The sequence below is a fragment of the Anopheles bellator genome, chromosome 2 (assembly GCF_943735745.2).
Source record: "Anopheles bellator chromosome 2, idAnoBellAS_SP24_06.2, whole genome shotgun sequence".
NCBI lineage: Eukaryota > Metazoa > Arthropoda > Insecta > Diptera > Culicidae > Anopheles > Anopheles bellator.
This window is the reverse complement of record NC_071286.1, coordinates 49254914-49396421: the sequence shown is the minus strand read 5'-3', so window position 1 is coordinate 49396421 and position 141508 is coordinate 49254914. Positions and strand designations below refer to the sequence as shown.

At 38.6% G+C, this 141508-nt stretch overlaps 16 protein-coding genes across 22 annotated transcripts in view; 7 read left to right on the top strand and 9 right to left on the bottom strand.

Moving 5' to 3' along the window:
* Positions 1 to 12795: 12795 nt before the first annotated feature.
* Positions 12796 to 30164, bottom strand: LOC131207646 (opioid-binding protein/cell adhesion molecule). The gene is made up of 10 exons (XM_058200269.1): positions 30074 to 30164; positions 23215 to 23318; positions 22761 to 22968; positions 21727 to 21885; positions 19182 to 19310; positions 18964 to 19101; positions 17190 to 17339; positions 16732 to 16785; positions 13233 to 13313; positions 12796 to 13019 (listed from the first exon to the last, which is right to left on the bottom strand). The coding sequence occupies exons 1-10, from the start codon at positions 30162 to 30164 to the stop codon at positions 12865 to 12867; spliced, it is 1269 nt and encodes a 422-aa protein (XP_058056252.1). The 3' UTR covers positions 12796 to 12864.
* Positions 30165 to 62111: 31947 nt separating this feature from the next.
* LOC131212225 (proliferating cell nuclear antigen) lies at positions 62112 to 63360 on the top strand. The gene is made up of 3 exons (XM_058206005.1): positions 62112 to 62208; positions 62329 to 62829; positions 62895 to 63360. Exons 2-3 carry the CDS (start codon positions 62334 to 62336, stop codon positions 63179 to 63181), a joined length of 783 nt encoding a protein of 260 aa, XP_058061988.1. The 5' UTR covers positions 62112 to 62208; positions 62329 to 62333; the 3' UTR covers positions 63182 to 63360.
* A 116-nt stretch (positions 63361 to 63476) lies between these two features.
* Positions 63477 to 66353, bottom strand: LOC131212223 (DNA replication licensing factor Mcm6). The gene is made up of 4 exons (XM_058206004.1): positions 66100 to 66353; positions 64997 to 66030; positions 63720 to 64930; positions 63477 to 63652 (listed from the first exon to the last, which is right to left on the bottom strand). The coding sequence occupies exons 1-4, from the start codon at positions 66189 to 66191 to the stop codon at positions 63545 to 63547; spliced, it is 2445 nt and encodes an 814-aa protein (XP_058061987.1). The 5' UTR covers positions 66192 to 66353; the 3' UTR covers positions 63477 to 63544.
* Positions 66354 to 69854: 3501 nt separating this feature from the next.
* On the top strand, positions 69855 to 86910 carry LOC131208627 (short neuropeptide F). The gene is made up of 6 exons (XM_058201428.1): positions 69855 to 70141; positions 81896 to 81986; positions 84021 to 84181; positions 84261 to 84446; positions 84565 to 84786; positions 85540 to 86910. Exons 2-6 carry the CDS (start codon positions 81899 to 81901, stop codon positions 85591 to 85593), a joined length of 711 nt encoding a protein of 236 aa, XP_058057411.1. The 5' UTR covers positions 69855 to 70141; positions 81896 to 81898; the 3' UTR covers positions 85594 to 86910.
* An 8477-nt stretch (positions 86911 to 95387) lies between these two features.
* On the bottom strand, positions 95388 to 102021 carry LOC131212885 (serine/threonine-protein kinase 11-interacting protein). 5 transcript variants are annotated; one of them, XM_058206950.1, is made up of 13 exons: positions 101884 to 102021; positions 101404 to 101570; positions 100266 to 101333; positions 100056 to 100202; positions 99392 to 99922; positions 99197 to 99311; positions 98860 to 99125; positions 98563 to 98778; positions 98093 to 98134; positions 97306 to 97501; positions 96363 to 97223; positions 96113 to 96288; positions 95388 to 96047 (listed from the first exon to the last, which is right to left on the bottom strand). In XM_058206950.1, exons 2-13 carry the CDS (start codon positions 101492 to 101494, stop codon positions 95593 to 95595), a joined length of 4164 nt encoding a protein of 1387 aa, XP_058062933.1. In that variant the 5' UTR covers positions 101495 to 101570; positions 101884 to 102021; the 3' UTR covers positions 95388 to 95592. The 5 variants fall into 5 exon arrangements, with proteins under 5 accessions (XP_058062933.1, XP_058062932.1, XP_058062934.1 ...); XM_058206949.1 differs by having other exon boundaries at positions 101404 to 101643; positions 101884 to 102015; XM_058206951.1 differs by having other exon boundaries at positions 100056 to 100199; positions 101404 to 101643; positions 101884 to 102015.
* A 502-nt stretch (positions 102022 to 102523) lies between these two features.
* On the top strand, positions 102524 to 105222 carry LOC131211410 (protein disulfide-isomerase A5). Its single transcript, XM_058204856.1, has 6 exons — positions 102524 to 102645; positions 102777 to 103211; positions 103275 to 103495; positions 103563 to 104001; positions 104067 to 104208; positions 104269 to 105222. Exons 1-6 carry the CDS (start codon positions 102619 to 102621, stop codon positions 104907 to 104909), a joined length of 1905 nt encoding a protein of 634 aa, XP_058060839.1. The 5' UTR covers positions 102524 to 102618; the 3' UTR covers positions 104910 to 105222.
* Positions 105223 to 105413: 191 nt separating this feature from the next.
* Positions 105414 to 106589, bottom strand: LOC131211411 (large ribosomal subunit protein eL24). Its single transcript, XM_058204857.1, has 4 exons — positions 106476 to 106589; positions 106327 to 106402; positions 105945 to 106192; positions 105414 to 105684 (listed from the first exon to the last, which is right to left on the bottom strand). Exons 1-4 carry the CDS (start codon positions 106478 to 106480, stop codon positions 105552 to 105554), a joined length of 462 nt encoding a protein of 153 aa, XP_058060840.1. The 5' UTR covers positions 106481 to 106589; the 3' UTR covers positions 105414 to 105551.
* Positions 106590 to 106898: 309 nt separating this feature from the next.
* LOC131212834 (transmembrane protein 138) lies at positions 106899 to 109193 on the top strand. The gene is made up of 3 exons (XM_058206876.1): positions 106899 to 107337; positions 107428 to 107675; positions 107747 to 109193. Exons 1-3 carry the CDS (start codon positions 107204 to 107206, stop codon positions 107851 to 107853), a joined length of 489 nt encoding a protein of 162 aa, XP_058062859.1. The 5' UTR covers positions 106899 to 107203; the 3' UTR covers positions 107854 to 109193.
* LOC131212833 (Krueppel homolog 2) lies at positions 109124 to 114703 on the bottom strand. Its single transcript, XM_058206875.1, has 5 exons — positions 114419 to 114703; positions 113383 to 113541; positions 110329 to 110578; positions 110121 to 110254; positions 109124 to 110032 (listed from the first exon to the last, which is right to left on the bottom strand). Exons 2-5 carry the CDS (start codon positions 113538 to 113540, stop codon positions 109795 to 109797), a joined length of 780 nt encoding a protein of 259 aa, XP_058062858.1. The 5' UTR covers position 113541; positions 114419 to 114703; the 3' UTR covers positions 109124 to 109794.
* Positions 114704 to 115444: 741 nt separating this feature from the next.
* Positions 115445 to 116042, top strand: LOC131209419 (prefoldin subunit 1). The gene is made up of 2 exons (XM_058202487.1): positions 115445 to 115587; positions 115675 to 116042. Exons 1-2 carry the CDS (start codon positions 115567 to 115569, stop codon positions 116026 to 116028), a joined length of 375 nt encoding a protein of 124 aa, XP_058058470.1. The 5' UTR covers positions 115445 to 115566; the 3' UTR covers positions 116029 to 116042.
* A 21-nt stretch (positions 116043 to 116063) lies between these two features.
* Positions 116064 to 116986, bottom strand: LOC131207645 (protein-lysine N-methyltransferase CG9154). Its single transcript, XM_058200268.1, has 3 exons — positions 116716 to 116986; positions 116493 to 116652; positions 116064 to 116431 (listed from the first exon to the last, which is right to left on the bottom strand). Exons 1-3 carry the CDS (start codon positions 116881 to 116883, stop codon positions 116064 to 116066), a joined length of 696 nt encoding a protein of 231 aa, XP_058056251.1. The 5' UTR covers positions 116884 to 116986.
* A 171-nt stretch (positions 116987 to 117157) lies between these two features.
* Positions 117158 to 119471, bottom strand: LOC131209374 (uncharacterized). The gene is made up of 2 exons (XM_058202431.1): positions 118987 to 119471; positions 117158 to 118932 (listed from the first exon to the last, which is right to left on the bottom strand). Exons 1-2 carry the CDS (start codon positions 119313 to 119315, stop codon positions 118503 to 118505), a joined length of 759 nt encoding a protein of 252 aa, XP_058058414.1. The 5' UTR covers positions 119316 to 119471; the 3' UTR covers positions 117158 to 118502.
* Positions 119472 to 119658: 187 nt separating this feature from the next.
* LOC131209361 (mitochondrial import inner membrane translocase subunit Tim23) lies at positions 119659 to 121073 on the bottom strand. Of its 2 annotated transcripts, none has more exons than XM_058202416.1 (4): positions 121026 to 121073; positions 120842 to 120935; positions 120518 to 120767; positions 119659 to 120442 (listed from the first exon to the last, which is right to left on the bottom strand). In XM_058202416.1, the coding sequence occupies exons 2-4, from the start codon at positions 120894 to 120896 to the stop codon at positions 120148 to 120150; spliced, it is 600 nt and encodes a 199-aa protein (XP_058058399.1). In that variant the 5' UTR covers positions 120897 to 120935; positions 121026 to 121073; the 3' UTR covers positions 119659 to 120147. The 2 variants fall into 2 exon arrangements, with proteins under 2 accessions (XP_058058399.1, XP_058058398.1); XM_058202415.1 differs by having other exon boundaries at positions 120842 to 120948; positions 121026 to 121065.
* Positions 121074 to 121478: 405 nt separating this feature from the next.
* LOC131210816 (EP300-interacting inhibitor of differentiation 3) lies at positions 121479 to 123545 on the top strand. Its single transcript, XM_058204109.1, has 6 exons — positions 121479 to 121685; positions 121765 to 121907; positions 121976 to 122205; positions 122270 to 122542; positions 123064 to 123300; positions 123378 to 123545. The coding sequence occupies exons 2-6, from the start codon at positions 121847 to 121849 to the stop codon at positions 123453 to 123455; spliced, it is 879 nt and encodes a 292-aa protein (XP_058060092.1). The 5' UTR covers positions 121479 to 121685; positions 121765 to 121846; the 3' UTR covers positions 123456 to 123545.
* A 204-nt stretch (positions 123546 to 123749) lies between these two features.
* Positions 123750 to 130487, bottom strand: LOC131208397 (guanine nucleotide exchange factor subunit Rich). 2 transcript variants are annotated; one of them, XM_058201134.1, is made up of 14 exons: positions 130353 to 130487; positions 130011 to 130283; positions 129756 to 129936; positions 129561 to 129694; positions 129120 to 129485; positions 128877 to 129053; positions 128643 to 128799; positions 128176 to 128327; positions 127925 to 128093; positions 127717 to 127850; positions 126943 to 127638; positions 125880 to 126715; positions 124202 to 125477; positions 123750 to 124122 (listed from the first exon to the last, which is right to left on the bottom strand). In XM_058201134.1, exons 1-14 carry the CDS (start codon positions 130485 to 130487, stop codon positions 124093 to 124095), a joined length of 4716 nt encoding a protein of 1571 aa, XP_058057117.1. In that variant the 3' UTR covers positions 123750 to 124092. The 2 variants fall into 2 exon arrangements, with proteins under 2 accessions (XP_058057117.1, XP_058057118.1); XM_058201135.1 differs by lacking the exons at positions 129756 to 129936; positions 130011 to 130283; positions 130353 to 130487 and having other exon boundaries at positions 123750 to 125477; positions 129120 to 129518; positions 129561 to 129625.
* Positions 130488 to 137559: 7072 nt separating this feature from the next.
* The window catches only part of LOC131207644 (uncharacterized), an 11387-nt gene continuing 7438 nt past the window's right edge, over positions 137560 to 141508 (top strand). The window contains exons 1-4 of the mRNA XM_058200265.1: positions 137560 to 137816; positions 137962 to 138705; positions 138780 to 140207; positions 140241 to 141508. The exon at positions 140241 to 141508 is cut by the window's right edge and continues 1123 nt beyond it. Coding sequence (XP_058056248.1) covers positions 137560 to 137816; positions 137962 to 138705; positions 138780 to 140207; positions 140241 to 141508 — 3697 coding nt within the window. The remainder of the gene's footprint in view (positions 137817 to 137961; positions 138706 to 138779; positions 140208 to 140240) is intronic.

Sequence of the window (141508 nt, the reverse complement as noted above, 5' to 3'; positions counted from 1 at the left end):
TTAAATTCTTCTTGTGTTCGCTTCGTTTATATTGGTCAGCTATTAAAAAAAATGTTTTCTTTATATAGAATTTAGTCGTCGATGTTTTTGGAATTATTCGCGTATAAAATTCATTCAAAATGTACTATTTCAAAAGTTTTCTTCAAAAGAAACGTCACCCCTTTGTTGCATTATTTAAACCATTTACACATGCGATGACTCCGATTACGACGGATTTGAACCAAAATGTGATTTGAGGGAAGGTGCAAATTTTGTTAGACTTGTTTGAAAAGATTTAGCAAAATAATATATTCATCCTAAAATTTGCATCTTTCTGCATGTTGTTTGTAGTTTTTACTAAACACTTTTTAGCATTCAATAATTTAAAAAAATGATGTGCTATAGCTACGATTGCTTGTAACAGCGCCTTGCGTAACATTTGCGTATAGAAGTCAATTTTAATATATATATATATACTTATTCTTTGCAGACTAAATTCTTGGAAGTCTTGGCTACATGTTGCTTTGATAATTATTTGCTTTCCTCATCGTATGGATATGAAAACACGCACGAAAAGATCCCATAGATTATCTCGAATAGAATCCGTCTTTAGTCCGTTATGTGGAGCACCATCATGTTGAACGTAACGGAAAATCCCAGCAGCAAGCGTAGTAGGCAGTGTCTACAGCGTAGCGTAAGAATTCCGCAACAAATTTGATTTTTCAATCAGTAAAAATTGAACAAGGTGTAAGATAAACATCTGCTTTGAGGCGACACACAGCCACACAATTTCGTTGTATGAAGTATCTTTCCATCTATCCTTTCCTGAAGCGGACAACAGTCGCTCGCATACCGTCTATTCGTGATTTTATACAGGAATGTTTTATTCAGCGGCGGGAAACTGTTGGTACTGTGTTGGTAAAGTGGCACGAGCCTTGAAACATTTTATTCGATTTCTATCGCTGGAATTTACGCCTCGACACGTCCTATCTTACTGTCTATCTGTGTCTGTTTGAAAAGTTTCGGTGTCACAATTCTGCTTGAACCAGTTCAGCTATCTTTTATGTTCATGCATCCAAGCGAAATAATAATTGATAAAATTACCTACACTTTCGATGGCATCGCACTTCGAACGATCATTTCGTTCGTTCGATTTGTCTTAGCTGCACTACGTTTAGCTAGATTGCTCCTTGTTAGCTGCGGAGTTCGAGCAGATCCTTGCGCAACAGCAACCGGTGAACAGCTAATAGACAGGCGAAAAAGTAATAGAATAGGAAAGGTACGAACGGCATCAAAACAGGAGATATCTTCCCTCACTAGCCTACAATTCAAGCCATCTCCTGTGGAGAAAGTTGAACAAAAGGACCGAAAAATCCGCAGTAAATTGACAAGTGAACAAGAAGCGCAGGACGTGTCATTATTTCTGACAATTTCCGATTTATTTTTCATTACTAACTCTCATAGTTATTACGCTACTCCTGCAAAAAAGTGAAACAGAACCTTTTCTTTTAGAAGTCTTTTTGCGCTTTTGTTCTTCACATTTCGTCAAAGTACGTGTTTGATTTTATCCGTACGCTCCGTGCGCTGCTATACGAAGAAGATAGTAGTCAGCTTTGAATCTGATTAGTCGTAACCAAGGGAGGGAACATGAAAAGCTAGAACCAGTACTTCGATCCCTTAAGAACAGACTATGTAGTGAATCGGAGGAAATCGGAACAGCTCTAGGCTAATAATTAGCTACATGTTACAATGCTGCCAAAACAGGGCAGTACCATCCGGATTGGTCCATGTTTCTGATTCTTTTTCGTTGTGGTGAAATCATTAAACACTATCTCATAACAGCTGAGTGATCGATGTGAAGGTATTTGAATACGAAGGTATTTGTTGATTGACGTGAAAGTATTACGAATACAAAGAGCGATGGCGCTTACAGGGAATAACCCTGTCCCTATTCTTACTATCCTGCAACGAAACGTTTTGTTCAATGCAGATTTGTCTATTAATTAATCGGGTTTTGTGATAATCAATCAAAACCATCAAACCCTAAAAGTTGGTCCACCGTTTACGGGGCGGGTCAGAACGGTATAAGTACGGTGAAAATGTTACTTAAACATGGAATTAAACATGGAATGTCATTGATTTCTATGCCGTTTCTTTATTTGAATATGCACAAAATGCAACGTCTGCAGCCGGTGCACCGGATGTTGAGCTGAATGAAGTTGACTTCGAAAGAGTCATTTCACGAGTTCCAATCGCATCGTGCTCTACCGAGAGGAAGCAGTCGTTTAGAAGATATACGGGAATTTCACCATGAATAGAACTGTAAGTGTGGTCATCTAGTACTCAGAGTTGAAGGGCTACATGCTTGCAACAACGTTCGATTGGGACAGTTTCTGGATAATGCCACTATTAGGAGCAACGCTATGTTACAACTCATCGTACAAATTTAACGCATGAACTAATGGAATGAGAATAGCGACCGACCAATGATACAACCGAGAACTAGAGCACTGACCAGTGCTTCCGGTGGTGCTGATTGTACCGCAAGAGTGAAGGAATTGTTCTCATCAGACACAAGCAGCCTAAAAGGAACTCTCGGGGTGAACTACCGCCTCCAAACTGTACATTTCGTACAGGATTGCTTTGAAAACCCTGGAGCCTATGCTAATCAAACGTACAGTGTACACGGGCATTCGCTGAAACCTGTAATACTGTAAAATTAAATGAAAATATCCATGTCTTCGATAAAATCACTAAGGGTTAGAAGTACTGGAACAGGATGAAACGTTGGCTGAATCTGTCATCAGCTCCCGCATTATACAGCAGGTTATGTCCCAAAACCCACTAGGGACAGGCGTAACCGCAACAATTCAATTGGATAAAACGATACCTCGTGTAAATAGATTCAGAAGCATATTGATGCTTATTTATGCATTGGCTCTAATGGCATTCCACCGTCATAATCATCTGTTACCGATTTCTACATCATTCGGCCAGAGACCGAATGCCGGAACAACAATAGGCTGGCTGGTGAGTGTGCAAGAACCCACACAAAAAATTAAAAAGGTGAGTTATATCATTTGAAGTGAAAACGATCTGACACCTTTTGCACTATTTGAGTTGTCACACAAAGCGTGACCAAACGCGCTCACCGTCCGTAGACACAGCGCTGAGTACGGAAATTGAACGATTTCAAAGTATGCTTCTGGCTGGACGACCCCTGTATAGTCATTTTTTTAAATCTAACTGTGATAAGGAATAGCAGAATGAACATTTTTTACGAAACATTTGGTATACTTGCAGAAAGTGCATTAAAAGCTTACCTCCTATACAGTGTATGATTTTTGAACGATTCCACTCAAATAGTGTGGTTCATACGTTCATAACACCTTCTGCCCATTATCAGTTCGCTTTAAACTGTTAACATCTTTCAAATGGCTAATTAAAACAACAAGTTTAAAATGAGCAAAAAATCAATGAATGAAACACATAGTGGCAGCCACACGCCACGCACATGCATCACGCTCGCGATACATTTGGCCCAATTAACTTTTAGCATAAACGTGATGGGACCGCCGTTCTGCGATGCACGGTGCGCTCCCAAGGAAAAGAAATAGATAGTGCTGTTGATACTGAAAAGGCGTTCTATGTTTCATTGCGTGCAGAGGCGAGTTTTGGTTTGAGAAGACTTCCGAGTCGTCTGAAAGAAAATTGTGCTAGGTAAATGTGGTACAAGTGTCACAATTCACACGTGATCGTATTTGTAAACGCTTTCGGTACTTACCACCGACCAGCAAACCTAGGACTAGCAGCAAAAGTGTTTGTAGCGGTAGCGGCCAACACATCTAAGCCACTGTAATGCTAATGAAATTCATTTATCACGCCATGACAGTGGAAATAATTTAAAATTCCACCTGATTTTATCAATGATTCTATGTTTTGCTTATGGCTTCTACCGCTCGAGGCTAAAATAGTGATGCCGTAGATTTTACCAGCAGTTCAATGCTGGTTTTTGCTGCTACTTTACATTCGGGCTCGCTAGGAAAAATTGCTTGGCCAATACGAAATGAAACCTAAAGGTAGTTAGACGTTTGCCACTTTCTGTGCCATGCCTTCGTTTAAATAAATCTGGTATACTTGAATTAATGTTCAGGGCTGTTTACGCTCACGCGGTGCGCGGACTATCTATGCTTTAATTTGAACTCCCACTATTCCACCGATTCCTTGCATCTGAAGCTTTGAACACTGAATCAATCAAAACTAGAGTACATTAACTCACTGAATGAACCACGCTTGTTGCCAGTGGACTATTGCAGAGGAGTAAAGGTTCTCCTGCTTTTGAAAAGTATTAAAAAGCTCGGGAACATCGTTACAGGTTTCTAAATAACAAAAAATATGATTCGTCATATTGCTTCACGCAAGATTTTCGTGCATTCTTAGTAAACGTTTTCGATTAATTGAAATACGATTAGTAAATATAGTGAAAATAGCATCCAAAAGTACATTCATACATATTTTGACTAACGCTTAGTTTATGTTGGTAACTCAAACTCTAAGGTTAATCTAACTACCCTCCTAACTTTATTCTTTACTCTCTGTAACAATTACCACCATGCATCAGCGTCGGGTTCTAGGGCTCCACGTTTTCACATTGGCGATGCGCAATCGATGTTGCCTGGAACACAGACAGGGCCGCTTTACATCCAGCCTTAGCTGCTCGTAAGCGTATAATGGAAATGTTAAAAACTGTGTGTGTAAATAATATTATTATTTTTAAAATATTGTCATATTTACATAATATCATATTATATTTTTATACCTACATTTTAACAGATGCCGCAGTCGCCGTTGCCAAACAAGCTGACAGCAGCCGATGCTAAACAAACCGACATACGTCGTTGCAAGCTGATGTCGATTCCAGCGATTAGCATAAGGGCGGAGACTAGCATTTTCCGTTTGAAAACAGAATCACAAACTATTTGCCGTCTTTCTACGGTTTCTTCCAACCACAACGACGCATCAAAGTTTCGATGTAGGTCTTTAAAAGTACGGATGGATGTGCCGCTAGAAGGCACAACCGCACAAACTTCCTCATGGCTGTCAGGTGCGACTAAAGAATATTTATACCACAACACTTTTCGTCATAAAACTCAATCAAATTACCGATGTTGATCTCGTTCACACACTATCGACTGCATAATTATAGTCTAATTAAGCATGGTTCCAGGCGAAACAGACTGTACGCCTATAAGGGCTCGAGCCAGCCCAAACAATAGCAAATATGGTTTACCGCAACACGAAATGTGCTGAGAATTCCCAAATAAACCCATTTCCACGAGTACAGTTTTCAATAGAGTTGGGGTTCGAACTTACGTGCCTTCACGTGCGTTCGCAATCGAAAATGCTTATCACAGCGCGTACGAAAAGTTCCACCTTCAACCATAACGGGCATCACAAGCGCATCACGGATGGGGCATCAAATTACACTAATAAAAAGATTCCGCAAAGCATACGTACCCTCGCACTTGTTCAAAGACCGATCACTCAATGCGCCCCTCGGCAAAGTCCCTGCCCCTGCCTTGCCCAAGTGCAGTCATTCGCAAAATCGCACGAAGAATACAAGCCCCGACTGGGCCAAGGAGCAAGTAGCAGCTGCGGGAAATGAAATTAATTTTATCGGTTTCTGATACTGTGTTGCGGAACTGCTTCGGGCGTCGGGCTGGCTCTGGCCAGAATCTTGGCTTCCGATACGTGCGTGCGCGGGCGCGTATGTGTGGCGCCTACTAGCATTCGTGCGCGTCCCGCAGTCAACGTGTTTCCCGCTGGCGACGGCAGCTGATGAGCCCAAGTCGCGCGGTAAGCAGCAGCAGCAGCTGGAGCGTCTGTGCGGCAGCGGTAAATAACTCCAACGCCACCGGAAATTGGATTCTCATAATGAAAGCAGGGTGAAGACAAAGTTCGTGGAAGTTGAATTACCAACGCGCAAACGAGCTAATTTGCTTAACAGTATGGCTTGATATTTCGCATCGAACTGACAACATATCCAATCGGATGGATAGATTGATGGCTGGATGGATGGGAGTGTCCCATCCGTTATATTTCACGGTGGCTGCTAGATTTCTACACACGTTTCTGTGCCAGCTCTCAGTCTACGTGCTACTAATCAGTGCCAACGCTAAAGATCTTTGTTATTGAAAAACTATTACCAAACGCGAAGTATTGTCCAACGTCACACTCTTTTCTTCAATTGCCGGTGTAGTTTTTTTAATCTTCGAAGAATGGACGCAAAAGCCGTAACGGTTGCTGGCAATAAATTAACATCGCAATGCCCGTATGGCCTGTGCGTAACACGAAGTTCCATTCTAATTTACTGCTGTGAGCTGTGATATCTTACTTAACTTGTGACGAAACGGTGCATACTATAACGGCTTCGCCGCACTGCCATCACACATAAGGAGCCAAAAATCATTCTGAGCACTTTTCTCTTGAACGCGGTTTGTCAGTAAGTCAAGGCTGGCGAAGAAACAGATAGTTTCTACGGTTGAATGTAAAATTGTATTCGCCAGGGAAAATTATCGACATATTCATTATGTGTACCATACTTTGTTGGCCACACGTTTTCGTTTTTGTAGCTTAACATACGAGAAACGCAGAGATTATATTTAACCCGAGTGAGAGAACTGATGTAGGTGCCATTCAAGTGCTTTGTAATTGTTTCATGCTAAGGTGAAACAATTGAACATACATTGTTCAGTGTCCTTTACTTGCATGCTTTACGATAAGTTATTCGATTCGTTGTAGTTGAATTGCTTCTGGTAGGTAAAAGGCGTTTCTACAATACTGCGAACTCTTCCTTGCGCTGTGAAATGCATGGCAATATCAGCTATCAAGCTCCTTTGATTCTTTTCACGAACGTGCCTTAGAATTCATCCAGGCATCCAGGTTCCTCCATTTTGCACCTGAGACATCCTTTTCGGTTAAAGCACAGGCTCCTTCAAAGAAGCCAGCGGTTATGCTCTTTTCCGGCCTTTTGAAACCGTCTTCGTCCACTGTTTCGGCTTACTTACGAGCGAACGTTTCATTTACGACAAGTTCTGTAGCGATAAAGAATGAGTTCACTAAAAGTGCAAACCACCTAGGGTCACAGTTTCGGAACCGCCGAAACCGAATTCATGGAAAATTCAGTAACATCTTCTAGCCATAAAAATAAAATGCTTCTTCAAATGTACTCACATCACAGTACACAACAGAGTGTCCGGGAACCCACCCCCCCGGTGATGGAATAGATATCGAACTTCATTGGGCACTTCTTTCGGAGGAGTTTCGAACCGATTTCGCAATGGGCCTCACAGATACACTAAGAATAGAGTGCCACACATGACCGTGGCCAAGGCGATCAGTTTCTGGATAAGAAATTCCAACGCCCGAAACAACACCTGAAAGCAAAAATACACCCTGCGAGAGAATGCAACAAATGAAAAACACAAACGGTAACGAAGAAACATAAATAAATAATGCATTTAAAGCGCCATTCCTATAATCGATTTCTATTCCCTTAATTTACGGGCACTTAAAAATGGGCACAAATGCCGTTCAGGTTTCGCTAATTTTTTACACGCAACACTTTTCACAACTTTTCGCTTGTGAGTTGTTTTTGAATATGTTTCTTATCCCGCAATCAACCGCATAGTACCTATCTCAAACGAAAGAACAGTATTTTTGAGCTTCTCCGCACTGCCAAGTGGTCCATTTCTTGAGGCGTAACGCAATGTTTTTGACATTACAGATTAATGCCAAACTGCTGCGTCTCTGTCGAAACGTTTACGGGTCGGCCGAGGCGTAAACCCGAGCGTAAATACTTTTTCCATACGCTTTGCTTACAAACAGAGGATAATTTACGTTCTTATTTGCTGGTATAGCAATAACATCTAAAAAAACAGAAAAAATATTCAGAAATCAATTAATTTCTCATCTATTTTTGTTTTCTCGGACCAAAAACACGAACCTAAAAACACGTTTGACATTTCGTTTTTATATTTTTGCTGCCACACGAAGCGTAAACGGTTTGGCATTACAAAATAATTTTACGCTAATTTTTAAGCCTCATGTAGCCCCCCAGTGATGGTCATCTGAACGATATTGTGTTTCATGTATAATGGCAAAGTATAAACTTTATGATAAAAATAAATTTCATTAAAACTTAATCTTTCATGTTTGTGTTTAAAACTACGACATGGATGACCCTTTATGTACTTATTTTGCCGTTTTCGCCGAAAAAAATAACTTTGCAGCGCGTATTGAATAAGATAGAAAGCGATACAAACTAATATTGGAATTTATAGTTTCTGAAGCGTCTACATTTAGGTAAAACTATAGAAAAAATGTAATGGCTGAAGTAACTGAAAAAATGCAAAAGAAACACATGCAAAATCTCTTTTCTGGAACACTATTTTAATATATTCATTCATATGTTCATGCTCGAAAGAACAACAGATGGATGTTCGAACACGTTGTGGGATAAAATATGCCATAAATAATTGAAAACGAAATCATGGCAAGATAGGTCGCTAGTATTACGTCGCTAGAAAAGGTGTGGACTCGTTTTGTTTATGTACACAAAACGTGAAATTAAAAACGAACATTTAATTTAAGCTTTTGTATTAAAAGTACAGCGTGCCGAAATTTGGTCAAACAGTGAACTATTAATTTCACCTTGTTGACCGAAACCGTTGCCCATGTTTATTTCAATCACATGACAATAATAAGTCCGAGTAAAACAGTGTACGTGCAACGAACTTCTGAAGTAATTCAACAGGACATTTTTTTTTTCAAACACATACCAAAGTCTCCTGGTCAAGGTGTAATTTTATTTTATTTGTTAATAATATGTTCCAAACCAGTAATTTAAGATTTTTCTACTGAAATCAATGTCGCAATTTTGCAAAAAAAAAACGTTAATAGAGAACAAACAGTTTGACGATAGGAAAGCTTTGCTTTCACTAAATAAAGAGTGTTAATAAAAAGATGTTTGTAATAAATTTTCATCAGCATCGAGGCCTTCGAGACCAAAGTGAATCAAAGTGATGATGACTCTGTTTTATTGTTTATCACCATTACTGTCATTTCTTGCAGTAGACCACAATCCCGCTTTTATTTGTTCATCTGGTTTTTGCGCTTCGTGAGTTCGACTCGTTTTTGTTGCTCCATGTTCCATCCGTTCTGCATATGTTAGTGTTTTTTATTCCCAAATAATACCGAAGGCATACGAAATATTTCTATATTGAGTAAAAATGATGAACGGATGTTCACCACACGTGCAAGACACGGCTTGCCCTCACTGACCCAAGGATTCTGCTGATTAAACGTTTATAAACAAAACAAACTAGAACACGACAGCAGCTGTAAAAAAATCTAACGGAAATTCGCTGATCTGTTCAATCGCTTGCTGAATAATTAATGATTTAGTTAGTAGAACTGTTTTTACAATCTCTACCTAAATTATTTATAGGATCCTGCTTATTGTGCATGGAGGTATACGTTGTTCTATGTTTGTTCATAAAGAAATGTACTAAGTTAGTTCCTTTATGAAATTGTTAGATGTAGTTGTGTTCACTGTACTGTACTGTACTTTGAAGCATGCAGAGTAATGCATTGCGTTTATGAACAGAAAACACAAAAACAAGTGCACATTAAAGCAAAACCAGTAAACAATCAGCAAACCATTATATATTTTTAGCTACAACCAACCATCGCACAAATTTTAATTTCAATACGTTTATATCTCTAAATAAATGAAATAAAATTATTTTTTGCAATCGTCTGTTCGATTTTTAGCATGTCATAGAGTATGAATAATTTGGAAAAAAATGTTTTAACTATTACAACTAGGAACTTTGTATAAACGCAGTTGCTTTACTACGGAACTTAAGGCTCAAAGATAACTTACAACTGTAGCTTCTAAAACTCCCTGTTGAGTTCATTACTTTTAAATCTTATAAGAACGGACTTGGTCAAATTTATTGAATTTATTTAACAATTAACTTAATTTAACTTAACAAAATTAACTTAAGAAACATGTGGCATTTCCCCCTCTCTCAAATTATTCTTATTTTCATTGTGATTGTGGTGGATAACATGTTTTTTCGAGTTCTTAGTTATTTTCTTTACAAGCTTAGGATAAAAATAACGTAGAACAAAACAGCACAATGCTTAAGCACTTGTTTGTTTAGAGCTGATAGCAAGAAGATAGCATTTCATTGAACAACATTGACATTGAAAACTGACACAAACCTATCTAATCAATTTAAAAAAAATTGTAATCGATTTATTTCAATACAATTACAATTACAATTTTTTATATCCTGTAAGAATAAAAGATGCATCTTCAATAATTTAAACATTATTGATAGTAATTGTCTTCAAAACAAAAGCTAAACTAAATTTAATTTACTTTCAAAATAGATGTGTTACTGTTACAAATATTAGCGCATCCGTTGCATCAGTTATTAAAGTTTATGAAGTAAGATTGAATCTTTATAAGCAAATTCAAGAAATATTTTTATTTTTAAATGAATAGTTCATAGATAGTGTGGGCAAGCAAATAGATGTAAATGGCTATAGACAGTTTGGGCGTTCAGAACGTAACGCATACAGTATGAGTTCTCGTTTCCTACCGATTTTTTTCTAAAAACTGAATTCTTGTAAAACAGGAATAATCGAATAGTAGTAGATTATAAATTCACGTGGAAAAGCACTGAACGAATCGGTTGATGTCATCTCCCTGACACCCTGACAGTGCGTCAACTCGAGTGCAAAACTTTCAGTTTATGGCTCGGCTCTGTAAATTCTAATAATAATAAATAAAATAAGTAAACTCGTTGTCGTTGGTCGTCGTTTGGTCGCTGAACTCATTCGAGTAAGGCGTGAAATTCCTGTTTCGCAATCGCAACCTTTTCGTATCATTATTTGACCGTAGTTTTTTATACCCTATTGCCCTATTGTAAGCCAAGACTGCTCAACGGTTGTGATGGCGGATAAGAAGACAAGATAGAAACGTAGGAATTGGGAACTCTCCAATTTTAAGCATATTAAAGCCACAACATACCCATTCAGATATATTTATTTATCTTCCAATATTTTTCGTTCTCTTAATGTTTTGTAAGTATAAGCGAACTAAAAAAACGCTGCTTAAATTGATTGATCCGTTGTCGAACCGATATTTTATAACTAACGGTAACAACAGTAGGTACGCAGAAGGTAGTAGGTTGCAGAGTTAGAAGGTATGAATCTTAACAAAACTAAAGGTTTAGTTATCATCATTTCATCTAAACCGTGTATATGAAAAAAAATTAGGACAAAACATGAGCAATGAACAAGAAACATGAAAGACTAAACATGTTCCTACCAATCTTGCCTGTCTCTGGATATCAATTTTAAATTTGTAATAATAACTCCAATTTAATTTGTAGTAATAACTCCAATTTGCATTGTATGAAAATGCATGCATTGTTCTTTTGTTGAACCGATTACTTTAAAATAGCTTTATAATTTGGTTGGAAAACAGTATTCATCATACCTTTGTCACAACATATAAAAACGAAAGTTTTCTTTGCTATGCCTTCAGTACAACAAAATAAAATGCATCAATGTAAATAATTGTAAATAATTAACAAAGCAGAAAATTGTAGAATATTAACCGTATTTAAATTTGTACGTAAATTAACTTTTTCTAAAACATTTTATAACAAAACAAGTTATCTTTCAATCCAAATCAAAAACTCTATTAATATAAAAAAAAATGTAAAAGGTATATCATGGAGTCATGGATCTTATATAATATGAAGCAACCCAAATGCCATTATGAAATGTTACAAAACTTTAGTGCAACACAACACAAATTGTAAACGAAAAGCTAATTATTATGACATTTAAAGATGTTTGTCGTTGCTTCAATACCGAATTTCCGTAGAAGTACAAATTTTGAACGTTTCATCATACGATGATTTAAGCGTTATGTCTCGAAAGAAAACAAAAACAAACATAAACAATTTTAAACCCCCGATTATTATAATTGTGTATCGAACGAAACGAAATAAAAGAATAATAATTGCATGAAATTGATGAAACAATAGGAATATTATCTCGTTTATGTCGTAAATACCAATTCATAAATAAAGTATAAGAAAACGCTTTTTTCAATGCTTTGATTTGATTAGTTCCATTGTTTGACTCAAGGAAATAAGATATTTTTCAATGAATGAAAGTTGTAGATTACATAAAATTATTATTCACTTTATCGATAATCACCAATCACTTGAATGTGATCATGCGTTCATGTTGTCTATTTACCATTTGATATTTTGTCTGATTTCTGTATACTTAGCTTGTATTATTTCTATGCAATGCTTTATACTATATAAATTCTCGTCGATGGTTCCAAAAACAAGTGCGCGACAAGTGCCATTAATGACACCTTGTTGTGTAAAGTACGCCTAGTTGGTTTTTAAAAAGCTTCCGTTCTCTCTCTATTTCTGTAGCTACACTCTTTTGCTTTTCGTTTTAACTTAGTTACACAAAATACAAATTTTAATCCTAAAGATATGTATCGTTGTTGTTTATTCTGTTTTAGTCTTTCATTGTAGCATTATTTTTACAGTTGCCTATAGCGTTGTACTATTTTAACCCAAATATCCCTATCATGCCATATTATTTTATGAAAGTTTGCTTTTATTATTTGTTTATTTCACCATAATCTCTTTCATAGTCCGTAGGTTATTTTATAACTCATTTTTCATACTTTTTAATTAGTCGTTTACCACATAACTACAAGTAAACTTTATAAAGTTTAGCCATAAAACAACTCTTCTAGCGTTAATATTGTACATGTCATATTGCCTGAATTTCGACAAAATGTCCTATTGCTGCTGGTAGCAATACTATCCAACACATTGCGCTATTCAGGAACTTTATAACAGATGTAGCAGAATTCATTACCGTCGTGGACAAGCTGTCGTCATTACGGTTTCCACCGATCATCAAGTCTATATGGTGGTGATCAACATTTACCAAGTTTCGTAATCGGACCATAATCACCATCGAGGACCATCATGAAATGAAATAAGAAAAAGTACAAATTAGCTCAACATGGAGCATGAAATGGCATGGCATAATTATCAATATACTGGATTTCTGTTTTGCTGAAATAATACTTCAGATTGTTAAAATTTAAGACCATCTGGAGAGCCAGTTCGCACCTTTTCTCTTATTTGAATTCTCCATGTCGTCATCCATGAAATCATTGTTCTCGTAAAAATAGCTGCCTTTTCGTGGTTTATCTGCAAATGAAACGAAATATTAAAAACATTTAAGTTATGCAATTTCGAACAACAAAATAACTTGAATTTTTTCAACCAAATGATAAAAAAATAAATTCGGTCTATAGATGGAAAGAAGAAAAAGTAGTCACTTTGAAAGCTTTTCAGACTATAAGTGTAAATGTCTCTTTTATGATCGATTTTGGAAAGAGAAAGAACTATACAAGTCGCTCTTGTCGCAAAAAAGACACTAAACCAGAAACATTTCGAACATCCTATTTACCATACTTCTCGAACCGTTGTGGGTTGGGTTTGTTTTCCCTCACGACCTAATGGACCTCTTTTAATGAAGATACACATAACACATTTTGTTGTTGAAACTCTTCCAGAAAACAAAATCCATTGTTTGTTCTCCTGCATTTTCTCGTTTTCGCCAATCACAAAACAGACATTCCTTTCTCTACCACCAAATCCTACAAGGGAAACTACAAATAACAAACTGAAATCCATTGCTGACACTAAAACTAAAGCAATGCTTAGCCATCTACTGGCCTCAAGGGAGTTGTTGGAGTTACAAGAAAAGAAGTCCTGCACATATGAACAGATTCTTATGAATGCTCAGCAGAACACCTCTTGTTTTTTTTAAGTTTCGTGAACTCAATGCGAAGATCCAATACACTGTCTTGCTAATGGCTTTCAATGTACAAGAAGTTCGAATAATCTCGCACATAAATGGTTTCCAATCTATATATTGTTTAAAGTAGTTATGTACAAATAGTACGTATTATTTTATTACTTTGTACATGGTTTTATAACATTGCAAAACAGTATCATGCAATTTGAAGTCAGCATGATAACTTATTACTTTAAATGATGATTATAATTTCATAACACGCAATCGATAAAACATGTCAAATATTGGTCAAAGCGTAATTCAGTGAACGTATATTGGTAAGAAGCGCATGTTGGAAATTTGAAACTTTTCCATCTTTTCTGAAAAGGATATTATTCAATGCTGCACGGATTATTGTATGCTACAGCGTGGTGAGTACCTTCAAATTATACTGCAATTGTCACGTTCGTGCCACATAGCAAACAAACAGCAGTAACTATGGGGCAGTATGGGGAGAATGTTTTGTGGTGCAATACTGGCGGTTGGCCTTTGTGACTTGCGAAGTCGTAAAAAATGCCTCACATGTGTAAAGCCGTCCCTAATGAGTATTATTGTACAAATGAGGGTTTGCGTTTTCTTCCATTCGGCTTCGACAGTTGGATTGACCTATTCGTTAGGCGGAAGGCAGAGTTCAAGACACGCCGAACAAGAAACAAAAGCAAGCCAACGAAGACGGAAAACCCAAATAAGTTGTAATTTTGTACTATTCTTTCATGTAACAAAATTACTCTTTAATTGTAAGCCTATCGATCAAATTACTGCCAATCGTGTGCATACGTTCACGACAAACCCAATCGGGTTTAAGAATGAAAAACAAACTGGAAATCCTACGAAAGGACAATCAGTCATTTCAATATAATGATGATGAATTAAAGCAATAAAAAATCGCTTCGTGGAGCACTACATCTGCTGAAATAACAAATACAAGAACAAGTGCTCAAGTTTTAATTCACTTTGGAATAACTCGGTTTTTTGAATATCTAATGAAGTTTTGAACGGACATAAAACATTCTCATCAAACCTACGGATGACTATAAATTTGCGTTAATTCTTAAAAGCCTAATTTTTATAATTGACAGTCAGACATTATAGACTTGAATTGTCTCAAAGTCTCTATAATAATAAAATAAGAACAATATAAACTTGAATAGAACCTCAAAGGCACACAATATGAACTCATTTAATTTTTTTCATTTTTTTTCATTTCATTTTTCATTTAATATTTTCAACTTTCAAACTTCACACCTTTCTCTAATCGACGTTCCACCTTTTTTTAAACTACCGTTTTCAGCTATTCTTCTGCATGATTTTCGGGTGCTTCACAATCACCGTAAAACTGTTTTAAACTAGCCATAGGTCTCGCCAAAGTTCGGCAAGCCACAAGTGAAAACAAACGACCATAAGCTGGTCGATTAAACGCATTTTCTACTTGACATTGACACCTCCTAAGAAAAGCGTAGAAACACAATGGTTTTCAATCTCACCGTGCCAATTCGTAGTTTCATTTTGTGAACGTTCCGGGAAATCCTTCCAGTAACTGTTTCTGTGCAAACATTGGGCGGCAAATTACTCATGTCCTAAGAGACAGACCATGCCCAGTCGATATTTCTAGGTTATATTTCACCTAGGTAATTCTCTGAGGAGTCCAGACTTAATGCCAATTCTCAGTTGTGCTACAATAAACAACTCACAACGGTCCGTCACAACGTGGTCTTTGGTAGGCACGTTAGTTTTATTATCGCTCAGGCGGAAAGCGTTTATGCGCTCGCTTCTAATTGAAGTTCAAAAATAAACGACTTTGGGAAATGTAGTGCTAGTTGTGAGCATTTCATTAAGAAAGCTATATTTTTTACATGAGTTGGTCCAAAAGGAGCCCGAAAAGCTAAGGGCATACTGCTCAAAGATGGAAATAAATTTGGTTTAACGCAGTAACGAGCACGTCGGTCAAACAAAAACCGAAGTTAACCAAGTTATTAACACTATATCTGCGTCATAACCACCGTGGCCATCAGACCGCCAGTTTACGCTTTAGGGAATTATTTTTTATAGAGATTAATGATGAATTCTATGGTCACATTTTTATTAATGCTTTCAGACGACGAAACAAAAATCAAATTTGCCGCACGTCTAGGCAAAAATAAAATCAACATTTGTACACATTCACTACGCTGTTACTTCCACTTGGTTTCAATTGATTCTCCTCGCTCGTAAATGTTTCCAATCTGATGGTAAAATAATTGGTCTGAATTATTAGTGTAATTCGGCACAGTGAAGTTCGGTTGATCATCAGGTTGATTGCTCAATCCTACAGCGGTTTATCATCATTAATCTTTATTTCGTTAATGACTATTTTAAGACTGCTTTGCGAGAACCTACTGGCACTTGAATTGTTTGGGCAATAGTTTGAGTTTGTATGGAGTTTTTTATGAAAAGCAGTGACTTCACTATCTACTTTCTTTATCAACAAAACCAAAACTATAAAAAAAACTTCATAAAAATCATATTTTAAACAAAATATGTACATTCAAGCTCAAAACTTTAGGGTCTAGATTGAAACAACCTTAGCTTAGCAACATTTTCGTTTCGTTCCTTAACAAGATTAGAAGAGCGTAAAGCGAAGGAAAGAAAAACGGTTTGCAGTTTGCTATGTTGAATATGAGAAAGAAAATTGTAACAAAATTCAACATTTTTATATGATAGTATTGAAATGTCTTCTTTAGTGTAACTTGATTAGAACGTTACGATTGCTCACTTCACCGTACTCACTTCGTTGTTTTCTGTCAGCCGTTTCTACCGAGTTTATGGCACTGTTAGGCAGCTCTGAAATGTACAGTGTCAATTCAAGAATGAGTTTAAAGTGCACAACATTCACAACAGTGTATCTATGCCAGTAACAGGAAATAAAAAAAGTAAAATAAAAGTGTGCACCTACATCTCCAAATAACTTGCGAACACAAATTTGGTATGCTTTGAATGCGTCGAACTGAAATTATGTAGGCCTATGGTATGCCATACACACTGGCCTGGTCGAAACCATTCCGCTAAAAGATAAATGAAAAACAGAAATAGCAATCTGGCTATACTACTACGAGACCATAACGTTTGGCGACAAAAAACGTAAAGGAAAACTAAAAGGGCTCCATAACAGGGGTTCCGGTTAAACGATATAGCAGAGGCAAGACTCGCATATTTCGGGGTATCCCGAGGAAAGCTGCCAGGCTTACTGTATAGTTTGATGGTGCCGTCGGTTTCCCCGAGGGAATTTTTGGCGATACATTTGTACGCTCCGAAATCGGCCTGACTCACAACCTTGATGCTTAGCTTCATCACCACCTTGTAGGCGTTGTCTATCAGAACCGGTTCGTATTTCCCACCTGAAAAAACGGAAAGACAAACGTAAAAGCTTCATCGAGAATATGTTCAAAGAGCACCACCTCATTCTGCGAGACGATGAAAACATTGGACACTTGCACCTGGTTGTGGCTGCAGACGATGCTGTAGAGCAAATTTGCATAATTGTCCAGCATGAGCCGGTGCCAATGCTTTGCTTCGCATGCTTCTACTTATACGGCTCAGCTCATGCACAATTTTGCGTCAGATACTTTGTGCGTTTTTCCGGAACCACAATCGGACAGAGCAAAAATCACGCTTTCAAGGAACAAGAATAATGCCTTTTTTAGATAAACTGTCGTTTTCGTACGGAAAGTATAGTTCAAATATTGGTATTTTCGTCATCTCTTTAGTACGTGATTATTGCCTAAGCTCATTCAAAGAGGTTACCTAAAAGAAGACGACCAAAATGGACGGATTTAAAACATTAACCCACTCTCCAGTACTGCTGCATAAAATGGCGAATCCTTCCAATTAGAAAGCATTCCTCCCGAGAGAAAAATATGAACTTCTCAAGAAACTAATAATGTGGTATTAACCTAATTTCGAACCAATTGAGATATTACTTTCTTCAGCAACTTCTAAACGATCCTCAGAAATAATCGTAATGGACCCGGAACGTTTCTACTTGACCCAACCGATTCCGACACGAAAAAGAAATCGTATCCGATTCGCGAGACTAAAGGAGAATTATCAAACTATTTTGCTCAACATAAATTATGACTATCATTTCATTTATGCTGGGTACTGTGATATCTTGTTGCATTGCTACAAAGGCATTTCGATTGATTAACCTTTTCCCTCGTGTCTGTCCGGATATGACAACTTTGATTATGATTTGCATCCTGTAAAATTCGTTCTCTATTCTATTATTAATGCTGATAATCAATTCGATATTAATTTTAGTTGTAAACAAGGCTTCGGAGATAGTGGGTGGTGAACATTGAAATCAATTCACATTTAAACTTTCTCTACCTGAACGCACTTATAGTGGAATGATAAAAAAGGATGATAATAAGGACGAAAGGATGATAATAAGGACTAGCCTATCTTCGAACCGACTCTCTACGTAAAGATATCGTAAAAGCATGTTACAAACTCAGACTAGTGATACCAACACAGGTTGCCCGAGCAACTAGACCAATGGCGTCGTCAAACGGCACATGGTAATGGGGAGTAACGGTTTCGTTTTCCAGCACGTGAATGCAACAAACATTTAGAGAGGAAACAACGTTCCTTTGCCTTTCTCGTTCCACGCACTGTCATTAGCATTTGTACCATTCGTCGTCTTTCGCTTTCCGTGGAAATCCCGGCTTTTACTCACTTCCCACTCGCACCAAAGCATTAACCCCACTGGAAATGCTCACACGTAAGCCGGAAGGAATTACCACACACACATACACCCTAGAGTAGCGTCGACATCCTTTTCCACAGCGTGACACGTACCAAAGATATAATCAAGGAAACGTGATATGTAAAAATTGCGATAAGAAATAATCTGACGCAAGCTAGAATTGTGCGACCATTGTTGACTGTGAATTTGTACAAAGTTGGTGTAAGAGATTGTAAGAAGTTTAACGGAATGTTGTCCCGCTGCAATACACTTACCTTGTGGCACAATATCGCCCTTTTCGCGGGTCCAGTAGTTAATTGACTTTGGATACGCTTCCGAATGGCACTCGAGCGTCATGCGCTGGCCCTCGATAGCACCAACCAGCTGATTCGGAACCCAAATCATCGGCGGAACTGCAAGAGCCCATATATTATTGGACGGTTCATGTGTACTTCGAACATCGGATAGCGGATAAACCTCAAGGGATACTTACAGTGCACTATCAACATCACTCGTTTACTCACAGACGGCGGCACACCATTAGAGGCGATGCACAGGTATGCACCCATATGAAGCCTATTCACTTTCGGTATCGTAAACGTGGCTCCCTCCACCGATGACACTGGGATTAGAAAAAGAGAAGAAAAGGTTCACAGCTCGTAAGAATACAGAAACCTAGTCACGAGCTATCGGATACTTTACAAATATCGATATCGTTCAGATATCGAAGATGAAAAACAACTCGTAGGCCCAGCTGCTAAAGAATAATAAAACAGCTCCGTAGTGCAACGCAGAAAACCAAGAAAAGGTACACTAGCTTTAGTAGTTGATACGGCACACATTTCTAGAGTTCCCTAATTCCTTACACTCGATAGGGTATGTTCTCAGCTGAAGAAAGGGCATATGCCGTTCGTTAGCACCGAGCGATCCCAGTGTCACTTCTAGCACTCTGCCCCGGGTAGGGTATTCAATGATAAATTTTAAATTGGGTAGAAAATTGGATCTAGCAAATAAACTTGTCATAAAATAAAATTATTTTTTGTCTCTATATTCGTCGCCGAACGGTGACGCTGACCGACACGCACGTTCCTTGGCGAGTGTAGCTTGATTACTATAAACAACGTTCTAACGCGAGAATTCGGCATGGAATGACAGTGCTAGTCATGAGTTTGTGTATCTTGAAAGAAAACGAGCTTTTTCAATCCGATCCTTATGTTATTAACAATATAAACATTGCATAAAAACTAAGATATGTAGCTTCCAATTCAATTCTTCTTATTTTGAAAAGATGCGAGATGTGTTACACTGGTTATTATTTTGCGGAACACCACTGTATAACATCTTTTTCGTTTCGCCACTCACAGGCTAGGGCATATGGGGTCTTCAATCGAGCGAGTAGCCAAAGCAGAAAGTCATCAGCCTTTCGTCATCGCTTGTCCTCGGTTGGCCACCGCTGCCGTCTGTCGAACGCCTGCCAAAGCACACAGGCCAGGTTTGTTGTCGGAACCAAAACGAACGAAGAAAGATGATCCAGGGCCATTCTTCGATTTACCACAATCAACAGCTGCTCAGCCATGCATCTTCTTAAACTGTCTACCATGGACGTAGTGTAATCGAATGAAACCAGCAGCAAGTCGCTGCTGGCGGCACAGGAAGTGTCGTTTGTGAAATAGGAACCACTTGGCAATGACATTGGGAATAAAAAAAAGATTACTAATATTAAGCCAAAACAAAGCGGATCGGTTCAAGAATCACCTCAGCAGAGAGGCAAAAGTGTCCATTGAATAAACAAAATCCTACAGGCCCACACCAAACACTTGATGTATCCATCTGTATCCGCCAACTGCACGGAGGGCACGGAACGTCGGAACTTTTGCACATCGAATTCCTCGACGTTAAGAACGATGGCAGTAAAATGTGAAAATTATTTGTCAAATTTCATCGATGAATTAGTCCAATTATATCGTTCTGCCTTCTGTTCGCGGAGGAGACACGTTGTTTGCGTGTTGTCCTGTTTCGACAACATTCACCGTCTGACTGGGTTCGTAGCAAGGCAAATTCACTTGCCAAACAAATAATTCATCAAATTGGACTCGTTAGCTGGACCCGCTGACCGTTGGGTGCTTTGATTTTGTGAGCCATATAGGCCTCGATTAGCCTCTCCTACTTGTTCGCCAATCATTGAAGCTTCACTTTCAATCAAATCATGCTCAACATGATTTGAGTGTGTGCGTATTGTTTATACCCTATCTCATCCATGCCTCGGCATTGCTCAGCGAATGAAACTCGTTACCCAGGGAAACCACGCGTTGGAGCAGCTTGAAAAGTTTAGACCAACATGATCCCCGTACCGTCTGGACCGCTGTGATGGTTCCCAATCGTAGTTACTCCACAGTGCAACGAGCTATTATTGATATTAAACTCATCTCGCTGAATCGTATATCACTCGCACTGGCCGCAAAGGATTGACTGCCAGTGTGGAAAGAACGGGTGGGCGGATGAAGTTGGCTCGAGTGAAATAAAAGTAAAGCAAACAAACATATGGCGCGCCATCGTAGGTTCATAAATTATATAGCCCATCAAATATTGTATCGTTACTTTACATCTCGACACCGAAGCTCGCATTACCGGTTCAATACGTTTGAACTCATTCTCCTTTTACTCTGTGTTTTCTCCAGTATTCCAAACCGCTTCGACCGCTTATCGGTCTAGATGATTCCTTTTAATACTCGTATTCGCGGGGCATGTGTGTTGGTATGATGAAGTACGTTTCATCTTCCCGCCCAATTGAACGAAAAGTTTTCAATTTTATGGTTCGGTAGATAATATTCGTGTCGTGGTGTTCAAATTTATAGCAAACTTCGTTCCTTGCTGGTAGGCGGACTTCAATTAACACTGGCTTAGGTCACACCTCAAGCACTTAGAAGCTAAACGCATGTACTGACGTAAGAGTCTTTGCTAAAGTTTCTTTTTTAATCACATTCTAGAGCAACCAGTAATATGGGCTAACAGTACATAACATTCCTTGCTTTACTCACCTTGCTCTCCGTCGTGAAGTGATATGTTTTCGCCGGCTTCACGTCGCCAGACGATTGTCGGAGCAGGAGAACCAACAGCTGCACAGCGGAGTGTCACGTTACTGCCTTCCCTCACCACCATGTCGGTACTAGTGGGATAGTCCAAAATGTCCGGTGGAACTGAAATTATGATTTAGGCTTTTAATTTCGATTCCTGCCACTTATCAAATATACCATTGACTGATTTCAAAACAGACAGACATTATGACAAACCGTACGTACTTCTTTAAAGGTAGAACCTTTGAAATTGGAGCACCCATAAAATAATGAAAATTTCGTGTTTAATCAAACGTCGACAACGAACTACATTTAGCAACTATTTCACTATTATGTGCAATTCGCTTCGGAAACTATTTATATGCATTCCGGTTTTTGTTATGTATTTGCCGGTTTGTTGGTATTTCGTGTTCTTTCTGCTCTTGCACTTTCGTTACGCAAGGGCAAATTCGTGCCGGGGCTAAGATAGGCACATATCTGTAGCATAAAGTGACCAATTTCGATGTTTCGTGACTAAAGGCAGTAACGAGTGGCGTAGAAATAGCGACTCATCCATTGAGTTTCCATTCATAACTTGTTTTATTCCGATTACGAAAAATCGCAACATTTCCATTGGCATAAACCAAGTAAAAGAAAAACCGCTTTTCAAAGTCGGCAATGATGCTAGTCGCGCATTTTTGCGCCTTTTTAGCATGGTTCCATTTCAATGGTTAACAGCCGTCACTAACGATCTGGTAGCAAATGCTTCGTTTATGAGTCTTTTTCGTTTTTGGTACAATTGCTAATTTGGCAATTTCATTGCCATCCGAATCAAACATTCGTAAACTGTTTCTGTCGAGACACGGCACGGGAGGACCCACAACTTAAACTAATTATGTTTTCCTCCATCCTCTTCCACCTGTGCAATCAAACGCATTAAACACCTTCAAATGCTACAGATGCAATTCAGTTTTCGGTTTTGGCTCACTCTACGCCAATGCTCTAGAACATATGCTTACCCACGACATCAAGATAGCCCATCTGGCTCTTCATTGGGTCCGTATTGATTTGGCACATATACCATCCTCGATCCGTTTCGCGTATGTCCTTGATCCGTAGCTGCCACGTTTTCTTCTCGGTATATATGATTCCGATGCGCTTGTTTTTTGTAATGACATGGTTTTGGATTGTCAGTATCGTCTGTGTATCCACTCTCAACCAGGCAACCTATTTGATTAAGAAACACAAAAGTTGAGGCAAAATGTATAAGCATTCTTTTCAGATTCATGTTATGCCAAAGACAATGTCGGCAATGGATTTGTTTTAATTTTCAACATTTTTAACTGAGAGCTAATTTAACATATTAGCTCTCGTTTCTTAAATATTGCTTCACTCTTTTGTTTATGATTGTAATTTTCGAATGCTTGTCGGTTTACTTCATTATTTCAGATATTATAATCAAAAAAGGCAAACCTTATAAGCACCTAAATCGTGCACTACACATGTGAGTGTTGCTTCGCGTCCAACAGCGGCCGTCACGTTCGCAATCGGTGAGCTGAATTTGGGATCGGTTATAACTGAAACGAAACAGAAGGGACCCAATACATTGTGTTCTATGGTTCTATGGTTGGAAAACAAAATTCAAAACAAAACCATTTATAATATGACAAAATGTCCCTGTACATTGAAATATCCAAGAACCACAAGAATTCGACGAATCCGGAAGCGGAAAGAATCGCTTTCGTTGATTTTTAATTAATTCATAGACCAAACGAGAATTTTTACGCTTCTTCCCTACTCCGTTGTTCAGGCAGGAAGACCATTGCATGGCAGCTAAAATAAAACTGAAGTCGCAGCGTGATAGGGTAAGTGGCTCGTCACGCAGCTGACAATTTATTAAACAGTCTAGTGGAGTGTTTAAAACGGCTAATGAAAATCGACGTTTAAACGAAATAATTGAATGGCCGATGGATGGCGTAGCAGAAAACCAACACTCGAATTTCATACAATAACCAGAGTTTCGATCAGAATCCAGAGGAAATCATATACAGCAGAGAATTCGAGAGGAAGACTTAGTGTTCTACGTCGCTTTTTGAAGTTTTTTGGTTTTGCAGGCAATGAAGATACATCTTCTGAACATTGATGGTAGAATGCTAGGACGACGATCTATGCAAACGTGGGTACGAAACTGTTCCCACTACTTTTTGTATTTATTTACGTATTCGTGGCAGCGCATTTTCTATTTTATGGAAGCAAACTGAAGGTATTAGTGGCAGCTGCAAAATAGTCTCCTGAGTAGTATTGTGTGGTATCGCACGATGTTTCGAGATGAAGCGATTTTATAACGATATTCATGAATCTGCAAATACCAGGTATCAAACTTCTTTAGATAATGACAAAACCCATTAAATAGACGAGCCGTATTGAAGGTGAATGTGAAGTAAATATTTGTAAGTAAATGTCAAAAAGTGGAATAATCGTATTAGTTATATTGGCTAAACCAATATGTTTTACCACCAAACTATTCCAATTATTGCATACTTGTTGGCAGTTGCATAACTGAAACTATGGCTATCCTGCTGTAATTTTATGGCTATCTATGGCTATCCTGCAGAAAAATAAGCACAGCATAATTCAATGCACGTGTAAAATTAGTACAATAGAGACAAGGAGAGTAAGCCAAGACTGTAGGTATGGTCCATTCCATAGAAAAAGGGCCACAACCTTTATGGATGTTGTTCAATGCGGAATGAAAGTGCAATAGCACCGATATATCATAAACTAGAGGGCAAAATTCTGGCCTCAATTTATGTAATGGATCTCCTCCGGTTTTTGTGAATCGTTTGATGGATGGTTTTTCACTTACTTTTCAGATCTGTTCAAAATCCAACGAACGATCCATCTGACCGGCATTACACTTTGTTCCGAGATTCATGGTCTTAGATTTTTGAAGCTCACTAGCGTATGTTAGATCTTTTTCTGCCAGTTGTTTTTAAGCCTGAAATTTTCACAACGTGCACGCGCTGCATTTTACCCTGAAATAACTGCATTGGGATGTAAGTGCATGTGTAAGGAGATTGCGAGAGGTCAGGCGTGCTTGCAACTTTTTCATAGTCGTATACGATAGCGGATTAATATGTGGTTCCTTTTATACCTTCAACCTGAGAACCCAAATGACACTGAACAACACGAATGTGTTAGTGTTTAAGCCTTCCAATGAAACTTTGTTATAATCTATAGATGTACTGTAAAACCGCCCGTACCCGATCGAAGGCAGACCGTGAACCATCGCCACTCAGAAGAGAATTTGTCACTCCATGGAAACAACATCGTAACCATCCGTAACACACAACCGTTGACCGGAGTGCCAAAGTTGAAGCATAGTTAGAGATTCACCCTTTCCGACTCTTTCGCTCGAAATCGTTCGTCCCAGACAACTCCAAGCAATTTAATAATGCTTATCACACTAATTAAACCACAAACCGCAAGGAATTATAATAATCTTTTGGGTTTAAAAAGAACAGAAATTTCATAGCATTTTTCAATTTAGAAAAATAAGAAAATATTCAGTTTATGTATGTTACGTTTAGTAACCTAACGTTAATGTATGTAAGTAGGTAAAATAACCTACGAAGCCTAATAATAACGAAGATGCGAATAACCTAATAATAACGAAGATGATGTTTCTAAAATACCCTTTGATTCGAGTGATGCAAATATGTTCTAGACGCACGAACATTGATAAGCTATGAATTATGGAATAATTAAATTATACCAAGAACGAACCACAATAGTACATCAGCCGCGTAAAAGCCTGATAAAGCTACATACTAACAAGAAATCCATCCTGTTCAAAACACGATGATGAGCTGGGAAGGTTTTAAATTTCGAAGGGCACCCTTATAACTCACAGTATGAACGCTAATTTACTTCCGTATTTGACCATTGCTTTACATAGAGTGGTTGTGACGATGCATAAGGCATTAGCTATCAACACCCAATGTTCTTGAAACATACGTTTAAGATTTCATTCACATTCACGTTTTCCAACCCATTAATTCGTATATATAATGGTTCGCGATTCGTTTTGCAATCCCTTCAATGTAGCATCGCCATTGCTATGTTCCCTCCCATTGATTGGCCAACCAATAAGAATTCATTGAAACAGATTACAGAATTGTACGAAATTCTTGTTACCTTACGTTACGACTCTACGAATAACGTCTGCATGGCATGCACTAACCCTAACTAACAGCGGCGATACACAAATTTATCAGTATGACATAAATACGAGCTGGGGAAAAAGAAATCCATTATTATTGCGTGAAATTTGAAACTTTTTTTTAAGATGTTACATCAAATATAGACCGTTTTGTTTGTTTTGACATTGCGTTGTCCAGATGGAACACAACACCTTCTCTGTTGGCATGCATCATGAAAAATAACTAAACCGGATCAACGAAACCAAAAATGCACTTAGCTAGCTTAGCTTAAGGCTCCCACACACAGGGAACGTTACGTGCGTTTCGACGCGACGCTTTTTCGGACCTTTCACACCGGTTACGAACGGCGGCGACAGGCAACGGAAAAGTCTTTCGCCCTCTCGTTCGGGCGAAAACAATTAGACATCTTGGGTAATTAAAAAATAATCGAAGATTACTCATTTGACGTTTTTTTTGTATCATAAGCATGCAAAATAATTTTAACTTAATTATTACTTGTAATACAAACACAAATTCATCATGAAACTATTTTAATTCTCGCACCAAAAATTCAATGTGTCTTGATCTTCCAAATATAAACACAAATAATCTGTCAAAACACAAGACTTCGCCCCACTCACCCAAAAACCAAGTATACGAACCTTGGCCAAAGTTTTTAAGCGACACAAACGGAGCGTTGTCTTTTCATACAGATTCGTCGTCGCCGTACGAAGTTTTCGTCGACGGCGGTGTGAAGGGTCGCAAAGAATCCCATATGAGACAACGCGTCGTTCGCTACGTTACGTTCATTTCATTTTGGTGTGAAGACGCCTTTATTTGTTACAGTATCGGCACCGTTAACATTATGAACAATTTCAGTGGCCTAGGTTGAGTTTATATCACTTCTTCTCCGATTTCAAGGACGAGGCGGGACAATGGAGGAGCCGCTACTACAGCGATCTGTACGCAATGTACGACGATCTCACTGCCGTACAGCGTGTGCGTCTCGCCAGGTTCTGGTGGGCTGGGCATGTCATGAGAATGGCAGACGACAAACCAGCCCGTAAAGTCCTTTTAGGCCATCCAGTGGGATAGAGGGGGCGTGGTAGGCCCGTTTGAGATGACGAGATTGCGTCGAGCGGGACCGGCCGGTATCCAGATGTGGGGACGAAGGTTCTCGACCGCGAGTAGGGGAAGGGTTCCCTTCCCTGTAGCCAGATAAGTCAGTAAGTAAGTGAACTTGAGTTTTCACCTTGTGTTTTATCAAAGAAAAACTGTAAAATGTACCGAATTTTCTCTTTATTAACTTCCATTGTTAACACGCTGTAACTGACAGCTAAATGGAATAAACATAAAATAGTGACAGTGTGAAGTGTAAGCTGGATAACAAGCTAAATATAAAACTGTGTTGTTGATACTTAACGAGATGTCGTTCATCAAAGCCATCTACCGAGACAATAATAGATTTATTATGTCCCAACCCATCATACTAACTATCATTTAGTTGCATGGATTCTTCCTCCACAGGTACACCGTGTTCCGATTCTCTTACAGATTTCGGTGCTTCTCTTAACGCTTGTAAGCTGGTGCTCTCGGTCAGTGTCGAAGCAGTTGCTAAGTCGGTGTTTGTCGGTGAAAACTGTACCCTCCAATTGTAATCTTTGAAGGCTTCTATCCTCGAGCTGCACAACATACAAATTGTTGACATAGCATTCGATATTTGGCATTAGCGATCTAAACAATTACAGAGGGAGACTACACACATGATGGTAAATGTCTAGAATGAGCATGATTTACTAAGCAAGTCACCAAAAACAAACGTATAAGCTATATATGACATGTACAAAGAGTCGAAATTTATTGAAAAGACCAACAGGACAATGATTGGATGCAGGTCAGTTAACTTCCACGGATCGGACCAAATCCTACGCGCCGAGCTGAAACCCTTGGTTTTGCAGTCTTCGCTTTGCAGGAGACCGAGGGGAAATGAAAGGATGTTATGCAGATTCGATGGGTAGATGATTTATCTTACCTCATTTTAATCATAGAGGAGGTACGACTCACGACGTGGAACGGGATTTATAGTGTTGGGTAAAACGAGTGATTCAAATGCAACCGGCTGTGCATCCTGTGTTTCAAATGCAAACATTGGCCTCATAAAGGACCAAACTCTACATGAGTGCGGTTTGACAACGTGTACGAAGCAAATCGCCACAATATATCAGGTTCGTCATCGGCAACATACCACTGTGGCCAAAAAATACCAGGACACTTGGCTTCAAACTGTTTTGTGTTTCCGATGGGGACAAACGTTTTATTTCTAAGTTGTCATCACTGTCACACACATCTTAGTCAAATTATGCCGCAAAATATTCATTAGAGTATACGATACGTGTGCGTTCGCAAACAACTAAAAGTGAACTTTTACCTTTTTATAATGTCTGAAACTATTTAACAACACAGTTCCATTAAATTTTATGTTCGGTAAACAAGCTATCGAAAACGTGAGTTAATGAGGTGTACAAAATGTTCAAAGCTCGATGGAAAAGCGTTGAAGACGAAGACGAGCATCAATCTTAACTGATGAGCTACAAGTCAGCGAAATCAAAGGATATAGAGTAATCCATGAGGTGGTACCCCAGAACATTAAGGGGCCAACAAGGTAAAGGAGCAGGTCAAATGTTTCTTGAGGACGGTCGGTGTAGCAGCACCGGACCGTGTGGGTGAAGAACGTGTTGGTTACAACTACATGTCCATGACTGCATTGTTGGCCGTGGCTGCAATGTTGCTCGGACCCTCGAAAACAATGACCAAAGAAAAACCCAGAGAGAATTGGGCTTAGGTCCGAATCCCACGTCGTCCCGTCGTTACACACTTTCGCCTACGTCGAAGTCTAATGCATTCCTACTTATGGACGTCCTACTGATGGTCACTCATATACATCTGTCTTCGTTTGTAAGAGCAGCGTCCCTCCTTGCTCAATTAGATTTATCTGCGCATGCTAGCTACTGAAGTCGTTGGCATGCAGTTCAGAACTGTTTCACGTATCACTGCTGCCGATTACAACGATCCTCTATTGTCTATGTATAACCGTCGACGTATAACCTGTGTTCGTCTCATATTATTTCCAAAATGTCTATTTGTCAGTATCGTAATATCGTCGATCTTGTAATATACCAAACCACGCGAACCGGAGAGCACGATAGAATGCGCCTGCTACGGGTATTGTGGCTCAGGAACGTCTAACAGACTACCAAGTCAAAGAGCGGCCTGTTTTTTAAACTGGAGTAGATTACTTCGAACCTATCCGTATTGTGGTTCCGATGCCGCAATGACATGTGGAGATGTGGTGTATTGTTTACCTGTCTTACGGTACGATTGATCGAGAGATCACTCTGATATCGTTCCGTTTGCCCTCGTTCCTGTCAACGATGAATCAGAGGCACTCCACGAATCTAACCACTCAAAATCAAGTGAAGTACGAAGAGAAGAATAGTCCGCGGTCGCCGATCTACCGGCAAAGCCAAGAACATGACAAGCGTTGCAATGTCTAGCGATGATGTTCTGGATGAAGTTGAACCCTGAATACGTCGCAACGCACACGCGTAGGAGCAAATTGTCTAGCGAAGGAGATTGTGGGAATCTTTGATGAAAATTTTCTTTGAAATGGGGCGTCAAAGGGGCGCGATGTCCGTAACTCGCATGAAAGATGGGCACGAACTGTTCTATACACTAAAAATAACCCTTTAAGGGTCCGCGACAAATTAACGGTTTTCGATTTACAATCGAACGCACGTGTTTTTCAACTGATCAGGAATCATTTTGACGTATGAAAGTGAATGAGCCTTCTTTGGCAACGTGACCCCTGAAGGGAAGAACATTGACTTTTTCAAATTGATGGTGAGCCAAACCAATTGACTGTGTGCAATTTATAGTAACGATAGGTCAAGCCCAATTTATCCTTTAAACATGGGTGAAAAAGAATTCGAAACTTAAAAGAATTAGAACATACAGAGTATTGTAGAATCACACAACCATTTATTTCAGTGAAGAGTGGACATTTCATTGTATTATATTATTTACTATAATGAGGTTGTGCTATTAGCACGCTTCACAACTTGTATTCTTACCTGTAATTTCAGACATAACAACTGAAGATATCATTAACGAAGATATGACAATTGTGAGATACAAAAACTTTATAAAATTACAGGAAAACATTGCTGCAACGCCCTGATTTTTCTTTGAACAACATGCGTCGCTGCACACACACCATAACAAAAAGAATTAAAACCAAGGGGTCACTTCAAATTGTCTTCAGGCCACGCCAAACTTCTCAAATTTGCAAATGCACTGTCTTTTTTATTGTAACAAATATTATTTCACAAGCACCTTAGCATTCACATATTATTTTTCACATTGTATCGTTTTCAACTATGGGTTTTCGATAACTTTGTTTAGTACGACCAACAAGCTTGTCTGAAGAACTCTGTCGCCAAGGGCCACATCACATAAACAATGAGAACCGTTAATTAGTCATTAGCTTAACAACAAACTGCTTCCAGAGAGATTGTGTAACACAACATTTAAATGACAGAAACAGAAAAGAAATTAAAAACCGAATAGTGTTACGCAATACTATTTTAACTTCCTACAACACGTTTACGAAAATGTTCTTAACTCTAGTTCTACAAGTTATTTAGTGAACAAGTTTGATACAACTTTCAAGAAAACTTATAACTATATTTTGAGAGATATCCTGACAAACCTTCAATATGTTTTAATGTAGTGCCCCTGAACATCAATGCCCTTATGGATGCACTAGAAGGCACTGAATGCCATCTGGAAGATATCAAATTCAACGCCACAGACGCAAGCTGTTCTCACAGCGACCAAAATCCTTTGGTAGAGTTGTAGCGCGATTTCATTTTTGGAGGCGGATTTTGTGTTTGAAATGCGAATGATAAGTATAAAACACGTTCGAATGCATTTAAACTATTATACTTTATAGTAGTTTAAAGTAGTTCTTCTTAGTAAATCTTCCACTAGCAGCAGCGTATTGGTAACCCAGTTTTCAGAATTGTATCGTATTGCTTACAGAATGCTGTCGTACCGCCTGATCGAATTTTATGTTTAAGTCGATACACGTTTACACGATACACCTTGTTAATTGCAACAGCGTAGGGTATTTGACTAGAGTCGTCTATACGATAAACAATGTTCAAAATGTGCCATGATTGCTGCAAATCATTGATGCATCAATGCTTAAATTGCTAAGTAATTAGCAATTTGCAGTTTGAAAACAGTCGAGTTAGCCGAGTTTTGCCCTTTGTAGTGGTTAGGATCATTTGTCCGACACACCTTACTCCCTAGCTGTACTTAATACATTCGATCACACTGTGAGTTAGGAAATTAGCGTTTAGCGTCGCTGATGAATAAAAGTAGGATTAATTGTAACAGGATCGTTTACCCAAAAACAAAACATTTACAAATCTTGGAAAACAGCTAGACAAACATGAAAAAGCTACGAAATGTACTGAACATTGAGTAATTTTTCGAAAATAATCCAAAAGTAGGTAAAAATGCAACAAACAGATACGTGTTGTTACTTTTTAAACACGCTGTAAGTCTGAAGAGAGAATGACAGCCTGACCAATGTCAGAAACGTAACAGGAATCAGGATGTTAATAGACTAGGAAAGTGGTTAACGATGTGTAAGACAGCAAAAAAGAGTTAGGGGAACATTTTTGAATTATTAATCTCTGAAGGTCACCGTATGAACATTTTCAATTTTTCTAGACTAAGTCACGCTCTTATTGAACCGAATGGTTGTTTGTTAAGAGATGAATTACTGACAAATCGTTGAGCTAATGAGCAAAATTGAGATATTAAATAACTTCACCATATTTCAGTCAATGCTGGCAAATCAGCCAGATTCTGAAACGTCAGTCTATGCCGTTTTGTCCATAGCTCGATCTACGAGCGGGTTGACATTGTGAAATTGTGAAAAAAATCGTTCACTGTGAAAACTGTAAAAACGAAAAAATTACGCCCGAAATATTGTCAAATACAATTAAAAACACTCGACATGGAGGCGGCCATTTGGTCGATATTCTATTTTGAGTGAATTGGCAATAAACGGCATTTTATATTATGAATCATGTCATGTTCATGTCATCATGTTCATTTGTTAAAATCGGCTAAAAATTGTCGGAGTTATTTAACATTTTCATAGTATGAGTCATGATGAGGCACCCTGTATAAGGTATGTAATTGCTCCTTTTTATAAAATAAAACTACATTTGCTTAATTTTACGCGTTTGAGCGTTTACAGCTATTTAACTGATATGTATATTCGAATGAGCTATTCGAAACGGACTTTTTGTGACCCTTTTGATTCGTAGCTAAGAGAGTGCATCGGGAAACGTGCATCATGCACCAACGTGTCCTGTGTCTCAGATGGCACAAATGACACAGTGCACGGCTCGCAGCTGTCGATACAGGTAATCAACACATATGAAAACTTTTTGCCAAGATGGTACGATAAAGCATTGCAATGGTGCGGTACGAGAAGGTCGAGGCCACGTCGAATGTTGAACCAAAAGACACGAAACGGACTAAAATGTTCAAATCGATTCAAGCCGATAATCGGTCGCTTACGGGCATCATCAAGCATCAATTGCCCAAGAAACAAGTGGACACGTTCGGCATACGCAAAACTTGTTTTCTTATATCTATCCTACTCAACGGATTCTGAGTACGAGTACGTTCATCGACACTATCATGATTAGTATGAATGCATTCAACGAAAGCATCAGCCTGCGTAAACCGGCCGCGTAGGTCGATCTCATTGCTGTCCCACTTTCTGCCAACCACAGCTGGATTATATCGAAAACGAAGAGCTGTTTCTAAGCACAACCAAATGTTTTCGTCCGAACAGGTATTGAAGTGAAGTTTGGCACTTGATTAACGTCCGATGAAAGACGACATCATCAACAGCAACTGCAATCGGCTGGTTCCCAAGCTAATTTTGTTCGTATCAAAACGAAACGATAAACATTTTGCCTCTTACTGAAAAACTTTTCCGCTGCAAATACCGAAAAAGTTACTAGCTGATGGTATTAGGTGTGACAACGTGCGTGACCTATTGAAGTAGTGAGCAAAGGTTAACCAAAAAAGTATACATAAAACACACAAGCTCATCGTTGAACTGTTTGCGTTGCCTTCAACCTAAGTGAGTTTATGTTTTACTCTAATTCGTCATAACTTTGCTCCTTCTTTCTTCATTTTTGATGCTTTCAATCATATATGTACTACAAGTTTTTGATGAATTTACTATTCCCCTATAGTAGTTTAATGCACATCAAAAACGTAGTAACAATCAAAGAAAGATGAAACAATTTTGCAAGCCGTAGATGACGTTTCAGAACAATATGCATCAGTGCATGGTGCAATATGTCAACAAGGCGACATGTCGTAACTCCTACCATTCTAAACAAAAGCGATAGATGGCAATTTGGCAGTTAATCGAAAGGTACTAGAGTAAAATTACCAGTGGTATTCGCTACACACGCTGACATCTGAAAGGGTGCGTCTTTAACACTCCCTCAAGAGATCTACACTTAGCCGAAACACCTATACAAAAAACTAACACCTTGTTTTATTTCAGCCAGCTTGCAAACCATTCGCAAATTTCTTTAAATTTTATTGCTAAACTCTAAGATAAATTGCCTACCACGATGCAACTTATTGATCTACTCATGAAACATCGTTTATGTATGTTGTGTGTAGTAATGAAATTATGTTTAGGATTTTGATCAACAGAGGCAGCAGAAAATTGCGAGACAAAGGCCACAATAATGGTTTACAGATATTTAATTGGGTGCAAAATAAGAAGTTATATGCAAGCGATTCCGTCGTTCTTGCCAGTGCGTCAACACGCAGCTGCTTTATCGATACTGGACTATGATTACGCACGTTTTGTTTGGCGTATAAAGCATCTCGTTTTGCGCCTGAAATAGTTCTTTTAAAGATTTAATTGCAACATAAATAGAATTTTTAGCTTAGCAAATGGTTACTTGATTTGTTTGAATTGCAATTTGGTAAAATCATTAAAAGTTGGAACAGAACGAACATTTTCCAAATAGCAAGAGCAATGGGAGTAGTATAGAAAATTTAAATATCGATCAGTCGAATATATACTTCGAATTACCAACTGAATGTTTCGAGAACTACTGTTTCTACATCTATCTATTAAGAATCTACATCTACATCTATTAAGAATGTAGTTTTAAGGTAGGTACATTTATTTTAAAAGTTTTAGTTATAAAAACGCAGTTATCTCAGTGCGCTACATGTCGCATGTTGTACAATAACAAATAAAACATTGTACATTAGTTCTTGAAGCATTAATTTTCTGGTTCTACCTCTATTTTGTTGCATTTGAAATTTATTGTCGGTTGCACAACGGATCGATTTCTGGATCGTTGGTGTAACAACATTGCAACCAACACTACTGCGTTATCTGTTTTCAGAAATTTCGAAATTAGAATAACTAGCTGGCACTACTACAACGCTGTTTTCAACGTATAGTAAAATGAAAGTGAAGAAATGAACAATTACAGGTAATGATTTAAAAAAATATGAACAACACGTGTATGAAGAATTTAAGAAACAGTCCAACAGGGTGAACGGCGCAGGAATATTGTAATAGCTTTACGATATTATTGATTTAAAAGTTGAACTAAATTAAGGAGATGGAAGGAAGGCTTACTGTGCAATCAGACACAATGGCACCAAACTCAATCAATTATTTACATCCTATTCCTATATCGGTCCACCGATGTCAAGTGAATTGAAATTAGCAGCAATTTTACCCCTACGTGGCAAACTTTGCCTCATCCGTACGGTTATATGCCTAACGAAGTTGCCACAATATCATTCGATAACAGCAAAACGCAAACAAATTGATCGAACGTGTGAAATTGATATTCAATTTCAATTTAAAACCCGTGCACCATGTGGGCTGGAGTTAGTTTGGGATTGTTTTCAAATTTTCAACTGCAAAACACACTTTTGCTCTTCGAAGAACACGGTGACAATCGATTCTTCCGATTCACTATATAGGCCACTGACTTACTAGTAATTCAATAATAGAACACAAACACACTCACTCTCTGATTAGATCACGAAAATGACTCAGGAACCGTTCAAAGTAACTATAGCAGCAACCGTGAACGAATGAGTTAAAGCAAGGCAAAGACGCAGAGAAAAAAAAGATAAATAAATCGCACATCACAACAGTAGCCGGATAATATTCGTAGCTAAATTCGAATTGCTGGCCAACGTGGAAACCGATACGAACTTTTACGATGATTCGTTTTAATTCCAAACATCAAAACTCATCCTGGAACGGTTTCGGTTGTAGCAAACATAACCAACACCGCACACGCCAAACAGTTCACGTAAACAAACTTCCTAGCACACGGTGGAAATCACCACTGACACCGGTAAGCCTTTGGGTTGTGTTCTTGTTTTGTGATAGTTTTCCAACCTGTTCTACCGTAGTCCAGGGTCCGTAGACCAACTATTGCATCCAGTCACAACAACCTGAACAAACAGACTAGACCATTCTTGCCACGGGCCAACGGATGAAATGCGACATCGCATGTTGAAAGACGCTCACCAGTTTGAATTCGGCTAGAAGGAAAGTGCGCATGAACAGTAACGGTTCCACTCACGAGAGGTACACTTTCCAATGGCAAGACAATTTAAACGCAATGATCGAAAATGATAAGTGTATCATTCGGTACAAACTGTAATATATTCTGCAGGTGTAAGTGTAAAGTTTTCAAAATTGTGTTTAAAAGCCACGTAACCTGCATGTCTTCAGATTACACTTTCCGTTACTTTTTTAAAAGTGTGCCGTTCACACTAGTGAGTGGTCAATAATACGACTTCCCCTACTTGCAGGCTACCAGCATTAGAACTCTCAATTTCCCAGTGGCCTGCCTGCAGTGGAGTAAGATACCACGCAACATGGTGTGATCAGACAGTGCAAAAATATATGAAAAAGGCTGTAAAATTTCCCAAATTTAGCGCAAAATCTGGAAAAATTATTAAGTTTACCACGGAGATCAATGTTCGGAAGGTCAGCGCTTATGGTGAATGTACTTAATCCTTAATATTGTCATTTTGACTTTTTCCATGCCTGAATCATTTCACTGTCCTGGGATCACGTTTTGCTTCTAGGATGAACAAGTCTCTCAAGTTTTTAAAGACTTCCAAAAAACGCGGCTGTTAAAAGATACTAATTTGCTAGCAAACTAGTATCCATTTGCATGCAAGAAATTCATCACAGCACGAGAATGCACTTCCCATTTGCTTCTTAGTATTGGTTTGGCACAGGTATAGGAGGGAGTGTTAAAACATGTTAATGATAAAATGCCAAATCCCTTTTTTCAATTGGATTGTAATATTCAACAACAAGATCAGCTGACAATGAGAGCGGAGAGACCAAAACGGTGGACACAAATCGCGCAAACTAAACGGTTTTATTAGAGAACTTAAGAAAACTATTCATCCCGTTTCATCCAAGTATTGACACTTAAACATCCCCATTATGCAAAAATGGATGAAATATACTTCGTTACAATGAGCACTTCGATAACTTTTTTTCTTACTTCTGGCGACAACCGCTGAGCTGTCTTAGTCAGCGCCAGAGACAATGTTAATCTCTGCTGCTCTCTGTAACGGTTCGTTTGTACGGGCGGGGCTGTTGAACAGACAGTAATGAAAATTTCATCCACCAGTTTTTTGCTGACGTTGTTCTATCCAACAAACAACTGTTTGCTGTTCCTGACTTGATCGGATATGTAGAAACTTAAAAGTAAAGAGGTAAAGAGAGAAATGCACATGAAGTGGTCTTATCAAAAGTAGCTTAGTAGACTGGAGAGATTTTCTGTTCTGTTATATTCTTAATAGACTGAAGAGAGACTGTAGAAATTCGTGTAATAATAAAATATTTAATTTTTTTTTTCCTTTTTGTATATTTTTATTTATTTTCTTTTTCATTAGCTTATTTACTTGTTCAGCTAAAATTAAATTACATGCATTAAGTTGAAATTAAGTTAAAATCTACTGACAAATATCGGAGTTATTACTATTTAAATAGTAAGTGTCATGATGAGGCATCCTGTATTTATACATTTTGTTTATGTAATTTTATCAGTTCTTCGGAAGATGTTAGTTATGTGTAAGATGTGGCATGTTGGTTTTGTTAGATGATCTACTAGTCTTAGTCTTAGAGTCTTAGTCATGGAAAGCCATGCTGAATAACCACGACAATGAGCTGCGCTGCACCTTGTATAATGACTCGTAACAAAACATACTACCAAAATCATGTAAAGGCAAACTTACCCGTCGTAAAGGATTGTGACTTAGCAACATTGCCAACGCTCTCCGCATTGTTACTTTCATTTCTCACCGTACACTGCTCTAACAAACAATTCAAAGCGTAGGTTTGAATTCGAGTCGTAGACATGCTTGCGATGTTACCACATGATGAACTCTTCAATTGTCGCACCACCGTCCATGGCCGACACAGGAGAGCGAAGAAGTTTATATTGTCATGGTCGCATCGTGGTCTTTGCCATTGTTCGTCTGTGCCGTTGGCTGATATAAAACTAAGTGTAAGCATGATTGTTATCACCCGGTCGGAATCAGTGTTAAGTACTTGATGACAACGACGAAGAAAGCGCAGAAAGCAGTTCTCGCAATCCCACATCACCATTCATGGGTATCCTTGGCACACCATAAAAAGGACCGAACGGAGAATTCAATTTTTTCCTCTGAATTGGATGAGGATTCAATGGCTAAATAAAGACAAACGGTTGCCTTGGGTACGGTTAGGTTAAGGTTATTTTGTTATTGTTTGTATATCTTTGCTTTTCCTGCTAATTAGAAAAAAGAAACGAAAGATGATATAATTAAGTTAATAGGTTATTTTATTCTCAAAGTAATGTTTAACCTTAGAAGAAAGTCCAAAACTAACTTCCAATCAATACGAATCAGACTGAATAAAATTCTCAAAATGATCCTCAATTTACACTGGAGAACACCAACAAATCTCGTCCTAAGCCTCGCTGGCACGCAAAGACTATCGTTTGAAATTAACAAACTAAAGAAGGCCTAATCAATAGATGCAATAATTCTATCCACCCTAAAATACAAGACCTAATATCTGAAGTTTTTAAAGCTTACTAGTTGTAAGATGTTTTTAGTTATTAGTTATAAGTATGATAAAATGACTCAATGCCACGTGGCATAACATGTAATTTAAATAGATTTTAATCGACATATTTTCATTTCAATCATTTTGATACCTTAGAATTATTAAATAGCTGCAATCCCAATTAATTAATTAAATTAAATTAATTTTTAATTATTTTTTCAGTCAGAATGTTGCATATGAATGTTGATATACGATATTTATAAAAAAAAACGATTTTGCTTCTCGACTTGTAACAGAGTCGTGCCTTTCTCGTGATATTCTATGTGCGACGCATTGGATGAAAAAGATTAGCGGTTTAGCGCCATTTTTCTACACTTAGCAGCTAGTCATACTTCAGCCGCAATTTCCCACCGTTTTTAAATTAAAATTTGTAATTTTGTCGCTTAAGGTCGGTAACCCCTGAAGCATTCGAACGCTCGAAGTGTACAATAGGAGGTACAGCTCCTTCACGAAGGGTATAAGCTATAAATGTGATAAATATTTATTATACATTACGCCTGATGTTATCATTATTACGTCACGTCGTAAGTGCGATGTCAAATCATATTCTTAAACCGCCGCACGCACACGGTATGACCAGACGGCGGGTTGGAAACCAACCAGTGATATCGACGGGGCGGATAAGAGCGGTTTGCCAGGATGCATAGTGATATTACCAATACATTTGTTTAAAAGAAAAACTCCTTCTTTCTGCGAAGCCGTCCATAGGCACGCAAAATGCTCAAGATACGCGCCGCTAACCCTGCTTAAGCCCGCCGAGTATGAGAGCAAGCATTTTGTTATTCCAACCGTTTGATGTTGAACTCAAAGCCGCTCAAATTGCCGTAAAGATATACTATGCAATTTACTACTTCAAAATCATCTTAGTTTATCTGCCGATGTTAGCGACACCAGCGGAACACGCATTTATTTGCACGTTCCATGACTTTTCATCGGATGATTCCGTCATTGCGAAACAATATCTGTGCTACGCTGTTTATGCGCCAATAGTGAAGAGAATACTAATGTACCCATCAGTTCTACCGTTTGACCTTACAAACCACCTCAAACCGAAGCGCGCTAGCGACAACGCATCTCAATTTCCCACGCCCAATCAATTTCCTAATACAGCCATCAACCAGTATGCCGTCTGGAAGCGTTGTTGCATAACGTTCCGTATACTGCCCGGTGTTGCGATGACTCATGGGGATAATCAATTCCAATTCTCGATGTTCACTTCTTTCCTATTCGAATCGGTCAGACGGTGGTTCTGATTAATGTTATTTCTTCGCACCGGGAATCTCGTCCCGGTGGCAAATTAGTTCACATCCGAAAGCAGCAATCGACCATCCTCTAGTTCGCATGATTTCTCCTAAGCTTATGGTAACCACCACTTACAGTCCACTCAGTTCACATCGTTGGCGAACGGCTAAACGCAATCTCGAGATTTGATAAGCATCAGTTGATTGATTGAACACTTGCAGGAGCATCGGCAGACAACAATAGTAGCAAACAGTTGAAGTTGAATAGTAGAAGGTGCCGAGATGCAGTCCTTTCAAAGCATATGTGATTAATCTCATCAAAAATCTATTAATTATTATCAAGCAAACCGGTGCTACCAACATTGAGACATAGACCGCCGAAATGTAATCATTCGGAAATCAGTTTCTATTGGTATCCATTCCACCTCACATAATACAATGTGTGCTACTTGGTAATGATGTTCATTAATGCCGAGCCGAAAATGAAGTTGGTTGTATTAAATTACCTCTCTTTTAGAAATTAGAAAAGCTGTCTTCCTTCGCTATAGCTCTTTGCCAACAATATTCGATTAAATATTGATTCTCCTTTTCTTAATTGGGTCAAAAATGTTAATGTGCGTTCCTATATATATTTTCAACTAACATTATTATGAATTTCGATTGGTTGGACAGGCTTATTATTGGAAGGTTTTCTTCAGCAAAGTTTGGGTAATAAACCCAATGACAATAATACCCATTTTGGTAAAGCTTAATAGACACATAAAGATGCGGTACATGGTGGGGGTCATTTGATTTTAAGGCGATGATGAGCAATCGCAAAAAGTGAAATTACGATGGCGGTTTACGACTACTTCATGCAACTTTATGCCGTTATTGTGTTGCTAAAGGGAAAGTCTAGAAAGAACAGTAATTTATACAAAAAGAGTAGTTCTAATAAACTGTTGACACTTGCAAGCAATTAATTTTTATCACTGTTGTGCAACACCACCTGGTTTTTTGAACATGTATCACATTTAGAACATTTCACGCTAATTCAATTCTGGTTCTTAAACCTATTTAACCAATTATAATTTAGATTTTCACTATTATTTGAACTAAGTTAATGTGCCATTCTACAAATCACACTGTGTTTCAATATAAATTTGTCATTATGATGTTAATTATGAAAAATCAATAGATACACACTACCGTTCTAAATTACTTTCGTAAAGTTTCCGAGAGTTAAAAAAATATGCCCTATGGCATTCGAATCAACAGTGCTAAGGCATTTCTTTGACATTGGAAGTGAATTTCCTTGCTTTTAATGTCCTTTTAATGAAATTCGCGGGACGGCAAAAAATATTTTTTATTGCTTCGTATCACGTCATATGGCATTTAGCTTTTTTGAACCATAGTTAAGTATTCTCGGAACTGGCAGGAATGTAATAACCTTCATAAGAACGCGCAACTTCGACAGTTAGAAAAAACTTCTCCTCAACATCGGAAACTAGGAATATACGAAACGATTACCGTTTGTTGATTGGTAAATACTTGTAAGTCGTCAAACATCGGTAAGGTTTAAATAACACAAACCAAAGTTTATCGTAATGCAAAATGTACATTGTATATTGTAAGACATCAAAAACTTGAAATTTGTAAGCATTGCGTGAAAACTAAATAAAAACATCTTCATTCAATAATTATGATGAGAAATAATAATGTCTTTATGACTCATAATAACCTTGATAAATTGCATATATATGAACTATGGATGACGTGGTTTACCGACTGTACCACAACTCCGTATCATCGTAAACAAAGTACAACTATTTCTGCTTAGTTTATTCAGATAACCGTGCAAAAGTGTGATGGCCAAAATTTTTGCTTGGCACCTAAAAACATAATGTAAGCACTAAAACTGAACATAGGGTTATTATTAATGTTCCAAGACGAGACGATTAGTCTTCAGCCATCGCCTGGGTCGTTGTGTCAACGTTCTGCACGATGTTTACCAAATCAAGAGCATTTTGCTCAGTTTCAGCATTGTGCAAAATAGTGATACTGGGCATTGTTTTCCCACGCATACATATATCATCTTGCTCATCTTGCTGAACGAACTTTCCAAGAATTATTCGGTAGAGAAAATGTTTCGAAATTACTGTGGTTCACCTCATCTTGTGGGCTCATCTTAGGTTCTGATACCCGACCCTTCGACTAAATTTACCGATACTTATGCAAACGACACGGAATATGTGATCGCTTGTAGTTTTCAACCGAGATTCATAACTTCCATGCAATACTAACTACGAGTTCCGTAGCAACACTTTTCTCTCTCTCTCCCTTTCCTTCTTCTCCTCTATTCATGTATCTGTCATTCTATCTATCTCTCTATCTTCCAAAATATTTCTCTCTCACTTCCTCTCTTCCTTTCTGTTTCCTGGCCACTACTCTTGTGTACGATTTTCTAGTGCGCCCTTCACACTGCAAATTTACTTCTACTTATACAGACAACGACTTCATTCCTAACATCCTCATCACCATCCCATTGGATACTATATAAATGAAAGTATCCGTCACAATGATCTTCAGTCAGACATGCAGTACACAGTGTGCGAAGCAAGAGAAATACCTACAATGCAAGTGTTCGCATGGAGAGCATGATCTCAGATGAGGAGAAGGTCTGTGACGATGTTAGAAACCTACACTGAGACTAATTATTTGATTTCACTCATCGTGCAATGTAAATGCGTGTGTCAAAATGCATGAGAGAGCACGGTTTAAATTGTGTGTCATTTGCATTTTGATTTATTTACCGTAGAATGATGTTTCTGTTTCCTACAACACGGACACCGAGTTTGTGGCTACTCATGCTAGCTTACAATGACACTAACTCGAAGTTTGAAGGTACGTTGCATAATAACTCTGTCGCATGCATAAGTAATTATCAAAAAAAACTTGCAAACAAACTTAACATCGACCTCTTCAACAATGGTGTGTTAGTACAACCGGTTACCAATAGTAACTCGCATTTCGTTAGTGTTATCTATACAACTTCTCTATCTATACTATGTATGATTTTAACTATTACAAGTAATAATATGTATTACTTAAACATATAGAAACAATGGAAAACTGTACAAAAACCTTTTAAACTTTGTGTAATAACTGTATCTTACTTACTCTCCTATTAGGCCTGATGGCCCGTAGGACTATTCAAATAAATAACAAATAACAAATAACAATATATTCACTTTATCTATTGTCAAATGGGTATCGTTTGTATCGTAGTTTGGAGTGTTAGCGTAATAGCGTAGTGAATATTCCATTCATTGGATGGGTCAAATATTTATGATATCAATATTTATGATAAATTTGTAAAAATTAAGAAAAGCAGTTCAAAGTAGAAAAGAAATATACGAGGGTCACTATTTATATTTCGGGAATAGGAACAAAAACAAATAGTGAAGCTGCGAATATATTTTTATTGTTTTTCAAAGTACTCGCCACGATGATCGATACACTTTTGCATGCGCTTAAACCAATTTTCAAAGCATTTATTCCATTCCGAATGAGGTATCTCCAAAACATGATTTTTGAACGCTTCAAGAGCTTCTTCGGGCGATGAAAATCGTTGACCACGCAGTTTATTCTTCACGGATGGGAACAAAAAGAAATCATTGGGTGCCAAATCAGGGCTGTACGGCGGATGACCCATCAATTCGATGTTTTGAGTGCTCAAATAGTCTCTTGTTTGAGCCGATGTGTGAGAGCTGGCATTGTCATGATGAAGAACAATCCGACGTCTCTTGTTTGTTTTCCTTATTTCACCGAAGATTTCTGGCAAACAGATGGTTGTGTACCACTCAGAATTTACTGTTCTACGATCCTCTAGAGACACTGTTGCAATATGACCAGTTTTTCCGAAGAAACAGGCCACCATTTTCTTTGAAGTGCTTCGTGTGCGAACAACTTTTGTTGGATTTGGTTCATCTTGGAACACCCATACAGTCGACTGCTGCTTACTTTCGGGCTCATACGAATATATCCATGATTCGTCACCTATCACGATTTTATAAACGTCTTTTGAAGCACCGCGATTGTATTTCTGAAGCATTTCTTTGCACCAATCGACACGAGCCTTTTTTTGAGCGATTGTCAAATTATGTGGGATCCAACGTGAACATAATTTTCGCACAGCTAAGTGTTCATGTAAAATCGCATATATGCTGGTGGAACTAATGCTTAGGGATGCCTCAATCTCACAATAGGTTACATGACGATCTTGCTTAATCGTTTCGTGCACAGCATCGATGTTTTCTGGCACTACAGTCGATTTTGGACGACCTTCACGAAACTCGTCGGACAGCGAACTACGACCACGATTGAATTCACTATACCAGCGATACACAGTGGTTTTTGATGGAGCTTCATCGCCAAAAGTCAAATTAAGTTGATTGACGCACTCTTGTTGTAATAATCCACGTCGAAAGTCGTAAAAAATCATCGCTCGAAAATGTTCACGATTCAGTTCCATTTTTTTGCCGAGACGAAACTTTCAACTAAATATAAAATAAACAAATAGCGTCCGTATGACAAAATGTTCTGAGTACGTATGTCGTCAAAAATGTCAAACTTTACGATGGAACCATCAGATGGACTCACATGACATCAGTGTTGCCAATTCCCGAAATATAAATAGTGACCTTCGTATATGCCACTACTACCTCGTGACACTACAAGAAATGCGCTGGTTATATAGTGGTGCGCAAAATACGCGTGGTAGTGGCTACGACGTGTACTATAGCTGCCGCGACCACTTGCTCTGAACCACCTGGTCGTTGGCCGACGATTGAAACCACCGATCATCAACTTCGATTAACGAAAGGCAGCTTACGCCTGTCAGGCAAATACTATAAGATCCGCTTACTAAACGTTCACGCCCTACCTAATAGGAAAAGGACAATTTGTATGGCATCCTAAACCTTTCATCCTAAGACCTTCACAGATGCCCCATAAATGACCTAAAAATCATTTTGAGGAACTTCAATGTTGAAGTCTTAAGGGTTATAGCTTAAGGGGCCTTCATAGACTACTCGACATAAGTAAAGAGAACGGTGGCAGATTTAGCGTACACAAGGAACCTGGTTATTGTGAACGAACCTACAAGTTTGTGCGAAAGGACATCTGCAGAGCCACGTGGGTGTCTCTGGGCGGATCCACTTCCAATAAAATAGATCACTTGTCGATTGATCTTCGACACCAATCGACAACGGCATCGATGGGACTATCGTGAAAAGTAGAAGAGAGAACGAGATCCATCAAAACATAGCTGCGTTATGCGATGACAAATCGATGCTTTGTCGATCGATGAATGTTATTAAATATAATATTGAAACAGAACAATGCAGTTTATATGAATCTTAGTAAACCAAATAATTCTCCTAAAGAAATGCTCGTGTAGTCGAGGAAGTTAAAATAGACAAACTCTTTAATGCAATGATGTCTTCATTATATTAAAGAATATCTACAAACATGCAATGAGGCAGAGATATCATAATGATTCACCATAGCAGCAAATGAAGCATCGCATGATGGTTTAACACGCATGGTTTCATGTTCCTAACCTCATTATTCAGATGCTGTTCCATTGAATTATATTTATTCAGCGTGTGTACATAAACATCTTACATGTTCGTTTTTTATGATTTGACCTTTTATGTTTCGACAGAAGCACTATTGAAACATAAACTGTCTGGCCTCTAACTTCCCACTCCCATCTAACATACCAATCTGCAAGGAAATTTAATTTGAACACATTGCACAGTATTGCAGTACTGCAACAGTATTGCTCGATGCAAGGTATATCATCAACGGTTCAGTTATGTGTACTACTTTAAACATACAAATAGATAAATGCACAAACTTTCCTGATGCTTTCTTTCCGGATTCTTTCTTTTTTTCTAGAAAAAGCTTCTAAAGTCACAAACCAGGCTACAGGCTTAACACAAACATAAAACAGACGTGTGGTCGTGAAATGGAAAACCATAAAAAGAAAATGGATCGGTCCGATTGCAATCCTAAGGGCTTGCCAAAATGAGTCCAGTCACTCGCAGCAAAACGTAGACCTAACGAAGGACCACAATAAACTAGGAATGTAGTATCTACGTTGCTTTCGTCAAGCTCTCTGACAAAGATGTCTTGAAATTTGTACGCTCTTCGTCACGAGCAATGCCATCAAAAAATCTTTCCCAAGAGGGTCAGTAGCATGGAAATGTCGTCAAATGAAACTGGGCCAGCTACATATGACCAAGTTTTCTTCCAGTTCCTGCACAATCTTTGGTTGTCAATTTCACACGTGCCAATTTTCACACGTGCTGATTTCATACGCCTTTAGTCGCATGTATCGCATGAGTATGTATATGTTAAAGGCCCATTCTACAAAATCTCAACGGAAACAGTAATCAGAAACAGGCCGATGAATACATATCAACAAATTTCCAGCTAATGAAATATTAACAAAAACAACGATTTCATGTTAAACAACATATTGAGTCGCATCGTTGCTGACGTTGCTACATTTTAGAAGGCAGGGTAGCAAAAGGAAAATATCTCCGTAATTCACATATATCAGGTTTTTAACCATATAGCACCCAATGGTGTACATCAAACACAAGAACGAATGGAGTTGAGAAAACATCCTTCTATCATCTTGTCGAATTACTTGAAAAAATTAACATATTGAAACCAAATTTATAGCACTCGAATTTCGTATATCATGAATTTACGAGGTACGATAATCCAATTCACGTACTTACAACATGTCTACAATCCTTTACAGATCTAGTAAAAGTAAAAAACAAACAGAACTGTTTCCCAAATTCGAAACAAACTTTTTCAATTTGCTAGATATAGTATAGTGTTAGGAGTATGAACTAATTCTGTAGGTTTTAAGATTACTTCTTCTTATTTGTCGCGACAACCGTTGGGCAGTCTTAGCCTGCTGCACCAGAGACAATGTGAATATCTTCTGGTGCTATTCCCAACAGTTCGTTCTTGTTTTACGGCCGTGGAGGTTTTATCGAAACCATGTCTGGCTGTGTGACAACCGGTTCCGGGATTCGAACCCAGGCCAGCAGCGTGACAGTGACTAGCGTTACCGCCGGCTCTATCAGCGGCGGTTTTACAATAGATGCCACTATTCACTAAATGTGACAATTATTTTATGAAATATGCGATTTACAGCAACAATACAGGTTTTCTGTTGAAGTGTAAACAACACTTTTGTTAAGCATCTGAGAATGTCGAGCTTTGTTCCTGATAAAGTGTTTTCTCGGGGAGTACTTCGTCATTACTTCGATATGAAGAAAACGGCTACCGAAAACCATCATATTCTATTGGGTGTGTATGGTGAACATGCTCTTGCTGAGTAAACGTGATAAATTGTTATTGTAATGGTAAATTGTAAAAATTGTGATTTTGGCTTGCAAGACGACTTAGACAGCCAAAACGTTTGATGATAAAGAATTAGTAGGAATTGGAATTGGCAAAAAAATTGTAGAAATGTTAAGAGAATGAATTAACTGAAAGATGAGAGAACGTAGTAGCTAGCGACGGACAATACTTTCATTCAAGTACTCATACGTTCTGTTGTTGTGGGTAGGCCACAAATGTCGAACAACAATTTACATTCGAACATTCATATACCTAATTCATACACCTAATAGTTTATGGCAATATAACATATCCATATTAACTCATGGTAATTCAACGCCACCTTAACAGACGAGGTTGTCCTTTGTTCTGTTCTTAACAATTTTATATCACAATTTTTTCCAACATATCATATAATTTATATTACCCACCCATCCCAGCACAACGTTACTGAAACTAATGCTAACTACCACTACATACCACTACGTAAGCAAATTCACTTAACCAAATTCCGATCAACGACACATTCCTCTACCGGTTCCTGAAAACGTAGCTTGAGTTCATGCAATAAAGCAAAAAATTAATTTAATTTTCCCATAACTCATTCCAGCATATACCTCTTTTATCTTGCAGAAAGTTTGTCTTGTGCTTAACCGCCCTGCGACCTGATTCGACCCGCCGGCAGTGCCCTACGACGCTAATATTTGTTGATTTCGACCATACATAATCACAACCATAGTAAATTGTCTTTAGCGTTTCGCGGCGATTTAGAGAGTATTCATTTTCTTTTTGCGAAATTACCTACATTGGTGGAAATCTCGGTGCGATGTCGTGTCCTTGCACGCGTCACAAGATCGATATGTTCTGGTGGTAGAAACGTCATTGTGTTGGTAGAGCTCCACAGCACGACGTCTGTCTCTAACTCAACTTAACTGCAATCGATTCGTAGGCCGTGTACTAGGTACATCACCCTTCATTGAGTCTAATATTTGGTTTCCCATATTTTATGTTCATCATCTCTGAGAATACCTGTTTCACCTGTCGCTACTTCTTCCAATGTCGGGGAACATTATGGCTTTCGTGGGTACTTGGTTTTGCTGCGACTCACCGACGATTTCCACTGCTATTTCACATTGGAATTAAATAATAATAAATCTTCCAACGAGCAGCAACATTTGCACACTTTCTCATCGCTTTGGTTTAGCAAAAAGAGGAATAGGAAACTAAGAATAATAATACTATTCTAAACGGTACGATACACGAAGCATTTGCAGGTCTTTCGTGAAGAGTCGTCACTCAGCCGCATCGACCTCAACCGCAATCGTGGAAAAATTCTTGCATAAACACCAACGAATTCCTTGGTACTCTAGCGTAAGAAAGGCGTCAGAAGAAATTCAATTCTTAAAATTACAATAACAATTAGAAGGTGAAAAATTAATGCCGTCTTTTTTCGAAGAATTTAAATTCCTCCACGCCATGACCAGCATACCGATAACCATCTACCTTTACAAAATTAAATCTAACGCCCTTATGCCGTGTGAACCTGCGTGAATAAAAATAAATAAATATTTTGATTAACGCCGATTATGAGGAAGAGTTTTCATACTTACAGCTCATAAATAATTCATATCCGACGTTAAACTCAAAAGACCAAAATACAAAATAGAAAGAAACCAACCGCAGATTTTCATCGACCATTGGTGCTGCTTAACGCATTGGTAAACATGAGCGAAACTTTTCAAAGATTGTAAGGCATTAGCATTAGAGCTAGATTGCTTTAGAACTAGATTGCGTCATGTGCAATTAAAATATTAATGAAACTTTTTAAATGTTTGAATGTTTCCTATCGTACAAACGATATAGACATCGCCAAAAACCATATCGAACGCAACAAATCATGTGCTAAGATCTTTTCCGTCGTTTTGTTGAGTTGAAATCATACCACTATCGGGAAAAGACGATCGTAAACCTACTTCAAAAATTGAGGATTTTAGTTATATAAGGCTGGCTAACAGTTCTCCATTATTTTCTCAGATATTTTCTCAGACTCGTAGTCAAAAATGTCGATAAAATCACAGAAATAATCAAATTAGTAATCAGAGCATCGACTAGGGGCTAAAGATTAACCATCAAACAGTTTCAAGCCATTTGCGCAAGGCTGAATTCACAAAGAAGTGCGATGTTCAGGTGCCACACCAATTAACACAAAAAACGTGATGGATCGAGTTTCCGTCTGCGCAATTTTGGCAAAACGGAATGGAATCGACCCATTTCTTTAACGGATGGGTATTGGCGATGAGGAATCGTATACATACGATAATATTGTGTGAAAACAGTCGCGGCCATAGCTTTGTGCAGCAGCTCAAACGTCGGTCAAACAGTGACTAACGGCAGGGAAGGTTCTACTGGGTATATGGTGGGTCTTGAAAGGAATCTTTTATTATGAGTTGCTTTCATGTGGCCAAACACTAAATTCAGATCTCTACTGTCAATAACTGCAGTGATGATTGATACAAGAGAAACAAGTCTGCTCTCTGCTCTACTGTCAATAACTGCAGTGATGATTGATACAAGAGAAACAATTTAGCAAGTCATATCTAGAACAAGATATTTATAACTACTTAGGCGCAAACAAGTTTAGAATCCGCAATGCATACCATTCCGCCCAGGCAATGTAGCCAATCATCCTGGTTTTGTTACGTGGCCTTTTCTACATATTTGTGTCCTCATGTAAATATTTTGGTTTTGGTTTTGATTAATTTAGCTAGTTCTGTTAAATTGAGTGGGACCTTCTCAGATACTTGACGGTTCATGAATAACAACATGTTGTCAATGGTTGGCTGGTCTGGACAAAGATGTTAGTGGCAAAAAACCTTGATATTGTCATCCACGAGTTACTGCATGACTGCTTCTGGTTTGGGTAGTGCTGCACTATCCTGTGGTATGGTGAAATCTTCATCAACAAGACTTGTGCATTGGCTTTCATCAAGTTTGGCTAGCTTTCGAGTCACCATGACCAGGAAAGGCCATCAACTTGTAGGCTTAATGTATGTCATGCATCCATGGAATACAATGCCGTTGTAATTTGTTTCCTAATGATGATTTAGACGTTATATAGCAGAAGATTTAAACTCGACCGATTTACTAGTTGGTTGGTTTCGAGATTTCAAGATTTTTGCCATCCTACAAGCTGAGAAATAGCATAATGTCTTGTGAATTCTTAACCATGCCTTAGCCTTAATTCTGCATGTAAAAAATACTCACAAATAACAAAATCTGCTCTATTTGCTTTATTATCGAGCTAAACGAAGAAAATTGGTGTGAACAACGGAAAACTTCAAGCTTTCAACTTAAACTAAACTTGTATACGCCCTGTTCAAACTGTATCACACATTTAAACAATCATGGGTTGGATACTTCGGTTGGTAAAAATTACTTGTTTAAAAATTCCCACAAACGCAAGGGTAAAGCTCAATCATTTTATATCCTCTTTTACACTCATAAAGTATTAGATTTTTATCAGAAGTTCGATATTTGCAGACGATTATGCATTATACAATTTTAGTGTAATGCAGATTGTATAGCGCTTAAATGCGCTTAAATACCTTAAAATAACGAAAATTATCGTACTTGAACGCGTGTATTACACGTAAAATGTTGAATTTGACAAAACACATGCTAAGAAGATAGTTCGATTTAAATTTCGATTGAAATTCTAAATTTTTCGATTCTTCAATTTCCGTAGATTCTTCCTTAAAGCAAATATGTCCACCTATCTCATACAAATTTTCGGCAGTACATCCGTCCCTTGAGTATTTAAATTAAAAGGTAGCTTCAATCACACAAATACAAACTGAATATCTACCAAATAACATTCTTTGTACTACCTTTGTAATAGCTTTGATACATACATACCAAGTATAGCAAAGCATGGTAAGGTAGTTATTACTATTTTCGGCAAGTAAGCATAATTATATATACTACCCAACAACAAAACAATCCGTCTGTCAGACGTTGGAATGAAGCGAGGCTGTTATTTAAAAATCAATAACCCTGACGGAATATCTAGCACCGTCCACATTTTTTTTTTTTCAATATTCCATTCCATAGTGTGAGTGATTCCATTCCAATGGTGGACATCTAATTAAATTCTCCTGTTTTAAACTCAATGACTATGTACGCACAATCATCACGCACTTGTTTATATTCCGAAAGGATCTTTTCCATGTTATCGCATACCTTATAATTGAAGAAAAAATTGACCTGCCTCGAATTCTATATGGATATGTAAAAATGAATAGATAAATATGCTTATGTATATTAAAATACATTTTGGGCCAAGAGAACAACTTTCTTGCTTGTTGCAAGATGAGAAATGTACCGTTTTCAATTACAACAGAAAATCTTAAAGTAAAACGGTTTGCCCATACCGGCACGAAATCATTTTCACAGGGCTATATTAAAATTATTATTACTATTATTATTATTATTATTTATTAACCAGCGTTCGCCGTCAGGCTAGACACGGAATCTTAATACTAAAATATTTACAATGCTGTTATTTACAATGAACAAAATAAATAAATTGTAAACTTTAGGACCTTTCCAACAACCGGCCAATTTAGCCAATTTTCCAATTTAGGAACCATTTTTAGTATTACCATTTTAACAGTAGTTCTATCAGTTATTTGTCCATATAAATACGCTTATTCCTTTACAATCTTTTGTCGGCGAGATTTCAGATGTATGGGATAAACATAAGTAAGTCGTTTGAACTAAAATCGAACAAAGACTAGTAACAAATGCATAAATTCGTCTTATCGAACGTTGTTCCATTGGAGGTGCACTAGCATGATACGAAAACTAATGATGACAAGTTCAAATTATTGGTCTCTAGAGGTAGTAAACATTTCGATTCAATGACTTCCGGAAACTGCCTTCATTTCGCCTAGTGTGCGTCGTGACCAGCTCGTCGCTGGTCAGTTTTCTCCGTGAAACAAAAAAGTCACAGACCACCAAAAACCAAACATTTTCGTACAACTGACGAATGAAACGTTCGATTACCGTGCTGACTTTGAACGAACGGGTGTTGAATAAAATCCAGCACATGGTTGCCAAGTCCTATGCTAGTTTGCTTTTCACCAAGAAACGCCTTCGAGTAGAATTTCACTGCCAACTCATATCCATCATGTTGACCAATGTCGCAATGCTAATTTCATTGCCGCAAGCAGCATAACACTGTCGAGTTGCAGAGGATGTGAAATAAAACTACCTGCCCGTGAGTAAACGCGTTGGCCGGCCAAACATTTTCCGTCACCATTTCATTTCCTGTTTGCCAGCGAACGAAACATTACGATGGGCCTGTTCGAACGTGTAACTATTTTTATTAGATTCTACTGCTGCTGGAAGTTCTCATGATTTGTTTCAAAAAAAGCCACGTCGTACAGAGAAAAGAAGTATCCTCTTTTAGTGAAATGAAACGGCGACAATTGTTTTGCGGTCACCTTCTTCTCGCGAGCGCGTTCCATACCAAGTCGCACGATTTGATTTCCATTAAGAGCCCATTGTTTATTGTTAGTTTTTACGATTTACGATTATTGGTGTTCAGTTTCTGTAATATTCATGGTATCGCATACAAATGTTCGTTAATACATCTATTTACTAGTTCTTCCTAGCAGCCTTGTTAGCACAAAATAACTAAGGCGTAATCAAATATTTTTTGAACAGGACAATAGATATTGCCGAAGCAAACCATGATACAATCTATCACCACCACGACGAAAGAATAATCTAAAAAAGTAATTCTTGCTATTTTTGAGTTATCAGGCATCAGGCTAATTTAATCGATAGATTTAAAGAACACAGTTAATAAACACGGATCATCCCGTTTTTTAAGATTCAAAATACTAACAACTTTTCAAAAGTATGAATGAGTTAATTTTACGCTACGTAATTTTTCGAATAGTATTACATTGTATTACATGTAAGCATTTCACAGTTATATCATGATCTTAAGAAGTTTATAATAATAAGACACATATTTTTATCTAATATGGTATGAATTAACTATTTCATTGGTTATTAAAATAAAACCGATTTTAATACAAAGTGTCTATAGGTATAGCTTCCATATTTCTTTTTTTATAACACTCATCCAACGAACGCTAAAGTTATGACTATTTTGACTTATTATTAGGACTATTAATTGTGTTGCGATATTTATTCGCCTTTTTACGAATGAATTTCACAGTTCAAAATATTTTAAAATTTGGTAAATGTATTTTAATATGTATTTCCTTAAGTTATTAAATATAAACATCAAATTAGTATAAATTAATTTTCGAAGAAATTTATCAGGATTACCTTGTTGGTCCTCCCAATATAATATTAATACTTTATATTAATTAGTTACATTCAAATATACAAGATAAACATAACAATGAAACGAACATAAATTAAAATTCCTTCAATTGAGAAACGCAACTTTCATAGAATATTGGAGAGTACTCAATTTAAATTAGAGAGGAACGGATGAGTGTTATATATAATTAAAGACTGTCATGAGAAACACGCAAGAGTACTAAATTTCGTATCTTAATTTCACTTTCCAGTAGTTACACTAATTAAAAGTAATTTTATATAATATAATATAAAGCACGGGATAGAAACAAAATTTCAAAAACGAACTGTTTCAAAAATGACAGAAAATGAACAGTCCAAATACGCAGACAAATTTTGCAGTCTTCTTCTACTCACCGATACATTTAAATTGAGTTTGTATTGTCGTGATGCATAAGGTTCGTTCTGCCTAAGGAATACCTTTCTATCCTATGGTCATTGATTGGAAATCAGGATGTTAATAATTTATATGCCCCTAGGCGAAATGATAAATGAGATCTGTAGACGAAACTAGGCAAAGCTGCACATTGTCTATAGAGTGCGCACGTGCCTTGGCAACTACGTTGCGATGCGCGACACGATTATTTCATTATTATCGAGATCACTTTTCTATTATTCATGAAGTACGTGCTCGAAACAACCCAAATTATAATTTTATTAAACCATGTGTTTCTTACCAATCGCACTTTAAATAGCGTATTTAAAATGTTATTGTGTATGAAATAATATAATAATTGATCAGTCAAACAAAATTAGACAAAATACCAAAATAAAATTGAATACATGTAAACAAGCCCTTCAAGTGAACATATTCCATTTTTTTGTTCAATTGTTCCCACTTATTTTATATACAATAATGATATGCAAATAATATGCGAAAATACCAAAAGCATGTATAGCTCTCAATTTAAAAGATTCAGCCATTCCAGCTATGTATGACTATAATGAAAGATTTGCAATCATTGACAGAGCTGAGTGCGGCTTTCATTCAACCAGACTTATTGATGCACAAGCATTAATGAGATGTTGACTTTTTTATTACAAATGCCAATTCAGCATTAAGTGAGCTTAGATTATTTTCTACGTTCAAAGTACGAAAAAAAACAAAATATACAAACGATTACAACATCTGTAATGAATATCTTTCAAATGAAGGTTTTAAAAAAATCCAAAGGTGGCACTCTCTACTTCAATTATGTCTGCTTCTCTCAGCGATCTGCTTTCAGATTCTCTCCTTCAGGCTTCATGCTGCATTACTTCTTTTCTAGTTATATTTATGTTTCGCAGTTTATGCATTTTTGTTACCTATGAACTTCCGTTGGTTGTATGAAATGACTCATACAGAACGAGAAATTAATCAGACTCGTTTAACACTGTACAGACAAAAAGTGCGGTACTTACCTCGGAGGAAATGGCTTTCATTGAAAATGAGCATCTCTGTGCGATACGAATTACGAGGATACAGTAGAGCTGCAACACATCTACATTACATGAACCCTGTAAAATACAAAAATCACTAACTACTATCATGTGGTAAAACAGGAAACATTTTCAAAATAAAAAAAAAAAACCTTATGGAGTTTGTTAATACAAACCTTTCATTTTGAAGAGTTAATAACAAAGTATATAACGAAGTTAAAAGAGTCCTTTGCTTTATTTTTTATCTCTTCTAATTAATGACCATTACAGGGGCTGAAAAATAAACAATTAGTAAACGTAGGAGGATGGATGGATTTTTGGATTTTGGATTAAATAGATTTTTGATGATTACAGATAATTTTCGATCGCAAAATTTCTTAAGACCTTCTGGGGTAAGCTCAATCATTGACTTATTTTTCAATATTTTCGTACATAAAATTGAAGAAACTTGTTAAAAATGTACTTAATAATGTATGTAAAGGTTTACTTAAATTTGCTCATTCCATACATTAAAAAAATTACAAAAAAATATTTTTTACGTTGAAAATCTTGGAAGGACGAGCCTATTGCTGTTACAGACAAATGAAATGTTCCGCATAATACTGTGCGTCTATACACAAAAAAGTTGTTGAGCTAATCTAGAAACATGTTTAACAAGTGTTAAACGAAGTGCTTTAAACACACAGCTGGCTGTATGACTTTTTTAAACGGTAAAATTGATCATTTACAAAAATTTCTACTAAAAGCGGTGGCAAGCTTATTGGTTGCTTATCAACCGTGTTATTATTTTAATGCAGGTAAAAGGGCGTTTTGCTCAATGTGAGCTTCGCAAATCAGTCTGAACGTTGTACAAAGGATAAGATTCCCAAAAATAGGTTATCATACTGTGTTGTACGAACATGAGTGGAAATGATTACCTACGATAACTACCTGAAGATGTTTCGACCAATCGATACAATTACCTTGCCACTATCAATTGAATTCTGGGGTTTGGATGGAATCCAACTTGTTCGTTTAATGGTTGCGAATAACGGTGAAACAATAAATAAAATTACCGTTATGTGCTGTTGTTTGTAGACAAGTTCATTAACACTTTTTCGAAGAATAAGTGAACATAAAGATGAAGGTTAGAAACAAAAACCAAAGAAGCCAGTCCCCATCTCTATTCTTATACACACTCTAAACTCTTCAACAAACTTTTATTAAGAAGTTATTGCAATCAAAATTCAATCATATTCAATGAATTGACAAATTACACGGTGAATCAAATTGAATTACTTGATTATGCTATTTGCACTACTTTAGTACCAACCGCTATGAATAACTTTTATAAATAATATCCTAGAAATTATATTTACTATATTTCGTTGAAAAACGTGCACGTTACTCTATGACTATCTTCAAGATAAAATCCAAAGAAAGTAAATAAATCGGTAAAGAAGAAGCTTATGCATTCGTCTGTGAGTTTTACAAAGATGCCGCAGGGGGTCAAACTCAAGAACCGAACCTCCTATTGCTCAACAACTACTTAAACTTGGTGAACCATGGAGGCCAACTACCTAAATGGGTGGGCATTCATGTCAACCAGTACATGTTCTCATGCTCACCTGTTTCGATGTGGTATTGATTGGAATGAGTGTTACGCTTACATTATTAAATTCTCTTAGGCAGTTTATTCGACAGTTCATTCGCATTTCGACATTCGAACTGTTCCCGCTGGGAAAGTGCAATACCAGGCCGCTTATAAAAAAATCCCTTTTTTAATTTTGGGCTTGAAGTATCGAATTCGTATATCATGGGTTTTGTACTGAAATATTTCTGTTCGTGAGTTCAGTAGTTTGATGTTAATTGTTGATTCTTAAATTGCTATGAATTGTTTTTAATCTTGATATTTTTTTAACCAAACCAATCTCTCAAAAAGTTCCACAAATTTGTAATATTGAAAAAAAAACTCGAAATCATTTATAATTTTTACTAACACCATGCTATTTACTAATGTGCAAGGTAGTAACAATATCTATATATGAGTCATTGTAATCACTACGCTAGTTTGTAGTAAGAACCATGATGAATATGACAAAATGAGACAAAATCAGTTAGATACCAAAGCAATTCGAATCTCGTCTTCCTAATATATTGCCCGAATTACATGTTGTATCTGCTATTTCAATACATTGGGCATTGAACAAGGTATAATGCAGTGATTTGAGTTGATAGCATTGGCATACATACGAACCAAAACAAAATTGATAAATCTATTGATCATGGAGTGTATAAAATACATAATGCGAAATGTGAAACTCTTAATATTGAATGAAACACATATTGTAATATCGTGTAAACATTCACAAACTGTGATAAAAAGTCGCAAATACCAGCGTGTTTCCACCAATATCTATGCAAGAAAACAAAAAAAAGGTTATTGCAACAACTGAACAACTGACCATGATCGGTAGCAAATAGGATTTCTATAAAAACAAACAATACATCAAATGGATCATCTGCTTCACACCAATAGCAAGCTTCTTTAGCTAACTAACTAAAGTGATGCATCGCTCCCTATAGAAACAAAGGCAATACTTCACCAAAGCGCCCGTGAAGATTAGGGGAAGGATAAGACAAGAGTACGTTACATTTTTCACATTCTCTTGTCCTTTTCACTTAAACTTTGGAGAGCATGTACACATGAATTCCGCTGGTATGATAAAGTACAACTAATATGCAGACTGACACTAACCGTTACTATGAAAGGGGCGGTGATCAGAACTAAACTCTTGGCTGTAAATATTGAAAATTACAAAAATTCTGCTTTCAGCAAGCAAGGATGTGAGCATAAGAATTAAATTAAATTAAATAGAAAACAATCCCTTTCATTTTGATATTAGGCTCGTGCATGTATCTAAAATTCATCTAAAATTATTTATGCGTAACGACCGGCAAAATACTTAACAGTATATTTACAACATTTCTCACAATACAATGCATTGTGCATGGCATTATCAGAGAAGCTTTAGAAAATTGCAATCCAGTATACCACTAAATAAAGGATTATTTATTTTAGTACATTTAGAGATTATTCAATGTAAACGAAACTAATTAGTTCCAAAATGCAATTTTCGAACAATTTTGGAGACGTGCCATTTTTCCAACACACCTTTTCCTATGTTTCCTTATTTGAGGTGTTCAAAAAGATCTTATATTGTTGTATTTGCGCGAGATTCGTATGTTTGATTTTCTACTTTTGACCATTCGACCATTAGGAATATTATCTGCAAGTTTTTTATGTTTTCAAAACTCAAATTACCGCTTCGTGGTTAATTACTTTTGGAGTAGACAAAAATCAAAGATGAGCCAAAGCACGTCCAAGCAACACAGCTGCAAAAAATTGACTGATAACTGCTCAGTGAGTGACATGTGTAGCACCATAACGGCACCAAAATCGAACATACGTAGCCCGCGTAAATACAAAATTATCAGAACTTTTTGAACACACCTCGTATAAAGTTATTATTTTCGAAAATGAATCAATTATATTAATCTTAATGTTGCAAGCTACTACACTACTTAAAAAATGTTTCTGCTCCGAAGTATTACAAGGTGTGGATGTTGGTAAACAATTCCTTCCCAACTACTCTTCTGCTCATTAGCACATCAACTATGATACTATTATTTCTAACATCGGGTTCATTAATCACTCTAGGCATCCTTTCAAATGAGTGCCAAACAAAAAAACAATCCTTCTTATCTACATTTACATGCATCCGGTGGATGAAGGGGCCCGGTTGTCGGGGTACATTTGCTTTGCATTATGCTTACTCGAAATGTGAACCATCGTGATGTACTCAACTTCCCCTACATAGCCGAGTAACTCACAGCAGAGAAGGTTCGCAGTTTCCTTGTTTCACTTCCAACGCATGCTTAGTTGCAATCGAAACACGTGCTTGGACGCTCACCATCTTCGGAATATTGATGCAGTTTCCTACGCTCGGTACAAAATATCACAAACATAAATAGCCGGTCATTTGGAGAGATACCAGAAATTGACATGAACCCTTGAAGCAGAGAAATTATTGAGTCACTTTTGTTGTATAACATGGAGCCGGAAAATCGAACGGTGCCAACATTAATCAATAACCATCAGGACTACAAAGTGTTGCTGTTTTTGGCAAATACGTACGGTTAATTTCTTCACCATGGGCAGATCGTACATCGAAACAACCGAGCCTCGATACGTCGATAAACAGAATGTGGTTCAAATTATAACCCAATTGAAACCCACCTGAGGAATGTAAAAAATATAACCCACAGAAGTAGTAACTGTAACTGTCTTTGCTGGCCGGTTATTATGGCTCTGCGATTGTAGTTGGCGGATAGTAGTAGAGGAATCAATCGAACACAAAAAATGCATGTATTAACGTCAAGGGTCTCTGAGCTTGACAGCTTTGATTAACTGTGGTTCGTAAAATCACCCGTCTACGCTGTACCATTTTATAATAATGACGGTAATACGTAAATATCATGTATAGTAACATGTATGTAATATATAAACATTCCAAATTTCACACACTAAGCCTACAATTCTTCGGGAATCCAATCGAGGCAATAGAAGCATCGTCTCGTTACCTAGAAGCGATAAGCATTACGATGTTTATGCCTCTGAATCAGATGTGGGATGCAAGACCACAATAAGCATCGGCGATTCCAATTTTCCTAGCGAAAACGTACCATCTACCATCGAAGAACTCTTGCATCGCTCAACTCTACTCAAATAAAAACAAGAGAACGTTATAATAACGTTCGTACCGATCAGAGAGTTTTATATTCATATTTTAATCGGAAATCGGTAATAATAACTTAAAGTCATGTTCAATAAACAACTATTTGATCACAGAAAGAAATTTCCACAAATTCCCACAATTCCTCCACAAATTTAAGACCACCAACGATTTAAAATACAGTTTAGAATTAAACGTGTGTGAATGCAAATACTATACGCAAAATTTAAAAATTTTGAACATAGCACTTCGCTGCATCTTTATAATACTGTGCTAATATTTTATGGAATTTGTTATCTAATGTAAGAAATAATAAAAATCCTCGTTACAGAACTAAACCTGAATATTGGATACATCATACATTAAAAGTATGAGCGTCGAACGACTTGGTGTCCACGTCCACGACTTTTAAGCAAAACATTTTTCTGAGAGAAAAACCAAAAGGATAAGGACTTATAAGGTCTTATACACCTCCCCTAGTAAATTACGTAGATTGTTGAAAACATCAATCTACAAATTTTAATGACCTTCGCTTAATAGTTACCTACAATATATAGTTATATCCGTTTCGCATTAAAACTGAATGCTTTAAAATTACTACCGAACTATCCGCTTCATACGTCCTGGAAGCAGTTGCTTGGTCAAACGCAATGTATGATGCATAAACACCTGCCTTATTCACTCCCGGCGTGTAACTTCCTTTCATTGTGCAGGGGCACAACACAGCGAAACCATCATCGGCACATCGGCAATGTATGAACAAGATACTAGCACCTTAAGTGCTGCTATCAACACCAGCGAGTGAAAGACTCATACATACGTAATACGCTCAATTATATGCAAATGAGATAACACCAATCAAATTAACATATATCACACACGTACACCATTGGCTTTATAATTAATTTCTTGCAAAATGTCTGCATCCATCACTCGTAGGTTCATACAATCGCGATTTATCGCATTCTTTAGTCCGCGTGTTACAGTATTCGAGGCCCAAAACTATTCGTCCAGAGAAGGCAGCAATTGAACGAGCAGGCTTTGAAAAGAAGCTCTTGAGTAGTTAGTAACTCCACTATACATAAAGCATCAGAAATCAGAGCGAGCAAAAGAAAACGGTACAGTAAATCCATATATTACTAGAAACCTAAACAAAGTTTAGTACGTACGTTCAAATTCGTGAACATCAATCCATCAATGCGCATGCATTGGAGCGGCTCTTGGTACAATGGCCACCCGTTATTTTCTGCATCACAGTGGATAACTTCTTCGTGAATACATATCTGAAGTCTTTAAAAAGTAATACTTCTTCCTTGGCCCTCTGCCCTGGTAAGTGGTTCTTTTTCTTATCCGGCTTGAATCGTCGGGCGGTCGGGACCTGTAACAGAGTAATATTAATCTCTGTTGCTTGGTGTAACGGTGTGTTTTTTACGGGTGTAGTTGTAGACCTTGCGCCAACACAATGTCATGTCCATCGCCGGAATCGAGAACGAACCATACAGACTGCTCTATCAAAGGGGGCGTAAAACATTTAGAGTAAAAAAAACTAATACATTGATATTAAAAACCGGCAGACAACACGATCCCTAACCGCCGACTATAGTAATCATTTCTGGTTTGATCTCTTGTCTGGTTTGATTCTCACTTCTGGTTTGATTTGGTTGACTCCATTTTTTCTTTTTCAATTTCTTTAATGAATGCTGCACAACGGTAATCTATACAAAATAATGGCCTAAGCTCATTACAATGTTAACCAAACAAGGTATATTAAAAAAGGAGGTTTAGATGAATTTGTAGTGAAACACTTATAGAAATAATTTTTTTTTGTAAAAAAAATACAATAAAATATAAAAAATAGAATATGAATTGATGGTCACGAGTTCGGGCCACGTTATCAATTTTCAGACAATGCTTCTAACGTAACAACTCCTTAAATGAACGATAACTAAACAAGCTATACCTTTTATTTTGTTATTCCGTAATTCTATATTAATTATAATAAATACTAATAAAATCATAACAAATACTAATTATGAACCCTCCAATTGTAAGTGTTTTAAAAATGTTGTCGTGGTTGAAGATTTAACTGATCATTGCATTTGACACGATCCACTATATCACAAATTACCCATTTGGCATATAGGATAGCAAATTAAAGTAACCATAAATTTTTATAATTAAACTCTAGTTACTTATAGAAACGGTTAGATAGTTAATACTAAACATTTCAACTTTACTTTACCTTATATTTTGCAAAAAAACACAAATTTGTCTGCATTCTGTTTAAACAGATTATCAAATACGTTTTCTACAATCTGTTAAATCATGTTGCAAATTTTATGTCACGTAAGTTAACGTGAGACGTTAATTAACACGTCAATCAATACCAGCAAGCAGCTTTCACTGAAACATGAAAAGCTTAAAGCTATTTTGCTTTGCCAAACTACCAGTTTGTGATTAGAAAAATTATGAAACAATACAATCAAACTGCCATTTCAAACATGAACGCATATTATTTGTAGCGTTTGAACCGGTTATTGTTGATTTGAACCTATTTCATAACTTTGTTTGGCAACACTGTCCTATGACAGCGTTATGTTTTGCATTCCCGCCTTTTTGTGCGCTTTGCTTGTGTTGCGCCCGCCAACATCATATTCTTCTACTCGCGTTGCTATCGGTCGTGCGTAATTATTTCGTGAATATTCCTGTTGGTGTTCTTCAAAACGTAGGTCCCTCTGTTAAAGAATTGTTCAATTTGGTTGTACATATGTGTGTCAATAACGTTTGCAATGTTAAATATTTGTTGCTAAATAGTTGCTTGGTTGTGATCCACTTTGTTTTACAGGTAGCCAAAATGTTCGAAGCTCGGCTTAACACTAGCGCTGTCCTCAAGAAGGTTCTTGATGCTATCAAGGACCTGCTGAACGAGGCAACATTCGACTGCAGCGACTCCGGCATCCAACTTCAGGCGATGGATAACTCTCATGTGTCCCTGGTTTCGCTATCGCTACGTTCTGATGGTTTCGACAAATACCGATGCGACCGAAACCTGTCGATGGGGATGAATCTGGCCAACATGGCCAAAATCATGAAATGCGCAAATAACGACGACATTATTACTATGAAAGCACAGGATAATGCGGATACTGTAACATTCATGTTTGAGTCGCATAATCAGGAAAAAATGTCTGACTATGAGATGAAGCTGATGAATCTCGACCAGGAGCATTTAGGTATCCCCGAAACGGATTATGCTTGTGTAGTTCGGATGCCCGCGATGGAGTTCGCTCGTATTTGTCGCGATTTATCGCAATTCGGCGAATCTGTTGTCATTTCATGCACTAAAGAAGGTATGTACGTATGTCGATAAACAATTTATCCGAGGAAGGATATTCATGTGTTATTCCGATTGTAGGTATCAAATTCTCCGCTACCGGAGATGCCGGATCAGCCAACATCAAACTGACACAAACGTCTTCTGTCGAGAAGGAAGATGAAGCCGTCGTTATTGAGATGCAGGAACCCGTAACTCTGACTTTCGCCTGTCGTTATCTCAATTCATTCACCAAGGCTACGCCACTTTGCCACCAGGTACAGCTATCCATGTCAGCTGATGTTCCACTGGTTGTTGAATATCGAATCCCCGATCTAGGTCACATTCGTTATTACCTAGCCCCCAAGATTGAAGATGACGAAAACTAACTTAAATAAAATAATACAAACTCTCTTAAATTTCCAAATTGTGTCCAATCTGGTACGAGTATTGTTGAAATAGTCTTGTGCTATGCAATAATTAATGGTTACTTGCATTTGTTTACTTCCGTTGGGTTTTGGGTTTGGGTATGGGTTTTTCCCGTTCGACAGTACGAGTTTGGAAAGATTTCTTCATTGCTGTGGACTTCAGTTATAATTAAAGCAATCAACCAAATCAAACCCGATTAATATTACTCACTCAAAAAAAAGAAAGATAAGTCTCGTCCGAATCGTAAATGGCATGAGAAGGCTTTTATTGGGAAATAGAAATACATTCAAAAAGAAAACCTTTGTCCATATATACGTTTTCCTTTAACTTTCAACGATGTAGTTTGGATGCACGACGAGCAGTGGATCTTCATCTTCTGTTGCAGCCTTTTCACCCAGATTGGCCATTTTCAGGGGAATAATAACTTGGTCCTAAAAAAAATATCGGAATTTAAAATCATTTCAAAACGACCTTCGCTTTTAAATATTTGTCCCTTACGTGATAAATCAAACGATCCACAACTTTCTCGATCAGAGTTTTCCTTACAACCAACTCCTCTTCGGATTCAATTTGATCGGCCACTTGCTCCAAGTACCAGTTGATCAGTTCAGTCTTGCGGATTCCCTCGAACTCCGCTTCTTCCGAATCAAAACGACTCTCTTCGTTACGCATGTATATTACTAACATGTTTGAAAGGTTTTTGTACTCTTCGAAGGAAAGCGTAAGCTTTTTTTTGGCAACGGGTTGACTACCATGCCCATTTTCATCCTCCGTGTAGCTTCCCATTACTGCTTCCGCTGCACCGTTTTCTGGTGAGTTTACTATGTCGTTTAGTGCTTCATCAGCTTCTTCATCGTCCAGGTGAATGTCGGGCTGTTCAACGCGTATTATTGATTTATTGAGCAATCGATATGCTTCCTTCACGTGCTGTACAGTGACTTTCTCGCTACATTCCATTTTTGCCATTGCTTCGCTCAGTCGAATCATACTTTCCAGCTGGCGTACCGTAATACGCCAAGTGCTCTTACCAGACGTGCCCGTATCGCGTTGCCGCAAATGTCCATAGTTTTCCACCAATAATTCCATTGCTTCGTCCATGATGACGGGCTTGAACTGACGCGCAAATAAAATGTAGCGCAAAACGTCCTCTCGCGAATATATTTGCTCAACACGATTTTCAATGTGCGAGTGCAAGTCAACAATTTTTCTAGCGATTGCATAATCCACCAGTTCGTTGCATTCATCGACGAGGATAAAAAACAGATCAAAACGAGACATAATCGGTGCGGTGAGCTGAATATTTTGTTGCAACGACTTTGATCGATCGTAACGACCACCGATTGGATTTGCTGCCGCCAAAATGGAGGTGCGTGCATTCAACGTCGCACGGACACCGGCTTTTGCGATCGAAATTGTTTGCTGCTCCATGGCTTCGTGGATCGCCACTTGGTCGTGAGGATCCATTTTGTCAAATTCATCAATACAACAAATCCCATTATCGGCTAACATCAGTGCTCCGGCTTCAATCACAAAGTCGAAGCTCTCTTCATCCCTTACCACTGCCGCCGTTAAACCAGCAGCCGATGAGGCCTTTCCTGACGTGTAAACTGCACGAGGAGAGAAGTCTGCAACCTGCTTCAGGAACTGTGATTTAGCAGTGCTGGGATCACCGACGATGCACACGTTCAAGTCGCCGCGCAATGTTGTCTCTACGGTTTGCACGAGTCGAGCAAGGTGAATTTAAATATTTTCATAGAAAAATCATTTTAACTTACTTTCTTGTGTTGTCTTAGCGACGCCCCCGAAAAGCATCAGCACAATTCCTCTCTTCACCTCGTCGTTGCCATACACTGACGGAAACAAGCTGTTGATGAGATTCTGATAAAGCTTAGCATCGCGCGACATCTCGTAAATTTTATTCCACTCTGCGTCCGTCATGTGTTTCTTCATATCTTCCGCTGTGACCTCGCTCATCGGCATGTCAGTGCCACCAAAGCGCGACGACGTGACTTGTACCGAACAGGCCAAAAAGGCCATTTTATAGTTCAAATCACGAACCCCCAACGCCTTCAACCCACGCACACCTTCCGCAGCATTATCACCTTGCTTGTGTCGAGAACTTATTTCTGCTTTCGCTCCCGGGAGCTGCAGCGCTCCTACATCCGGAATGACGATAAGCGTACCCGTAAAATCATATCGATCACCGGCCTGCACCGTTTCGACTATTTCAGAACGCAAGATGACCTCTAGTGAGCGAGGAATACAACCACGCGGTAGTTCCGCTTGAGTCTCCTGTATGCGCACCTTCTGAAAATCGATAAACAACGACTTGTCCACGTCCAGCATAAAACGCTTCCGGTTGGCACAAACCGGATTGCGACAGATAGTCGGATTAGTGAACTTAAATTGCTGCTCCACATCCCGTACTTCTGTTTGGCAGTCGACACACACGAATGTACCGGTTACCAGTTCCGGATGAACCGGGTGCGTGCGTACGACCTGTCCAGAGATCCTTATAAGCGTTCCGATTTTGGAAGTGGCCAGCTCGCGTACCTTATGCCGTGTAGGTACATCTACGAACGAAACATAACATTCCTTCGGTTTTTTCAGCTCAGTTCGATCGCGCACAAACTGCGATACGGCCGAGCACAAGAAGGGAAATATGCGATAATATTCTTCGATTATGGCAGTAGCCAGGGTCTGGTTCCACTTTTCCACATCATCGAAGCTTACTTCCAACGTCGATCGATCGGGATGGATTAGCTGAGCAACTGCCTTCATATACTTTAGCTCTCCTTCTTCTTTGAATCTGCAAACGGGGAGAAAATGATGTAAGTATACGTAGGAGAAGCGAAATATTCTCCGGAATCAAACTCACTCTTCCAAAAAAACCATAAATAATTTTTGACAACGAATGCCTACATCATCGCGAACTCGAAGCTGGCCAACATGAGCATCGGCTACATCCATATTCTGTGCTGTAACTAACAAGGCCACACAACAACAAGTAACAAACTAACAAGAAATCACACAAATTTAAGCACTCCTGAACAGAACCGAAAAATCCAAATAAGCAAATCGCACAATATCGATAAGCTTTGTTCGCTTAGCGCTTGGCGTATGCTGTCAACATCCGCGCCAAAACCTGAAAACGTCAAACGCTGACACTGCGCCATCTGGCGTTTGAATCATAGAAATAGTTGACAGCATCTGCTGTGAGTCTCACTCACAGTAAACTGTAGTGCAGACTTGGATTGAAAGATTTTTCACTGTGAAAATTGTTATCAAAACCAATCGGTTTCTGTTAGTTTTGTACGAGATGTCTTGAAAAATATATTTGCAGCAATACAGCGATAAGCAATACTCAATGCTTTAGGGCTTATTTTACACTTTACTGCTGGAATTTCCTGTATTGTCTTTTCAACGTGAGTTGCAGATAATTATATAGCTAGCGCCAGACGAAGCGTAACGTAACGTTTTTGGCATTTCAGATTAATACCTAACTGCTGCGCTTCTGTCAAAACGATTATGTGTCGGCCGACCGCAAAACCCGTTTACAAACAGAGGAGATCATTTAAGATCTTATTTGATGGTATAGCAACAAAATCGGTAAAAACAGAAAAAAATATTCAGAAATCAATCAATTTCTCTTCTATTTCTATTCTCTCGGACCGAAAACACAAATGTAAACACGTTTGACCTTTCGTTTTTATATTTTTCACGAAGCACAAACGAAATTATTTTTTTGCGGTCCGATTTGCGCTTGGTGTGGCCCCGCAGTTAACAGCAAAAACATCCAAAGATTTTAATGTCCGCACGACTTGCCTTACCGGCTTGCCAACATTTTTACTACCTATTTTGATGTATTTTTTTATCTTAGAAGAATGGACCGGGCCGTATTTATAACATATTCTTATTATTTACAATGACCAGAAAAATGTGAAAAATCATATGGTAACCGTATAATTTCATATGGTGATATGTATTCATATGATTAGACAAAACATAGTCTTATTGATCTCTTTACCAGACAATAGTTTTGTTATATGTTTTAAATTTAGGCCAGAAAACACTACCTATTTTAAGAAAATATATTCACAAACATTTTCCAACAAGATGAAATATTCCAAAAGCAGTTAGGTTCGAATATTAAAGGAATACTAATATTTCACTGGGATACAATTTTTTTTATTTATAAATTCGGCCCGGTCTGTTCTTCTAAGATTAAAAAAACATTTTATTTGTTAGATCGGACAGAGTCGTTAAATGTTTGCTTTTAAGTCTTTGTATTATCAGGGCCAGGATAACATTTTTCTCATACAGTTTGATTATTCGGTGCTGGCCAAACTGAACGAACTACGAAGGAATCATTAAAACAAAAACGAATGTAAAAAAGATGGTGAAGTACTGCCCCATAGATGGTGAAAATATTTATTATTTAAAAAATCAATCGAATTTAACATTCATCCCATTTATTCAAGCTTTGAATCTACTATCTGCATATAATTTTTAATTCTGTCGACATATCTAGTAAACCAGATAACTAAAGGGTCTCAAGTGGCTCGATTGTTGATTGGTATAGTATGTCGTTTTAATGTGGCGGTGAAATAATCCTTGTGATTGATTACCTTACCCATACTCTACACTATAACTATAATTATATATACTCTAACTATAACTTTATAAAGACTAACACCAAAAGTTGATTTACTATAAAGCTTCATAGTATTGAAGAAGAATTTTTCAAATCTCATCTCACAAATCTAAAAATGTTCACACACATTCATTGTAGTTGTGCCGTATGATTCCTTTATTTTTACGAATCGCCGAATCTAACGACCATCGCTCATGTGCCTTTCATCAAGAAAATTTTGATAAATTCTTTAAATTTCAAAACACCTTATATATGATAGTGCTAATAGTTAATTATGAGCATTTTATACTGTAAAAAATCTTGGTAATCTCTGTGTGAAATGTTTTTCATAATTTTAAAACGATGTTATCACTGTGACGTATTTTTATTGCACAAACTTTGGTTAATGTTGGCTGTTGCTTCGGAAAGTGTTCGGAAAGGATGCTAAACACTGTGGGGAATTTATATAGAACAGGCGGACATAATTAGTTTAAGAAAAATCTACGGAGTTGTCTCAACGATTTTGTGCATGCATGTGTTTTGATTAAATTCAATAAGTTATGTGTAATACACGCGTGCAAGTATGATAAATAACCTTTTTTTGGTATTTTAAGATATGTAAGCACCTCATCAATGCAATCTGCATGACACTAAAAAAATTTAATGCATAATCGTCTGCTAACATCGAATTTCTGATAAACATTTAATGCTTTATGAGCTGCTGAGCTCTACTAGCTGCTATCGATGAGCTTTACCCATTACGTTTAAGGGAATTTTTAAACAAGTAATTCTGCCGCCCAAGTTCTCAACTTCAATTTCTCCGAAGAAAAAAACAGCCAAAATTCGCACCAAACAGTCACTCATTGTGGGTGCATTGGCTTCTCTTGCACGATGAATGGAATTTCCGCACCACAGAAACGACAATTCTGCTTATTAACATAGCCGCCAAGGTGGAACTGAGCTTCAATGAAATATGCTAACGAAATTGTCTTCTAAATTGTTCTCTCTCGAAGATTTCCTAGTCGCCTCGATCCCAGAACCTAGTTGTATAGGGATCTGTAGTATTATATTAGTATCTATAGTATTATTATAAGATATTCCTAAACCTTTCCATGAAATCATTATCGCTTAGGATCTGAAAATATTTTTTCACTATACCGACTACGTTAAAATGCATATGCCCTAAAAGAAACACATATTCAGTTGCCCATGCACACTGTAGAATTCTATACAAACGTATATTCTGAAAACTTATTACATGCAAAGCGTTCGGTTGTTCTAATACAAGACATTTTACCTAGTTTACTTAACAAATAGAAAAGGGAATATGTTTAGTATGACCATTTCATAGAGTACATAAAGACCAGGCACCCCTTATGCATCAAGATGTGTTTTCTTAACATAAGCTTAGCGTCCAAGAACGGATGGAGACGGATGCAAAACTTACTGGAAATAGTTTAAAATTACCTACATTTTAATTGCTATACGTAGTTTAGGCGAAACAATGCGATTTTTTTTGCTGCATTATGACTTGTTTTGTAATTTTCTATACTAATTCCCCATAAAAGTGTACAAACATAAATATTTGATTTTTTATATCAAAGAAGGATCCATTACCTTTCTAATAACTTATAATTACCATCGCAAAATTGTGTCAACGAACGCGTTAAAGTGGCTGATAAAAAATTTCTTTCACTCGTTCGACTTTGACAGAAGAATTCTCGGGATCTACGCAACATGGAAGGTTAAAGATTCGTATCACTCATAGCTAACTTATCTATTTTAAGAAAATATACCTAAAATTCTAATTTTTTAAGTTGGTTTATGTTCGCCTTTTCCCCATAGTGCTACAGCTGCAAGCAACCATCATCAATGTACAATCTCCACCTTCAACGTTAAGGGGGGATCCCGAAGCAAGGATTCTTCGGGTGCGGATGCGTACGGTTTATAAATACGTGTGTTCCGCCGCAGCTGAAGACATAAAGTTCGCAAAACGCGGCGAGTTAACACGGATCGACCACCGATTCTACCTGTTGTTTGAAGCGAAAAGTTTTGGGTGTATGGTAGTGTTGACGAAACGAATCTCTTGCCATTTTCATGCAAGTGGAGTTGTTACAAAACTGTTTTCAAAATCTATACTCTTGTAGTGAGACATGAAGTGACGTTTTAACGTGTGAAGCACCAAAAACCAATCTGTGTTAAATAATTTGATTGGGCATCAGCATCAACACTATATATTATTCTACTAAGTAACTCTAAGTAGATCTATTAAGAAGCTACACTTACGGTGAGCATTTTAATGAATTAAAAAAATCATAACTGTTCATGTACAGTTTTGCCATTTTTAACGCTTGCATTTTCCATATTTCATTACATTTAGTATGTGCGCTGAAATGAGGCGGCAATGGGAATTAAACAATTGACACCTCTATTATTCTATTCGTCATAACGTCTATTTTTTTCGTCGTATCCCAATATAAGAACGGATAACATAAGATAGTATATCATACTATTTTGTCATATATTACAATTTAGTGCAAGGTGTATTTAACTCGCAAAAAAATATTTTACTTTAGCTTTACAATTTATATTCGGATTACCGGATTTTTCGGATTCGGATTTTTACCAATAACTGTAAATATATACACCACACATCACATCAAAAATAATTACATCATTTCCTATAAATTGTTGATACTATGGCGCTTATTTTAATATTATAATAATTCACTATAAACTATATGGTGTAAGTATCTTCAAACAGTACCATTTGGAAGAAAATAATCATTGTGTAGTAAAGACTGAAACATAGATTCAGCTGCATACAGTTTATATCGATACACGCTTCATCAGAAATGATTGGAATTTTGATTTGTGTAACTGGTTTGCGACTTAAATTATAAACGCTTTGTGTGAGATGTTCCATATTGATTAATTTCAGATATTTTAAACATTGATCAATTTTGAATGTTTATAGTGCATTGGAAAAAATGTGTTTACGTAAAATATTTCAATTACCCTACTGTTGTTTAAAGTGATACTGGTTTTCCATTATGTTTCAACGAAATGACACACATATGCCACGGAGAACTGTGTGACCAGCTACCGAATTGTATGGATTGATCAGAGTGCATTCTACGTATGGTAATGACCATCAAAATTCATAGCTCTCCCGTGTGCGACATGCACAGAAATTGTGGCGAGATAAAACACGTTTCATCACTCTGATGACATGAACGATAATTGCTTTAAATCAAATCTGACAAGAATTCATTATAAATGACTCAAAACATTTGCGAGCAACGAAGAAGCCAAACTGGTTTTCCAGCCAGAGCTTTCATGTTTAAACCCGTATGCTGGTGTAACAACCGTATATAAATTTAGGCGAACGTTTTTTATGAATGAAATGCCATATATGCAGAAGCATTACCTTCTTTTTGCGCATTACGGTTACACTCAAACTCACCTAATAGAAGCATTTAGACTGTCCTAGAAATTTCCCACCACACGTGGACTCTAACACTCCGAAAAACCAACATATACTTTGGAGGTTATGCATTTGTTCGCTTAATACGTCACATATCATGAGCGTTAATCATTTATTATATCCTTTTTAAGTATGGCTCAAATCCGATATTAAACGATGTTCGATAAAACGCAACTACTGACTACGACTAGATAAATTGCATATGTCATGCATTTTTAACGCTCATCAGATTGAAAACTGCATTGTTCGATACATGATATTTTTTTTAGAATTATGTCATCAATTTTGATTTATTTCAATACATCGAAGGCTGAACAAATATGATCTTAAAATTTCAATTCAGGAAGTCACTTAGGTTTGACTATTATGTTATAGATGTAAAACCTAGAATCAAGTATCATGGCAAAGTTGTGATCTCATTAATTATTATAATTTGATTCAAGGGTGTTAACTTATAATGTGTCGGCTTTTCTCAATTGACGCAAATTATCTTTGCATATTTGATACATTTCGATCAGGGCAAACTGTGATGCAAGAAGAAGTTTGTTTCCGGACGAATACGGCCTACTTCAATGGGAAAAGCTCTCGCTCTCATGAGTAAGCGAGACGTATCTGTTCTTCTACTAGGAAATGCAAATGTAGAAGAGTATTGTGTATGAAAAGACAACAACTGTCGCCCCTGCACTACTACAGCATTCATAATATCGAGACATTAATTTGTCTTAATTGCACGACATCTAGGGTGCAACAGGTAGGCAAACCGGCTCGTGATTAGTATCAGTTTACAATTTAACGATTTTCACTTAGCAGTTAATGTCCTACCAGAAGAGTGTGCCGGGTACTCTGGTTTTCACGAACAATCGCTCATCCTCAAACGCATGTACCGAAACGTGATGGTGGTTCTCGGTGTTCCTTCATACATGGTATAGTCCTTTATAATTACCTGCGTTTAAGCTTAACGCCTCGGAGTTTTTTTTTTATTATTGGAGTGGCGCATTACTTTTGGGCGTAGATTATCCAAAAGTTTATCTCCACTTGCCTTAGTAACTAGGCATGATTTATGTTTGGCGATTTTTTCTCACATCGAAACATAGTACGCTATTCAGCACTAAAAGCAAAGCTTTTCCAGCCGACTTATAATGAAGTGATAATGAATTGTGAAAACGTGCAGTGATAAACCATTTTGTAAGCCATTATACCTTGATGATTTTCCGGCTTTTTTCAGCTTTTTTTTATACGATGGAACAAAGTGGTTGGACTTGAAAAAGTAACAACAAAAATGAAACCAACTAACCTATCGTACTCATCCCATCTTTGATAACCATTGGAAGCAACCATTTCGAAGTAGATACAAAAACACGTGCAACCCCTACAATATGATCCTATTTTCAGGAAGGGATAACGATGATACGATGAACAGGCAGTCAGTTTTTCAAAGGCTTGTGGTCCATTCGAATTGATATATTTACTGAGAATGATTTGCTGGTTTATACTAAGTCAATTCACCGACAACCCACTAACATGATTGTGTCTTTCATTCGTACGTAAAGTATGCATATAAGTAAGCATATAAGCTTAAGAAATTTCAATAAAACTCTTGACAGAAGCAAATATATTCAGTCTCCCTTTCTGTGAAACTCGGCTCTCACATATGCATTCAACAATAGGGGCTAGTGAGCATCGCTTCGCGAATAGTTTTCGTTCCTATTTACTTCAAATGTGTAGTAAGAATACATAGTATATACATATAATTATCTTTTTTCTTGTTTTTATTCGACGCTTCTAACCAGCATTCATATTTTGCATTCGTTCAGAACAGATTCAGAATTTCAAACACATTCAGACAGATTGTTTCTAATGCCTGTTGTTGAATATTCGTATGTAAAAACTTGAAAAGAAACGAAACAAAATACTTCGTTCTTTGTTAAAAAAATACTATAATAGTATGTTTAGTTTTAGTAGTTCATCCATGAACATCATTCATTTTCGTTCATATCGTACTTAAGTTTAATATTTAGTATTGTAATTCTTCTTCTCTCCATATAAACTTCTTTTACACAGCAATTTTGATTTGATTTTGATCAAATCTGAATAAAATCGAACAAAAACTCAAAAAACCAAATGCAAATCATTATAAATTAATACAAATGAATTATATGAATAAATTTTGTTAATTTTGTTTGTTCATTCCAGTATTTGGTAAGTATGTAGTAATGTTCAACAAAGAACTGAAGATTACAAACCACGTATGACATGCGAATACGAATCGCAAAGCATGCCCATATTTCAACATACAAATTGGTCTTCTTTCTTTGTATTAATTCGAGGTGTGAGGGGGAATTCATTTGAGAGACTCAAAACCAATGTAACAAAAACGATTTTCACAAACGAACAGAACGCACAGAAAAAAGATTCGCTCATCGTCCCTAGTTACTGCTTATTATAAAACGTACTGCAGACACGACAAAGTCCGATCATTTGACTATTGTTACCAGAAGCACCCCAATGGTGCAGCATAAGAATTTCCATTGTCCCGACAAAAGGACCTGCGCTGAGCGTGCCCTACGAGAAGACACCAGAATGTTGACAGTCACTGGAGTGTTGATGTAGCAAACGTTTTACGACGTCTGACTGAGTGACTGTTTGATGGAGGGTCGAGGAGAGATACTCCTATCTCAAGTGGCATATGAATTACCTTGCAGTCTCTTGCTACTTGCGCGGTAGGTGTGAATTTCGCTGCTTCCTGAAGCCCTCCTCACACGCGTACACGAGAAATAACTCGAATCCAAGACGAAATAATTCGTACCAAATTACACACATTGTACATTGCATTCCTCGTACTAGAGTATCATGTTTTAAAATAACAAACAAGCTAAATTTTTCGATACCACCGATGATAAGACTGCATCCAAACTCTAGACGAAATTTAGATTTTTAGGACGAATGTAACACGTGATTTTCCAAACTTTGAAATACCTCTCCTAAATACAAAGCTTGTTGCTTTTTTTGTTCTTCTTACTGCGCCGATCCGATCAACAGCAAAAACTCTAACAAAAAAGTGGAACATGTTTGCGCAACCATTTTAATCTTTGTCACTAAACATTTACCCATATGTTTTTGCTGCTAGCTAAAACATGAACTTTATAACGGTCCTCGACTACCTCTTCGGACCAATACAAAAATTGACCCACCATACGAAATCCCGCCGATGGTCTCCATCGCGTTTGTCCGTTTGGGGCGGCCAATACCGTTAAAGGACACAGTACGCTGCGATGGCTCTAGCAGGCTACGACTGGACACTAAACATTTGTTTGTTTACAAAACGAATCATAATTTATGAAGCTTGCTTTCCAGATATTGTAAATTCTAATCCAGCGCAAACGGCAACATCGAATTTTTCTTAAGAGTGGCTATTTATTACGTTTTCCACCTTTTGTAACTCTTTGCGTGTTATACGCAAAAAATTGCAAAAAATGGAAAACGTAATGAAACGCCGTTTTCTAACAAATATTGTTAAGCAACATGTTTTATCTCATAGCAGCAGGCAATGCATTAATAATTGCAGCTGTCATGGATTACGACAGACCTATTTAATAAGTAGAAAATTAAAAGCACCTTTTATGCTAGCCGACGGCGTTCCCATAATCGAAATGCAGCTGACAGTATGAAACATGCTATCGTATATAGCTACTTTTATTTTACTTTTATTTTTATTCCGTTAAGCGGCAGTAAACGCCAGCAAAATCATTAAAAACATTCAAAGCATCAAACCACAGATAGCGTCGTATGGAGTTTAATATGTTTAATTTCAAGATACAACGTAGTCGTTTTTTTAATATCGATTTTCGAACATCGCTTCCGAGCTTTGGTGTGTATATTTTTTTAATTTTCCATTTGTAGTTTAGTTTTCAATTGTCCATTGGTGCCCAGAGGTAGCTGATTGACTAACAATATTTAAAGTAGATATACATAACTTTACCAAGTACTGCAGGATATAAAAGTGTAAATTGAACATTGAACTATATAATGAACATGTTTTCCTGTAAACAGTAGCCAGCCTTCTTGTTCTTTGGCACTACAACCGCTGGGTGGTCTTAGCCTGCACCAGAGACATTGTTAATATCTCTCTGGTGCTATTCGCAACAGTTCGATTTTACGGGCGGGGTTGTTATAAGCCCCGCCGCCAACCCCCTGTCACGCCGGTATCGGGAATGGAAACCATGGCCGGTTGAGTGGCAACCGATCTCGGGATTCGAACCCAGGCCAGCTGCGTGACAGCGACGAGCGTTACCGACTGCTCTGTCAGCGGGGGTCAAAAGTAGCCAGTAGCGAATTAGAAAACCCAACCGCATCCGATGAAGTACACTTATTATTACAATTACTAACGTGCTCGGAATGATTTGAGTGGATGGGTGTCTGGGATGGATCGTTTAGCTTGAACACCGCTATCAGTTCGGTACCACAGTCCCAGATGTTCTATTATTATTATGATTGAAGAAAGTTCCTTAGATTGTCAAAAAATGACGAAAAGTTACGATTATCTACATCTTCTCTTATGCTCATTTATGTCACCAGTATCCGAAGAAAACAGGCAATTGGTTAAGTAATGCTAATAGAGAAAGTGGTCATTAGTAGTTAGTCATTACTCATAACTTGTGCGATGCACATAATGCCACTGCCCTAGATAATAATTCCTGTTCTAGTATGCTGCAAAGATACAAACGCAACGCTGCAAGAAGCATTAGCCGGCCAAACGAAATGGACCAGCTCTTCCGCTAGACCGCAAATGGGTGTAGATTACAATATCCTTTTTTATCATAAAATTTATCACCTGATGGTAAACTGCGATACACGATATCGCGCCAAGTAGTAGCATGCATGGGTTTGTCGATGGCCGATAAAATGGCATTGAATGTATAGTTTGCATAAAATTTCTTCATGGCTAGAAAGTCGAATGGTAAGGGGAAGATACCCTGGTGCAATGTGTTTGTAATAATGACCGACGCATAGTTATTTCAAATTAACAATTTTAGTGAAGAAACAAAGAAATATGATGTTTTGATGTTTGATGTTTGCCTGAAAAAAAAAGAACAATGAAAAATTCAATAAACGTCTACCTGCGTAACGTTATCGAATGCTGCTCATTATTTATTTAACTCATGGGTACGTTTAGAGCCATGAAAATAGCATCTATCGGCGGCTTTGAAGACTTTGTGCATGAGTAAAGTTTTCTTTACTTTTACCAAAACGATCAAACGGCGACACAGTAGAACTCTTTTTGAAATAACTTCTCCTTGCTATTTTCAGATCGCACAACCAGCAAATAAAAGTTGGATGTCTTGCGTTTTTCCTTGCGCATCCCAGAAGCAACACGTAACTAATTTTACATTTAAATTGATGTCCCCTACGAGCGCAAAGTGGTAATCACTTTGTAAGTCGATAGACTTCCTTTCAAATAGATCCGCTTAGCACGGGTGACTGCTTACAAAAATTGTGTACTTTTACTCTCGCAATACGTAAACCGATAACACAAAGAACGACTTTTTTGCTTCTAGGCTCACTTTCACACTCGATAATACCATGCATCATGTTAACCAGATCTAACTTTGGCTCCTAGTAGAAAGTTGCGCGTTGATTGCACGCATACTGAGGCACTTTCCTGTTGTGCGAATCAGGTTGCTATCAAAGGAAAGGATTACGCTCTATTCGCAGCAGAGAAACTTAGCTCCTTTCTGTACCATATAGTAAAAGCCGTAGTACGTCCCATGGTAAATCACAACATTAATCTCCGTTTCGTTCTTAGCTGTATTTAAGTGTGGGTAAACAAGATCTGTTCAAAAATTTATTGCGCTCTTACCAAAAGTAATACATCGATTTCAATCATCGGGTAGATAGATTGGTAATTACACTCAATAACATTGTAATGGAACAGTGACCGTTTCTCTATTTCATTTTTTCATACGATGGATGATGAGGTGAAGTTTCATAATCATAATAATCATCATAATTGATTGTTCTTACAGGAACATTCGACATACACAATTTGGCAGCTGGTGATGTCTGCTATGAATCACTGTGAATGAAATTTCGTTCATACTTTTGTATATATGGAACTATCATCGTCGCCTTGAATACTTACGAATCGGCATGATGATGGTTTCTAACGGTTTCATAACTCGATTAATGAGCGTAAGTTTGATTGACTGTTTTTCGGTCTAACGAAGAATTCATTAACGAGTGTTCCTAATACAACTTTGGATCATTAAAGCTGCAAAACTTCATTACATAAAACGATTGGATAGCATACAACGAGTACAATCTTCTTCTTCTATCTTCTTCTTCTATATATATAAAAATGGATGTTTGTCTGTCTGTATCGCGTTTTCTTCAAAACTACTGAACCAATCCGCGATTTTGCACAGCGTAGTTTTGTGACACCGGATTGTGAATAGGAAAGTTTGAGCCTCCCACACATCCGGCGAGGTGGGACTCCCACACAAACGTAACATAAAATTCAGCATAATTCGGGTGGTTTTCGAGCAAATCGAACCAAATTCTGCAGGCGCGAGTTTTGGGGAAATGTTTTGGTGAATGTTTGAAACCCCTCACCACTTCACAAAGGGGGATTTCCATACAAAATCTAAGTTCATTTCAGTTCAACTCGGATAGTTTGCAAGCAATTTGAGCCAAATTCAGCTGGTGCGAATTTTAACATGTATCCAACGGGAAGCGGGAATTGAAGCCAGATCATTTGGAACAGAGGAGCAACGGGAAGCGAGAAGGGAAATCGATCGTGTTTGTCTTCGGGAATCCCGATTATCTGAAACGGAGGAGTAACGGGAAATGAAAAGGGAAGCCGATCGGATACGTCACAGGGAAGCCCGATCGTCCGAAAAATAGGAATAACGGGAGGTGTAAAGGGACGTCATCAGGAAGTCTGATCTTTTGAAACGCAGGATAATCGAGAAATGACGATGAATTGAGGCGTGGCGAAGCGCGCCGAGAACTGTTAGTATTATATAAAGGGTGTGCCTGTCAAAAATTGATAAAACAAAAAAAATTGTCAATCAATCCAACATTTTATGAAAAAAACCAGTAATGTTTCATTTGAAAGCTCATTTTATACAGAATATGTAAGAAAATATCATTTAGTCCTCCGTTTTAAGGAATACGTATTGCCGGACCTTTCGTTTTACTCCCCTAACGCCAGTTTTTTTTAAATTCCATCTCACTGACAAACTATTTTACGGGTCTTTTTGAGGTTTCGGTTGATGATGGTTTTTTTGATAATAGTTTTTGATTGGGCGAAGTTCTGGCGTGTTGGCGGGGTTCATGTTTTTGGGCACCATCTGGACGCTGATTACGGCATACCACTTCATGGCATTTTTCCCATAATTACAAGATGCTAAATCCATCTAAAAAACAGAAAAGAACCTTTGTACTTTGAAACAGAAATGAACCTTTGTCAGGTTGAAGTTGACCAATTTTTGACACACTCTTTATTATATAATAATAAAGTGTAAGGATATATTTATTACATTTATATGTTAGCTCTGTAACATATAAATGTAAAAAATATACCTTCGATAACTTCTGATTGATTTAAATTGTTGGCGTTTATTTCTTGTTGCTAATTACCTCGAAGTTCGAAGTCTTCTATCTATAACCGGAAGATTTGCTCCGTAATACGCGAGCTCCCATTATGCTCACCTGCCAATTCATCTACGACCCTACTGCGTAACGAAGAAGGACGTCCAGCTAAGATTTGCGATGGTGTCCTTCACACGATCGATCGAGCAATCTGCGGACAATCTCGGTCTGCAGAAAAACGGGAACAACACCCATGTTGGATCAAGACTTGTGTTGGATCTCGTACAGATCAAGACTTTGGCTATTCATCTACAACTGACAAAGCATCCAATAAGTAGTACTGTAGTTCTTTCATAAAATATTGAGTCGGGATCATATAAGGTCATATACATTTCATATCCGATTCACAGTTGGTAATGTTGAATGCATCCAAGCCGCCATTGACCAATTGATCAACCCGTTCATGAACGATCGTCGTTCATCAGACCATGGGTTCGATTCCCAAGAAGTGCCTCAAAAACCAATTCAATTTATCAGAAAGGGGGAGCTCTAGAAAATGCGAGGTTTACGCAGCGTTGTAAGATATTGTTCGTCTTGGTGCGTACATTGAGGTATCAGACGGCCACCGGTTTGTACAATATCTTCCAATTGGCCATGCGATTTGACACCGTTGAACTTTTTCTTGTGGGGTTACGCAAAAAATCGTGTTTATGCTGACAAGCTGGCAACTTTGGAGCATTGGAAAAATAACATTCACTGAAATGTACAAAACGAAATTCATTGAAAATTATGTTATCAGAATCAGCTGTAGCCACAGATCCAGAGAGGGCCATCTGAACAACATTGTGTTTAGCGCATAATGGCAAAGTACAAACACTATGATAAAAGTTATTTTATCAAAAAGTTAATTTTTCATATGTTTTTTTTTAAGTTTTTTTTCATCTACGAAATGGATAAGCCTGTAAGAGAATAAGCAATAAATGATAAGCAGCTTGGGAAGTATTGCTCCCTATAGCCTCCCTTTCCAACAATGTTCCTGCAACGTTGCGATACGCTGTAGTGAGAGCTGGGATTTAAATTGTTCTGGCTTTGTACTGCGTTGTGGCTTTGTAGGATTTATTTCGTAAATTGGTTTAGTGTATAGTTCACACTACCGTTTCGGTTCTTAATGGAAAAGTCAATAAGTCAATGTTCGATCAGTCTCACTTAGGGCTAAGTATGTTAAGAATAAACAAAACAACTCTTGAAAAATCTCATCTCATCCAATACGCATCACTATCGTTAGAAGACGTGTCGTCAGAATATTTGTGGAAATACATAGACTTTTCATGCACTTTTTTGATAACATACAGTCATACATGGAGAGACATTCTTAAAGCTAATATCATAGGTATTTTGTGTCTGTCTAGAGCGATGTAGAATACAATATTTATGAACTTCCGAATACCGATAGGAACATTTATGAATCGCGAATAAAAATGATTTGTGGCATGCTTTTTTGCTGTTTTTGTCTTTAAACAAAAATCTCCAGAGTGAAGGTATGTTAGTTAGAGGCAGCATAACTCGGTTTACATGGTCGATTTGACACTGACCATTTGACAATGTCGAACAAAATCTGAAGGAATTTGTGGTGGCGAAACATCTGGCCGAGATTATGAAGCATACTGGTGCTAACGCGCACTGTTGGTTATTAATATTTTATTGATTTTACATCACTTCCACATACCTGATGCTGATGTTCGTGGAATGCTGTTATTGTGCTTATGCGCGCCAGATAGATGCCAAGTCAATGTATTATAGAAGATTGTGACGCTCTGTTGCATTTGAGCGACGAGTGGATCTCAGTGTGAAGCGCAACTGGTAGTAGTAATAAGGACTTTTCTATACTGTTCAAACCACTGATGTACACGACAAGCGAGAGAAGATACCTGTTGATATTACGTCCAACAGGATCAAATAGAAACCAGGTAAAGCTGCTCTGTGTTTTGCTTCTGTTTTGTACGTGCCTAGGGTTACATAAACCGCACCGTGTACTACAGGAATAGTAAAAATTGGAGTAAACACGAAAACAATAAACAAATACTGCTTTATTAAAATGTTTGCTTGTGGTTATATTCTGGAGATTATGTAATCTGTTCCAATTCGACTGTAATCTGCTGCAATTCGACTATCAGCGCCAATCGAATTCAGTGCCTCTCTTTACGATAGTTACGTGCCTTATGGGAAAAATGTGAAACAAACGCTGATTGCTCACAATACTTTTGTCCTCATTGCCACCTACCAATGAAAAATATTTCAATGTCGGCGAGGGTATGTGTAAAATAAAATATTACCCATTCAATACGTTTCTTTTACTCGATCTCGAATGTTTCCTTCATAAAAGCTAAATCGCCAATACTAAAACATAATCCAAAACAGATTGAATATAAATCTAAGATCTTCAATCGGCAATTTATACATTTTATCTTCAACACAGCATTGGTGGTGTCCTAGTTGAGAAAAATAAAGTAAACTTTTTCATCAGTTGTTTCATGGTTGCGGAAGTAAATATACCCATCTAGAAACCAGGTTGATAACAAAATAGGCAAAAATGATATGTGAAAGGCAAAAGGTTTCGAAGAGCAATCAAAACCAATTCTATATTTTTTCAAGTGTATGGTTATTGTACGTTCGCATTATATTTTGATTGATTTTTTATCGACTCACATCCAATTTTACGGAGAATTTTGTTTTCGTTTCTTCGTTTTTATTTCCTACGGACAACACGCCGTAGGAACAACTGCCGATTCACTGATTTATTACTTTGAACGAAATTAACAATTTATGGAATGATAAATTTATGTTATTTATGAATTTACGAAAATACGGCATTAAATATCCATCTAAAAAGAGATGCACCCTTTAGCAAAAAAATATAAAACGCAAATCTGTTATGTTCAATTTATTATCTTCTTCTCTTTCCAGGCTATGTGCAGAATAAATGTAACCACGTTTACATTAATTTTAGTGTTCACAGTCGGGAGTCTAATGTCGGATTCGTTACATCCTCCAGATGGTAAGTTCCACAAAGAAGTTTATTTTGTGGGATGCTAAAACCCTGCAGCTGTACTTACTTTCCCGCTAAACCGTACGCACCCAGAAAAATATTATGACTCATAAACTAAGAAAAAGGTCAACCAATCAACAGCGCTAAACATGTACTGCTCCTTAGCAAACATCCTTTACCGCACGTTCAAGTTACTGCCCCAAAATAACTTCAAGCTCAAGAAGCCGAAAAGCAGATTAGGTATTTAAAGTTCTCCGCTCATTGCATTTCCCCATTTTGTTCAACCGGATGTCGTCGCGTTGGTCGTTGGTTTAATTTACAGCTAAAGATTCCAAACAAACCATGCCAACGCCAACCATGCCCTAGCATTGTCAACCTGATAAAGTTCTACAGCAACCCTTAAGCTTGTTGACCACGTAAAGTCTGGGTTCGATTCGCATATTTTGGCATAATACCAGAAAGCGTCGCCTAAGGGCACAGCCTCTTTGACATTAAAACCAGGATGGAAAGAGAATATTTAAACATCGTTTTGTTTGACTTTAGCAACGGTAGCAAATTGTAAAGGTTTAACAAATTTAACCCTATACTTTACGGTGTCAAAAGCCACTATATAATTTTCTTTCCCCGGAAAGGCGAGGAGTAAAGAGGATCCGAGTATGGTAAGCCTTAAAAAAGTGTAAAAAATTTCAAAATTTTCAAGTTCCACAAACATGTGTTAGCAGGAAAATCCTTGCAACTGAATGCACTTTCACAAAAACCATCCATATTTTCTTATGAATCTAGAATGATATTATTCTCAACATTTAGTGAAGCTAGTGAAGTGAAGCTATAATCAATTGCGTCGCTGATACGAGGTGTGTTCAAAAAGTTCCGACAATTTTGTATTTACGCGAGCTACGTATATCCGATTTTTGATGTCGATGTCAGTGAGTGATGGTGAAATGTTCGGCCGTTTTGAGTAATCGGTAAATTTTTGACAACTGTTTTGCTTGGATAATATTTTTCTCATCGGCGATCCCGTCTTTATCTTCTAAATCGTATCTAAATGGTGTTGTTTTGGCCAAAAATTCGAGCAGAAACCACGATGTGTTAGCAGAACGCGCATCAGCCAATTTTGGGTTTCGCACAAATCCGGGCGTTTGTGACGGATTGCTTCGGGCAAATCGTGCATAAATCTGTTCTATCTTTTAGCAACAACTCATGATGCACCACGACCCCGAAGAAAACTGTAAGCTAAACTTCACATTTCGACCGCATTCGACCAAACATGGCTTTTCGATGTTCACAACTTCTAGGCCCTCTGAAAAAAGTTTGAACCATCGATAAAAGCTGCTTTTGGTCTAAATAGCTTCACCATAAGCCACGGTCAACATTTCAATTGTGTTCGAGCTTTAAATTTTGTTTTTTACACAAAATTTGATACAAATTCTTTGCCATCCATTTTTCGGAATAGACAAAAATCACCGATGGGCCAAGACACGCGCACAGTAAAATAGCTGTGAAAAATTTACTAATTACTCAAAATGGCCGAAAATCGAATATACGTAGCCCGCGTAAATACAAAACTGTCAGAACTTTTTGAACACACCTCGTATATGGGGTGAACAACTCCGCGCATATTTGATGGGAGTTTTTATCTTCGAATTAAAGCTGCCAAAGGACGCTAAAAAAGTTTATTGAATTGTTCACGTGAACTCTCGTTTTTTATATCACAAATCGTTATATAATAAAACATTTTCAACACATGCAGGAAGGTTCGCGGAAATAACAAATCAGAATTTTATTGACGCTTAAGGGACGATGCAATCCCAGAGAAGGTGAAATTTCACTTTTACTTTGCCTGACTTTGATTAAGAAGGTAACTGCTCGTCACTTCGCCAGGATGGAGTTTTCCGTTAGTGTTGTACGAAAAGTGTGCAAATGCGTGTGCGAACGACGTCCTACGACGTATCCCACAATTGCGTCGCCGAAAACAGGCCTCCGAAGAGGCGAGTGAATTTTAACGCTCAAACTCTGTATAATTTTAACCAACTATCTATCCAGGCTCGATTAAAGATTTGTATGAGTATCTTCTGCAACGGGAATATGCCGCTCCTGTACCCTACGCCGATCATCAAATTAAGCGAAAAGCAGTAAGATCCCCATCACTGAGATTACGTTTCGGCCGACGTAGCGATACTTCGATTCCAGCTCTGCCAGAGGATGTGAGAGTAGATTAATGCATGTTTTTCATACATGAACTGTAAGTTTATAAAATACTGGCGCAAACTATCCATTTCTCAGGATGACGAGGCGATGGATCAGAGAGCTATCCGGGCTCCACAGCTCCGACTCAGGTTTGGAAGAAATGATCCCGTTTGGTCTTCGTTTAACGAAAACGCGCTGCTCGAGGAAAACTATGACAAGCGAGCTCCTTCTCAAAAGCTTCGATGGGGCCGTTCGAATTTATTTGGCAATCTGGTCAATCAGGTAGGATGGCGATATTTTCTTCCAGAGCGGGTGCAAAAAAATCGGCAGCGAAAAGAGGAGCAAAAACGTGTTAAACATGTGTACCAGCAGCTTATTTCCATATAAATGTCTATTCCAGTATCAGCACAATGACGTTATGCAGCAGAAAGCTATAAGGGCTCCACAACTCAGACTTCGCTTCGGCAGAACTGATCCATCCTGGTCAATATACAATGAGCATCAACGCACTATTGCAGAGCAGCCGATATTACCGAACGAATCAAACAAAAAGCGTGCACCATCCCAGAGACTCCGATGGGGACGTTCCGATCCGTCGCTCACTAGTAAAGGTTCAACAGAGGTATACATTTAGACCATTAAAATAACGTGTACAAATTTCGGTCAATGAAACCTTCTTCAAATTTATACGTCGCTTTAAGACTTTTTCTTATTCGGCAACAACCGCGGAGCGGTCTTATCCTGCACCAGAGCCAATGTTATCTCTGTTGTTCTCTGCAATGGTTCGTTTTTAACGGTCGGGGGTTATTGGGCCCGCACCAACCCCCTGCTTTTTTGCAGGTATCAGGAATCGAAACCATGGCCGGCTGCGTTACAACCGGTCCCGGGAATCGAACCCAGTCGCGCAACTGCGTGACTGCTCTGTCAACGGAGTTAACGTTAACGCTTCAAGACTAGCCACATGTTTTAGGTGTGTTGAAATGCCAGAAATCATTTTATAATTTGATAACAAATTGAAAAGAGTTTATTTATAATTTTTTTAAATTATTACTAGGCCAGAATTATTACAAAGTTTACTTAATCAGATTAAGATAATCTGAATAAGTTAAGAGTGTGGCATATCCAAGGTATTGCATAAGTGTATTTAAATCATGGACGAAGAGAATTTTGCTTAAATCTATCTCTACTTTTTTCTCTAAAACTTCCTAATACCACGAAAATGTCTCTAATACTTTCTTGTTTTCTTAATTCATGACCACAAACGGCGAACTCCATTGGGAACGTAAACCAAAATCTCGACATATCTTCGCTGCTTAACTCAAACACCCATCAAAACAAAACCATCCTAATAAATAATTAACCATCCTAACCAAAGGACAAGACAACGGATGAGGTGGAAAATGATAGCACCGCCGCTGTTGACAACTAAACACGCGGCAATTACCTGAGACTCTAGTTATTGTCACTTGCAAATCCCCATAGATTAAGTGATGACGTCTTCTGATATAAACTACAAAGTAAACGTGCCAAATACAAAATACAATAATCTATACTACTAACGAAGGGATTCTCTTCCGTCTATGGCACAACGCAGAACGACACACTCTGATGCAGGATCCGCAGCATAACGATAACTTTATTCGAATGAAACGTTTGTGAATTTGAGCGTTTGAGGATTTGTGTAAAAGTCGATTTTGTTTGTCACAAAACCTGACAGCACATTTTCATCGAACAATTACTAACCACGTCGGGAAAAATATACCTTAATAATAAGGAAATCGAAGAAATCAGTTAAACTTTCATTATGTAAAATACACCCCGCTATAATAGCATGCTGGCTTGAAAACGTTTATCGTGATATGACTCTGTTCAGTTGTTGCAGTTGAGAAACGAGGTAAAAAAATATAATAGATTTGCTTAGGAGCATATTTAAAAATCTACTAACAAAGTACCCACACCATTCAAATGTCGCTGGCGAATTCATTCACAATAAAACAATTATCACTTTACGGTCATTGTGGTGAAAATTGTTTATTTAAATTACATTTCAGTTAAAGTTTACCACTCCTTCCAAAAATGTGCAAGCGAAGCATAAAATTGATCATAGAATAAGACTAACCATTTCCCATCAGCTAGATAGAACGTAAAAGATCAGTAGACAAATAAATTTTTAAAAAATAATAATTAACTATACAGAGGGTGCACTTCAATGTAGCGATAAAATCGTTTATCAATATTACTGTACGTCACGCATATTTTATTTAACACCATATTTCTACATCATAGATTTTTGTGTCAGCCTTGCGACATTTCTTCCACGGACGCAGTGGCCAAAACTAACCTTTGGCCCTATACAAGGACAAAAAAACTCGAAAATAAACCCAAAGAGAAAATTCTTTAAGAATATATTTATTTATTTATTAATTTTTTATTTTATTTTTTTTATTCATTTATTTATGTATTTATTTATTAATTTTTTTTTATTATTAATCCAAGCTCCACAATAAAAGGAATTAGTGCTTTACGCAAGCACAATAATTTGCTGTATTAATTCTGTGCTGTTCCGGTGTGTTTTGCCAATGAATTCATTGCATGTGTGAATAACTGCGCTGTTGAGAATCCTGGCAGTTCGAATATCGACGTATAAAAACATATTTTTGTAACTAACCTATACTAGACAAACACACAATGATCATATTGTATGTACATACTAATATATCAATTAATATATTATGGAAAAACTGAATGACCAGTGTTTGTTTTGCTGTTATAAAACAGTGTTGACAATCATGATGACTTCAATTGTTCTTCTTACTTCCTACCAGTCAGCGATGGCTTATTATAACGTACAAGATCTTTCGGCACGTTTTTATTTTATGAATACGTAGTTTATAAACAAATTTAATTTAGAATTAAAATAATACATGTAATGGCAAGTCAGTCGATTTTACATCGTTAGTTACCCTTTGAACAGCATAAGCAAAAGTCGTAGAGCTTCAACTTATCGTTTTATATTTTTTATAGTTTTAAAGCCGTTAAATTCACTCAATGTGATGGTCCACTTCCATCCATATTATGATGTGGAGTACAAGTAAGGATGTGGTTTGTCCGCAGGTAATCCGCCTACGGTATACTGATTTATCGGTTCCAATGCGAAAGGCTGGCGGGTTTTCGTGCCTCAATGCATCAACTTTAATGCAAAAGTTCAAGTTGTTGATATTAGGGTTCTGTCCGTGTTCTAACATAAAATAAAGAAAGTAAAGTTTAATGTTACAAAAGGCATTTTGCCTAACCTATTCTAGTAAATTGCGTTTAACGTGTTTACACCGGCTTCTTGTGGTAGCTACACGGTACTTATTCAGAGTGCGAACACCAAACCCATCTGGTGTTCTTTATACTTTTTCTTTGCTTCCAGGACATAGGAAAAATACGTCGAAGTAAACATGGAGCAACAATTCAGAAGGCATGAAAATAGTGTGTACCAACACACTGGTAACCATATGGTTTACTTAGATTTTCTTGTCTATAGTAATAAAAAGCGTAGGTTACGCCATATTGTTCCAAAAAAACAGGGTGTTTCATTAACGATGCATGACTTCATTTGGTTATAAATAAAAAAACGACTGAATAATTTTTAATGGTTGAACATTTATTTGAAACGTTCATTCCTTCCATTGTTTTGTGAAAAACAATTGTAGTCAAATGTGAAATACCACGATTGGCTTGGCAGTAGCTCACTCGGTCGACCTATTCTTGAGAACATTTTCGATTGTATCTGGTTCTATTTCGTCAATAGCAACATTAATTTGGGTCTTAAGGTCTCCCAATAGCTGCAGGTATGTTCTCATAACATAAATATTGATTGTGGCTGTCACTGTATGGCACGTAGCGCCGTCCTGTTCAAACCAAACGCCGTCCAAGTTCTGAGATTCAATTTCGTCGAAAAACCAAACAGCCAAAATCTGCATCATACACTGCACTCGTTGTGAGTGTATTGGCTTCTCTTGAACGATATGTGGGTTTTCTGAACCACAATACTGCTTATAAACATAGCCACCGAGGTATAAATTCCCTTGTGGTTCCCTGTAGATATTCGTCTGCATTATTAAAAAAAACTGTTTGTTCAAAGAAGTCACACAGGAGTTAAAAGGTACTTAATATAGAAACATTTCGAATCGAATCTGTCTACTGTTATGTATGTAACTGCCGACGCTGATGGACTAGTGCTGCAGCTACCGATCCACTCACTCCTACACTACAAACTCTGTAATAAACAAACACATCCACACTATATAGCCTCACCATTCGAGGAAAGACATTTTTTCAGTCAGTCCGATTCAGTCCGTTTCAGATTCAGTTCAGTTCGGATTGAGTCCGAATTCAAGTGCCGAAGAATAAAGACCCATTTCAATACAACACAACTCAGACTTGAGAAGAACATCTAGAACAAATACGCAACATCTACAGTATTAAACAGAAATAAAACCTATCCAACCTTGACACTTGACACCCATACCTACGTTAATACCTAAGGCGACAAATAAATGAGATAAAAATAAGGTAAGTGAATAAATTCCGATGAATTTGTATCTAGAATTAGTTGGAAAAACTATTGAAATTCGGTAGAAAATGAACAAGTAATTCAATGTCTTGTCGGGATGTATTATTTGCTGCTGACATAGCAACAAAGGTTTCTTCTTATCCGGCTACAACAGTCGGGCGGTCGTGACCTGCACCTAGACAATGTTAATCTGTGTTGCTTTTTGCAACGTTGTTTCTTACGGAAGGGGTTGCCAACAAAGGTTTAGTTCAAAACAAACCTTTCATTGAATTTAGGAGGGGTGTTAAAAAAGTTCTGATAATTTTCCATTTACACGGGCTACGTATATTCGATTTTCCATTTTTATGTGGCGTTATGTTGTTACTCATGTAACTCACTTATGGCGGCAAGTTCGGCCTTTGAGTTATCAGTCAATTTTTGGCAACTATTTTGCTTAGACGTATTTTGGCTCATCTTCGATTTTTGCCTACTCCAAAAACTGGATGGCAAATAATATGCACCAAATTTCAGTGCACTCTTAACTGAGAATGTTAACTGTGGCTTATGATGATGCTACTAGGCTGTTCAATGAGTTTTTTGCCTCGATAACAAAGGACCGTGCTTTGAGCCTAATTTTGTTTGTTACATTAGTACACTCTTCATATGAACGTATTTGAAGTTTTATTTCAATCGGCCACTTTTTTTTTCTTTTAGCCATTTAGTATCGACATGTCACAGTATTTTTTACAATGGAATGGATCGTGCAGTGATTAATTTTTTGTTTTTGAAAGGTTTATAAGTAAAGGAAAATTATGAACGAATGTTGAAAGTGTATAACGACTCTTCACCTTTAATTAGGTGGTTAAATGGATGTCGAATCACTTAAAGAGATTTAGTATAAGGCCTAGCCATCTCATTGAGCAGTATATACAATATTTTGACTGAAGTTTTGGGTTCGAGAAAGCTTTTTGCAAAATGGGTGCCGCATTCGCTAACAATGGAACAAACACACTTTCGAGTGCAACTTTCTTGGCAACATTTAGGCTTTATCGAAAGGATAAAGTGGATTTTGTGCATTGAATCATCACTAGAGATGTGAACCCAGTTCTTCGGCTCCGAAATGAATTCGTGTCCAGAAATCGCCCAGAAAGGTGTTTGCATCAGTTTTTGCGATTCGAATGGAATTTTCTTACCGAATTACTTGCAAACCTCTAAAACAATACATTTTGATTATTGTTGCAACGTTTTAGACCAGCTGAAAGAGAAAATTCATGAAAACAGACCCGGTTTAAAGAAGAAAAACATACTCTTTCATCAGGTCAATGCCGTGTCTGGAGCAACCGTGTCACAAGAGCATTTTAAAAATGGCAAAAATCCATGAATTGTTGGAGTATCAACCAGATTCACAAGATTTGGCCCCTGGCGACTTCCATCTGTTTTCGGACCTAAAAAAATGTGCACGGAAAGCGTTATTCATCAAATGAAGACGTCATAACGACATGTCGATACTAAATGGCTTGCAAAACAAAATTTAAGTGAACGATTGAAACGAAACTTCGTTACGTTAGGTTCGTAGCATGTCCCTTTGTTATCGTGGCAAAGAACTTATTGAACAGCCTAGTATTATGATCCAAACCAACGTTTATCGGTGTTTTAAAATGTTCTCAGAGGGCCGAGAAGATGTAAATGATGAAGAGTCAAGTTCGGTCGAATGTGAAGGTTTTGCTTGCAGTTTTCTTCGATTGCAGGGGCGTGGTGCATCATGAGTTGTTGCCAAAAGGTAGATTGGTCAATAAGGAATAATATGTGCAATTTATGCGCAATATGCGCAAAGCAATCCGCCAGAAACGTCCGGATTTTTGGGAAAACAAATATTTTGCGCCCCTGCTCACACATGTTTATTTCTGCGCGAATTTCTAGCTAAAACAACACACTAATAAAGCCGAAGCCACCGTATTCCTCAGATCTGGCCCACAGCGACTTTTTTCTGATTTCAAAACTCAAATTACCGCTTCGTGGTTAATTACTTTGAGGTAGATAAAAATCAACGATCAGCCAAAACAGGACCAGTCTGCTAAATAGCTGCCAAAAATTGACTGATTACGCAATATGGCCGAACTTGTCGTCATTAGTGAGTCACATGAGTAGCAATGTAATGCTATAAAAAATCAAAAATCGAATATACATAGCCCGCGTAAGTAGAAAATTGTCATTACTTTTTGAACACACCACTTATGTATTCTTGAGCTTAATATCGTTTTGCTAGAAAATGAAACATTCTTATTCTTTTGATAAAAAATCACTAACGTTACTTCGACCAAGCTTAGAGTAAACAGAATAATTTACGAAAATAGTTTGAGGTGTTGCACTAATCTAAATATTCTTCTTCTTCTTCTTATCCGGCTACAACCGCCGAGCGGTTTGGGCCTGTATCACAGAACCCTTTTCACAGCTCGTGGTTAAGCGCCTTCGTCAACCACATTACAATCTGAATATTTATATTTTAAAGTTATTATTATTAGAATCGATTTTCGATACAGCGATAGTGGGATTTCGACAGTTTTGAATTTAAAATAATTAAGCTTTTATTTTTTGAATTATACTGCGTTCCAAATGTAAAAGTATTGAATATCAGCAATATTCCAACATATACAGTTTAAATGTTTCGGCATGTTTCCGTCAGACCAATCGGTATTTAATTTTCCTGAAGAAACCAGATTACGGCTTTATCTACAAGTCAGTTGGTTGACCTCACTAAGATTTACGTTACTCTAGGGTACCACATTAAATAGATGGTTTGTTTATAGCACTGGACTATCCAACCTTGTCATTGGATGGAATAATTTGGCGCTTTATTGTGTTTCCAGCATAACCGTTGCTTAAAGCCGCAAACGCCGCTGGCCTGGCAGTCAACAATTTTGCCCATGAGGTGCTCTTTAGGGAATATCGTCGCTTTCATCCTGATCTAAAGGATAAGATGATACTGTTCAGGATGTCGAGCAATGTTTATTATTTTATGTACTTTGGACACAGTTCGACCTGTGTGTCGTACTGCGGTAAATACTGTAAAAAGCTGTTCGCGAATCGTACCACATTATCCACACATCAGTAACCTCTCCCGAATCAAAAGTACTCTATTGTTGGTGCATGTGTCAATGTCAATTCACCTCGGCACAGAAATGGTCTAACTTTGTTATCAGAGATTATGTTCAAATGGGTCAAACCGAATACGACGAGCACTTTACCTGTGGTGTCGCCTCAGTTTTCTAATCCCTATCCGCAATCAACTTTGAATAATTATTTAAACTTAATTATTCGCTCTTGCTTATATGTTGCTAACACTGCCGCCAAGCAAATGCACAACTACCTAGCAGTTTACCTTGTATACAGAACAAGGTAGTAAGTAATCGTATGTCCAAGTAATAAACGATTTCACAATTCTTCAAAAACTTCGGGAACATGTTTCAGCGATATCGGTATACCAGCAGCATACCATATATATCATATAAACGCAGTTTTTCAAAGAATATTTCACTATTTCATAACCCGAAAAAACTATTTTATTTTTTAAAAAATTATAGCTAGAGTAAAAGGTTTGAGAGAAACCACAACGACAATTTAGGAGCTATAATTTTAAATAATGAACATTTTAATGATCACTGTTTGACGTCCTCATTTTGGTGCAGCAAGTTCGAAACAGTTTGAGCCAAAGTGCCTTTGGCAATCTGGTCAACCATCTATACGACTATCAAGAAATGTTACATAGAGAATAAATGGTACATAGCTACAACACACGACGGGCCAACTACGGTCCAACAAACAACATCCGGTTCGATGAGAATATTGAAGAAAATTCGATTCTAGCATGCTACCTAGAGACTAGAGACTAATATCCTGCAGCCCTAGTTTAAAATCACTATGTGATGTGCACAGTCGAAAGACCAAACCAATCAACCCTTCTTGGCACCTGTAGATTGAAACACTAATTTATTTTCTACCTAGAGATATTTAGTTGAATCAAGTGGGAAATGGGTGCTTTTGCACTGGTGTTGGAAAGCAATGTCGTTAAACAGTCAACACTGTTTGCCACACTCATGTGGTTGGTTTATGGATAGATCCGAATCCAGTACAGGCAGTCTATTTCAATTCAATTTTTTACAGATATCTACGAATAACAGTTATTGATTCTTATGAAAATCGATAAATTTATATCATACAAAATGAAAAGTGACCAATAACAAGATATATATTATCTTAATATTAAAAGAAAAATAAACTGCGAAAATCAAATATTCAAAAACTACTTCATACATTCTCTTTTTGTTCGAAATCATTTTGAATCGTCCTAACAGACAGTGATGAAAATTTTGATTCTGATTTTTTCATAATATGCTGATTTTAATGCCTTATATGCTTGTACAGTGTTACCGCTGCCGAACGTCGTTATGTTACACATAATGTTTTTCTTATTAAAAGCAAAATAGTTTACAAAATTTACACTGCATTGTGGCATAAAGGTATTACAACAACAACACAAATGTTCTATTTTACACAATATTTGAAAATCTATTCCTATTCCTAATACTATTCCATCGCTAATTATTTGACAACAAATATATTTCAATGGATATGAGGGAGCTACATGCTACAAGGAGGAGCTACATTAAAATTACGTGTACGTATAATTACACTTCCGTATAATTTCACTACAAAACGGGCACAGTTGTTTTATATTTCGAATCTCGATTTTTTCCTAGTAGCAAACAAAATGCGTTCCCGGCTTATAACATAAAAATGATGTAAACTAAGTCAGGAAAAAGAAAGTAACAAAATTGTGTAGGACGGTTGCAATATTAACCTGTTTGAGTGGCATCATCTCGGAGCGCTCAAAAACATGCAACGAAAGCACTCCTCAAGTTGACGAATGGTCAGTGGTGAAAGTTGAAACAACGTGATACGTGATACGATAGCCAGAGGTCCTCTCGCGGTGGGACCACCACTTTGATGCACTATGATCAATTTACTAAGATCAAATTTACAATTTACTAATTTACTTAATGATAAATTTACTAAGCAGCCTAAATCTTCAATGGTGGGTATAAAATTTAATGAAAAAACATTTTCTTTATGTGATGTGGCCCGCTGACTAGCTGTTGCTTTCCACTGCGGCCCACATGCTACTATGAGTTTGAGACCTCTGGTCTATGGTATTGTCTTAGCTACAAAAGGTTGTAGTTTTTCGTTGTCTATAGACGTATATAGACGGGGAGCGTTCTCCCTCTATGGGTAGAACCCATCCTCCCAGCATGGAAAGAAATTTTTGTGCGCGGGAATGAACTTTTTTCAACGCCCGGGGACCCGTTGGACATTTTCACAAACTGAGATTTCCTATCCTAGGTGTTACTGCGGGGACACACGAAGCGTGAAAACTAGCGTAAAATTGATTTGTAACGTCAAAACGTTTACGCTTCGTGTGGCAGCAAAAATATAAAAACGAAACGTGAAACGTGTTTACGTTCGTGTTTTTGGTCCAAGAAAATAGAAATAGAAGAGAAATTAATTGATTTCTGAATTTTTTTATCTGTTTTTTCCGATTTTGTTGCTATACCAGCAAATAAGAACTTAAATTATCCTCTGTTTGTAAGCAAAGCGTATGAAATAAATAATTACGCTCGGGTTTACGGCTCGCGCGAGGCGTAAACGTTTTGACAGCGCCGCAGCAGTTTGGCATTAATCGTTAACGTCAAAATCATTACGTTACGCTTGATGTGCGCCACAGTAAGCTAAACTTTTTACACCTCGGCCAAAACATATACGTTTTGACAGAAGCGCAGCAGTTTAGCATTAATCTGAAATGCCGAAAACGTTACGTTACGCATCGTCTGTCCCCGCAGTTAGGGTTTGGGTATGTTGGGTCCACACGCTACGATGCATCGCTGCGATGTGTCTGAGCAACGATTATCGTAGCGATTATCATAGCGTCTGGACCCGGCTTTACGAGGGTAGAGAAAACAGAAGGGGAAATCCGCTCATGTTAGTATCGCCCCCGTACTATGAAGGGTGCCTTTGACTGGTTCCTGATGGGCACGGCCGGAAGCTATTACTTCCTCCCGCGCTTTTTAATGGTCATTTTTGCACTGGTTTCACTGTTCACTTTGCACCGTAGTTCGCTAAAACAAGTCGTACAAGTCGACTTGATCTTGGAGTAACCAGTATAGTGGTTATCTTGGTTTTAGTGATCTTATCTTAGCTTGCGGTGAGCATGCTCGCGGACATTCGCAGTGCTTGGTTCGGATTAGAAAATTTAAAAATGTTGATTTTGACGTGACTGACAAAGAGCGTGGAATACCTTCGAAAAGGTTCTTGAACAGTGAATTGCAACCACGTTTGGACAAAGATTACATATAAACGCAGCAACAACTCGTGGATCAGTTGAATGTGACACAAGAAGCTACAATTTTTCGCTTAGTTTAAGGTTCAAATTTATATAGAGCATTGTATCAAATTGAAACGCAATGAATTGCTATATATGGTAACTAGCGGTGGTAAATACTTTGAATAAAGTAGAATTTCAATTTTCTTTCTTTCGGTTTTAAATTTATAACATAACACCTGGTATATAAACACAAAATCGCATCGTTTGGGACAATTATCTTCCAAGTGTTTGTCAATCAAACTTGGCATCGAGCATTTAAAAAAAGCAATATGACACAAGCAAAAAACCAACACACGTAGTTCGAACAGTCGTAGTAGATGGCCAAGTTTGAAATGAAATCGCGGGGTTATTGATATCACAAAAAGACCGGGCAAATTCTATCGATTCATTGTTCTCAACGATCCCTGCCTTTATTTTTCTAACGCATTTGCTGCGTACAAATGGGTCTACTGTTACAAACGTCTTCTATTCATTGGAACGCCAAAGAATGTCTCCCATAAATGGCATATAGTATTGACTGTGCTCTCCTTAGCCGTAGGAGTAGCAAAGTCGAGACTCCAGGTTTCCTCTTTGTCTTCTTGCTCGTCAACATAGCTCAGTCGGCAAGAACGCTCATTTATATCTTCGAATTCTACAATATCGACTACCAGCTGCGTGAACTTAGGTTGAACCGGATATGCTGAGCTCTCATTGATCCATCTGATATCGGGTATCAACATGAGATGTTTTTCGGTAACAAGTAGCGTTGACAAATGTACGCTCTTCAGTTCGTCGTTGGATACAACGTCGCAGAAGTTTATTACCATAACCATTTTTACGACGTCCCCGTTCGCTGCCTTCTTCAATTTGTTAATCAACACCTCTGACGGTTGGTAATCGAGTGTGCAGTAAGGTGGAAGTGGATTTTCTGCAATGAATCATTTTTATACAATTAACAGTTAACAATTACACAATAAAAATAACCATGCTTACCATTAAAAAACAATATCAATTTATCAGTACGAAAAATATCTTGAAGAACAATATGCACTGCGCCAATCGCGCTAATTATAAACTTAATTCCAAACTTCCATGGCAGCGGCTGTGCTATTCCAATGCGATCAACTGTTCCTGCGATATGTTTTTTCAACCAACTTGTCGGATCATCACTAGAACACGGATAAAATGATAAACATTAATCTCGCCAATGTCACATGTTGAAAAATTCTTCGTTTGAACGTACTTTTCAGCAGCCACTTTTTTCATGACGTAGAATTTGGTTGTTGACATAACGAACAGCCCTTCAAATCCAGAAGGCCATTCGTCTACATGATTATCATCAAACACGATACAAGAAACTAACCATTTTAAAGACTCGTTAGCATCGTCAAACAAGTGTTGATATAAGAACAGTTTCAAGCGGTGGTCAACGTTAGCATAGTCGGTATAATTGTATCGAATTGGTTCATAGAACTTTTTCAGTGACTCTTCTTCCGATTTTCCCTTCGGGGTTTTGGCCATAAGCATATTGGTGGACTGGAATAGGCCGCCCAAAACATTTGCAAACACGGAATTGTCTGACTTAGTGGTGTCTGTTGCATTCGCAGATGAACTTGCTGAGGAAGTTTGCTGTTGAATCGATGTACAAGCTTCAGAAGGTTCCTGTTCACACGTTGTTAGCCCAATTACTCTTACATTTGTTTTGGCAGTCAAGCCGTCCACCGATTGCCCCTGATTCGATTCATATGCTGTGCATACACTGTCCGTGACCGAACCAGAGCTAGAGCTTTCAGTTAGATTAACGTTCGCCAAGAATCCTTTCCTACTGGTGTGAGCTGTATGTAACTTTGAGCCAGCGGTGCTTTTTTTGATCATCGAGTAGTCTTTTTCCTCTCCTTGTGCCGAAGTAACATTAGGCATTAACGTTAATGCATCATTTAAATGATCGTCTAAATTGGGATTCATCGAGTCACCAACGGTATGCTGCTGTTCTTCCTCACAAATCGAGATTGCACCCACAGATGTACCAACAGAGTTATTATCGGAGATGATTTCGAGGCTTGAGATGCGGCGTTCTTCGGATGCTTTTCGACTGGGATGATATCTTTAGTTGAGGAAAAATTTTAATTATAGAAAATTATAGTATTCACTAGGATGAACAAATCACTTAAATCCACTTCACTTACCCTCGATCAAGCACCTCTATACTACTCTGACTGGGATTGCTCAATACTTCAATGTCGCTTTCGTTGCCGAGCAAGTCAACGTCACGGTCACGTTCAGAGTTCGTACTTCCTGCAACGCTTCGGTTCGAGTCGCAGGAGCTGCCTGGTTGAGATACCCGCGAACAGGACGAAGAATCGTTCAACGAACCGCTAGATTCTGGTAAGCGCATATTGTGTATGTGGAAATAAATTAAAAGAATGCTTCGTTGACATTCCTTGGTTTGCATTTGTTATAATTAAAAGCTTATTTTGATCTACTTTCAACAGTACAGTCCATCTCTTTACAAAATAAACGAAGAAATAATGTATAAAATCTTCAAATATAATTTTTTTGCATCACTCGAAATAATCTTATTAGAACAGTATGCTATTTAAAATTATAAAGCAAAACAGAAATTAGATGACCAAACATCAATATATATTTAATATCAATTTTCAAAATCCCTGTAGCAATTTTCACCCAAGGCTTAGGGCTTCGACAGACTTTGCGACTAATAGTACTATTTAAATATAAACTATAAAACATTAAACTATTTATTCTACTTGAAACATCGATATTGAATCATGAATAAGCCTCATTCCGTTCCTCCGTTCCTAAGATCATAAAACAAAAACAACTATATTGAATCCATAGTGTTTCAATATCTACTCAAACTATGTCGGTCTGCAACGTTGTTTGCGCAAAATAGGAACAGAGTACAAAATTAAAACATTAAAATTGTTTTATAAAAAAAAGCAAAAGGCTTACTGAATTTTAACTTTAACAGTGATTCCCAAGCTTCCTGATGATCTATGCTTGCGCAAAACGTACACTCACGAAGTTTAACCACACAACCAGCACACAACAAAGTTGAGGCGAAAACGGTGTTCACAATCAGTTATTTGTTATAAAGTCAAACCAAGATCCATCCGTTTTGATGTTGTTTGTCGTTTTCATTTGATTTTGTGAAAGATTTATAGAAACGGGAAAAAAGACAAATTACCATTTGGGAAGGTAAATATTTGTTCAGGTACAAATACAATGACATAACAGGAGAAATCGAAACCAATGGTTTATGTATAGCATTGTATTTTTCACAGAAATCATTACATTTATGGCGAGATAACAAAGTAGCTCAAGCCAACCAAAATAATTAGGATTTGCACGTTATAGCGATGCATATAAGTAATGTCTCAAGAAGAGGATTATTTAGTATTTTGTAACGATCCTTCACTTACCCAAACTTTGCTTCGAGATGTTCATATTCATTGCTTCCGGTTCGAAAACGTTTGTATCTGACACTTTAGGCAAAGAACACGGTAATTGTCTGTTCAAATTGCACGTTGAAGGACTAGTAACGAATGAGCTTGTCGATGTTGTTACAGTTTCTTTCTCCATTAGCTGATCCTTAATTTCGATGCAATAACCACCTCGACATTCCGGGCATTGGATATCTGCAAAATAAATCAAATTTGCATTAATGTTATATATTAATATGATATATTATAATCAGTACCGACGAAATAACTACATACCATCTTGCGCACGTTTGCAATTGACTTCACGTGAAAATTTGGTATTACATACAACACACTTGTATAGACGTTGATTCATCTCGGACAGAGGTCTTTTGGACAGGATGCTTCGAAGTCTACTTTCAAGTAGAAGACAATCGTGCGTATCCATTTCGTACATTCGTTCCTTTTTATCTCGCTTCATCGTGTCAAACGATAATGTGATGCAAGTAGACGTGGATCGTTCGCAAGCCTCAAGCGTTTCAATTCCCCAACGAGTTTTGGTTCTTCGATGCAAAAAATATATGAAATTAAATTGTACGCAAGACTAATGCTGAAGTTATTATTCTGAACTCGCCTTCCTACTGCGTCCTTTTCTTTGATGCTTTTTTCAGAAACAAGGACTGACAATTCAGAATCGTTGTCTCGAGCAGATACATGATACAGAACTTCATTATCTTCAACTTCTGAATCTGTCCGAACGGAAAATAAACAATCATTGATAAAAAAATTCAAACTGATAAAAATGCATAGAAATTGATCGGTAACATACCTTCATCCTGATCGTGCAGGTTGCCGTAGATATCCGTTAAGTTCAGCAATTCCTTAACGTTCATTTCAGTCGTTCCTTGGTCGATAGACACGTATCTCATATCATCAGCTTCACTAGTAAGACCTGTACAATCTGAGGGCGTAGCTTTATTTTCCGATAGTTTTATCTTAGCAGTTGGGCACTCGGGGATCGTTTGTGTTTTCAATGAACTAAGATCTTCTACGATTACACTGTTCATAGAGCTCTGGTTATGTGTAACCGGGTTTGCACGTACTGATTCCAATCGTTGATTCGCTGCCATGTTTTCTGTGATATGGCAGCAATGATTGATTCCACTGCTGCTTTCCTCTGTCACATCAGCTTTCTCGCACTTATACTGCGCAACATTTTCATACTCTCTTTCCTTGTTCGGATCGAAACCAATAACATTTCTAACCATATGCCCAGCTTGACTCTGCAACCATGCACTTCCGTATTCGCCTCGTAATCGTTCAAGAACTTCCTTAGTCTCCAAATGATCACGATTGGATTCTTGAATCGAAAAATAGAGACAACATTTTAAACGATCACAAAAATGTGGTTCGAAAATCCAACCCGGTTTAGGGAATCGAAACCGCATTCGACTTCTCTATCAGCGGGCGTGACGTGTAGAAGAATTATTTACCTAAATTTATTCCCGAGGTGTTCAGTTTTGTTGTTCCGACGAGAGATTTATCATTCGATGTATTGTCACGATCACTTTCACTTTCAGATATCACTGCTCGCCTAACCCGTAACTTCTTTTGGCTATTTAAAGAGTGGTTCATTACTTCTGAAAATTATTAACATGATAAAAATATGTAAATGTTCAAATATGTAGTGATTTTTCATTTACCTTTTTCTTCTACAGTTAACCTAAAACTGCCTACGGGCAATTCGAGAAGATCGTCTCGCTCCGTTGTGGTTTCCGTTGTATTAGACTCCGGTGTATTACGGCCATTCGAGCTAACACTTAAATTGCGAACCACGCTCGATACCAGAATTGCTTTATAGCTATCGTAATTACCGGTAAGAGATTTTTCATAACGAGACAAACGTTCGTTGTCCAGAAAAAACTCTACATTAGCCATATTCTTATTCAGATAACGAGCTGTTGCCTGTCGATGTTTCGGATGACACGCCAATGGATTGTTCTGAAAATTAACCGACCGCAAAGCGCTTAGGGTGCTCAAAGGAAGCAGTGCGGCATGATCGACGATAAAGTTTCCTGATAGATCCAAATCGATCAAAGAATACGAAAAGCAGGACAAACCATCTAAATCCTCTACGAAGTTGTTAGACAATTGTAAAACCTGCAATTTGCGCCTTGCATCCACGTGAAACGCCGGAATACTGTTCAGTCGATTGTAGCTCAAATTTATCTCCCGTAAGTTTGGCAAATATCGCACAGCGGACACGTTCACTAATTGGTTGTGGCTCAAATTTAAAACTTCCAGTAAGGGTGTCAGCTCCAGCGAGCTGTCCACATAATCAAGCATATTATATGCAAAGTTAATGTTTTTAAGCGCTCGCCACTGTTTTTTTTCTATCATTTTGTCACCGCCGCAACTAACCAGCACATCCGACACATGTGAGATACTGCGAACACAGGACAGATCACGCAGTTGGTTCTTAAGATGATTTATACCAACTACTTGATTGATTGGTATCTTCTGCACCTCAAGCGTTCGTAAGCTCCGAAATTTGCTTATGTCCACAGCAGACTCGTAAAGGTCGTCGTTGAGAAACTGGTTCAAGCTGAGAATTATCGTTTTCTGCACGAAATCATACACAAACTGAAGATCCCGGAATACATCCGATTTTGCATTATTCGGTTTTACTACTTGAAAGCTCTGCGGTGGTAATATTTCATTTTTATCCACAATCAAACTAAACGAATCATTCAGTGCCCTAAGAAGTGAGGCTAAAAAATATTTGGAGTTATGAAAAACAGCAATGTCGAAGAAGAATTTCACGCGATCGTTAATTCCTACCTGATAGTGATAGTTTGAACTGAGAGTTCAACACCTTGTCGCCGCTTTCCTTCAATAAATTTGCCAGTGCTGTTATCTGCGTGGGATCCATGGTTGTCGCTTAGTTGTCGAATTTCTGACTCATTCAAACATGCACGAACACTAGACTTCAATGTGTTGGATGCGGCCTGATTCATTCAAGATATCAATTACGATTTGCTATACAGTGCCATCCACGATGAGCATGTTGAACCTACTGACCTACAACGAAAACGCAAATGAAAGTACATTTATAACTGCGCAAAGAGCATTTATGCGATCGCATCCAGGAAGTAAACAAAATATGTGAAACAGTTGTTTTTTTCTAAAACAACGTATGGGATTCGCATCACAGTGTTTACTTTTTAGAATCTTAGAATTTTAGAATTATTAAGGTTTTCAAGTAAGCCACTTCAGAAATATTTTAGTAGTGACGAGGCTTCGCGGAACACAAAGCCTTACCTTTTCCAATGTTGTGTGAAATAAAAAAAATTAAAATCCTGTAACAATTAAATAACGTAACACGAATAGCTACTGTATTGCGACTTATATTATTGATACTACAGGTCTAGCGATGCACACGAAAGATGTTTATTTTCCGAATGACCAGAAATTAATTCCAAAACAAATCTTCTACAAAAAATTTTCTTTGTCTGGGATCTGTCACAAGAGTTTGTCAGCTGCCAACTGAAAAAATGCTAAAATGCATGCCAAATCGTTTATAACTATTATGTTCAGTTCGCTGTTACTTGTCCAGTATGGCAAACGCGACGTTACATAGCCCAAAATACCAATCTTAGCAAAAAAAAAAAAATCTTTAGGATTCCTACGAAACCAGTAATAAAGCAGTAATTTTTATTTCAATGTTGCAACAATGATCATCATAAATACGGGCCAGTTCGTTCTCGTGAAATGAAAAAAACCACAAATCCGCGTGAACGTGAGGTGAACGGTGTGTCTTTCCTTAGAGACTGTTATAAGAAATGAACCGAACGCTGTCGAAACGTCACAATTCTCTTGAACATTTATACAGAACGTTTTCTTTGAACCACAGCTTATAAACAAACCAGCCGGTTTCAGGAGAGCTTTGCGTTTCTTTTCACAAAATCAAACAAACACTAAGTACACATCAAGGGAAAATTGTTTGGTAAAACGACTCTAGAAGAAATAATTACGCCAGAATTTCCTGTTTGCATCATGAAACTGCATGTTTGCATCCTAATTGTGAGTTCTGTTCCTGCTTCTAAATTTTAGAAACCAGTTAGGAGACGCCGTAGAGCGTGATGGCCGTACGATCGAAAAGGCGGAAATCAACCACATACTGATCCACATGCGGGTTTTCCCATTGATTCCAGATTGCCAGCGTAGGCGTTTGCTTGGTCTATTCCAAAACACAAAAAAGTGTTGTCATAGATAGCATCACGGACATGAAAGAGCTAAAGAAGCTTTTTCGCACAAAAACCAACGTATTAATTTTGTTCATATCTGGCTTAAAAGAAAATACGGCGCTACTTTCTTCATTTCGAGAAGCAGCCGAAAGTGTGAAGGGGCAAGGCACGTTCATATTGTTCGATTGCAATAATTCAGAGGTGAAAAAGATCTGTAGGAAACTGAAAGTCCAACCAGTCCCCTTTGTGATTAAGCACTTTAAGGATGGCGAATATCACAAGGATTACGACAGGCAGCTTACAGCGACCAGCATGGTCAATTTTATGCGTGATCCAGCCGGCGACTTGCCATGGGAAGAAGATCCAATCGGAGCAGACGTCGTTCATGTGCCTGACGCGGTGGTAATATTTGTTATTGTTCGTTCGATAATTTGGGTAATTTTTTAAAGTATTCATTATATCTAGGCATTGGGCAAATTTCTAAAAAAAGAAGTCAAACCAGTTCTCATCATGTTTTACGCGCCTTGGTGTGGTTTCTGTAAAACGTTAAAGCCAGAGTTTTCCGGAGCCGCAACTGACTTAAAGGGACAATACGTTCTCGCCGCGATCGACGTGAATCGTCCCGAAAATTCTATCATCCGCAAGCAGTACAACATAACGGGCTTCCCAACATTGTTGTACTATGAGTACGTCCGGAAAAGATTACACTGCATATTCCATGTTGCCTATATAATTATTGTTATCTGTTCATAGATACGGACGCATGAAATATACCTTCGAAGGAGAAAATAATCGACAAGGTATTGTAGCGTTCATGAAAAATCCTATCGCTCCACCGACTGTCAAGCAGAAGGAATCAGATTGGGCGTCAGAAAGCAACTCGGAAATAGTTCACCTCACAACTAGCAATTTTGGACCAGTTCTGAAAGACGAACATTCGGTGTTGGTAATGTTTTATGCACCATGGTGTGGACACTGTAAAAAAATGAAACCGGAGTACGAAAAAGCGGCTGAAATTTTGAAGACCAAAGCCATTCCTGGTGTGCTGGCGGCCCTCGATGCAACTATTGAATCTTCCATCGGACAACAGTTTGGTGTTAAAGGATACCCAACAGTAAAATACTTTAGCAATGGAGAGTTCAAGTTCGACGTCAACGTACGGGAAGCAAATAAAATTGTGGAATTCATGCAGGTATCTTAAAGAGGTGGCGAAAAATGTTGAGCAGTCAAATTTACAAATTCACGTAACATTTTCAGAACCCTATTCAACCTCCTCTACCTCCGGCCTCAGAATCTTCATGGGAAGATGAGCCATCGGAAGTTGTCCATCTGAACGATGAGTCTTTCAAACCTTTTCTGAAAAAGAAAAAACACGTTCTGGTCATATTTTATGCTCCTTGTAAGAAAGAAAAGTAATCATACCTAAAAGTTTAGTTACAAACACGCTCTTTTTTAACAGGGTGCGGGCATTGTAAGCGAACGAAACCTGAGTTTAACCGTGCGGCGGAACACTTCAAGGAAGACCCCAGAACAGAACTAGCAGCGGTCGATTGTACGCAATACAGTGCAGTGTGTTCTTCGTTCGATGTTCGCGGCTATCCGACCATCAAGTACTTTAATTATCTAAAAATCGTCCGAGAGTATAACGGCGGTCGTACAGAGACTGATTTTATAAAGTACCTCAACGATCCAGATGCGGTGCTTACGAAGAATGATAAAAAAATGGAGCCGTTCGGTCAATTTCCCGGAGTCGATCACTTACTTTTCCTCACGGATGACAACGTTGAGGAAGTGATCAAACAAGAACCAAGTATCTTGGTGATGTTCTACGTTCCCTGGTGTGCACATTGCAAGCACATAAAACCGGACTTTGCGAAGATTGCTAAGCTGTTAGTAGATGAAAATGTACCGTCCAAGGTTGCTGCTCTCGACTGCACTGTGCACACGAAGGCAGCCGAACGGTTTCAAATCCGTGGTTATCCTACGTTCAAGTACTTTGCAAAAGGAAAATTCCTACAAGATTACGATGGCAAGCGCACAACAGAAGAAATAATGAATTTTCTTAACTCCGTTAACTCAGTTGTAAAAGATGAATTGTAAATGATAAACCGCCAATATTACGGCAATGTACGGAAATGAAATTTTCAATCATCATTTAACTAATTAAAGAAGCATTTCCTAATTGAACCATAATCACTCAATCGAGTGTTTGAATCAAAGTGTCGATTAAAGCAGATCAAAGCAACTCAATTCTGACACCTACTATCGTCATTCCCAAATTTTTTTTTTGCGTACTATATGTAAATACGATTCTCTTCTCGTCGTTAATATTGTATAAACAATGATATACTGTAGAAATGTAAAAGTCAAATATACACTGTTTCTTCATTTATTTAATAAATTACAGTGCACTAAAAAAATGAATAATTATCGAAGACAGGAATAGGTCCTTCTCGTTGCCACAAATCGAGGACATAATTCGAAAGAAAAAACAACCTTTATACAAATTTGTCAATATAAGATGTCTCTAACATGTTCCAACGTCGAGGCCGTATAGTTTCTTTCTATTGTGTGACAATCAATTCAATTGTGGTAACACCTACGTCGAACGGGTCACTGTTTTTTATTTTATTATTCCAACAGTACATTTCGTTTGTTCATTCCCGTTCGTTTGTTGTACACCAGATGCAGTTGTTACACATCTAAAACACATATCAACGCATCGTAGATGCTATAACCCTTTTATCGCTTGCCTCCTACACGTGGGGCAGCCTTTTGGGAAACCTTAGCAGCTTTGGATTTCTGCTGTTTCGGGTTCGGTTGGGTTTTAACCTTTTTCTCGGCCTGTTTAGCTTTTTTGGCGTCCTTGGCAACTCTGCAATATTTAAATAAATGCCAATAATTAGACGGAAATGAAAATTTTACGGTGTTACTGCGTAAAATGGAATGTTTCATCTTTAAAGACAGCAGATTTCTCAGTGGTGCATCCTAGTAGCCGGAACACCAAGAAATCTGCCGGTGAACAAAATGAATGTAAGAACAATCGTTTCGCCCGCTTTATCTACCGAACGATGCATCAAGTCACAGCTCGGTCACGTAGGGGGCATTTATATACGATCTTCGACAGAAACTTACTTGATAGCTTGCTCGCGCTGGGCTTTGCGAATTTCGGGCTTCATGTTGCGCTTAGCCATAATATCCGTAATGGAAGCACCAACGATGGCACGCTGGAACTTTTGAGTACGGCGCGTACGCTTCTTAGAGGCCTCTTCCACGATGCCCTTCTTGTGTTTGCGACGGTAAAGCACGGTCCATTTCACTTTACGCGCATTTCGCTTCATCAGGAAGGAGCGTTCACATTTTTTGTTCAAAAATACGTGCGTCTGTTAAAAGATCAAATACAAACTAATTGATAGGAGATAATAAAAGTCTTTCGCTGTAGATGGAATTTGTTTTGAAATAAGTAGGTTTCAAACAACAGCCGTGTCAATCATCACACTGAAATGTGCATACTTACCTTACCGTCAGCTTTCACCAAAGTTTTACCACTGCCTGGGTAGATTTTGAAGCCACTGAATGCACAGAGTCCAATCCTGCAAAACAAAACGATACATTAAGCATTTGAGTTTATTTCTTATAGATTAGAAGAATATAAATACACGTTACTTCATTTTAACGAGCCAAAACTAAGCCGGAATTCGCAACTAGCTTGTTTCCTTTCGAAACGTGGGACAGAAAAGAACATACTTTGCTATGGCACGTCTAATTGACGCGCTGCCAACCTTAACGAACAAGATGTTGACAGCTGAACCAAGTTATTCGATATTCGATATTAGAAACGTCAAAAGAAACACATTTCAACGATAATTATTTGCCAATTCAACTACATTTACTATACATCCAATAATCAAGTTTTTTAATTAAATAACAAAACTTGTTTGGGATTTGTCTCTGAAATTAGAACGAACTTTCCCATATATCAACCTTGAGAAAAGCATCCACCGGATGTAGATAGATATATACATATACATATTATTTCATCTTTTGATAGTTTACCTTGTGTCATTTTTTGAAGGACCCATAAACAACAAACTCTTTTAAAAGGTGGAAGCAAGATCAGCGCAAAACCAACATTTTTGTGATCTTACTTTGCGTACCTACAAATAATATTTTGGAATTAAACTGACACTGCGTTGCAATCTTATGCAGCTATATGTTTCAATCCTGTATTTGCCACTCTAGGTTCTACCTCCCAAACCAAACAGTTACAAAAAATATTCATCGCGCGGAACCAAGTTTGTTTGCTTGCCACTGGGTGCAAAACATAGTGAGAGAAGATAAGGAATTTGGTTGTCGTATCGTTGGGCAATACCGCATACCGGGACCAATGCAAAATGCTTAAACTTTCTCTGAAACGTTTCGCCAGCGTTTTGTTCTTTCAATTGCTGTTTCTGTTCGTTGATTTAGGCATAAACAGTTTCTCGTACCTAGCTCGCGGTGGTCAAGTTGGTGTCATTTTTCTATTCATGTAAGAATTTCCGCGTTTACAATAGATTGCGTTTGCAGAAATCGAAGGAACTTACAATGCTCGGTGTTTTGTTTTGTTCGTCTTTTACAGTGCCCAGGATGTTTGCTTGATGCTATCGTTCACTGCTTTTGTTTTCAGTCTGTACTCCACCTACGTTTACCAAGCCGGAATGGCAAACTTGCTGTACGAAAAATTCCGCACCCCGCTCTTCATTAGCATGATGTACTTTTTCCTCAGCATCGCATTGCATCTTTGGCAAGTGCTAGGGCATTCCAATGCTTCTTACCAGTTTCAGTGGCCGAAGGCTCTTACTGCTCTATTTATTATACATCGGCTGTGTAAGCAAGGAATAGTAAGACACAGATTAGCTCTTGTTTAATGTCGGGCTATTGTTCTCTTTCTTCTACAGTTTCTCCGGTATATTACTATCTGTACAAAAAATCTGCATTGAAAATGAGTGACCCTCGTTTTTACGAAAATCTGGACTGGATTGCATCACAGCTGTCGATCAAGTAAACAGTAGTGTGAGAAACAACGAGCACAAGTGTTGACTAAGGACTCAGAATTCCTGTAGTTTTTGAAAAAAAAACATTATTTCATCTAGTCTCTTTTACATTTGTTCGACGGTGATCCAGTCTCTAGCTCTAGAATACTCTAGCAAAGTGAACTAAACCCCTTTAGCCGAAGCCATGCATTTTCTGCATTCCGTTTAAGTCTACTCTAGTTACAGATTAACACAAAGTGTTGTAGAATTACGCAAAGTGGATCGCGATGGAAAGTTGTTCTCTTGTGTGTAGCACATATCATACTAAAACAATATTTGAATGATAAATATGTGTATTTATTAGATTTGCTACTTACTCTTCGTTGAAATAAACTAACCCTTTACTTCATTCATATACGAGGTTCGGCCATAACGCTTTCATGGTCTTGCGCACAGAAGCTTCGTTGCGATCGCGAACGTGATCGAGTAATGAAGGTAAAAACTTACTGAACAAAGAGAAAATGTACAGCTTTTGCCAAAGCTTGTAAAGGTTATGAAACATTGCCGAGAGTTTACCGGGATGATTCCCTATCGCAAAACAAGCTCTCCGGAAGGTTAGTGACTTCAAAAAGTGACTTGAGTCTTTAAAAAATGACCAAAATAAATAAACAGCGTCGTTTAAGTATTAGGGCAGAGATCTCAAACACGCGGCCCGCGACACTGGTTTGTGCGGCCCTCGACCACGTCCGCGGAGTTTATAATTACGTTATACCAGTGAGAATAGTCAGCAATAAATAACAAGAAAATGGTTTGGCTGCCGGCACAGAAGTGACCGATACGATTTATTTCAAATCGAAACCAAATCAAAGTGCGTAAAGTTTAATGGCAAAACATTTCTTTATGTAGTGCGGCCCGCTGACTAGCTGTTGCTTTCCACTGCGGCCCATATGCTAATATGAGTTTGAGCCCTCTGTATTGAGGTCTCAAACCGTAAACGTAATCCTGCTTGAAAGTAATCCGCCACAAGTCACTCGAAGCCCAGAAATCAGCACAGCTACTTAAAAGCCTGTCGGAAGGTGGCCTGAAGCAGTGAAAAATTCGCATGGTGCGGTGTGGAGATATGGAGGAAGGAGAGTACATTGAAGGAGAAAAATGAATAATTGTCAAAAATTGCGAAATTTAAATGGTACAGTAACAGGCTGGGAACTTAATTCACCTCGTATTATGCCATTACATGCCAATAATAAAAACGTGAATGTTGTAATAACTGAAGAACAAATTGTTATTGCTTTGTAACTGTCATCCAAAGAATGATTTGTATCATTCTAGCATGTATTTGTCTATAATCAAATCAATACGGTTGTATCCTTGTCCCTCGAAAATAAAAAAACTTTCTTACGGAAGATGACGTAGACATTATTTGTAATTGTTTTTTTTATTTCCTTCAAATTCGTTCCATTCACCATAAAAAGTTTCTCTGCCTGTCGGTTTGTTACAATTTGATTCTGACATTTTGTTTTACAAAATCTTTCACCTTACTCTAAGCAAAAATAACAAAAAGTTATAAAATGGTTTCAAAATAAACGAAATTTTCAAACCGAAAGAAAAAGAAAACAATTGGGATTACACAACACATATGTAAACATTCCTTTGGCTTCACGTACTACCTTCTTCCTATTACTAACATGAGCACGAAAATATGAAGCTGAAAGTTGTTCGAAACGGCCACATTATCGAACTTAAGAGGTCCACAAATGTGAAACCTGCCGCAACCGAGAAACATGCGATAAACCGATTCTTAAAAAATTATCGAATATAAATCAATCTTCCATTGAGTTAAAAGCAAAGACAGTTTGCAATTTTTGTGCATGCGTATTGCAATATCAAATGTGACGGCGTGTTAAGGATAAGAAAACATGGGTGCAAAACAATCAATGGAAATTTGTGTTTGTTTTCTTTTTTACTATCCGCTTTTATTGCTGCTGCTGTTGCTGTTGCACTTGCGTCGGTGGGGCTAACCTGCTGATAAAACTTATGCTCCCTTGCAGCACCTTCCGGAGTATAACCGGTGTCGTCGTTCCATTGGCAAAGTTTTCCGCTACCAAACGCAGTTCATAGAACATGTTACGTGTATAGGGATTGCGCCGAGATGAATAACGTAGAACCAAAAACTGGTAGTATACCAACGGTGTCATAATACCAGCCTTACCACTGTGAAGAATGGATGAAATTTATTAACTTATTCAATGCACGAACACACATGCAGTAGATAATAATTTCGTTCCTGGACGGTACTCACAGAAACACTAATAACACCGATAATGGCATGATGATGATTTCCGAAAACGCGGCTAACCGAAGAATGTTGCGAGTTTGGAATTCTACTAACGAGATCAGTAGTCGAGCACCCCACCAAGAGTTTTGTCCAAGGGTCTATAATATGATCATAAATATGAATAAATCAGGAATTTTTGTCTATGCCAAATGTTTTGCCACAATATACTTACATCGAGGAGCGTTAAAGAGTAACTCGTAGAATGCAAAACAGAGAAAAGTATAACCGGCAAAATGATGAGCAGCATTGGATACACATACAGGAATATCAGCGAGAAGAAGAGATAATGACAGGAATCCTCCAGCAGCATTTGCTGCAAATAACTACGTGATAACTGAAACGGTGGTAGGCGTTGATGTAATCGAATCGCGCTAGTAGCCGCATTTGCCATTAGCACTTTATAATATGCATTAACAGGATTCCTACAAAAAGAAACAAAAGATCAAAATTACACATTAGTTACATGACAAAAAGTTGCAACAACGTAAATACCTGATCAATCAATTAATAAAAACTATGATACTATTCTCTAAATTCGTGGTTCATGTAGCTAAGATATAGGAATAGGAACAAGAACTTGAAAAACAAATGTATGTGACCTTGAAGTGTTCCGAAGGTCCGATTTATGTCAAACTAGCTGTTTCCGGCGCGCGTCGCTGCGCCTCATTTAATTTTTTTTTTTTTTTGATTGGGGGCGTTTCAGAAGTTGTAGAAGATAGATAGATATGCATCGTTTTGTTGGAAAATTTTTTGTCCTTTCAAAGGCAAATTAATAATACCTCTCTTGTAGAAGTCTTGGTCGTTATTGGCGAAAAACTCGAGCAATCTTTTCTCACAATTCTTTCTTGATCTCAATTTCTTATCACTCAGGAATTTGTGCAATGTGCGAAAATGTGATAATTGCTTGGTACAAGGTTCGTACTATACGGCGGTGGATGCATCAAAACTTCGCAACCAAGCTCCCGAGCTTTCTGGCGAGTCACTAAATACGTGCGGGACATTTCGTGGTCCTGATGGAATACAACATCTCTTCTGTTGGCCGATTCTGGTCGTTTCTGATGAATCGCACGTCTTGAAAACGTATGCAAAAAGTATTTACGCTCGGGTTTACGCCTCGGCCGACCAGTAAACGTTTTTACAGAAGCGCAGCAGTTTGGCATTAATCTGTAATGTCAAAAACATTACGTTACACCTCATGTAGCTCCCCAGTTAGAGTATCGACACTATAAAAAGCATGTACAATTTCCGCAGTTTAGCTTGAATTTTCGCCTTTGCCTAAGAAAAACTGTTAAATGTTCCAAATTTTCTCTTTGTTGGCGACTTCCATGTTTAACACCCTGTAACTCACAAATGAATGGAACAAAGAAAAAACAGTGGAAGCCTTTTTTTCAGTGTTAAATATCAGCTTAAAATTGAAGCTGTATGATCGATACTTCATGACATATCGATCACTACAGGCATCTACCGAGAAAATAATGGATTACATTTTCCCCAACCTTATATTTATCCGTTAAAGCATTACTTTAACTGGTCAAAGATCTGTCTGGGGAAATGCAGAAATAATTATGTTCGCATTCCAGCAGAAGGAAGCAAATGTTTTATTTCTTGTATTGCTGTTCCCAACAGAATACTGGGTTGTAACAGAATACTGGGTGGTATAAAATCGTCGAATCATTGAAAGAGGTTTAGTACAAGCCTCATTGAGCCAGCATCTCATTGAGCAGTGCAACCAATACTGTTTTGACTGAAGTATTGGGTTTAAAAACAGCTGTTTGTAAAATGGATGCCGCATTCGCTAAAAATGGAACAATGCACCAGGTTGCAAGAGCATTTTGACAATAGCAAAAATCCATCAATTTAAGTTCGAATTGTTGGAGTATCCACCGTATTCACTAGGTTTACCCGAATCCAAGCACGGCGCAACACTTTTTTATTTGGGTTTCAAAGATGTATTCGAATCTAATGTTCCAATAGAGAAAACATGCTATTCATTAGCTCAAAACATAAAAACATGAAAATTAAATTCTAAGCAAGGTATATAAGCCACATTCAGCGTGCAATAATTGCTGAGCAAATGTCTCTCTGGCGTTTCCTTGGCTAACCGCAGCCTTTGTAACCTAACGGACACCGCTTGATTGTTGTTGTTTTATTGATCGTTTTTCCGATCGATGCGATCTATGTATTTTTACAGTATTATACTATTACTACAGTATTATATATTAGTATCATTACATACAGTTTACACAAAGTTTCCAACGATTTGAAGCCCATTGAAGGAACTGTTCTAACTCGTCCTTATTACTTAGGACTTTCCCATCTTCATTCAATGGGTCCTGGATACTTCCATACTGGAAAACTGCCATAGCATTTTCATCCTTTGCGATTTTACAAAATTATTATTTATCAATATTAGGCCCGTTGCTAGCAGCATGACAACGATGAGCGTTACAGACTATTCTATCAACGAGGATGTAAATCGATATTATCTGCTTCCTAACCAATTCACGTCCTAAGCGCCTTAACAAGTTAACTGTCTCATAATGACTCATAATTCTGGTTTAAGAAGGATATATTATCTTTTCAATGATATATAATATAGTAGCTATATTACCATTTGAAGACCGTGTAAACGATCGCTTTAAAGTAATCATTAATAGTTGGTTTACAAAAGTTAATTTGAAGGCCAAAAATTATGATCGGTCACATTTAACTTATCTATTTAAAGGAAATATAACTGAAATTAAAATGTTGTTTTCCGTTTTCCTGTGCCGTAGTCCCAGTATGAAATGAAATATGAAATTTTGTGTCGAGCCCTGACTCGCCCGACAACGGTGCTTCTTCTGTCATGGATTTGTGATAGGTGGTTTACCTGTGTTTTCCTCTTCGTTTCATTATGTAACTACAAGTTGATCATTGGGTGTACTGTAATATCACGGAGGGGGTTTTACGTACGACGCACACAAGTGGCTCGCATGTGATGTAAAAGCATAAAACAGTTGAATTAACCATTACGTGTTTTTTATTTCAACAGGTGGGAGACGCGTTAGCGTTTTGATTGTGTTTGTGTTAACATGGTGTGTTAGCAATTATTCGTCACACGCATAAACAATACCCAAAATTTCCTTTTACTGAATCACTGACCACATGTTGCTTAGATTCGTACATAGTCAATACTTACCTATAAATACAGCCCCCACCACCCTCTCTTGAGAAAAAAACCACTTACCCATAGAGGAAAGGTAGTACATATCCTAGCGCAAAGTAGATGGTTAGCACACGGGACACCCATTGCGTCGTTTCCAGTTTGTTTGCAATAACATGCTGTTTGAGCGTTTCAAAACCGGTCTGCCTGGGCTGCTGTTGATCCCTCTGTTGATCACTCATCCTAGGAATATGTTTGAAAAAGGGGACATGTTTGGAAAAGTCGTGATTATTGCATAAATTTCAACATGCATTAAACAAATTACCAATCTTAGATTTACTATCTTTGCTAATGATAGGAAAAGTTTTCAAAGACCGAAGAGGTGGGCAACATTTTGCACCAGTTTTCTCAATTTCACTAACACTGTGTTGTTTCGGTTCTTAATCGTTCCATTTGGAAAGGGCTGAAACCTCGACAGTGATCGTTGCTGAAAACGTTGTGAAAGTCTCTTCCCATGTTTGATTTTATGAAATTTCCTAATGCGAACATAGTTGCGCGGTGAAATCGAACAAAAAGCAACATCGAGTATGACGTATTTCTCGCTGTTACATTCCAACGGTGCGATGATGCGATAGCAACTGGATGTTCAACGATAAAATATCAGATTTGTGTGATAAGATGAAATCTACCATCGTATTGGTATTGGTAAATGGTAAGCCAGTTTCTTAAATCTTTTTTATAACTATCATGTGCGTTCGCATAATTCCCCTGATTCGATTTTTTTATCATTTGATGGGGTAACAATAATACCTCGGAAAGGCAACCTAGCCTTCCGGGCTGCAAGAAACCATTGCCAGCAATGCTGTCAATTATGAACTTTGGGAAAAAGAGAAAGCAAAGGAGATCCATCACATTTAGCGGATACCCATTGGCTGCGTTTCTCTAAATAATGACGTGTGTTACCAAAAATCCACAATTCGTGGGGCAGGAACATTATTAACAGACTATCACCAAATCGGAAACAACGAAAGCTTCCCACTACACACACAAGCCACACATTTTTCCGCATTCTCATCGCTCAATTCTATTTACTCTTCTTTTCTGCTACTTTTTTACATACCTAGCCAATTAAAATAGCACCACTTTGAGCACTACGAAGATTTACTAATATTCCCAATTCCTGTCAACTTGGTGAAATTCTTATTCACTGCACAATGAAACGGTACCAATCAAGTCAGGCAGAATTTACTATCTTATCGTGCTGCTTAATCCAGTCTCAGCCACAATGTTCAACCTAATTCGGCTACGTCCGACAAAAGACAATGTTAGGTCGAGTGTGCTTCGACATCCTTGCATTTCTAGCGTTACCACACAAGAAACCAACGCGTTTACGTTTGACAACAGCGCGAAACGCTTCTGTCATCGAACAACCTGTGGATGTTAATGAAGAGCGTGTAAACTAAAAGCTGAATAGTCTGAATAAAAAACATAGGCAGCAGGAAAGTCAAAACTTACACTAAAACGATTGTTTTGTGATAAAAATGAACAATCGAAAATAAATACTGTAATTCAATAAAAATCGATCAAGACACCAACAACACAGTTGCAGTTAACTTGTATTTATAAACACAAGAATACCCTGCCATAGTGTAGCGTTTTCACAATTTTATCTGCCTACAGTGAACCTCTTTTACAAATGCTTTCCATTATTACATGGATTTCAAAGCGACAGATACCAGCCTACACCAGCAGGAAACATGGACGCGTGGAATTCCATCTGCCCAGGTGCCCTCGCGGCTTGCATTTTTCCGAAATGTTTTAATATTAGAAGTTCAACACAGTCGTCCTCAACATCATATCATAATGCGTTCGAAATTCAAAAACACCATTGTCAACGTAAATTTTCTAGGCACTTTATAAACAATCGGCTACCTATGAGACAACACCGGGAAAATGTTTGGGTGTGGTTCTTTTAAGCAGTAAGCAGAACGCGAAGAGTGCTGTTCCCCAAGTAATTGAAATCGTTGCTTTTTCTCAACATAGTCGTTTTTATATGGAATATTCACAGTATCGCAGTGAAGCGTTTTTGAGTACTGAAGCGTTTGTAATTAGATTATGGTTACACGTTCGTCGCTTTAAATGACAATCGGTAGAAAATCATAAGCTAATCACGTATGTTTTTAACATTCTAAACTGCACATGCAACAGCAAGGCAAGGTATTCTGAAAACAAGAGTTGGGCCTCAAATATATGTAATTCGTCGTAAATATGGATCTGGAACTCAAAAAAGTTAGTAGCATTCGTATGTGCGACACTTCAGTTTAAAGGTTGTATTGTGTAGTGCGCATGAAGGATCATTGAATAAATCCATTTTAGGCTTTTACCGAGATGCAGGTGAACAAGATTGAGTCCACGAAGAAGATTCGTTTGCTAGATATGAAGACAGATAGTCTAAAACTTTCGAAGCAACGAATCGACGTCACCAACAAACACATCTCATTGCTTACGCCTGACACGAAGGTGTACTCGTCGGTTGGCCGCATGTATGTGCTGAGCGATCTTCCTACGCTATCTGAGGAAATGAAAATCAAACTTTCGTCGTATGAGGAAATGATCTCTCAGTTCGAAAAGAATAAAGATTTTCTCATTAAAACTCTGAAGGACCAAGAGGAAAGTCTACGGGAACTGGTGCAACAAAAGAAGGCAGAAAGTGAAACCAATGGAAAATAATGCATACCAATAAACCAAGTAACAAAGTAACTATTTCATGGGTTTGCTTTATTTAACAGGCTATCCAGATCAAAATTAGCATAAGAGCAAAATTCGTTGCCAAGATTTCGTTCATGTTCGGGCCGAAATTGGCACAACTTAACAGCCAGATACTGTTGAGCCCAACTCTGCACGACTGCTCCAGAGCAAAGTACTAGTTTTCCATGGGACTTAGACATTTTTTTCACTATAAACGCTATTTTTTGTATACACTCTTCGGACAAGAATGGGGGATCGGCAATAATCAAGTCAAATGTGTGTCTAAACTCATCCAAATATTGCGGCTCAAATGCCCGATTGTAGTCATATTGACGAAAATGCTCCCCGTAAAATGCGAATCGTCCATCGTATTCAAACAACATTGCTGAAATGACAAAACGAAACATTGATCATGAATGAACAGAAGCTTAATTTCGAATACTTGCCATCCGGAACAACGATCGATATATGCTTAAATGCCGAAGGAGCCGATAAAAGAGCTACTTTGAATTTGCCTTCAGAAGTAGGTTTTTCCTTTTGTAGGTGTTCAACAACTGAAGCAAGTTTTTCTTTTGTTGATTCGTTGTACCAAAATTGGCTCAATTGCTAATGATAACAAGCAGTCAAATGAAAAATGAAAACATTGTGCTACAAGATGTTGATGCATACCCAGTTTTCCTCAAACCGTTTATTCAGTTCACTGCTTTCTGTTTCCATGCTTTCCTTTAGCTCTTTTTCTTTTAGAAATTGTTGCAATATTAGCATTGTATCCTCACGAAGCACACATGGTTCGCCATCATCAATGTTTTCTATTGCATTGGACTCTGTCGAAGCCATGCCTAAATCGAACAGGAAAACACTGCAAAATTGCTCAACCAACGCAACGTAGAAGAGCACAGTTTGGTATGTTTAGAGTTTAACTAACTTAAATTTACTTCAACAACTTACTAACTTTGTGTTCTTTTTCTCTTCTTTGGCTTCATGCACCACAAATGACACGTGAAGCTGCTGTCAAAACTTGACTCCTACATGTTATGCGAGAGGGACCTTAATATATATTCAATCGAGAACAGCAAACCAAAGAAGTGATACCCACTATTTTTTTAAATATTTTATTGTATATATACTGTTTTTGATTAACTGCCCGGGGGAAAGCATTCTTTTCCAAGCTCTGCAGCATTTCGCTCGCCAGGTTATGTGCTGTGCGTGGGGACGACCACCATTCGCCAGCGTTATCCTTGCCCTCTCGCCCACATTGTCTTCTGATTACCCGCGTTCCCAGAAATGTTGCCACAGGTGGATCGCTGCTTGAGGAAGCCGAAATTGCTTAGAAATTTGCCTGTGGAAGTCTAGGAAGCAGGCAGTAGAATAGGATGCGCTCGTAGACCTTGCCCAGTTCAGCTTACACATGACACATTGTTAAGGCGCCAGCTCCTACAGTCTCCCGGGCTGCAGGATTAGCACCAGCCTCTGCCGCTTCCACTCGCTCGGGGAGGTGCCGTCTCGAAGCGTTCTCCTTTGGAGGCTGCAAAACATGGTTGAGTACAATCGCAGCGCAACTATCTTGAATGCATTGGAGATGCCACCAGGTCCAGGGGCCTTTCGGGGGCTAAGGTCGTTGAAAATGGAAATTAGTCGGGTTGGTGCACTGGTTCCGGCTACCCCACTGGAGGCTGTCGGGCGGGAACAACTCGGCAAGCACGATCCCTGGGGTCTCCTGTCCGTCGTAGAGTCCGTCCTGGGGTCTCCTGTCCGGCGTGTGGCGCTACAGGTGGTGCGCATCTCAGCGATTTCTTCCGCCCTACAGTAGACGGCACGGCTGCCCTGACTGGATGGCACGATCTCGTCGTAGGCTCTTTCCAACAGACTCGTAACGGTGGTCACTGACTGTTCCACGCTAGCGAAGTCAAGTGGTCGCAGCTATATACAAAACACCTCCGGGTCAAACGGCTGAATCTTCCACCGACGCTACCGGCACATCCGTTGTTGCGCTGAACCAAGTGATGATGATGATGGTGATGATGCATGTAAAACGGTTCCTGGGGAGAGTTGGTTCAACATCGTGGCTTTTCTGTATCTTCCACGGCCCCGTCTTCCGTCTGATATTGAATATATCATTCTAACTCTTAATTTCCGCAATGTCAATAATGTGTTCGCAACTGCCCTTAAACAGGGTTTTCAGACAAGTAGTTCGCATAAAGAACATAGCCAAGCATACTGTATTTCGTAAACAATGTTCAGCGCCTCTTTATCATTATAATTATTATGAATATGAACGAATACGAAAAGAAAGATCAAATGTTAAAATTGGGGATGGCTGAAATGTGACACTATCAAAATCGAGTTCATTTGATCATAGAAAGGCACTCTATTAATAGTTGGCAGATCAAATACTTCAAACCAACTATTTGCACTGTTTCTCGAGAATTGAATTATAGATTATTTTGTAGATTGCGTTAGATACGCAATTTTCTACTTGTAGTTGCTCGTTTGGCATTGATGACTACAGTCCAAATCCACAGTGCTATGCAGGTCCAGGAGCAAATTAAACCAATGATCAATGCAGCGGCTGTGTTGATACGTCCCTCGCGTCGTCTATCGAACGACACGTCCAAATGAAGATAGTCCATAAAGTCTAACACCGATGAGCATGATATGCGACTTTGTATAATCGGCACTAGGCTACCATTGGCATGAATGTATTTGATAAGTTCGTAGCGTTGCTGTTTGCAGGTATTGAGAAACCCATCTAAATACATTGCGGCATGCACCAGTGTCAACACGGCCATAAGGCTACCGATAACACTTGCGGGGACCCAATAGTAAGGGTTAATGTCTTCCTCTTCCACGTCGGCTTTGGTGGTCATCACTATTATATCGCCCGATCTACGAAGATACGAAATCAACAATGGATAAGCTGTGTGTCATAACAATGCTCACCTTTGCCGCACTGTTGCGGTTCCAGGGCGTCGTCTATGGCCACCGAAAAACACACGCGACACATGAAATATACCAAAGATGAAGCAGAAAATTATGGGCAGCACCAGCCCATATGATGCCCAGTGGCAGTAGGCTACGTGACCGCCGGTAAAGTAAGTTGGAGTGGATCGGCCATGCAAAATGCAACCACAATTCCTCTCGATGCAGGTGTCCAGAACATATTGCCAATGCTGCCAGGCCACAGTTGTTGATATGCAACATATGAAAGACAACGTTGCAATAAGCGGGTACAAATATGCAAGCTGTTTTTCACTTTTATGCTGATTCATTTTTCCACACACTTTGTAAAAAGTTCCAAGAAACACTCAACTTTAAGATCTGACTAATTCATTAATAGTTTGAAGCGGTCGTTGAAGGAACACAAAAATGGGTGTGTTTAGTAATTAGCTCGCAACATGCGCAATACTCTACGTCCTGGTGTTGGTTGCGCGCCGCACTCAGGCAATACTAATTAATCTGGACGCCGTAACTGACGCCTATCAATGAACGTGTTCATCAACAAATTCATGCCTTAAGCCTCTGAAAATACTGTTGTATGTGTGCCTCAGAATATCTTTTTTAATGCGGAACACAGTTATACAATAGGATTAATTGGATGAAGAGGGATTTTCTTTTTCGCTTATATTAATTTATTACTTGACCTGAACGATTCCAAAATTTGGTTCAACCAAAACCACAAAACATAATTGAAAAAAGGAAAATGATAATAGCCGCCTAGTGATAATTATTTAAGCTAACAACTATCCTAATCTTGTTTGATGAATGGTCATGCGGTTGTGAATAGTTTCCCCGCAAACTATCCATACTAGTTGATAGATAGAAAATTGATTATTAACTTGCTTACGTTTTATTCAGACAAACGTAAACGTTTCATCAACATTTTACAACTTTTCCTATTGCTACGCTTGCGTTTACAGTTTACAGCCTCGAATAAGAAAAGTTTAGTTGAATGCTCGTATATTTGTGTAAAGCGCCCCCGTTGAACACATTCGCAATCTCCATAGTCTAGAAAAGTTTCAATTAGTTGGATAACCGTTCTAATGGCTGTTGTTAGTTCCGTTACGACTTAACCTCAAACACGTTTTTATCTATTGTTTTCCCTTAAAGGTATTGCGACTTCAAGTCATTTAGCTTTTTCGAGCCACCGCTTGTTGCACTCCAAAGGACGTATAACGAAGTAAGTGCCAATCCAATACCGCCGCCTAGGGCGCACTTCCGCAGACCGGCTGACGATTTGTATAACAGACCGGTAGCTCCTCCTGCCACAACTGTGTTGATGTCGTCATCCTCACCGCGTGTCCATTGCAATAGGACACCGAATGCCGAGTACATAACGGCAATTGTGCCTAGTGTGTTTGCAGTTGCAGCACCTTGCTTCATTACGTGGTTCAACAATCTGAAAACAGTAAAAATGGCCGTAAATTGTTTAAGGACTGAAACAAACTGTCCGGGTTCTTTCGATGAAACTCACTGTGTTCGTCGTAGCTTCCCAGTTTGATTTGCCAGTTTTGTTGAACTGAACCCATTGTACAATCCGCCCACACCACCGATACATGCACCAGCCATTGCTGAGGAGCCGATCTGCGAAAAGGCGAGTTCAAATCGGCCGCGTTGTTTTGAAGCACCCTCAGGAAAGATGAATTCTGGTTGAGCTTGCAGGTATCGTGAATCATAGTTTAAATACGGTGACAATGGCCGCACTTGTGAGCTTGTAGAGATTCCTGCAATATTAGTAACAAAACCAATAAGATCCATGCATGTTGCGTAATTTCCACTTCCTGGCGACTAAAGGTACCGGAAGAATGCGCCGAACCAAAGGATAATGGTTTACTGAGGTAATCGTCACCCATTTTGCTGTGTCGTAAGAATAGTATGAAGCCTAAAGCTTTCTGCAAATAAAAACTGGAATGTTGTATTTACGATACAAAAGTCGTGATAGGTATGATACAAAAGATTAAGAATAAATGAACAACACTTACATCTTTTTCTAGAATGTTTCACTAATGCTGTCAAAAGAAAATCAACTCGCATAGAGAACCTAAACCTAACCGCTAACTTATACAGGGAGAACTACTATAACGTAGCACTAAGTGTATCTGCCGAGCTACACGATGCGCAAAACAATTATCTGGCATTTCAGATAAATGCCAAACTGCTGCGATTTATTCAAAACGTTTATGTTTTGGCCGAGGCGTAAACAGTTTGGGATTATAAATAAATTTTACGCTAGTTATTACGCTTCGTGTGGCCTCCCAGTTGTGTTTCTGTCCCTTCTGTCTTTTTCCACGTGTTTAATTGCCACTGCCACACGAAGCGTAAAGGATCTGACGTTTTCACACTCCGAATTACGGCTCGTGTAGCCGCACAGTGTCACCTCATGTTATGGTTCATTCAATGCTCTGATAATCATTGTTTTCAGATTTCATATAATAAACAACGAACGTATTTTGTTATTTACAACCTTTTCCATATACTTATTAAAACTGAGTTCAATTAACTCGAACCCACGCGGACGAAAATATTGACAGTTACAGCCATTTATTTACATCTCAAGTCGCTTTGCAGTAAAGAGCGCTGGCTTTAACAGTGCTGCTCAAGTGTAAGGTCAAGAATAGCGCATAGCGGTAACGTTATAATATGTATTTATTGTTCTAATTGTGTTAGTGTAAAAGGGATTGTTTATAAAATCATTCTTTCAATTTATGCATTACATCGTAGATTTCACAACAGCGACAGGAAAGAAAAACCCGTAAATCAAAACATTCAGAGAAGATCGCTGTGGGCCAGTATCAAGAGAACCATGGATGCTTCGGCACGCAAGAAGCGTTATCAGGAGCTGATAGATCAAGGACACGATCTCGGTGTGTAAATTCAATGGTAACTGCACTAGCAGTAATTATATTCCCACATTCTACTATGTATCCAACAGCACTGAGAACGCAAATCGACAATGCTGTCGACATTTTCCAAGGCGTTTCGTCCATCCTCATGCAAACAAACAAAGTCATGATGCATGGAATAAAATCTGACACTGTGGAAAATGCAACGGAAGTTTGCATCAACGTACAGATTGTGAAAATGAGCCATGATCTGGTAGGAGCAGCGCTGCAAAGGAGTGAAAACTCTCAATTCTGCGACGAGGAACTGACAACCGCGATCGTAATCTTTACACTGAATATTTCGAACCATAAAAAACTGCGATCTAAACTGTTTTATTTTTCAGATGACATTGGTTGGGAATGCGGAAGGCCAGAAAGGATGGGATGCGTTCGGCAAAGCTGGAATAACTGCTTTTCGTATGTCGAAACACTCGCCATGCCTTTACGGAACTTTTGAACACCTTCCTCCCGCACCGGTGGAAAAACCAGTGAAAGAGCGCCGTCGAAGACAACGACAAGAACTAGGTGAAGTTCGTAAACCGGAAATAGTAAAAAGATTAAATCAAGAGGAAGCCGATGCACGCAAATTGCAAGACGTTATGGAGCAATTGAAATCGGTAAGATATTACGTGATCTACTTCGTACCGTGTACCAGGTGTATAAGTTAAAGTTGTCCGGTTTTAAGTTGAACACACTCAAAGCATTTTATTCGCAATAGCTGTTCCCGGCGTGCGTCATTTCTCATTTCATCTCATTTCATCAGCCTTTTATCCTCATTTCTCAATGATCCAGCGAACTAGTGACATATGAAACCCTTCGCACTTCCCGCATGCCAATCCCTAGATGTATGCCAAAACTCACCACAGCTTAATTTGGCTCGAATTGCTTGAAAACTATCAGAGTTTTGCTGCAAGTTACCCAGATTATGTATTAGAACCCTCTTGGTAAAGAGTGGAGGGGTTTCAGACATTCACCAGAACATTTTCCCTTCCAAAAACTCCGACTATGATTAAAATGGTTGGTTAAATGGCTCCCACTATGGTAAAATGGAATGGTTAAAATCGTTTCTCCGTTATAACCTGGAATATCATGAGGCGAAGCAGTAATATTGCTCTTTTTATTGCACATTATTCTTTAGATCTGTCAAGAAAGAGGTACATCGGTCCCATATTTTGAACTTATTACGGATCCTACGGATTATATGAGCACAGTTGACACTGCATTTCGAATGTCTTTTCTCATCCGCGATGGAGCCGTTGTGCTGGAAATGGTGAACGGTATCCTGTGCGCCCGACCTACCAGCGAAGGAGAAAAACGTAGTTCGAACGACGATAATGTTCAGGCCATATTGTCTTTTAACTGCGCTCAGTGGAAGGTAAAATGTTTATAAGCAGTATTGTCTTGTTGTTGTTGTTAGTAATTGTTAGTAATTGTTGTTATTCATGGTTTTAGGACTCTATCAAACGATTCCGTTTGCAAAGACCACTTTTATCTGTCGACCGAGAAATTGCGGAAAGAAGTCAACAATAGCATATCTGGCATAACATACATAAAAAAAACACGGAAACTGAAATACAACCATACAAATTTTCATATTTTGAACCAAATAAAAGCATGTTTCTCAAGATATACAATAAAATCTAAATAATCACTAACTTACTGTTTGGTTGTGAGACTGTGTGAATATTCAAATAGTGTAAAAAAATAGATGGTTGCTTTACGCTTGGTGAAATTTTTGTCATCATATCACATTGGAAAACTAAAACTCATGTCAACAATTTTTGGAAATTTTAAAATCTTGTATATTCCATGGTAATGCACCGAGTCCACCCGTCGACTAAGGTGATATTAAAACGATTGATATCTGGCTATGAATTCATTAAGGCATTCGCCTTTACTAAGCAGTATTAGGAGCATTGCAGTTTTCCATCATATCGGTGTGGACAGAATGTGGTTCTGAATTTACCCTCATGTAGTGCACAACAAAGAAAATCATAAATAATGTCAACGCATTGAATAGTATTCTTTAGTTTTTCAACTGAAGTCCTCCCTTCTTCGCTTTAGTTACCCATTTTATTTATTTACATAACATTGCACATTCGTTCCGTTTCTTCGGTGATAACAGCCGAGTTTATGAAACGATTTTCGGTTGTAGGTTTTCCTCGCGCTATCTTTTGTACATTTGCCACTTCCAAATCTGAAACGGATCGCGTGAAAGGGTTTGCAGGTGTGTATGATGGGCTGTCTCCGACGGTGCGATTCTTTCCACCAATTACCTCGCCGACATTACTATTGCCAGTAGCCTCAATCACAGACGAACCGGAATTCATTCTTCTAACTGTTCCATTACTGATGCTCTTTTCGAGTTCCTTCGCTAAATGGTGGTCCTTTATTAGTGCTGTTCCGCCGCTAACTGCCGCACTCACGCTGCTGCTCCCGGCCGTATCCTGTAGTGTACGTTGGGCATGCATAGGAATGGTCGCCAGTGTCGAAAGTACCGGACCTGTATGCATTAGCGATGGTATCGCTTCTTGCTGTATTACAAATTTATCCAACATTGCCAGTTGCTGCTGAAGAGCTATCATAAACGGGCGATACGCAAGACACTCGTTAAAACTCCAGCGCGTCATGTCCTTTAATCCATTCCGAAGTTGACGGCAGACGACGAGCGATTTGGAACGGATTGCAGCGTTTGTGATGCGACCGACGGAAGCCACGTCGAGAAGAAGGACAGAAAGGAGAAGAGCGAACTCGTAGCAGTGTGCTTCCGTAAAGATCTGAAGCAGGTAGCGCATTCGAATTTCAAGCTTGTGTTGTTTCCGGCGATTTGTTTTTGTTTGTTTAGAAATGTTCTTTTCCATCGCCCGACTAAAAGTAGCCTCCCCTGGTGTGAAGCTTCTGCGACCGCCAGCATCACTACAACCGGTCAGTACATCGTCAGGCCATTGGGGTTGAGCGGTTTCGGAAAGGACACTCGTGGCATCACTCAGTGGCATAAGATTCGCCTCCATTACCTCAATAGGTGCGATACCAGCTTCTTCAATTGCTATATCTTTTTCTTGAACGTGTTGTTGTTGCAGCAATCTCAATGATTGATGCTTTCCATTGCCTTTCCTAGACGTTTGTTGACACTCAGTTAGTCCGCTCACGATCACATTAAGCGGTCTTACAAACGGCAAGCTATTGTAACCTGAATCGACGGTCCCGCTTGTGGCCAACTCAAAGAGTGGAGACTTGATGGATTGGTTTAAAGTTGGCGATGGTGACGGTTCCGAGTGTGTGATTTGCCGCGCTCCGATGACATTGGAGAGAAGCGATAGGTCGAGACAAGGTTTTGGCCAATCTAGCTCATCATGTAGCGTCTTGAGGGCTGAAACAAAATCTTCGATGCGAGCCGCACGATCTTTTTCGCGATTCAGCCAGCCAACCAAGTGAAAGTCGAGCGTTGCGCTCATGTAGCCAAGATCTTCGAGCTTGCGTAGTTGCAAAAATCGTCGGGCATAGCGCTGCAGAACCACATCGATAAAAAACTCTTCCGTACTTGATGAATCGCTATAGGTAAGTGGAAAAGAAAATTTTAAACATAAAATGAATATACAGTAAAATAAGCTTATTGAAAATTACACCTTGCACTCAGTGCAATAAATTTTAGTGGTCTTTGTAACGGTTAAGCGAAGAGTTTGCTTTGAATTTTGTTTTAAGCGGCTTTTTCAACATGTTTCGAATCAACTAGAAAGAAAAGAAAACGATCAAAAACAGCGCCAAAGCCTATCCGATTAGTGGTTATAAAAATTGTATTTTTCTTCGGGTGTAACTATGAAGGCGACAACATAAAAGTTGATGATTAAGGTACATTTGGTATTTCTTTCCTATTTCTTAAAAAAATGATAGATGGTTTGTAAGGTACATTTTGCTTTCGCTTTTTTACATTTAATATAAAAAACTATTGCTTACCGTTCAATCTGCGTATTTGGCACACTTTTCTTCCTTCGCTGAACTTGCCGGTCGAAAGGATACACATCGTTTGTGCCGGTGCCTCCGCCAACTGTCTGCTGTACCATCGCTGTTCCCACAGGGCCGTTGAACATAAGGTTCTTCTCTTTGTTTACCACAGTCGCTGCTCCGTCATTAGCTTTCGGATACGGTATGGTGGTAGAGAAGCTACGGCCCCTCGTCATACTGCTTCCCAGAATGAGACTTAAATCTTCTGCATTCGGTGCTGGTGGTCCAGCGCCTATCAATCCACCACCAATCTTGTTTCCAAAAATGTAAGATGAACGAGGCGATTCAACATCGTTCGGATCGATTGCACGTAAAAATCGTACCAAATCCTTTGCAAGCGCCCAATCACGCTGTTCTAGAGCCGTATCTAGCAGTAATGTCGCATACTGTCTGCTTATGGACGATGGTTCGAGGTTTTGTAGTATGATCAGATAACTTGCCGCCGTCTGCAGCTGACGATCGACCATACACTTCTGAAACAATTCCTTCGGCTTGCCAGCACTAGAGAAGAGATACGGCCACAGAGCTATCTCCGTCTTGCGAGCACACTGTACAACGGTTTGTAGATAGACCGGAAATTCATGGATGAACTCTAACACCGATGGTAGTAGTGCATCTGGAATTGGCTCTTTGCTTGTCGCTTCTTCCTCAAGCACCTCGTGCAATAAGAGCTCAAGAGAATGTGGAAAGTATGGAAGATCCGTGCAACAACGTGCGATTTCCCATGCATTGTATCCGAGATTGCGGCGAATTAGCTGCCGCAGGATTTGATGCAAATACACTTGGCTCTAGAAATAAACAAAACCAATGTATAATTTGTAAATATTAACGCCAAATACTCTTTATCAGCATTCCAAAAGCAAATAATAATTGACATGTTAATTGTTGAATTGTTAATTTAACAAGTTAATTGTTAATTTCAAAAGTTGTAAAAATGAGGGCTAACAAAACTTTGTTAAAACTATAATTATCACTAAAAAATTCGCTTGTCTAAGGTAATCAAGCAAAAACTCACCGTTCTTTTAAGTGCATTATACGGAAGAGAAAAGTAAACCGTTGGATCGCTAGTGTACAGCAGTGTGTCATTTTCTGCGCCCAAAATGATGGCGTCTTCGAAAAGTATGACGAGCGGATAAATCTTCAGAGTGAACGAAAGCATGATGCGCTTGCTCATGAACGTGTGTCGAAGGCTTCGCGAACCAGTTTCTCCGCTACGGGGAAACACTGGTAACCAAACACGCATTCCGTAACCCCCACAATACAACCAGAGAGATTCCTTTATATGTGTTTTGTTGGACTCCGACACCCAGATGCACTCGACCGATGATGCAAGGCAAGTCGACGTTAATTGACTAATACCGGTGTTGGTGTTGCTGGTCGAACTGCCATCGCCGGATCTGGTGCTACCGTTGTGGTGATGTTGTTGGTCGGTCTGTACCATTAGCACACGCCCGGAAACATTCATAATAAGCGTTTCCGAGAGCGAGGCCTCATAGCTACTCGTCGATGGACGGGAACCACCGACGCTCTCATTTTTTAAGCTGGTCATTAGTACTGATATCACACAAGCGGGGTGAATGCAAACGTTTTTGATGTCGTAGATATGCATCTTGATTAACTCGACCCGATGCTGAACGCCACCGCTATCGTTGCCATCACCAGTATACTGAAGTGCGAATATAGAAAGGTGCCCATCGGAAGTGAAAACAACCTGAAATATAATAACGTGGAAATGAAATACCGACAACCTGCCCTTTGCTTTCTCTTTTGCTACCCTTTTTCTACTTACAAGCTGGTCTCGAAAAATATTTATTAACATAACAGGACTAGCGCTTTTCGTTATAACAGCAAAACGGTTATCCAATTTGCAGTCCTTGGAATAGATGCGAAGCTCGTCGTGGAAACCTATCAAGGAATAACAGCCTGTAATTCAAACGATAGGTTAATGGTAGTAATTGCTAGATCGTTGGGCCACTGAAATTGGTATTACTGCTCACCCATTATGACGAAATCTTTCCACCATAGCAAACCACCCGTAATAACAAAATCTTTCTCCTGTGTTTCATTACCGAACAGTTTCCACTTGCGAGTGTTGAAAGCATACAATGCAACACCGGTGCGGCCTGCGACGGCCACGTTGGTGCCGGAACAGTCGATGGCACTGTACTGTAACAAGAGACCAAACAAAACAAGATAACATAACAGCCAAAGTGAAGAAAAAAACCAACGAGAATCTCTTGGTGCTTACACGAATGGGCCAATTTGAAGAAATGTAAGCAGTAGGTAGATTCAGCACAACCCAGTGTTTGCTTTCCGAGAGAACACTGTTGAACTTGATATAGTTATCACTTCCCACCTCTGCCGAAGTAGGGATGTCTTCGGTCGTCACGCAGGAAATATCTGTAATTTAAAAAGTTAAATGAGTGAAAAATCTTTCATCCGCTTCGCTGCATCATCCAACATCTTATGCGGCACGACAACAGCCGACCACTCGCAGCTAACAACCGAGACAATGTGCAACAGAGAAACCTTCTATTGCTTTCTGTAACGATGTGTTTTGTACGGGCGGGGTTGTTAGCCTATGACACTGGTCTCGGCAATCGAACACATGGCCAGCTGCGTGACCACTGGTCTCGGGAATGGAACTTATGACCAGCAACGTGACAACGACGATAGTTACCGACTTTCTATTAACGAAGACATCATCCAACATACCTTTGTTCAATTCATCGTTTTTACCCAAGTTTGAAGACTCACGTTCATTGTGGATGTCGTAGGGTGATTTGTTACAAGGATAAATATTCTGCAACACATCGCCGTGGTTGATGTATAGCTTATCGTCCCCTTGCAGAAGCAGGAATGAATTATTGCTCTATAATACAAAACATCAGATAGTCTCACACAGAAAGCACTGTACCAAAATATGATTCATCAATAACGATGTCATACCATGCACGGGTTAATAGTTAGAATACTTTTGACAAAGTCTAACTGCATCAACACAGTCGTATGAGTGTTGCTTTCATTGCTTGCATTGGCTATTGTTTTCGTAGTTTTCACTATATTATGTTCTTCTACACTCTTCTGACGCACCATCAGAAGTTGGTATCCTTCCGTTGACCAGTCCTGAAACAGAAAAGACCATTACGATAAAAATGTTGCAAATTGTTGTAATTCCTTTACAATTCTTACCATGCTGACCACGTTAAAGGGATCATTTTTAGCTAAATCCACATGCAACCCATAATCCCATGCCAGTGAACAAAGTAGCAGCGACCCAAATGTGCTCCACAATGATATGCCCCCGTTTGTCCATGCGACTACGATGGCACAACCATCGGGGGTCCAGCGTAAGTCACGCACGGAACCGGGTGAACCGGGAAAATCCTTTGCACTGAGTGATAACCTGTGCGACAGTTCCAGGCCGCCGGTTACATCATCGACTACGTACATATTAGTCTGAGAATTCTTACGACCGTATGCTATTAAACGGTACTTGTGGTTGATGACGGTGCATGTTGCATCGTCAACGTTTTGGCACCAGATTCCTTGTACTTGCTACCGGATAATCCACGAAACCGAAACAGAGATCTTTAACAGCTCGTGACAGCTTCAGTATGCTTTTCTACTTACGTTGGGGTCAAACTTTGTGTTGTTTGCGGTGAGAAATGCTGCTCGTCCGTCGTTCAATGTGATGGCAAAACCGCATAACAATGGAGAGTAGTCAATTGAGACCACGAATACGTTTGATTCTAGAATAGGGACGGCTAAAACAATACACAATTTCAATTTGATTTGGTATAACGGTGCAAGAAGGAAAATACTAACCGTAACTGACTTGCTGGTTAATACTAAATGGGATTCGTTTTAGATCAAGTGCGTAGTCGCGTTCCTCTATGCCCTCCCAGTTCAAGCGAACCACGCGTCCTTCCTGTGTTGCTATCATAATTTGAGTTACATTTATGCAAGAAACGCAGCAAATTGGGACGTAAAGACAAACGCGGTAAGTCTGTAAATAAAAGAGGACAAAAGAAGGTTAGTACAACTCTAGGTAGACTGTCAGGCAGACTATTGTTTACTTACTAACGACAGTTTCAAACAGGGAATGATCTCCTTGAGAAATAACTCGGCACTGTCTCGTCGAAGATTGGTGAATGGTGAATCATTTTGATTATAGACACCCTTCGGAGTATCGTTCACAATCAGAGTGTACATGAACAAAGTGCCGCCCTGGGAAGTACCCCCAGTAACCACCAAAAGCATGCTTGAATCGGGTTTCCATTCGACGTTGCTGTTGGTGCCGTATTTTGCTATACACTTTGAATTCCTGCTTCTGTTCGTAATCGGAACACAGGGCTGCGAAAACGAAAAAAACAGAACTGAATGTGTGACACGCTACCGTAGACTAAAAGGGCAGTAACAAACCTTGGAATACCAAATGGCAACAGCGTCGTCTGCCAGAACAGCGAATAATATTTTCACACGATCACATACCACTTTCCGGATGATTCCATGCGGTTCACTATTTAGCACCCGTGGCCACCCGATTGAGAAGTACATTTTACGAGTAAGTCGATACTGACTAACACCGAAAAGGCAATCAATCCCTGGTTCTCGCTCCTAATTCCGATGACAAGGACGATGGTAAACAACGTGCTTCGAAGCGGCATCAAATGACCATCTTACTGATATTATGTCGTATAGGAGTTTATAAAAATTACGATTTGCATTTACTTCGATGATCGGGACCATATCCGACGGAAAGAAAAATTGAAACTGACAACAACACAATACCAGGGTTGTAGCCAACATCTTGAAAATCAACCTAGGGGGTAGCAGTCACTGTGAATAACTTATTTTTATGCTAATGAAAGTGGGAGATTGAGAAAAAATGAGTCTCAAGAATGATAAATTGTTCTTCAACGTATTAACCAACGTTTATTGCCCTTTATTATTTAACCAACGTTTGCAACATATTCAAAACATTTGGGCCAGGTTCGTTAGTGAAATTCCAAGAACTGATCGTCCTCACCAACATAGCTACGTGCTGTGTTGTCATGTGCTGTCATTTTGCAGCATCGCAAGCGATTTGTTTTTTTTTTCATACGGCCATGCAGTAGTGTTAGTGATGACGGAAGCATTTGTTTACATCTCGAGACAGCTCTTTCTTAATGCTTTTTTAACGAATCTAGCCCATGCCAAACGGGTCTTGGAATAATCTCAATGTTAGAGAAATCTTTGGCGAATGAAGTATTCCATATGATAAATAGTAGTTGTGTGCTCAGACCATGTGTTTGATATTTACAGTTCAATTTAAAAATCATATATTAAAACACACACACACATCAAAATCAGCCACTTAGTAAAACAGAGAGTAAAACGCAAGTGTGTTTGTGTGCTGAAGTATGGCATCGTAAGGAGAAGTGTCATTTGTGAGCTGGTGCTTGAATCGCTCGGTCGCAAAAGTGTTGAATCCGAATTGTGGAACGAGGAGGATAATTGACTTCTCGCCATAAACATTGTTCCGTGCAAATTGATACCAGTATAAGAAAAAAAGATGGACGAAGAGTGCAAACTGCTACCTGTTATTAATAAATGATGCGGAAATTCACCGAAAATTACGATATGTGTACACCATCGATAAAGTGAATGGTTCACAGTGATTTCTGAAGTGGGACTGTGTACACCTGTGTGTGTAAGTTTTTTAGAATTCATAATACCAACAAAGGTAAAACAAGAGAATAAGTGAGAGTACCGTGCTTCGTGGCGTGTAATAGGTAGCGAAAAGAAGAAAAACGTGTACGACACAACGTCGTAGCTGTGGTGAAATGTTCATCCGGTAAAATTTAATCATAGTTCCGACGATAAATCAGATTTTGAAAAAAATATTGATTGTGGCTATGCGTCTACGCAACGATGGGTCGTAGTAATTCGATAGTTTATACGTCGCTGGCCGGTGTGTAGACACCTTCACCTGGCAGCAGTAATTTTCTATCGATTTAATATTCTACCTATGATAGAAAATATATATACTCATAGAAATTTCGGTAAAAGGGGTAGTTTTTATAACTAAGTATAATGCCCATTTGCTACGCCAATATTAATATAAATTTCCTGTTCCAGTAATGAAAAGTTTGTTTCATGTGTGTCTAATGTTTATCTTAAAAGTCGGCGGTTGTCTTACTTACTACTGCTCGCAGATTTTTTACATGAACCAATTTGATCCAAAAAGACGATCCGAATGCAAAAGTCCTATTTTTCTTTTAATTAGTGCACTAGCGATTTAGCTTAGCTAGGACTTTCTGTATCCCCTTATACCAGGCTCCTGCTTTTTCATGTATTCTCCGAAAGAAAGGTATTATTCTCACATTTTACAGAAGAATAACATAAAAATGGAAGATTCAATTAATCGTAATTTTTTGCCTGATTGGGGTTGTTAGTTTATAATAATAATTTCATAATATTATAACAATGTACTATACATCCTAACTTTTTATTGCACGTTCCAGTCATCGATCATATACTGAATACGGTTGATGCTGGCAGGTGAACGTGCGTAGGAAAAGAATGTTTCATAAAGGTTCTTGAGGCAGCTGTACAATCTTTTTTAATTCCATCTGTATCATAAAAACAATTTGTTTGAATTTTTTCTTGCCCTTGTCGGTCGAAAAAGAGCGGATACGAATGAGAGCTAGGGAAAGAGCGAGAGCAAGAGAGAGAATTGTGCTGCGGTAGACGACGCATCATTTGTGTGCGTGACGGAAAGGAATAGTGTAGCCGCATAATATGGGAAAATGGCAGAAAGCCGAGTGAGATCAGTACAATAGTGCAGTAGAATATTTAAGCGTTCAGCACATCGTTTCGTGCGTTTTGTGGCGAGGTCACCATTTAATATGAAAGTGGCGACATTAATTTACTAACTAGTGCACATAATGAAATGTGATTGAGTTTCTGACATATTTATTTGCTTTTCTTTCATGCGCATGCGCAAGGCTTCACGAATACAAAACGTGATATGCTATGCTCTAAATGTCAATTTCCTCTGTTGTACGTTGTTTGGGGGTTGTTTTCGTTTGTTGTTTGTCAACCATTGAGGCCCCGAACGCTCGGCTAGGACCCGCAGTTTACGAATCAGCAACATTGGTGACGTCTTAGATGCGAGGGCGATTCTCGTCTGCGCGTTATTGACTTATTTTACACATTTAGCTATGCTACGTAAAAATAAAAGAGCAAACATTTCATTTTATTTAATAATATTGCCGAGCACTGCGCATGCCTCAAAAATACCTTGACTTGACTTATATTAATAGCTTTGAAGTGGACCAACAGTAGGAGAAAATTAATTCAAAATGTCCAACACAATTATGCTTTGCTAGGTATCTCTGTAACGCTATTTTCTTTCTCATGCTTATCCCAGCCGTGTGCCCAAAACATAGGTTATTGTTCCTAAGGGGGAAGTGATGATTGCGATAAATTTACAAATAATGATTGGCGCTGCTATCCAGTCGTTCTCAGGTACGGGCGGCCGAAGCCACCTGCGTCCTACCGTGTTGGCCTTTGAGAGCTTTGGGACGACAGGTGATAGTGTGTGATGTAGTGTAAAGCGCTATAGAGGAAGTTACATATGCTGGCGTAGTTGCGTCTCACACCAATACATTGAACCCATATGAGCCCCGTTCCGTGCCATGTGTGCTATGCCGAGGCAATTATACGACGTCAACGAGGGTGGGGATCGGAGTTCCTAATGTCTGAAAGTTTTGAGTTTTTTTTGTTGGCTTTAATTTTTTTCCACGTGTAGGACCGGTGAACTCGGTTCTAGTTTAGCTTGCAAGATTTTCTTTTGCCATCGGGGGATCTTTTTGTCATTTATTTGTTCTATTAAATAGTGCTTAAACATTAACGCGTTTGCGACGGTGTACTAGGGCAAAACCATCGACAAACCTGACATGTTCAAACCTAGAATAAGTTTCATTTGGTCGTCAACAGAAATGAAAATAGTTTTGGGTTGGATCTAGAAGCTGGATTGAAATAATCATGCCAAAAGATGCACAGATTGACGGTAGCGTTGCTCGTCTATTTTCTCGCTCTCGAGCAGATCAAATTATTGATTTTATGTAAAAGAGTAATATTTTTTGACCATACCACCAGACCATACGTTGATTGATTCAATCAAATCCATAGATTGTATACACGTCCTGATTGGTTGAATGCAGCAAACTGATGACGTTACCTTTAAAAAATATGCCAAAAATATTTCTTTCGGATAGGTTGAATCGTATATTTTCATAACATGCACACAACCTCGTGCACTCTATACCGTAGGCATTTTTCGATTGTTTAGTTAGGTTTCATTCAGCAGCTTTCTTGCGATGGTCGCAGTACTCTTTCACTATTTTAATCTCCTGTCTGTTTCTGCCTCCCTACACATCTCGTAAAATGATGCAAACGAAACAGCACGATTTCTTCGCAGAGCAAGGACATGTGGTTATGATGCTACGACGCTTTCACCGATGAAAGCATTGGTGTAACTCCATAAACTTTTGGATGAAGATGATAATTACCCGTTCATTTTGACTTTATTCCTTTAGCCGTACCTGTTTGTGTGCGTCTTACTGTGGATCACTTACTCATACGATTTTCATTACTTTGCGTTTACTGAACAGCAAAGTATTATAGACTTGAAAGAGCACCTCAAAGCCCAACAATTAAAAGCTCTTACATTGAGATCTGTATGATTATCCACAGTTCGTCCCTTGCTTGAGCAAAAGAAAAATTTGGACTTACACTAGAAAAGAGCGGTTTTTTATATTTGTCTAGGTCTGCAAGCATGCAAAATCGACGCTGCTTGGTTTGGCTGCTTTTCATTGCAACCATTTCCTTTTGTTTGCGCAACATCTAATTCGGCATGATCGGGAATTTATATACAACAATGTTTTTATTTATTATTTAGGACTTTGAGCACAACATTTCCTCAATCTCTTTCCAGGAAGCGATTGTTACGAGTATTTTCCCTATTTCTCATCAAACAGTTGGCTTAAATGGGTTTTCAAGATCTCTTTACCGTTCCCTTTCCTTCTTAGATAACGCGTAAGTTACAAGGAAACGGCACCCTTGTAAACATCACTGCGCCGTCGCAATGCAATTTCAACCGATCATAATGTTTCAATTCCATAATATTTAGAGTATTATCCATCGCTCTCTCTTCCGCACTGTGGTTCAGCAGCATACATGGGAACGTATGGTCCCTTCATGTACATTTTTAGAAGTACCACCGCATTCTCTCTAACGAGTACTTCTCAGCGTTGGTCTGGCACCACTTTGTCAGCTTGATAAAAAGCGAACAGCCTTCTAGTGGCAGCAGTGGTGACGGTATGTGCATCCTTCGTCAAATCGAAGTGCAAACGTCGTGTACACATCGAACCAGATATTTTTCTAATAACCGTGCTGTTGGTGTATGTCACACCTCGTGTACTGCAAAAGGATGTATTGCATAGCGCAAAGGCGATGTGCACCACTACACAAGCACAGGAAGGGAATAGGCACAGGCACAAGGAATTGACCGAAACAAAACAGCAAAGAACCCCAAAAGCAAAGTCATCTGTATAGGGAAACACTCGCGTACTCGCGTTAGAGGGAAAAAGAGAACAACCTCATAAACGTCGACATGAAAAGGCCAGTGTGCGGCGTACGGGCGTCGTCAAACATCGCCGATGGGTAATTTTCGGTTATTTTATTGAACAACGAAACAGACAAAGAAAATGACTACCTCGGATTAACAGGGATTATTAATTCGGGTGTAACCCTCTAACTCCGCTATCAAACCATAACCGATGATGCCTTATAGTATCTTCTAAAGGTTCGTTCGTCTAAGGTTTGTATTTTTCGATGGTTGAACATTTATTTGAAAGGTTCATCCAAGACACTTATGTGTAAAATACATTTTTTGCAGAAAATTTGGAAATCTGAAAACCTTATTTCCAAAGTGATAGAATTTCAACTCAAACGTTACGATATTTAAAAAGCACATTTCATTTAAGCTTATTTCCACCTCAGTGGCTATGTTAATAAGCAGAATTACTGTTTTTGGGGTTCGGAAAACCCACACGTCGTGCAAGAGAAGCCAATGCACTCAAAACGAGTGAGTGGTGCGGATTTCGGTCTGGCGACGTCAGCGGCACATTTTCATCACAAATGAAGAAGGAGCCTCCTGTCACCGTTAACAGCGTACGCTACTGAGAATGATTCTTCGACGAAATCAGCATCAGCCACAATCGATATTTTGAGCCCCATCTTCGGAAATCGAATAATCAGCAAAGCCGGTGTTGCGAATAGGCCTCCAAGAAGCTGCGATTTGACACCATTGGAATATTATCTTTGGGTGGAAGACAAATGTTACGAGAACAAACCAGAAACCATTCACGACCTCAAGACCCAAATTCGAATTGCTATTGCTGAGATAGGACCAGATACAATCGAAGATGTACTCAAAATATGTCGATCGAATGGGCTACTGCCATGCCAATCGTAGTGGACATTTGACTAAAATTGTTTTCCATGAAAAAGGTCTTTAGTGAACCTTTCAAATAAATGTTCAACCATCGAAAAATATTCAACCATTTTTTGTATAACCAAATGCAAAAACAAACCTTAGATGAACCACCCTGTATATATGTTTGAATGAACCGGATTCCAGACAATAAAATAACACAGGTTAAAATATTGCAGACATCGCTCTATATTGTTTAACCGAAGGATCATCTAGTTACTCCTCTATGGGTTACTACTTCTAGGGGTATTCCATAAGTTTTGAGCCTCCATAAGAAAAACCATATTTTATCGTTTGAAATACACTTTATTGATGAGTATGGTCACCCTGAACATCAAAACACTTGTTACAACAAGATTTCAATTTATGAATTCCATCCTTAAAGTGAGAATCTGCAAGGGCAGCAAAATACGCTTCCAAAGCTGTTATGACTTCATCATGTGATGAAAAACGCTTTCCATGCACGCAATTATTTAGGTCTGGAAACGCTAGGGGACAAATCTGCTGAACACCGTGGATGCTCCAACAATTCAAATTTTCAATTTAGTGTGAGGTATAACTTGAATTTCAGCGGTCTAGCTTGAATTTTCGCCTTTTTCGGACAACAACTGTAAAATGTACAGAGTTTTCTCTTTGTAGACCTCCATTGTTAACACCCTGTAACTCACAAACGAATGGAATAAACAAAAAACAATGGAAGCATTTTTTAAAGTGTATCAGCTTTAAAACGAGCCTAAACTTGAAACTGTACGATCGATACTTCACGAGATGTCGAATACTAAAGGCATCTATCGTGAAAAACGTTTTTAGACAGCCTGATATGAATACATTTAAAAAAAAAATTTCAACTTTTTCTTTTTTTATAATTTCTATAGATTCGAAGGACGACTGTAGATACGTTGAAAAGATGGCGATAAATGGAAGCGACATGAAGTATTAATATATTGTGCAGCGCAGTGCTGCTACTGCCAAAACATTACGACCGATTATAAAGAGGCCATTACTGTATGAAAACGTCCAACGGCGGACTGTCCTTCGTGGCTTATTTTGGTTGCGATACATTGTACCATTTGAAGCAACACTAGAATGTTTTGCTGTAGCAGATTTCCAACCAAAGCATCGAATTGTAGTAAAAGCAGTAGCACGACGGCTAAATCCCATGGGCCGTACCATCAACCGTACTCGTTGTTGGACATAACCGCTCGGATTGTTGCACAAAATGAGCCATTCCAGAAGATCGAAGAACGGTACGACCGCATACCAGAGCCTGTTCAGCGGCGTATCGTGTTCTGGTCCTTTCCACGCAATGAAAAGGACATTTGTATGTACAGTTCCTTATCGAGGTGAGTTTTTATATTTGAAAATGTTTAGAGTGAATAACAACACACTTGCCTTTTTCCTGTCCGATAAACATCATTATTCGATCATAAAGGAATTATTTAAATTGCATCACTTTACGTCTCTTTTTCACTATTTTTACTTCAATAGGGTTTCAACAATTAATTCGGTGGAATCGCAAAGTCTTAGTTTTTGCACTGGACTTAAGCTGGTTGAAACCGGTTGCGTGGAGAGTGTCCTTCAGGTCGGCTTCCATCTGAGTGGAATCGTGTGGTCACATCCACCAAGTCCAAATGAACGACATATTAATGGCAATAACAACGCCAACAGCAGTCTAGTATCGTCTTCCGGAAACCGCAATAATGAAGCCAGCTTCCCAGTACCGACGGCAAATCCAAATCACTACAACAACAATTACCATCATAATCATAACCATCATCAGCAACAACAACAGCAACACCATCATCATCATGCTCACCACAATCCTCATCAACATCATCATCACCAGCAGCAGCACCAACAACAGCAGATTCCACACAATCATCACGCCCAACCGCCGCCTCCAGCGCTATCGCCACCACCTCCTCCACCGATTGGTCGTCCGATTGTGGGACAACCACAGGGAGGCTTGGTGGTAGCGGCCGCAGGAGCAGCAGCGAATGGAGTGCCGCAACCTCAGCCCGGGGCACATTTAGCTGTTGTTGCACCGCACCCGATGGGACATGGAATGGGACAACAGTTACCTCTCGTTGTGCAACAGTATGGCAATGGTGCTGCCAATTTGGATCATCGAGATGCGTTTAATATTTCTCTGGCAGGTCAAGGTCAAGGTGCAGGTTGTAATGTTGGGTTCGATGAGAACAAAAAGTTCAAAGTTTCCGTTAGCTTCGATCGGTAAGCATTGAAGATTCGGCAAAATTGTATGACTTTCCACTAATTTTTTTTATGTTTTACCAACTCACGCTTAGATGTAAGATAACGTCCGTAACTTGCAGCTGCGATACAAAGGACATATTCTGGTGTCATCACGTCGTAGCTCTCGCGCTCTATCGTATACGAAATGCGGACACGGTAAAGTTGCGCGTACCGATTTCAGAGACACTACTGCAGATGAACCGACAGCAGTTGCAAAAGTTTATTCAATACTTGATAGCAGAACATCACACGGAGGTTCTACCGACGGCTCAGCGGTTGGCGGACGAAATACTCCAGCAGCGATCGGAGATCAATTCGATATGCGGTGCACCAGATCCGACCGCCGGTGCTTCTAAGGATGATGATCACTCGTGGCATTTGGATGAGACGCAGGTTTGTGAAGCAGTGAAAACCTACCTTGGCCAGGGTAGCTACTATTATAGCAGCAAACACCTCAACTCATTGTTTGGAAAGGTGCGCGAGATGTTACGAGCGCAAGACTCAAACGGGGCTCGAATGCTAACGCTCATCACGGAGCAGTTTCTAAGTGATCCGAGGTTGGTGTTGTGGAAGAATCACGGTACACCTATGACGGAAAAGTGTCGACAGCTTTGGGATCAGTTGGGTGCGCTTTGGGTATGCATCGTACTGAATCCGAAATCGACACACACCGAACGACTACACTGGAAGGCTCTTCTAGAAAAGTGGTCCAAAAATGAAGTGTGTCCTCAGGAAGATCCTGATCTTCGCACTACACCATCGAGTCGAGAAAGCGTTCGTGATCGTTCGAATCGCGAAAGGGAACGCGATAGGAATCGTTTTTTTCGTGAAAATAATCTCCGCAACATGATGTATTATAACCATCATCATCACTACCAGCAGCAGCAGCAGCAGCACCAGCAGCATCAGTTACAAAATAATAATCAGCCGCATGATGCCGGAGTTCATAATATGCATCGCAATCATGCCCACATTCACCATCGTTATGGGGCGATGAATAACCGTGGTAGTGGCGGTGTAGCGGATGGCAATCGGGATGCGAATCATCATGGCAATGATCATTACGATAGTTCCGAGACTGACTCAGACTCTGAAGAGGAGGTAGACGAAGCGAATGAGGAAGAAGGTGAAGAGGGTGTCGATAATGGGGTAGAAGAGGACGGTAATGGTAACGACGACGACGGTGGTGTACATGAAGTAGAAGATCCACACGGCGATCGGCGAGGCATAAACCACTCGCTCGAAGATGTCGATCAGGTGCACAATATTCTTCAGGACATAAACTTTTCCGATGGGACTGGAGTAGTGGGTGATGTTCGTCGAAAAAGACCTAACCGGGACGAAGAGAATAGCGAAGTACGTAATTTTATGAACCTTAACTTACTGAACGTTGCTGAAGACGATAGGTTACCGGTAATGATACCAGAAAATGATGATAGCTCGCGAGAATCGATGGACGTTGACGGAATTGAAGATACATCGTTGCGTCCTGGGATTGCTAATGCTTCCGGCAGTGGTCAAGTCGTCGGTGGCGTGGTGCTTGGTACAAATGGTTCCGGTGGTCCCAAAGTGAACAGAACGGTAGGATTCTTCCAGAACCCGTGTATCTGCGGAGAAGATAAGTGTGAATGCAATCGCCCAGTGTTTTTGGACGATATTAAACCTAAGAAATTTTTCGACTGTGTTGCTGCTTCGGCGGCTGCGGTATCCGTCGGAGCCACACCAAGTTTCGATGAGACCGAAGAAGCAAATCAAGATGGTATCGATCTTTCTAAGGATGAGGAAGACGATTCAAGCCTTGTGGCCGGTCGCGCAAACCAGATGAACGAAACTAGAACAGTGAAAGTTACCGCGAGGGATGAAGGGATCGATGGTATCCCAGAATCGGCAATATCCTCCTCTTCGTCCTCTAGTTCCTCGACGTTGCTGATAGATGGACTGCGCAATAATCAGAAAATTCATGAGACGAATTTCGTAACGCCTGGGCCCTCGGCATTGAATCGTACCCTTCACGATCCGACAGACAAGAAGGCGGTTGTTGATGACGATTGCGATGAGTGTGATAAAAGTAAAGGGAAATCAGTGTGTGATAAGATGGTCTTGGGTGATGATTATGCATTGGCTGGACCGAGTGGAATGGCACGTACAATTCATAATGAAATGAAGGATGACAAGGTATTTCTAGCTAAAGATGATATTGGAGGAAATGAAGCGAGGGAAATAGATGCTGCGTTGCTTGATTCAGAGGCTGGAACTAGTTCAAGACGCGTTAGCATGGAAGACGAACCAGTTGCTCTGGTGAATGGTTTAGAATCGGAATCTACTGCAGCACCACCAGAAGTAGCAGAAGCCGGTAGTCGAGTGAAACCCGTGAACGTGGGTGACGGAAACCATGGACCTGTTGCGGGAAGACCGTGCAAGCGGTTAAAGCTGAACAATGGTTCGTGGGTTAGCAAAAGTGCGAACAAGACACCAAGAACGATCTTTCATAAAGCGCTCGACGCCGTCAGCATGACATGGGACAATGAGCATCTCAAGCGCATTCTCGAGTCGGATAGCTACCGTTTGTCGAGCCGCAATTCGGTGCAAATCGCTGGTTCTAGTAAAATACCTACCACGAACCATCCAAGTGCTAAGTCCAACTTCAACAATGACGGCCAGCCCCTATGGCATGAGAAGATATCAATGACTGCAGCTCGTATCGATTCTTTGCGTTCCCATGGCCACATGGAAGCCGCCTTAAGACTTTCAGTGAGTGTGGTTCGGACAATGCGTGAAATTC

Bases quoted from the DNA above. Each gene is read 5' to 3' on its own strand.
- LOC131207646 (XM_058200269.1), bottom strand. From the start codon at position 30,164: ATGTTTTCCTGTAATTTTATAAAGTTTTTGTATCTCACAATTGTCATA. The intron at 19,102-19,181 runs GTAAGTATCCCT...GGGCTCTTGCAG, and splicing joins AGTGATGTTGATAGTGCACT to TTCCGCCGATGATTTGGGTT. The intron at 16,786-17,189 runs GTAAGCCTGGCA...TGTACATTTCAG, and splicing joins CGGCACCATCAAACTATACA to AGCTGCCTAACAGTGCCATA.
- LOC131212225 (XM_058206005.1), top strand. From the start codon at position 62,334: ATGTTCGAAGCTCGGCTTAACACTAGCGCTGTCCTCAAGAAGGTTCTT. The intron at 62,830-62,894 runs GTATGTACGTAT...TTCCGATTGTAG, and splicing joins CATTTCATGCACTAAAGAAG to GTATCAAATTCTCCGCTACC.
- LOC131212223 (XM_058206004.1), bottom strand. From the start codon at position 66,191: ATGGATGTAGCCGATGCTCATGTTGGCCAGCTTCGAGTTCGCGATGAT. The intron at 66,031-66,099 runs GTGAGTTTGATT...CCCCGTTTGCAG, and splicing joins TTTATGGTTTTTTTGGAAGA to ATTCAAAGAAGAAGGAGAGC. The intron at 64,931-64,996 runs GTAAGTTAAAAT...TGCAAACCGTAG, and splicing joins CGCTAAGACAACACAAGAAA to AGACAACATTGCGCGGCGAC.
- LOC131208627 (XM_058201428.1), top strand. From the start codon at position 81,899: ATGTGCAGAATAAATGTAACCACGTTTACATTAATTTTAGTGTTCACA. The intron at 84,182-84,260 runs GTGAGAGTAGAT...TCCATTTCTCAG, and splicing joins TTCCAGCTCTGCCAGAGGAT to GATGACGAGGCGATGGATCA. The intron at 84,787-85,539 runs GTATACATTTAG...TCCTAACCAAAG, and splicing joins CTAGTAAAGGTTCAACAGAG to GACAAGACAACGGATGAGGT.
- LOC131212885 (XM_058206950.1), bottom strand. From the start codon at position 101,494: ATGGATCCCACGCAGATAACAGCACTGGCAAATTTATTGAAGGAAAGC. The intron at 98,779-98,859 runs GTATGTAGTTAT...TTTATTTTGCAG, and splicing joins TTGCAAACGTGCGCAAGATG to ATATCCAATGCCCGGAATGT. The intron at 97,502-98,092 runs GTAAGCCTTTTG...TGCGCTTACCAG, and splicing joins ACTGTTAAAGTTAAAATTCA to AATCTAGCGGTTCGTTGAAC.
- LOC131211410 (XM_058204856.1), top strand. From the start codon at position 102,619: ATGAAACTGCATGTTTGCATCCTAATT. The intron at 103,496-103,562 runs GTACGTCCGGAA...ATCTGTTCATAG, and splicing joins CCAACATTGTTGTACTATGA to ATACGGACGCATGAAATATA. The intron at 104,002-104,066 runs GTATCTTAAAGA...TAACATTTTCAG, and splicing joins AAATTGTGGAATTCATGCAG to AACCCTATTCAACCTCCTCT.
- LOC131211411 (XM_058204857.1), bottom strand. The intron at 106,193-106,326 runs GTAAGTATGCAC...ATCTTTTAACAG, and splicing joins TGGTGAAAGCTGACGGTAAG to ACGCACGTATTTTTGAACAA. The intron at 105,685-105,944 runs GTAAGTTTCTGT...TAAATATTGCAG, and splicing joins CAGCGCGAGCAAGCTATCAA to AGTTGCCAAGGACGCCAAAA.
- LOC131212834 (XM_058206876.1), top strand. From the start codon at position 107,204: ATGCTTAAACTTTCTCTGAAACGTTTCGCCAGCGTTTTGTTCTTTCAA. The intron at 107,338-107,427 runs GTAAGAATTTCC...CGTCTTTTACAG, and splicing joins GGTGTCATTTTTCTATTCAT to TGCCCAGGATGTTTGCTTGA. The intron at 107,676-107,746 runs GTAAGCAAGGAA...TTTCTTCTACAG, and splicing joins ATTTATTATACATCGGCTGT to TTTCTCCGGTATATTACTAT.
- LOC131212833 (XM_058206875.1), bottom strand. From the start codon at position 113,540: ATGAGTGATCAACAGAGGGATCAACAGCAGCCCAGGCAGACCGGTTTT. The intron at 110,579-113,382 runs GTAAGTGGTTTT...TTCTTTTTGTAG, and splicing joins GTACTACCTTTCCTCTATGG to GAATCCTGTTAATGCATATT. The intron at 110,033-110,120 runs GTGAGTACCGTC...CATTCTTCACAG, and splicing joins TCGGTGTTATTAGTGTTTCT to TGGTAAGGCTGGTATTATGA.
- LOC131209419 (XM_058202487.1), top strand. From the start codon at position 115,567: ATGGATCTGGAACTCAAAAAA. The intron at 115,588-115,674 runs GTTAGTAGCATT...AATCCATTTTAG, and splicing joins TGGATCTGGAACTCAAAAAA to GCTTTTACCGAGATGCAGGT.
- LOC131207645 (XM_058200268.1), bottom strand. From the start codon at position 116,883: ATGGCTTCGACAGAGTCCAATGCAATAGAAAACATTGATGATGGCGAA. The intron at 116,653-116,715 runs GTATGCATCAAC...TGTTATCATTAG, and splicing joins AACGGTTTGAGGAAAACTGG to CAATTGAGCCAATTTTGGTA. The intron at 116,432-116,492 runs GCAAGTATTCGA...TTGTCATTTCAG, and splicing joins ATCGATCGTTGTTCCGGATG to CAATGTTGTTTGAATACGAT.
- LOC131209374 (XM_058202431.1), bottom strand. From the start codon at position 119,315: ATGAATCAGCATAAAAGTGAAAAACAGCTTGCATATTTGTACCCGCTT. The intron at 118,933-118,986 runs GTGAGCATTGTT...GTATCTTCGTAG, and splicing joins ACCGCAACAGTGCGGCAAAG to ATCGGGCGATATAATAGTGA.
- LOC131209361 (XM_058202416.1), bottom strand. From the start codon at position 120,896: ATGGGTGACGATTACCTCAGTAAACCATTATCCTTTGGTTCGGCGCAT. The intron at 120,768-120,841 runs GTACCTTTAGTC...CTAATATTGCAG, and splicing joins TGGTTCGGCGCATTCTTCCG to GAATCTCTACAAGCTCACAA. The intron at 120,443-120,517 runs GTGAGTTTCATC...TACTGTTTTCAG, and splicing joins GGGAAGCTACGACGAACACA to ATTGTTGAACCACGTAATGA.
- LOC131210816 (XM_058204109.1), top strand. From the start codon at position 121,847: ATGGATGCTTCGGCACGCAAGAAGCGTTATCAGGAGCTGATAGATCAA. The intron at 122,206-122,269 runs GTAATCTTTACA...TTTATTTTTCAG, and splicing joins AGGAACTGACAACCGCGATC to ATGACATTGGTTGGGAATGC. The intron at 122,543-123,063 runs GTAAGATATTAC...ATTATTCTTTAG, and splicing joins TTATGGAGCAATTGAAATCG to ATCTGTCAAGAAAGAGGTAC.
- LOC131208397 (XM_058201134.1), bottom strand. From the start codon at position 130,487: ATGTACTTCTCAATCGGGTGGCCACGGGTGCTAAATAGTGAACCGCAT. The intron at 128,094-128,175 runs GTAAGCACCAAG...CTCTTGTTACAG, and splicing joins CTTCAAATTGGCCCATTCGT to TACAGTGCCATCGACTGTTC. The intron at 125,478-125,879 runs GTAAGCAATAGT...ACTTACCTATAG, and splicing joins CCAAATACGCAGATTGAACG to CGATTCATCAAGTACGGAAG.